The following is a 141,063-nucleotide window of genomic DNA, read 5'->3' as shown; positions in this document are numbered from 1 at the left end:
TGCTAAATTTTTAAGGTATAGTCAACAATAATCATAAGCTAGGAGAATAATTCTTCGTATTCAAATTAAAATACTGATTGAATTACTTTATTTGAGGATAAGTGAGGTGACAATTACTCATTAGCATGCAAGGTGGTTAAGCTCAATTCTTCTGGACTGAATTAATCAAATGGAAATTTTGAAGAAAATAGTTCAAAAGAACAAAGTTAACAATAGACTAGCTGGATAAATCTTCATGTTACAACAATACACTTACAAGTAGTAACAATAGACTTAATTTAATAATCGTAATATAATGTTTATTCAACTAATTATTCATTTTAAATGGTCGTTTAATTTTGACATTTTTTTTTAAAAAAAATAAATAAATTTGGTGAGGGAGTGGAGGTGGTGTAGGATGCTTTCCCATTGTTGGTCCATAGGAAAGGACAAAGGAGGCATAGAAAACTTTTACAATCATTTAAATTTGCCCAACAAGCCCTAGCCAACGTCTTAAGAAATTGACTCAAACTTTTGGTACTTTTTTATTTTCCATTCAAAATTGAAAATTCCAACGTATACTTTCTTTTGCCCTTTATGCTAACAACTATTTACAATCTTCTTGTAAACGTTAGCTACTTTGCCAATAGTCTTTACAATATTGATCTAATTGTAATCTAGGTGTTGCAACTTGTACGTTAATGTCTTTGTGCAGTTGTGCCTCTACCTTTGATGAGCATATTATGTAAAACGTTAGTTGCTGATCGAAGTATATATTCAAAGATTATAAATGGACTTTTTTTATAAGATTCTGATCCCCTATTGAACAAAAGGTTTGCACGTGTCCACTTAGGCCCTATTCTGTTCACCTTAAAAAAAAAATATTAAGTAAAAATAATTTCAGTTCAGTAAAAATAAGTTCAGTTCAGTAAAATTAATTTCAGTTCAGTAAAAATAATTTCAATTTAGTAAAAATAAGTTTAGTTCAGTAAAATTCAGTTTTCTTAAAGAAGAATTATAATAGAACATCAGTAAAAATAATTTCAGTTCAGTAAAAATAATTTAATTTCAGTAAAAATAATTTCAGTTTAGTAAAATTAAGTTCAGTTCAGTAAAAATAATTCAGTTCAGTAAAAATAATTTCAGTTCAGCAAAATTAAGGTGAATCAAACAGTGCCTTACATTGAAAGATGCTAAATGTATATATACGTGATTTACAATTATTATTATTATTATTATTATTATTATTTTTTTTTTTAAAGTTTGCTATCTTGCATTTATAAAGAGTTTTAATTTGTAATTTTCTTTTACTTGTATCATATTGGGAAGTTTAATACAAATTAAAAGTTTATACATATATTTCATATAACAGTTTTGTTCATAAGTTACATAAATTTCAAATTTGTATTTAGTACTTTGTACCTACTCCATTACACCATTGTGGTTGTGACCAAAGTCTACACACACAAGGACCTTAAATAAAAATATTTGACTTAACATGTCTTAGTGTCTCACCCATATTCTATAGAGTCAAAAACAGAGTTACAACCGTCACCTCCAAACAAACGGTTCATCACTCAATCCACTATTTTTTTTTTATTTTTATTTAAAATTACAAAATCCAATCAACCCCACCCAAATAAAAGTAAAAATAAAATTAAAAATAAAAAAAAAGGTAAAAAACGGCAATATTATTTTGAAGTAAGAGAGTGTTCAATTTAACTCCCTCTTTCCCTTCCATCTCTGTCAGTCCAGTTTCTCATCATATTCGCCAACTTCCATGCTTTTCTTTCTTGCCACATTTACAAAATTTTATTTTATTTATTTATTTTTGATAAAAAAACAAACAAACATTTTTTTAGTCACATTTACTAATCCGATTTTCAAGGGTCATTAAATTTGAGTCACATCAAAATTCATGCTTAGTTAACCACCCAAATTTTCAATTATATAACTTCCCACATCAAAATTTAAGAAAGAGAAATTAGCAGAGATGCGGCAAGAGAAAAGCATTTATGGAGAAACTCCAAACAAGAATATTATGAAGGGATTAAAGGCTCTTCTTTCTAATGACTCTGATGACATCTTCACTGATCATGAACTTGCTCTTCGTAAAGCTGATGAAGCAGGTTCTTTTCTCTGTTTCTCTTCTTTCTCTTCTTTTTTTTATTTTTTTACTTTATTTATTTGGAAACGAGTTGGAGGATTCCTAATAGAATTTACTCGCGTTAATGCATGAGATATAAACTTGGGAGGTTAATGGGTAGATAGTTATTGGGGACTTACTCTGTAGTATTATTTTCAAAGTTAAATTATGTAGAATTTGAGTATTTTAAAAGTTGTATTAAAGTTAGAATTGATTTTTCAATTTATACATGGTAGGGATAGTTATCAGTAATTTTGAGTAAAGATGAGTTCAACACAACACGAATTGGCGAAATAAGCAATTGTTACATATATATAGAAATAGAATATTGCTAGTAGTTTTTAATGTACAAAGTATAACAAACCATAACCCTTAGGACCTCATTTATCATAAAAATATACAGTAATTATCTTACAAATGGAAAGACAATGCATGAAAGGCTGGTGTCAGTAGTATTGCATGAATTTAGTTTTGTTGAAATATTATGAGACCAAGATTTATTATACTATAAAAAAATACTAGGCCAGATGTAAGATGTTCAAATGTAATGTATGGGTTGCACAATTTACGGTGATCACGTGAATTGCATAAGTTTGAACGAACTGATATAAGTTAGGTGGCGCCACATTTATCACTATAATAATAATTTGATGAATTACTTGTACGTACAAGATAACAAGATGTAGATCCAAATTATTCATACTTCATATTTATAACTACTACTAAAAATTTAATTATACTCTAGTATGAAGTACAGGAGTATTAGGCTAGAATCAGCAACAATGTAATTTTGATATGTGTATCTTCTCTAGTTCTCTTAAAGGAGAAGTGTTCAAATTATTCTCCCTACTACCTACTTGATTGTCGTTTAATTCAATCTAACAAAGTGACGCGATGTAGAAATTTGTAACATACTCACATTAGCCTTATATTGCTCGGTGGTAATTTAACAAGTTTAACTTCCTACATTGTTGGAACCAGCTTTTAGAAGCATATTGTTACTTCTTAGTAACCAACTCTAAGATAAGGATTTTAAATTGAATTAAGAGTTTGCTTTGTCAACCAAAATGTATGTGTTTTCTTAGTTGCTGATTACTAACTTGAATTACTCGTATATTTTTATTGTTTTTAAGCTTACGTGTCCTCTTATAATTCATCAAAATCATAAATTCCATTTTATTTTCCTCGTTATAAATTAGGAAGAGAATATTTGGGAAAGAAATCCCAATAAAAAACACACTAGATTCTCTACGGTAGGAGTACAAATGAGGGACAATCAGATTTGTTTTTGTTCATGTTTAGACAAAAATACTGATCTAAGATGCTATTGGACAATGATTGTATTTGAAAAAAACAAGATGGGCCCAAAAAAGGGATAATGGGGCTCATTATGATGTTGAGCCGTTAAGGTGGGCCAGGCTGGCCCATTTGATTAGTAAGCAAATTAGACCAAGTGGACCCACAATTGGAATTGGATCCCTTTGTCCTTAATAAGTGCCGTTTTAGGTGGACTTGCCTTACTAATGAAGGTTGGGACCTCAACTTAATGATGATTAAGGAAGTATAATAATCTCTAAACAAAGAGGGTTAGACAGGATGATAGGCTAAAGCAGGGCAGAGAAAAAAAAGTTGGATTGTGGCTATGTCATAAGAAGATCACACCTTGTCACATGAGAATTTGGATGATATCAATTAGTATTACTTGTATATTATCATAATAATCTGACTGACTAGACGAATATGATTTAATAAATATAGACCATAATCTATGCTAAATGACAGCATGACATGATATGAGTATATGATCCAAATTGAACCTGATCCAAACAATTCGTTTGTCACCTCTAATACTACCATCCTTACAAACATCATGCCATTTTCACGCAATAGTAGTTAATATGGAAGCGCATCATTTGTGCAGCTGCAAGAAGGTATCAAGCAACAGGATGGTTAAGAGAAATGGACCAAGTAGCAAGGGACACCCTCTCAAAGAACCCTTCCGAAGAAGACTTTTGCATGGCTCTCCGCAATGGTCTCATCCTTTGTAATGTCCTTAACAAAGTTAATCCCGGTGCTGTCCTCAAGGTACATTGCCATTTACGGAGTAGAATTATTTTACTTAATTACGGAGTACATTTGTTATGTAGAGTTTTCATGGCTGTTTTTGTATTTTGTTTACAAGGTCGTCGATAATCCAGTGGTGACAGTGCAGTCCCCAGAAGGAGCAGCACAATCAGCCATTCAGTACTTTGAAAACATGAGGAATTTCTTGGTAGCTGTTGGCAATATGAAGCTATTGACTTTTGAAGCCTCTGACTTGGAAAAGGTTTTTTTCTTTTATTTGACAGGCTAACCTCAATCTAACTCATCCTTTCGGATGATGGAGGAGTCGAGTAGAGCTAATCACCTGAGTAGCTTGAATATCATCGTATTGTGTTACTTCCGCTCTTCCTATTGTCTTCATTTTGAGATAAGAATTTATTAACAAGAACCAACAAAGAATTTAAAAGTACATCCAAAGTACAAAGAATTTTTATATTAGGAATGTGGTTCATGAATGTCGTGTACTTACAACAGTGTGTGTGTGTCTGTGTTAGAAATTTGTAGCTGTATCATATCTAGCAATTGGTTATGTATCCGAATATACATATTCCAGTTATTTATCTCCTGAGGTTTTGGCGGGAATGCTTTGTCTTTAACACTATTATTTCTTATGTGCAGGGAGGTTCTACTAGTAAAGTTGTGGACTGCATTCTTTGCCTAAAAGGCTATTATGAGTGGAAACAAGCTGGTGGAATTGGAGTGTGGAGGTATGGTGGAACTGTGAGGATCACTTCCTTCTCAAAAGACTGTTCCTCCTCTTCAGTTGGCAGTGAAAGTGCTGATGATTCATTGTCGTCGTTTGATGAATATGAGTCATTACAACATGAACAACTATCAGAATTTCTTCGTCTTTATAGCAAGGTTACAAACAACGAAACAGAAATAGCAAAAGCATTGTGCATCCTCTTTGATCGCTATGGACTTGGGATATTGCAAGCTTATGTCAGTGAGAAGAATGGAATAGAGGATTTGCCTTTGAATTCAATGGTAGGTAAGATTTCTTCTGTTTTAGTTAGGTTTCTCTTAGTGTGTACCATGAAATGGTCTTTTTTTATTTAACCAAATTTTATCAAATGACACAAATTGTCAAGTGTTAAACAAATGATACAACTGGAAGTTAGTAACAGACTTTTGCTAATTAAGTGACTGGAAGTCTATAAAAAGTGATGGCAAAGGATAAGTCCTGGCGGTCAGACAATTATGCTTTGTGCAAGGGTAATCTATCGTTGATGCAATACAAACTCTTAATTTTATTTTCACTATACACCAACCCGTTGGTGAATAAATGTGCAGGTAATAGATACTGTGATTCATAAGGTTGTCAAGGATTTTTCATCAGTGATTGTGACTCAAGGTCTTCAGGTAGAGTTTCGGAATTTTAATGGAGCTTATATTTTGGCACATATAAATTTATTGTAGCCTTGTAGGAATAAGCCTCTTAAGGTTTACATGATATATGTTGTAGCTTGGGAATATGTTGAAGAAAAAGTTGAAAAGTGAGGCTACATCTTTTACACATGAAGAATTCTTGAATGCAATTTCACGGTATCTTGGCAACAAGAAGGCTGTTATGAAGTCTAATGATACAGCGGAATGTTGCATTTGTGGGGGAAGAAAAGAGGTTATCCGACATGAAATCAGTGATTCTACGAGCTACAAGGAAGTAGTAGATGAGCAACACAAACAACTTGTGGTATTCAATTCTAAACACATCTATCTCTTTCATGATGTCTTCACATTCAGTGATTTGGCTCTCTTTAAGTGATCAAATTCTAAATTGATTATTGTTTCCTTTTCTATCAATCTTTAGGAACTCAAGTCATCTTTAAAAGAGACAAAGGATGACGTGAATAGGGCTCAGTTCCAATGGGATGCAGAAATAAAAAAACTAGGTGAGATATATACGTGTGTGCATTTGATTAAATAGGAGTACAATAGTCCAGTGTATTCTGTTTCTTTTAACTACTTATCACCCTTATGTAATTAATCAATTGGCTCAGAGAATCATGTGAGGAGTCTTGAGGTCGCGTCATCTTCTTACTACAAGATTTTAGAAGAAAATCGTCAGCTTTACAATCAAGTGCAAGACTTGAAAGGTAATCTTACTTTGTATAATCTCTGGCATCCCTCTACTTGGAGTTGGTATTAAGTAAATTGAGAAACTAAAATTGTCATGAACTGTTGTTTTATATCATAGGATCAATTAGAGTTTACTGTCGAGTAAGGCCGTTCTTGCAAGGCCAATCTGATGGGGTATCAACTGTTGATCATATTGGAGAAAATGGAAATATAATGATTGTCCATCCTCAAAAACAAGGGAGGGATGCAAGAAAGGTCTTCTCGTTTAACAAAGTATTTGGAACAAATGCAACCCAACGTAAGTTTTACATCTTGCGCAAGAATATGCAATGCAGTACACTAGGCACTTTGTGGCCTTACCTATTGGATTGATATATTTTCATCTGTTTTGCGCACAGAGCAAATATATGCAGATACCCAATCATTAATCAGATCGGTTTTAGATGGTTTTAATGTTTGTATCTTTGCTTATGGACAAACTGGCTCCGGGAAGACATACACTATGGTATTGGTTACTTTGTATTCATCCTCACTTGCATTTAGGATATATGAATGATGAAATTCATTTTATTCACACCATTCTCTACAATATTTTTGATGCTTAGATTTTGCCTCGATTTCTTAGAATTCTTCCTTATGAAAACTGCATTTTTATTTTTGTCTAGAGTGGCCCTGATTTAACTGCAGAAGATACTTGGGGTGTCAACTACCGAGCATTGCAAGATCTGTTTCAAATTTCGAAATCCAGGGTTGACTTAATTGAATATGATATTGGAGTCCAGATGATTGAAATATACAATGAACAAGTCAGAGATCTCTTAGTTGTTGATGGCACTTCCAGAAGATATCCTTCAATAGCTTAGCTAATCAATAATTTAAATTTTTTGTATAAATCATCTTAAGTTACACTCAGAAACATTTGTAATGTGACTCCTTAATTATATCTACGTTAGATATTCGAAACAATTCTCAGCTTAATGGCCTCAATGTACCTGATGCATGTTTAGTCCAAGTTAACTGCACCCAAGATGTTCTTGACTTAATGCGGGTTGGATTAAAGAATCGTGCTGTGGGTGCAACTGCTCTGAACGAAAGGAGTAGTCGATCTCACAGGTACACTCTTCATTAAAATGATTGCTTGATTTCACTCCATCCTGTTCTGAAACAATTATGGTATTGCAGTATTTTAACTATCCATGTCCAAGGAAAAGAGTTGATCTCTGGTTCCATTTTGAGGGGCTGTCTTCATCTAGTGGATTTAGCAGGCAGTGAGAGAGTCGACAAATCTGAGGCTGTTGGAGAGAGGCTGAAGGAAGCTCAACATATAAATAAATCACTTTCTGCACTTGGGGATGTCATCTCTGCTCTTGCTCAGAAGAGTGCTCATATTCCCTACAGGAATAGCAAGCTTACTCAAGTCCTGCAGGATTCTCTAGGTAACCAGTTTAAAAGATGCCATACTTAAAACTTCAATTTTAAATATTTGAATAAAAATATTTTTTTGAGTACAGTATACTGTACCTCCATTACTCATATTTCTTAGAAAGCCATTGTGGCTGTTTTTATTTTTTTGTACTAGTATATATAAGTTGCAAGTATCTTCTGGTAGGAGGGCTGATTGATTGATAACTTAAAACTTCTCTTGTAGGAGGACAAGCCAAAACTTTGATGTTTGTGCATATTAATCCTGAATGTAATGCTATTGGAGAGACAATAAGTACCCTTAAGTTTGCAGAGAGGGTTGCCTCTATAGAACTTGGAGCTGCTCGAGCTAACAAAGAAACTACTGAACTTCGAGACCTTAAAACTGAGGTTGGTTTTTTATTTTATTTTTTCAAGCATTAAACATTGGGACATGGAGAAAATTAAATTTTTTTCTTCTCATATTGCAGATCTCTAATCTGAAATTAACATTGGAGAAGAAAGAAGCTGAACTGGAAAATCTGAAGTGTGCCAATGTAAGAAGCAATTCTCAATCAATCAATCAATCAATCAATCAAAGCCTTAATCCCAAAAGTGGGGTCGGCTAACATGAACCAAATTTGATTATTCCGTGTAGTCATCAACATAAATCTTTCTCCTCCATCCCTTACGATCCAAAACTTCATCCTCACGTAAATCCATGCACTTCATATCCTTCCTCACTCCTTCCAACCAAGTCATCTTTGGTCTCCCTCTTCCTCGTTTAATCCCTCCATGGTCCCACTCTTCCACTCTTCGCACCGGTGCACCCTCGGGTCTCCGTCTTACATGTCCAAACCAACGCAGACGATTTTCCCTTAATTTATCTACAATGCCCGCCACACCTACTTTCTTGCGAATAACCTCATTTCTGATTCTATCTCTTAAAGTGTTTCCACACATCCACCTTAACATGCGCATTTCCGTAACCTCCATCTTTTTAATATGCTCTTTCTTAGAAGCCCAACATTCTGTACCATAGAGCAACACTGGTCTTATGGCAGTCCTGTAGAATTTTCCCTTCAACTTTAAGGGAATGCTGCGGTCGCATAGCACTCCCGTGGCCGCTCTCCATTTAAGCCACCCTGACTTAATCCTGTGGGTCACGTCTTGATCAATGTCACCATTCTTCTGGATGATCGACCCTAGGTACTTAAAACATTCACTCATGGTCAAATCCTTTCCATCCAAACTCACCACTTCATTGCTTGTCCCCCTCTGAGTGCCAAAACGACATACCAAATATTCAGTCTTACTCCGACTTAGCTTAAACCCTCTAGATTCCAACCTTTGCCTCCATTGCTCCAACTTGACATTAACCCCATCCTTAGTCTCATCCACCAAAACGATATCATCTGCGAACAGCATACACCATGGAACCTCATCTTGAATTGGTCTAGTTAATTCGTCTAGAACCGTTGCAAAAAGAAAAGGGCTTAATGCAGACCCTTGATGCAATCCGATTGTAATAGGGAAATCTTTTGTCAACCCTCCGCATGTCCTCACATTTGTTGACACATCCCGATACATATCCTTAACTAGGTCTACATACCTTCGTGGGATACCTTTCTTCAACATTGCCCACCAAAGTATCTCTCTTGGCACCTTGTCATATGCCTTCTCTAAATCAATAAAGACCATATGAAGATCTTTCTTCTTTACCCTATAAAACTCCATCATTTGTCTTATCAAATGGATTGCCTCCATAGTAGATCTCCCAGGCATAAAACCAAATTGGTTATCTGAAATGCTTGTGCATGCCCTCAACCTTTGTTCAATCACCCTTTCCCACAACTTCATAGTATGGCTCATAAGCTTAATTCCTCGATAGTTAGAACAATCTTGAGCGTCTCCTTTGTTTTTATAAACCGGGACCAAGGTGCTCTTCCTCCAATCTTGTGGGATCCTTGTAGCCGTCCATATCTTGTTGAAAAAGTTTGTTAACCAATCAATACCAATCTTACCCAAACACCTCCACACCTCTATCGGTACCCCATCAGGGCCAACCGCCTTCTTAGGTTTCATCTTCCTCAGTGCAATCTCCACCTCTACTCTCCTAATCCTTCGCACATACTCCATGTTGATTTCTTCATCACTCATAGAGGTATCTCCTATCACAACTCCATTACTTCCATTAAATAATTCATCGAAGTACCCCTTCCACCTGTCCTTGATGCCCTCCTCTTGCACTAGGACCATTTGGTTCTTATCTTTGACACACTTCACCATGCCAATATCCTTCCTTGCCTCTTGTCTTCTCTTTGCCATCTTATAAATGATCCTTTCTCCCTCCTTGGAATCAAGCTTTTCATAAACCTCCTGATATGCCTTTTCTTTTGCTTGGCGAACAGCTGCCTTTGCCTTACTCTTAGCCTCCTTATACGCTGCAAAGGTTTCATCACTCCTACATTTTCCTAAGGCTTGGTAGCATTCCCTTTTTTGCTTAATTACTGCTTTCACCTCTTCATTCCACCACGAAGTATCTCTCTGTACCGAAGTTCTTCCCCTTACTTCCCCTAAGACCTCTTTGGCCACTCTTAGGAAACAGTTCTTCATTCGTAACCAGGTCATGTCCGGATCCACCTCTCCATCCCAATCCGCTTCTTCAATTACCTTTTCTGTAAAAACCTTAGCTTTTGCATCCCTTAGGGTCCACCATCTTATCCTTGGTTCTTCTTGTCTAACTTTTTTCTTCGCCTTCTCTTTCAGACGAATAGTCATTGCCAATAGCCGGTGTTGGGTGACCACACTCTCCCCTGGGATAACCTTACAGTTTATGCAACTTTGTCTATCTATGCTCCTTGTGAGCAGGAAGTCTATTTGAGTTGCATTTGCTCCATTCCGAAAAGTTATCAAGTGTGAATCCCTCTTCTTAAACCAAGTATTAGCCAAAATTAAATCATATGATTGGGCAAAATCCATAATAGCTTCACCACCGGCGTCCCTCTGCCCATACCCAAAGCCTCCATGGACACTCTCATAGCCATCTCGGCTCGCCCCAACGTGCCCATTTAGATCCCCTCCAATATATAACTTCTCTGAGTGGTGGACACCCTGCACCACCTCGTCTAGGTCCTCCCAAAATTGTCGTTTCTCTTCTGCATCTAAACCCACTTGGGGAGCATAAGCACTGATAACATTCACAATCTCCTTGCCACATAGCAACTTCAGCCTTATCAACCTATCGTTCTTCCGATAGACCTCGATCACCTCTTTTGCCAACCTCTCATCGAGAACCACACCAACTCCGTTCCTAGCTCCACCATTCCTTGTTCTGTGGCTCGTTTCTTGCCCAACATACCATACCTTATACCCCAAAACCAAGCCTCGAGCTCCTTCTCCTGTCCATCTTGTCTCTTGGAGGCACATGATGTTCACGCGTCATGTGCCTCCAAGAGACAAGATGGACAGGAGAAGGAGCTCGAGGCTTGGTTGCCATTTCACCGATGCATGTGCCAAGGCTTGTGCGACCAGTTGATGACAAAGCCTTTGAGGTATGATTAATTTAGTTAATAACCTCACTTCAATTAGAAGATTCACATAAAGCCTATTATATGAAAATGCGACAGGTTGTACTAATAATCTGACAAATTATATCTGAGAATGGTGTCATAACAATGAAAGTTATGTATTCAGGTCAGAAGCTGTTCTTCAGGGAAGCAGAGGAGGTCACACTTTCCCTCTGGCTTAAAGGAACATGAGACCATGCCAAAGATGCCTTTCATAGCTGAAGAAAAGCTTATGAAGCCTGGAAATCCAAGGTCCCCGTCTCCACCTGTTAGGAGGTCAATGTCTACTGACCGAGGAGCTCTCATTAGGAGTAGGCTTAAGCCTGAAATGACAGAAAAACCTGTCCCAAAGCTTCAATATCCAGCTAGAGTATCAGTGAATAAACCTCTTGGTCCACCATCAGCAAATCCATTAGTTGACCGGCATGATGGCAGCATCATGAGAGGCAACTTATTAGATCAGGAGAATGAACAACTCAAGCCTGTAAATACAAGGCAATTGTTGTCAGTGAGGAAAAGCAAGCATGATATTAGCAAAATTAAGGCCAAGAACCAAGCAGCGCCTAGGATTCCAAAGGTTGATGAGCCTGACACTCATGCCGGAGGAAAGATTGAAGAGGCTAGAGAGAGTGACTTTTTCGAGCCTGAAAATGAAAAGGGGTTATTCGCTTCTCCTGTCTATAGCAGCAATTCTCGGTTGAGGAAATTAAGGGCCAACTCTACTAAGAGTTCTCAGTATCTTGAACCAAGGTATGGCTTCTGAAATCCAACCTAAAGTGTATTTAAACTGTAAAAGCAATGTTTTACCACACATCACTACTCCCCCCCCCCCCCCCCCCCCCCACCCAAGGCATAATTTCATCAACTCGAAAACAGTAATATGTCATGTTGGGTGGATACTAAAAAAGAAGTAATCTAACTGGACGTCAGATTCTACTTGTAATCTGTGTTACATTGATTCAACTTGACTAATAAGTTATTAATTATCCGCATTCTTCCATGCAGAGGATAAGCAAATACAGTTGAAAACCAGCTTCTAAAAGAAAGCAACAATCCATCCATATCAGGGCTGAGGAGAAGTCAGTCTATACCGCGTGGAAAGTTTACAATTTTGCCTTAAAGACTTTCTTACTACACTGTTTTTTGTTCTTTTTTTCCCCCTTTGTATAGTGAGTTCAGTAGAAGCATGCCCAGGTATTTGTAGTGGCTGTATGTTGATGTCTTTGGTTGAGCTTTCCGAAATTTGAGTTTGACATGTAATCATGCTTCTAGTTTTTTATTACTTCATACCAATATTGACATTTTTGTGAGGTATCCATGTTTTCCATTCATGTCCTGCTTCAATTTAATGGAATATTTTCATGGTATCCTATACTTTTGTATAATTCACAAGGTATATATCCCTTATATCCAAGTTTGCATATGATACAATAATTGGAGTTTCAAAAGTCACCGTATTATTAAACATACTCAGTGTATCATTCCATTCTTATCTAGTAGAAAATGCAAGAGCTAACAAGTAACAACAACCAATGAATATTGAAATCAACCTATGTCATGACAAAGGCTTACAAGGTCTCCATTGCTTGACGGCAGAGCTAAGTTTCTCCGGCACAGAATCAGACCACAAATCCAACTCTGGTAACGGCCCTGTAAATGCCAAATAATTCCCACTCTCATTATCAGGCATCTTTTTCCAATTCACAAACTCCTCACCAAATGCTTCACACAATGCCTTAATTGTCAAGTTCACTTCCCACTCTTTTCCACCATTCAAAACCTGTTTCGCCCCGCCACAATTTACCATGATCCTCCCATTCGGCATGAGTTTATCCTTCATTTTAAGCCAGGTTTGTGCAACTTCCAACTCAGGAAGAACATCAGCATTAGCAAACAAGTCGACAATAATCCCTGCATAACCACCATCTACTCTTGCTGTAGGAGACAACGCGTCTCCTACACAAACTCGAAGAAAACCTCCATTATTAATACTGGATTCATTAGTTGTCACTTCCAACTCAGACATCCCAAAATACATTCTTGCTGGATCAATTAAAACATCATCTAACTCCCATCCATCAATAACCAGAAAAGGCCAAAACTCGAGCAATTGATGAGCAACTGTACCACCTCCTAATCCAAAAATGGCAATTGGACCACCTTCAGGAATGATTGCAGGCAAACTGGTAAATTCATCCCAATAAGAGTTGGTCCATTTTTGGCCTTTATACAATATACTATGCACATTTCCACTATCATCTAATAGTAATACTTTGGAATTTTGGGATTCTAAGATAACAATGTTGTTGTATTGGCTTCGAGTAGCTGTTAAAACTCGATACTGTTCTTGTTGTTGTTGTTGTTGGTGGTGTTCTGCAAGTGATGAATTGGCAGAAAAGCTTGAAGAGTAATGATTGGGTCTGGTTGTTTTGGTGAGTTTTGCAGGGGATATGAAGGAAAGAGGATTGCCTTGGTTTAGGAAGGATGGAGGAGACAGAGAGATGGGGTTGATATAGAGTGAAGTGGGTGAAAGAGAAAGAGAGAACATGGCTTTATCTTTCGTTTCTTCTGTAAAATGTAAATGTTAATGACGATTGGATTTTTGATGTTTCTCAAGTGGCACTTTAGGTAATACACCAAGATGTGAGGGTCATTTTATAATCGGCACTATTTCTTGTGCATAAATTCATAACGCCAAGTCATGGTTTTTGGCACTAACGTTAACACCGTTTGACGGACATTAAAGTGGTTGTAAACTGAATGTCTGTTTAATGTTCTCATAGTTGTTGTCTGAAGTTGTCTTAAGCCAAACACCCAAATTGATACCTCTGCCAAAAAAAAAAAAAAAAAAATCATATTCATAAGCGCGAACTAAAATTTTAGGGGTTTGCAATTGTCTGCGATTGAAAACGCAAACATGTCGAGAATGCCTGCAACAAATTTGATAAACAAGCTTTCACTAAATCTTCACCCTCGCTATGTTTCTCTTCCATGGTACTTTCTCTTTCTCTTTCTCTTTGATAATTTATTTGTTCTCGTTTAGCAATTGTTTCTCCATTTCTAAGTTCATAGCTTTCGCACCAAGAATTAAAAGGAGTGTTATTAGATGCTTTTCACATAAGGCAGATGGCCCAGAATTACCAGTTAGATACATTCCTAAGAAACACCGAGCTGTGGAACAAGCAGGATGCTCTTCTTCAGGGGACAAGGCTCCCATAGACAGGATTCATAACAAGTCTTGTTCGAGTAATGGTATACGTAGACATAGGGTCATTCATCCTCGAGAAAGTAGAATTGATCATGAGCCGTCAAATGTATCATTTGTTGAAACACATGGTAATCATATCACAACTATACCTTTTTTTTTTAAACAAAAAAAATAAAAATAAAAATAAATTATGTTCATTTTGTTTATAGGATTTTATTTTATGATGTAATGGCTTTGCTCCCCACTTATGGGATTAAGACTTTGATTGATTGATATAATTGCTTTGCTGATTTCATGCCTTTTGAGCTCTATGTAGTTCCAGGATTGAATGAAGTCAACAAACGTGCTAAGATAGCTGTGGAGAGTTCAGAAACGGAGTCTGTAAATACCTTTCAGGAGGCTGTTGAGTATATGAATGTGCCTAATAAAGCTGTTCAGGAATTACAAATTTTTAAGAGGGATGTTCGAGGTCAAGGGTGCAAATTAAATCAAGGGAACTTCAACTATAATGGAGCAATGGACTCTGAATATTTGGAAGGGTTTGAAGAAGATGTTGAGGAACCAATCGAAGGCCTTGAAGCAGAACTTTATGATGGGATTGATGAAAGCAAACAGAAAAGGTCAAAAATCTGCAGGACTAAGCAAGACGTTGAGAAAAAGGCTGTTGAATTACTCACAAAAAGGTCTTTGGTGTTTTCTAAAACCATTACACCCAATAAAAATTGGTTGAAACCTAGATGTCAATAATGCTTAACGTATTTGTTGTTGCTAATTGTGTTTCTGATGCTTTTAGAGCATTTACTGGAGTTGAGCTACGGAAGAAACTTGTTGCAAAGGATTTTCATGTTGATGTTGTTGAGGCAGTAGTAAGTGATTTCCAAAATAGGTAGGTTTACCTTCTTTTCTGTTGTCTATGGAATAATTTCTTGCTTATCTGGAGAGAAATACTCGTTTTTTTTTTTTTTTTTTTTTTTTGAACTGACATATTGTAGGATTTGCAATGCATTATGTAGCACACTTATCAGTCATTGATTACTTTTCATTCACTCGTGCTTCTTACTGTATCTTTATACCTATATTTTTCTTTTTAATGGAGTTAGTTCTAATTTGTTGCAGAGGGCTGATTAATGATAGCCTGTATGCGGAAATTTTCTCCAATTCTAGATGGAAGTCTTCAAGTTGGGGGCCAAGGAGAATCAAGCAAGTAAGCTTCTTTCTTGATGACTAGTATCTTTATATAAAATATTTATTAGATGTTTAAGGTGTCCTTTAATCTGTTAATGAAAATTTACCATTTGTACTTCATTTTTTTCCCTTGTTGTGTGCTGTGTTCTCTATTTTTTGTTTATCTGTTTGTTTGTGTTGGGGTGAGCGGGTGCTGAGGGTTGTATAAGATAGTACTGGGGCTGGGAGTGGGAATGCTCTGAGATTCTGCATGTTTATTTGTTCCACTTATGCACTGCAGCATTTGTTACCCAATTAGGATTTTAAACTTAAGGAATATTTCAATTGAGTGCATAAATGTATGGCCTCAAGGATTAGTTTGACTTCAGACGTTCTGTGAGTGAATAAGTTGGCCTTTGACAACTATGACAAGTTACCTAGAATGTTTACGACAACTTTACGTAGTGCATGTTTGGTTTTAGGGATTTTTTTTAGTTCTGACTAACTTCCGGGAAAGCTGATATCATAACCATCAGAGGAGTAACTAGTATGTTGAGAATTAGGAAGCCTTAATCTTTCAGCTTTTAGTAAACATCTGGTATCGTAAAGTATTTGCTGCAATAAAGTTGCAATAAATTTGGGCTACCCTTATGATACTTGATAAGGCTATCCAGAGTATAATTTACTGTTCAAAGAACTATCTAGCCCTGGTTATGTGAAAATCTGATATTTGGAGGGTGTAGATCAGCAGCATAATAGGAGATTTGTTTTTTTTTTTTTTTTTTTTCATTTGTTAAGTAAACTAATATTAAGGAAAGGGGATAATTGTACTATAGGGTAGTTTTTCATTGACTGCTGTAAACATGTGTTGAAGATCAAGTGAGCTGAGTCTAACTAGGGTCATGAAAAAGAGAACTGAAAAAAAAGTTGATTTGGTCTGTGTTTGAGAGCAAGGTTTTGAAGCTCAAATTAATTCCATATAAGTTCAGTTTGCTGAGGTTTGGTAAGGGAGTTGATGTTGAGGCTTTTGCTAATGGTGTGCATCTGAAGGAGGAAGAGGGGGGGTGTCAGAGAGACAGAGGAGAACTTTTTATATACTGTTATCTTTTCATTGGCTATATTATGCAACATTTTGAGTGAAGCAATGCTGTTTGTTGGAATCAGGCACTTGTGAAGAAGGGCATCAATGAAGGTGATGTAAAAAAGGCAGTAAAACAGGTTTTTGAGGATGGTGAGGAATGTGATCTTAGGTCGAGTACAAAGTTGTCAAATTCTACATTACAGCAACTATATGTGCGGGCCTCCAAGCAGTGGCAACTTTCCCAGAATGTACCCCATGAGACACGAAAGGCAAGGATTATAAGGTGGCTTCAATATCGTGGGTTTGACTGGGCTGTTGTTAGCATCATTTTGAAAAAATTAGAGTCCAATTATTCTCCTTAGGACATACCATTGTAACTCTCTTTTCCTAGATGCCCTCAGCAAAAGTCAGCCATTTTTATTTGCCTTTAAGCCAAATTTTCTAGACATGAATACTTCGTGTAAAAATGTATTTAAATTATATTGCTTATCTAGTACATTCACATTCACTATGAAATTTTCCGTCGTTACATGATGAGATCTATCATGTCAGTGTCTATTCTCATGCATCAGTAAACTACTATGATATTAAACTAGTCACTTCAATTGAGCCTTTGTGTTGCTCCTAGTTCATAGATATTAATATTATAGCGCAAATTAGTAACAGTGCTGCCAGTGGTCTGGTTCTGGCCTTGCTGGTGCCGGGTGGGTCATGGATCAAGCTCTCCCAGCACAGCAGCCTGGTCTGACTGCTTTGTGGACAAACCTTGATCCCTCCCCGCCACAAACCTGACCCAACCCACATGCCTGTGCCCCTAGCCAGCACTAGCGCTAGAAAAAAGAAACAACTTATTGGGAGGGGGTGTGGGGGAGACCGGGAGACTATAGATCTGCCGACTCTAAAAGGCTAGTTCTGTTGAGAAATAGTCTCATATGCTTGGATAACTTTTGAGTTGTGACCCCTCTAAGAGGCTAGTTTAACAAAATGAAACAGTGCATGGGATTTACTAATTCAAAATGTACCAACGTGGAAGAGGAACTTACGTTAATGTTATGTGGTTTGCCTTAGATTTGGGATGTTTAGTGGTCAAGTTGGTTTCAGCTTTGGATAGGCGACGTATTGAGTCACTATTTTGCTACTATTATGATCCTTAACCTCTCTTATTCATCACTTCTTTTTCTGTTGGACTTATTTGAGATGGAATAATGGAGTTAGAATTATTGAAACCGTCCATAAGCTTGGTTAGAGAAAGCATAACATCTCAGTCCCATTGTTCCCTTTTGCTTATCCTTTCCTCATTTTGCATACCACATGATCTTTAGACAATGTGAGATTCTTTTTATTACAGAAATGCGAAGAAGATTATTACTCCCTTGATCCAGAATTAATCTGAGTTCTCTCTTATTTTTTCATAACTCTATTAATTTATATCATGGGGGAAAGGGATAGATTTTATTTATAATAGAGGAGCCTAAGCAAAAATCTTGAATCTCCAAAGTTTCCATTTGTAGATGACCTTCCACATGAGGTGGGGTGGCGGTTAGGAATGTGTTTTTGGGCCCTATTACCTCCGCACTCTTTGGCATTACCCTGCTATCTACTTCATGTTTGGATGGGGTTGGAAAATCTTGACTTTTGGGTGAGGGGGGAGTCTTGTGCTGTTAAAGCTTTCAAAGCTCTGTATGTTTAGCTGTATTTTATTTTTGGAGGGATGATAGGTATGTATGCAATATATCTATAGATAAATGTGTACCTCCGATATTGGACATGTAGGGGTGTATCGAGGAGAGTCCATGGAAAATACGGAGGCATTTTGTAATATCGTAGGGTGATTTAACTTATTACCATATGGTCCATATATAATTTAAATATCATCAATATTTGTTAGTTGTATCAGAATATCTATAAATATTGATGATGCTTTCCTTTGTGACTTCGTCCATCTAAAGTGTTATTATGACTCAATATTGGTGTTCTTGCTCAATGGTTTAGTCATATTAGTTGTATCAGAATTAATTGAATTGTGCTTTGCTCATGATTTGATACTCGCATTTCCTTCAATTACATGCTTAGGCATGTGATCTAGCCTCTTCTAGGCAAAACTAGTTTATGTGCGTACTTACCCTTGCTAATCAAGATTAGCATTTACCTTAATAAAAGGAAGGACCCTTGAAACTCACATGCCAGAGAAGAAAGATAGGAGCCTTGAGATGGGACCACGTGACCCCTACTTGAGGGAAGAATATCAAAGGAATCTCATTCTCTGTTGCATTAAATTCTAATTAACAACAATCCAAACTCACCAATCATTGAACCCATTTCTCCATAATTTACCTTTGATATTCTATCATGGCTAATTTCTTGGTTTATACATCACTAGAAATTTAAGCCATTTCCTTCTCTTAAGGTGACATTCCTACATAGCATAAGACATTGTTAAGACATATCAGAAACAATTTAATCTTGCCGAGCTGTTAAAATACTACTCGTGCGTTACAAACTTATGGTACAAATTACTGCTAATTATTACTATAATCTACAAGCGCCTAATAATAGTATTGTGTAAGATATCACATTCTTAGCCTTAAGGAGAACTACCTGTCTTTGCCCTTCTATCTGCTCTATTTAATTCTTCAGCTGGGAAATGTACAGAACAATGGCTTCATCTTCGGATTAGAACCTTGGTTAACACAAAGAATCGTCAGAGAAAGCAAATGAGTTGTTAGAAGACCCTTGGCTGACCACATTTCGTTTAGGAGAAGGTGTTGGTAGAGCTTGCACAGCCCCTTTGGCTAAATCAGGCTCTGGCCTAGCATTATCAACATGTCGAATCTCCCTTAGCATTGCTACAACATCCTTCATTGAAGGACGATCATCAACTCGAGTACTGACACATAAAAACGAAACAGCCAAAGTCTGTACCACCTCATGCATCTGAGGATCAGCTCTTCCTCTGAGTTTGGCATCAAGAATGTCAGCTGGATCACCTTTCTTTTGCAGGTGATCTCGGACCCATTGAACTAAATTGGCTCCCCCTGGCAATGTTGGGTCCAGTGGATGTTTTCCTGTTAAAACCTCAAGTAAAACCACCCCAAAACTGTAGACATCACTTTTCTCAGTCACTTGATGCACTGAAGCAAGTTCTGTAATAAAAGAAGAAAAAAAAGTTTCAGAATCAGCAAATTTCCATAGTAATGATCATAAATGAAAATATCTAAATGATGTAAAACATACCTGGTGCCATATAACCATAGGAACCAGCAAGGTGTGTTCTTTGATTGATCTTGGAACATCCGTTGCTTGAATAATCAATAAGTGTGGCTAGCCCAAAATCAGCAAGGTAAGGCTCAAATCTAGGACCCAACAACACATTCATGGCTTTGACATCCCCATGTAAGATTGCTGGCACACAGTCATGATGCAAATAAGCAAGTGCGTGAGCCACCCCAAGAACAATGTCATATCGTGCCTCCCATTCTGCTCCTCCACCCTTCACAACACCGTGAAGGAGAGAGCTTAAGCTTCCGTTTGGGAGGTAATCATAGAACAGGAATTTGAGGTTCCTGTTAGATCCCCACCCTAAAAGCCGGACTATGTTCTTGTGGCGGATAGAGCCCAAGGTCTGAATTTCTGACTTGAATGCCCCTATTTCATCTGTAGACCACATCTTTTTAACTGCGAGTGTCTCCCCATTAGGCATAGCTACCTTGTACACAACTCCAGAACTTCCTGTTCCTATTACATTTGCTGAAGTCAAGTTGTTGATGACATCTTCTATTGAGAACTCCATCTTTTGGTAGAGAGTCAATTCCCAAGTGTCATCTTCTATCGAATTTTGATCAGCTAGCCTAGCACGGACTTGCATATAAATTCCTAGTAAAATTAGAACCACACTTATACTAACCAGGATTGGCAAGGCTAACTTCATTGTGTACCGGGCTTGCTGGTCATGTTTATCTGCTTTGTTTGCTATCCCATCAGATATGTAAAGGGCCTTGTTCCCAGCAACGTTGCTGAGAGGGAGTTTATGAAAGAAAGGGGTGTCGGGTAACTGCCCTGAGAAATCATTGTTGGAGATATTTAAGGAAACAAGGTTTTGTAGGCTTGCTAGGATATCCAATTTGCCGGTGATCTTGTTGTGAGAAAGGTCTAGAACTGCTAGTTTAGTTAGGCCAGAGAATTGGGTTGGAATTTGTCCTGAAAATTGGTTATAGCTAAGGTTTAAAGAGATCTCCAATGCTGGGAGTTGACCCAGTTCATTTGGTATTTCCCCTGAAAACCCATTATTCCCAAGGTCCAACAATTGTAGTTTGTTGCAGGATAAAATTTCAGCAGGAATTCGACCAGAGATTTGGTTGTTACCAAGATTAAGCTTAGTCAACTCATTCATAGAGCCGATAGAAGGTGGTAGTGTACCTGTGAGCCTATTGTCTGATATGTCTACAAACTGTAGACTTGTTGGCAATGCATCTGGCAAGGAGCCTGTGAGCCCATTCGAGTGCACGTCAAAGAATTCCAGGCTTGAGCAGCCTGACAAAGAAGGTGGCATACTTCCAGTGAAGTGATTCTTGCTTAAATCGAGGAAATTTAAGCTCTTCAATCCCCCAATTTCGGATGGAACAGTACCACCCAGTTTATTACCATTTACCCGGAACCTGTACAAATTTGTACAGTTCCCTATATCAGGTGGTATGAACCCTGATAATTCATTTGAAAGTAGAAGCAACTTGGTGAGATTTCTTAACCCGAAAATTTCTCTGGGTATTGGACCAATCAGACTATTGTAAGAGAGATCAAGTGCTTGCAGCTCTTCGCACTGAGCCAGGCTTGTGGGTATTTTCCCTGTGAGCTTATTCTGCCAGGCAAAGAAGAGAGTCAAGCTCTTCAAGTCGCCAATACTTTCCGGTATCCCACCTGTGAGTGCGTTGTTGTCGACTTCTAGGTGAGTGAGGGCAGTGCAGCGAGTGAGCTCCGGAGGTATGGTTCCTGATAGCTGGTTCACACTTAGCTGAAGCTCTTGCAAACCTGAGAGGTTCCCGAAACTTCTCGGAATGCTTCCTGTGAGCAAGTTCTCAGAGAAGTCTATGACAGACAGATTTGAGCAGCTCCCAAGTTCATCAGGAATAGTACCCACAATACTGTTCTGCCATAGAAGCAGATTTTGAAGCTTTTTCAGCTCCCCTAATCTCTTTGGAATTGAACCTGATATTGAGTTTTGATACAAATACAGGTTCTGCAATTCAGTGCAGTTCCCAATCTCTTCTGGGATTGGGCCAGACAGTAAAGAAGTGTAAACTGCAATTGTCTGGACTTTCTTTAGGTTTCCTATCGATTTCGGTAGGCTACCAGAGATGCTGGTTTCAGCAATCCCAAGCATAACCAAGTTACTGCAGCTTCCAATCTCAGCTGGTAGTTCCCCCTTGAGATTCTGATTCCCACCTCCTCGAAACACTTCCAGCTTCTGCAGCTTCCCGATGCTAGGTGGGATTTCGCCGCTCAGTTGATTGTCGTAGATGGTAAGATAAACAAGGCTCGAGAGGTTGCCAATGTCTGAAGGAATGGGGCCTGTAAGATGGTTGGTATGAACAGAAAGAGTCTGCAACCTCTGCAGCCTGCAGATTTCATCTGGGATTTCTCCTGTGATGGCGTTGTCACTGATATCAATCAATGTCAAGGCCTCATAATCACCAAACTCCTTCGGAATTCCGCCTGTGAGATTTGTGGAAGACAATATAATTGTGTTGAGAGACTTAAGGGGTTGTAAAGTTGAGGGCAATGGACCTTGTAAATCCATTGACTGTAAACTCAGCTGAACAACTTCTCCTTTGTCGTTGCAGCGAATCCCAAACCAATGGCAAGGGCTCAAGTCCGACGATTTCCATGATTTGAGAGTGTCTGAGGAGGAGTTTAAGGTGTTCTTCCATGACAGAAGAGCTTGGGCTTGGTCATCAATAGAATGACAAGAATGGAATAAAAGGAAGAAATTGAAAGAAAGAAGAAAGAATGTGCAGGAGAAAATACAAGTATTATTACTAGAAGAAAGTGAGAAGAGATTGCTTAGTTTAGCAGGCATTGCTGGTGAGAGAGCATAGAGAGAAACAGGGGAGATTAAACTTTGGGATTATACAAATGGGAATGGGGGGAAACCCCATGTTTTGTTTATAGAACAAAAACCCACAAACTCCAGATTACTTGCACTTCAATTTTTTATATTATTATTATTTTTCTTCTTTTGTTGTATGTCTCTTCTTGCTAACTAAGGATGCTGATTTTTTTATTTTTGTAAAGGGGTCCACCCTTTAATAAACATATTGTAGTCATATTATCTCTTTCTTTTCCCCACCTTAATTTTGTTTTTATCAATTTTAATAAAACAGTACCTTTTTTGGAATTTGGTTTCTAAATGTAATTATCAACTGTTTATGGCCATAAATTACCACAGGAGTTTTAATAACGGTTGTACCATGTGGATTAACAACCCTCTCACGTCCGAATTAGATATTATTAGATCATACTTGATGTTTTATGATCGGCGAGAAAACTTTGGTTGTACCACCTAGAATTTACAACAGTTGAAATCTTGTAGTTGATATATATACCCGAACTTGATATGAAAAATGTGAAGTGTGTTTAGTGATCTTCGAAAAGATATGGGTTTTGTCCCTTTAATTTGTTCTCCAATTATATTTTGGCAATTTTCTTTTATCTTGTTTCTAACTTCAGAAATGAATTTGCTGTGTTTTTCCTATCATCTGTTTTATGTTCTGTCCTCTGTATCAAAAGCTATCATTGACAGTTAAGATATATGAAGGCTTTTACTTGTCTTTTGCTTCTTATTTTGTTCATTTGGACCACTATCTCCTTAATAACATTTAATTAATCTCCATAATAATATACATTTCTATTTACATTCTTTAAGTATTAATCCAATTTATGTTTATTTATAAATCCATAAGTATAGATAAACTAAATGAATGAAGTTGGCCCATCAAGTTTAGTGGTCACATTTAGGATGAGTTGGCCATGTGTTAGTTTGTTTGTTACTTGTAAGTACTCTCCCAATAACTTTCTAATGAATAAAAGAACTTAATTTCTGACAATAAAATGGAAGAAATTCTCTGCTACTAGGATAAAAATAAATAGTTTTTAACAAGATGTAGAAGTAAAAAGCTGTTAAGCAACAGGTTAATGAGGTGTAAATCCACGTTCTTTAATTTATCTCATAATCACTCACCCCATCTAAGATACTAGCGAGTTACATATTTTGTTTTTTTAATGTCGATAAAAAATTCACATTAAAAAAGTAAAAGTTTAATAGAAGCTTGTGATTGACGGTCTTTATAGTAAAATCATGTTATATCCTTAACTATGCTAAAACAACCGTATACGACTATATGCTGCATATCGACGAAGGAAATTAGTTACTATAGATCCAAGATTTGTTATAAAATTAAATAAAAAAGTTAGAGATGTAGATGTTTACATTTTTATACATTGATGATGGTTAATATGTCATGGAATCTGCAAGAGAAGTGAACTGCACATGGAAGCAAAGAAGAGTAAGTAAGAAATTAAGTATTTTTTTCAGTTTTATGCATAATTATTCTTTATTAGTGTTGTTTTATTGCATGTAGTTGCAGATCTTGTCATACTGTCGGCCCTCCCTTTGTTGTGTAAAGCATTATTAAAAAGAAAATTACAGGAAAATTATTTTAAAAGCTGCCTTCTGTTCTTAGAAAACTAGAAAGGAGGGACAGCAGTACATCAGGTAAGATTTTTCTTAATTATTATGCTGATTTATTAACATACTAAGATCAAATCTTTTATTTTAAATGAATTGGCTCAGTTTACTTTCCTCCATTTTGTGTAATATGAGAATTAACATGTAAAATTACGCGCTTGTTTAATATTAAATTGTAAATATGTAATATATATTTTAATGAGAATTAACATGCATAAAAGTCATAAAAGTCATAAAATTTTCTAGTATTACATATGAAGTATAATTTAATTTGAGTTGATCGACGAGGAATATGATTTATCTAGCTTTCTTAAGGAGGGCTTGACTTACTATGAGTTAGAAAATGATTGACAGTATAAACAAAGTGAATTTACTCATTTATATTCTTGTAAAAAATAGAAGAATCCAAGCTTAATATTTTATTATAATTATTATTTTTTTTTTACTTCTTCACAATTGTATTGTGTGAAATTAATTTTGTGGAAGGAAAGAAAATGATGTGTGAGAAGGAAAAGGGAAATGAATAATGTATATTGGAAAGGAAAGTTGTAAACAGAGAAATGTCAGAGCAACTTCAAAGGTTAACACCTCTTCTTCAGCTTTGATTTTCAATGAGAAAAAAAGGCATACTATCTTTTTAGTGTAAGCAGAACATAAATTCTGATATGTTCTTAGTTTGTGCAATTAAACATTTATTTCTCCATACCTCTCATCATAAGAAGTCATGTGCTTTTGCAACAAAGTTTGGAAATTATAGTTCCAAAAATTATTGGACATTTTCAAAGCCAATGAATTCTTTTGATGTTTGGATTTAGGGCTTTTAGAACTGAACTCATTGTATGATTGATCTTCATTATTGCATTTTGTTTGGTTTTTAATACTACCTCTGTTTCTTTTTAGTTGACATGTTTTGACTTTAGCACTATTCATATACCTCCCTTTGATCGTATTTTGTGTTCTATACGTAATGAAAAATATAGTCATGTGGGATCTTGTTAGATTCGTCAAGTTATATACTTTCAAAGTATCAACTTTTCATAATTTTTGCTTATCGATAATTAAAGATATTTATGATTGAATAAGTGCATTGACAAACGTGACTAAAGAAACGTGTCAACTAAAAAGAAACGGAGAAAGTACACATCATTGACCATTATACTGTAATAAAATATTGATAATAATTGTAAAATCTTTATATCTAGAAAATTTACATTAAAAGAAATTTTTAATATGATCTACTACTTATATTAGAAACTAGTTTTGGATTGAACTTATTTCATATTCTTCCTTGTAGTTGTGTAATTATATTTTGATTTTAATTGTGGGTGCAAACTCCTAGCATTTCCTGACAATTAAACAATATGGAGTAATAAAGTAGGGTCTGTTCACTTCAGCTTAATTTCAGTTCAGTTTAGTTCAGTTCCAATCAGTTCAGTTGAGCTCTTAATTTCCTTCTCTCATAAAATATTCATTTCATCTCTATTTAGTTCAGTTCAACTCCAATCAGTTAAGTTCAGCTTCAATCAACTCAGTTTAGCTCAATTCAGTAAATGTGAACAAGCCCGTAGTTAAACACGTTTACTGTTTACATGTTTAACATTGATGATGGCGCGGGAATGTTGATACGTGCAAACAAAAGAAATGAACATTCACTTTTGTCCGAAACAAAATGCACTCACCTCAAAACCTCAATACCATTCTTGTATTCAGATTTCTTGGGATCGCTTATGATGGAGCACTATTTTTATAAAATATTTATAGTTGATATTAAGACTCTATTTCATTCAATTTATGTCAGCTTAAATCCAAAAGCAAATTTATTTGAATTAATACAAAGTTATTTAATATATGTGATAATGTGAGCTATACGCGACTTTTATTACTGGTATTCATTTAAAAAAAAAAAAAAAAAACAAAAACAAAACAAAAGTTACTATTATTTTTTGAGAAAGGAATAATTTGCAACTCAAAGTATAAAAATGAAAGAGATAGAGTATACTCCATTTGAATACTAAAGTCACATGAGCATGACACACCCCAACCCCTACAAATCTTGAGAGTAAGAATCAATAAGCAATAATGCATGCAACGCACCTCATCTTACCTTATACTAAAATCAATAATCATTGATATTGTAATTAAGAATCTGATCTAAAATGAAATTAAAATGAATCTTGGACTAGTTAGCATGTAATCACATGAGGGGATCATAGATTAGTCTTTTGTATTATATAATATATGATGATTATGATTATTTTTAAGCCAATCAAAGTCAAGGATCTAATGCCAATTTGGCTACTTAGAGAAGTCATGGCTTCGGCACGTGATAGTCTACATATATTAAGGGTCGTATTATTATTTTTATTCTTCAACGTTATAATATTTTCATAAAGAAAGATTAGAGCTAGTTGGATTTATTTATTTAAAATTTTGAGGATTATGCAAAAAGCAAACAAACAAACAATAATGCACATCTGCATACTAACCCATGTAACATCCACCATTATTGAACATTTGAAATTTTTTAAATTGTGTTTTGTTTTTAAAAGAAAAAGAAATATCACTAAGATGAAATGTTGTGAAATTTTCATCAATTTTTGTTTTGACGATTGAAAGTAGGTATCATGAATTCATTTTAGGTTTATTATTCGTTTTTTAAAACAATAATGTTGTGAAAAAAGGTATCATGAATTCATGACATGCAGAATTGAAGCTTTATTATTCGTTTTTTTAAAAAATTGCCAATATGTACAATGACTTTTTATAATGACATAACCTTTTTTTTTCGAGGAAAATATAATGACATAACCTACTACGAACTATGAAGTATAATTACTTTTCGTTTCTTTTAAAGTTTTCACGAGTATGAATATTTGTGACTCAAATCACTATTTAAAATTGCTCAACATCTATTCAATTATTTGGATTATGAAGATAATTCTTCATATACTAGAATTACTCTAGAAAATGTAACTTTATTTAGGTTGTTATTAATCTGTTGAAGTGCTGATGACATTTAGCTCAGAACAGAAAGAGCACGTAGTCTTATGAAATAATTAAGATAATAATATTAGAATTAAGGAAGAGGAAATTAAAACTCTATTATTGTACTTAAATTTTATACAATTGTATAGTAATTTGGTGGAAATCTGATTACTAAAGACAATGGAGTTTTTCCTTTATGAGACCAAAAAGGAGGTGCACGTGCATTTCCTACTCTTTGATTAAGGGTACATTAGATTTATAATTAGCAGTTTAGCATTAAAATTCTAATTAGAAGAATTAAAAATAGATATGTCGTACCTTGATTTTGAAAAGAAAAAAAAACAATATCCTCAGTAAGTTGGTAGGTTCCAAAGGCCATATATCCGATTATACCATTATCAGATTTATCCTTCATAATACTTAGATCAATAGATCGGATCACATGATTTATTTTTTGTCTTCCTATTTAAATACTTAATTTCAAAAAGTTCTCAAGCAATACTAGTGACTAATGAGTAATTGAGCATATAAAATTAATATTCTTAGTTTTTTTTTTTTTTTTTTTTTTTTTTTTTTTTTTTTTTTTTTACTTAATTATATATATTTGCCATCTACTCAAACAATGCTTGTAGTAGCTAGCTTAGCATAATTTATTAATGTGAACAAAAATAATGCAGCAACAATGGCTGGCCAGCCGGCCGCGTCATTATTATTATTGTTTATTCTATTGTTTTAGTGGTTAATATTATCACAAGCTGCCAGTTATGTTATCACTCGACTTAATACAAAATTAATTATGTGTTAATATATATTCTCATAACATATCGAGTTCATGTTATACTATTATGTATACATGTATATATATATTGTGCATATATACATGTGTAAATTCCTCCTACAATCTTGAATATGGTTATTTTTGTTTCTCTACAAACAATTTCCCTTATATATTCATGTGCACCTCTCAATCTCTTGAACTTTAAAACTAGTATATATTAATACCTCTAAACAAATGTATTAGTCTAGGGGAATAACAAAATATGTGCTTTATTTCTTTTATTTTTGACTCTAAAGTACAAAGTTTAGATATCATTACAATCAAGATTGTCCCAAATTACAAGAGATTAGAGAGACTATAGATGGCTACGTTTCCTTCTTATCAAAGCAATAATATCTCAAAATTTTAATTATGATCTTTGTAAAAAGCCTCATTTATTGAAACAAGTTTTAAATTTGTTTTGCTTAATCTGTTTTGTACGTGACCTTTAATTAAAAATCTGCGGCCCGGCCCTCACTTTTGCTTTTCATTTAATTATAAAACGATTTAATGTACGTTTATTACCTTTTGGTTTGAATAATAAAGTGCAAAATCATGGATCTTTAGGGCTTAAAGCCCGGATTAACGGTCAAATCATACTACCTTAGTGGTTGTCTTCCCTGCCTAATCTTCTCTTAATTTCATGGAATTTGTTTATTTTTCCATGCATGCATGCATTGCATCTTATCAACAACTCCTAAATTAAATGAAACTTAAATAGTTAGATATATAATCATTGAGGTAAAGGGTTGCATATATAAACTTGAGTTGAAACTATGATACACGTGCAATAGTCATTATATAATTATATGTATAGTGTAAAATTATAATGCAAATTTATCATTTCGTTCTATAGTACTCTAGCAATATGAATGTTATTCATGGTCGTTTTTGCCAATTATTGATCTTTTTGTCAATTATTTTGTATCATAATATTAAAGTGTTTACAATTACAATATTGAACTCAAATGTGGTAGTAATGGAGGTATTACTTAAAAATGATTATCGTGGCTTGTTTATTAGTGTGGATCGAAGAGAATGACAAATACGGAAAAAATGATATAATCGGAATTTAATCTTAGGTTGAACGCCATATAATTATAAACAACCAAGAAAACTATCATTTAGATCGAGAATAATAATTAAAATAAATAAGTACACCATTACATGATTAATTCATCTATACATAATTTTAGGTTTAGAAGTCTAAGTAGCTCTTAAGTTAATAACAATATGTACTGCGTAGTTCTTTGTTTCTAATGATATCAAAACCTTATATACTGTATATAAATCACTCAAGTATATCGATTCTTGGTGGAAAAAAAATAACACAAGGAATAACATTTTTCCAAGAGAGGTGTATTATTATATGCACACGTGTCGGCATGTGCATATTGGGCATATTATAGAAGCACCAAGCTAGTGAATTAATTAGCATGTTTTTTGATATTGGACATATTATAGAAGCACCAAGCTAGTGAATTAGCAATTTTTTTGATATGTTAACTAGTTTTAGGCACAAACGATGCCCCAAGTTATTGCATATTTTTATAAAGAAAATGTTTATTAGTATTTAATTTTTATTGAATGACAAGTAATATGAAAATTTATTAGTGTCTAGCACGTTAGAGTTAAAGTCGTGGGTTCAATCTTGTAAAAATCATATTTATAAACATGGAGATAAACATGGAGTGAAAATTAGATTAAATTAGGAGAGCGCCACGTGACAAGCAAGTATAGATGATTAACTCCGGTTTAATTAATTTTTAACTTTGCTTGGTTATATTTTTTTTAACTCTTTTTTTTTTTTTTTAAATATTCTTTAAATCTTCACTTCTTCAAGAAAAGTTTAAGCTTTATATATGTATAATCATGTTAATTAGGTGATGTAATCTATACAAGGCTTTTCCCCTTTTTATATAAGCACTTTGGTTTACTTGTTGAGGTCTATGACCTTTTTGCTTTTGGTCATAAACTCCGGAATAAAGTTCATATCATCCATCCTTAATGGCCCCTTAACTTCCCTCATTTTCAGGTTTTCAGCTCCCATACACCACTTTTAATTACACTAATTAGGACAATATGTTTATTAATTAGTGTTACTATTTAATTAATTAAGAATAATGATGCTTTTCTGAGGTCTAGAAATGGATCTTCTAAGGGTTGAAGTTGAACTAAACCTTTTTAGTGGCTTTAATTATCTTTACCTAAAACACAACCTTTTGTTATTTTTTAACAATTTCATGCAATAAGCTAAAACTACTATAAGGGGGTCAAAGTATGCGAGCTAATAATTTCTTACTTCCTTTTTCTTGTTATGCTTTTAGCTTATTTTAATTGATTTATTTAATTATAATTATGTAATTAACCAATATTAGCTAACCATGTCCAAAGTGAAATGGGTCAGGCTGAACCCACATGTTAAATTGGAATGCTGACCCTGATTGGGCCACTAAGAAAATGGCTCAACTATTGTCGAACCTTTCTTTTCTTTTCTTTAATTTTTTCTGTTTTTTCAAATATTATTTTAATTATATTTGTTTGGAGGAATTGTTGATTGGTTAAAAACTCAACGGTCCATTATAGCAAGTGTAGAAGCACTGAAGCAATGATATCTATCAACCTTATTATGCAAATATTAATTGGCAATTATTCAAAGTATAATATAACAGTAAATTAAATATACATTGTTTTATAAAAATAAAGAAAAAGTCCAATAAAATGTCTAATGACACTGACAAATCTAGAAATATTTGTTCTTGGTGAATAACTAAAAACTTGCAATAACAAATATGCAAAAAAGCCCAAACAATACATATGCACTAAAATGGCATTGCTTCTATGACACCAGGACAAGTACGTTTTAAAATTCTATGGATAGGAAGGGAGCACTTTGCAAATTCATAATTATTTTACATGGGCAGGTTTAACTAATTACTCCGTATTCTAGTTCGACAATAAGAAGGGTAAACTTAGTTACTCCGTAAAAAAAATATTACAAAGTGAAAAACTCTCACAAAAATTGATTAAATGGAGCAAATATATAGAGATAGAAGGAGTATACGCATTAACTAGTGCATTAAGCAACGAAAGGGAGGTACGTAGCATGGTCCAGACTCCAGAGCTAGTAGTGCCAAATGCCAACAGCTAAAATGCAAAACATGTGGAAGAGGCAAGTAGGCAACATCAACAAACTGAATCTCTAGTCCCATTGTAACCTTGTTTAGTGAAGCAGACATTCACTTTCATTTATTTCTCCCCTTTTAATTATTTAGTGGTCACTCTTTTCATTTGCTTTGGAACTACTTCGTATATTATAGGGTAAAGGGTCCAATTAGAGATCGAGGGCTAAGCTAACTGTTTCACATGTAATGTACACGAGAAGGCATCAATAATTGTTATTTATTCATCAAATTTTAACTTAATCTTATTTCATAGTCATACAAGATTATTTAGGGTACAATGCTGTCCTAGATGAATTTCAATCAACTAATAGTCGTGGTAGAGTAGCAAATTTGGCTATCGGCGGTGGTGGTGAGGCAGTGGTACGGATGCTAGAATGATAGTGGTGGTGGCTGCAGTGAAGGTAGGTGCGAAAAATCATAAAAGTACATTGTAAGTAGAAAGAAGCAAGACACATACTACTTAGCTTATCAATCGTTTCCCTTGCCACAAAAAGCTTTTCAGTCTAGCATGTTAAACCAAAAGGGGAATTTGCATTGTTACTAAGTTAAATAGAGTATGTAAACACTAAAACAGTGCATAAATCAGAAAAATTCTAAAAACAATACTTCATCGTTCATAGTAATAAAAAAATAATAACATAACTCGTGTGAAAGTATATTAAGCCAGTATGCTTATTATTACGTGAGCATTATGTAGGAAGCGTAGCATAATAATTGTATTATGTCTACTCCAATAAAGGAATAGACAACCAACATTTTAATTAACAATATGAATTATTGGCCCCTATTCAATTGAAATCAGCATTGAAAAGTTAGGCTTTTGTCAAGAAACAACTAGCAAGTCATTTTCTCTTCATTATTGATTGATAATTGTCCAGGAAAGGACAACAGCTTTCTTATCAGAAAAGCATCCAGACAATGAACCATTTGTTCAATGTTCTAGTTCAAATTTTCACGAGCTTGCAGGCTGCTGCTACATCAGCTTCGCTCTCTCCTTTAAGAATAACCATTTTTAATGTATATACTGTATACACATTTTCTCTGTTTCAGAAGTCAAAAGCATGGAGCAAATTGCAAACTTGAAGTGGATGGTACATCTTAATCAATGCAGCATAATTTGCATTCTGAAACAAAATTTCCTGTACGATTTGCTATACTCATAGATTTTTAAACATTCACAAATGAGGGAACACCGTGCTACAGCTACACAATAACATTTTAGAACATACATCCTTCAATTATCAAGCAGAATTAGGGAGTTTGATGTGGAGGAGAGAAAATAAATTCTACAATGGCATAAGCACTTAGCAATAAGCTATATATGAAGAATGTCACCTTCCAAATAATCTCGTAACTGATGAAGTAAGTGCAGAAGTGAGGAACTTCAACCCAGAAGAGCCGCCAGGAAAGTAAGAAATCGCATAGTATGTCAGTGCAAATACCTGCCGGAGTTCAAAAAAGATAACAAACTCCTATCAGATTTGGTGCTCTAACCCTTTTCCAAGGGCTGGGGGATGCTTAAGAAACTTAATGTCACTACGTCAGACATAATATGAGATGGTGAAAATTATCACATGATAAATAGAAATCGTAAGAAAATTTACAGCGAAATCAAACAGCTAAATACCTGTAACACGGAGAAAAGAACAGATAGAATGTAGCTATGGAGCACCATGGACACATAGATTGTACCAAACATACAGCCAAGAATTCCCAATGAAAATGGAAGTCTCTGCAAAAGAGAACAAAAAGCACTGTCAGCAAAAACCAACAAAAATGCAGGGATTACATACATGATGCAGAAAACAAATGTCCCTATTGAAAAATGATAGAAGGGTACCTCTTTCGTAGACATATGAGCTAGCTGATTAGATGGCCCCCTCAGTGCAAAAAAAGACCCAACGATGAACCCACATCCAAGAGTGAAGCAGATAGCAAACTTTTGAGGCATCAATACCATGACCGGAAGGAACATAGTGAAAGCAATGAAGACAAAAAATACTCCAGTGGCTAGAAATAAACCGAAGTACATAAGAGATTTTCCCGAGGGTACATTACTAGTGGCAGTCTGCAGGTTCCCTGGCAAGTCTCTCACCCCTTTAGAAACCCTGGTAAATCAAATACCAAAACAAGAGCAAAAAATTAGCACACCACACATCATTAAAAAAAAATTTTAGCAGAGAGTTTATGATTAGGAAGCTAGGGCAGCACATAATAAGCGTAAGTATTATCCTCAAAAACAGAAAGGAACTAAAACAAAGTACTCCATATACAAATCCAATCATGCTGGAGTCTGGACATCCAACAAAAGCAATGCAGAAAAAGCAGCTGATTCCACAGATCGCAAAAGGCTGACATTACCATACATTACATAACAAATCAACCCCACTAGCCTTATTAGTTATAGCGCAAGATACTGTCCCAGTATGCTTTAGCCAAAGAACACACATTTCCAAAGCACCTCCTATTACTTACTCCCAAACCAACAAATCTTACCTCCTATTATGTACTCCCAAACCAACAAATTTATCCTCCTATTACTCCCAAACTTCCCTTCTAACCTAAAGAGCCTACTCTCAAATCCTCAAATTTTACCTCCTATTATTTTTGAACTCCCCTTCTACCCTAATGAGCCTATTTCACAGAGCACCCACCACCTCAAGGGTCTACCACCTCCATAGCACAGGATACAAACATTAGATACCAAGGTTATAGTAGATTACCCACCTGGAAATCTTAAAAGTGTTAACTTTAACATATTTAAAACTGATTTCCAGACAAAGGCCTTCAGCTTCATAGGAGCCTTTGTGATCCAAACAAATTTGGAGGCATGGAAACTGTAGTGTTCAATGCTTTAAAATATATAGTTCACTGACACCGGAGTCCAAATACACTCGCTACAATCTGTGCTGTATATTTGGTAGCAGGATTTACAGGAAAAGTAGACTGAAGTATCAGCTTGCGTATTGTTTTACAAGAAAAAAAATATAATGTTCACCCATGTAAATACTATGAAAGCCAGAGGTCTGGAACTCTAGATCCACTCATCCACGTGAAATCATAACCCATCAGATCAGAGTTCTAGATGCTTAGCGATTGCTCACACCCAACCCTCAACTCCACCCCACCCCCCCCCCCCCCCCCCCCAAACAAATCTCTCTCTCTCTCTCTCTCTCTCTCTCACACACACACACACACACACACACACACACACTTGCCAGAACACTTCAATAGTCTTAGTCTCTTAGGGTAGCATTTCCAGAAACTCCAACCATACTTGGAAATCATAATCAACTAATCATGGGACTCTGGGTTACTGACTTGGGGAGCAAAAGTATTATTAAGCAACTAATTGCAATACTGGGAAAAGACCAGATAGGTATAAGTGTTTGACATAGAAGAAAGTGTGCTCACAATCATCATTGCTTGTCTTTGATAGGTGAAGTGAACACTAGATTAAACAATTAACAAGAATAGTCTTGCTAAATAGGCAGGCTAGTGATAGATGGCCAAGCAAAGTTTTAGTGCCTAACAGTGGTGTAACAAAGTACTCCCTCCAAATTAATTTAAATTTACAAACTTATTTTTCACAGAAACCCAGAATTGTATCAAACTTAGGAGAGAAAGAAAAGTAAAATGTGGAAGTGACAATTTAAAAAAATCATTCGTGGGAGGAAAAGTGGTGGGTCCCATTTCCAAAAATAGTAAGTTATAAGTGTGTAAAGTAAAAAGAAACATTCAAAAAAGGAAAGTAAGTAAATTAGAAGAAATCGGAGGGAGTTCTCATGCAATACAATTTAACAACAAGCTGCGTTGGCACCAAGTCCTCTCCAAACAAGATGCTTCAATCATAAGAGCTATGCACTGGGACTGGTCTAAGGAAATTTTGAGGCTTTGGCCAAGGGTGTTATAAAAAGACAATTTCAAAATTTGATGCACCATTTAATTGACCATTCCCAATGCACTCGCCTCAGCGAAAAGATTCCATTAAATGCACATAGAAAACCAAATAACATCAACATGACAACAACCCACAAATGGGGATTACACAATAACTACATTTGGTGACCTTGTCCTAGCTACAGCCTAGCAGAAAGTACCATTCATGAGCTACCTGCTAATCACTCGAATCTTAGCATCTGCAAGAACCAAATTTCATGGAATGCGCTGAAATTAGATCATGAATTTATCCTTCACCTGCAGGAATTCAATTTGACAGCATATTCTAGTTCCAATAAAACCTCCCCATTTAAAAAAGAAAAATCATTCCATGTTGCCATGCCATCTTTTGCCACGGGTTCAAGTATGTCTTCCTTCTCTCACTGAACATATTTGATCAAAATTACAAGCTTGATAGTTCTCTGTAAGACCCCTGATCACAATGCCCAAATCCCTCCTCAACAATGTCTGCTCTATCAACACTCCATCATACTCGAAGACATCTAATTCTTCCTCATAGTTATACCAAAAACCAATATTCAATATCTGCCCGGTTAATTTATCAAATCACTAATGATAAAAGAAGATATCTATCGTGCTACGGAAAGCAAAGGGAACACCTGCAATCAAGATTCACAAGTGCTCATTGAGCAAGAGTAAAATAGAAACATGACAGCAGCCTATTTAAGAGTGAAGAACTGACATGCATATCCAAGGATCTCGTTTAAAATTTTAGTCTAAATTCTCGAACATACCACAAGGCTGTCAAATTTTCTGAACATCTACAAGATGGCATTAGACTAACATCCAATATGATTGCACTAAAATAAAGAGCACATAAAGTCATCCAAATGAAAGAAACATGAAAAGGTCACAAACAATTTAAAGTTAAAAGAATCTGAACACTTAGGTGGTTAGTTAACACGTGGCCTGCTTGCGATACTTTGGCATTTCGTGATGTAAGTGAGAGCGGTTTTTTTTTTTTTACTTGTGCTATAATACAGCCCAATTTTATATAAACAAGTAAAAAGTCTCATCCAAGAAATTATGAAGACAGAGATTGTCGAGTGCAGCTTCTGTGATGTCCATTGGGACCCATGTTTCAAGGTCCTTGGGGATCCGTGTTCTAAAGCCCATGAATCCGAATGTTGTTGCTGATGAGTATTTTGCTCAAATAGTTAACTTATGTGGAGTTAATAGCTTAAGCTAGTGTGATTGACAAGTAGTACATTCATCTTATTAGTATTAATCACGCATTAATTATGCAGATGCCCACCTTTGATTTTTAATGCGACATGCAATTGAGCAAGCAAGGTGCAAGAATGAGGAGCTTGGATGTTATATGAGTTACTTTAGCCCTAAACAGAATATTAATTTCTTAAAAATTGATTTGAAGACTCAGAGTACCCGGCATCTTCTTGAGAAATTGAGTGATGAGTAGAATATGGATGATGGTGCTAGTGCTGCTAATGCTCATTAAAAGGAGGTAATTGGAGAAACTGCTACTAATGTTCATCAAGAGGAAGAAAAAGGTGGAAGAGGGAGGAATTAGGGGGAAGAGAAGAAAAAAAAAAGGAAGAATGAGGAGCAAAAACAAAAATCCCAAGTTTTAGGCGCATGGAAATCAAACAGGGGAAAAAATGAATTACATTAGTTGAGCAACAAAACGAAGAATTAAAGAAGAAGTAAGCTGGTAAAAAGAAGAGAGGTTGATAGACACCGGCGAGGTGTAAGTGTTGATGATGCTGGTGAGGTGATGATTTCATTTGGATTTTTATGGGAAATTTTGTGTTTGCTCTTGCTAAATTGGAATCTGATGTTAAGTTCTGATGTTGGTTGACTTGTGATAACAATTTGGGTTTAATAATGATTTGATTTGGGTTTACAACTAACACTACTAATTTAGTTAAAAGATAACTAGGGATATAACAATGAAAGAGTAGGAACAATTAGTGTATGTATCGAGCTCAAACATTTTTGTATAGCTCACCTAATAAGTTAGTTCAAACATTTATAAGTACTATCTCCAACCCATTTTTTTAAATTGACTATATATATTATGCTAACAAATTTCAAAGTGGATAAACATTTAACGCAAAAGGATATTCTTAATTATGTTCATGAATAATTGCTACATATAAAGCTCACATAAATTCACTAAAACGAACCAAAAGTGCTCAAGGTATAATTATCATCTTGGTATGATAGCTACACACACGTAGTATTTTAATTACACAGAGTAAAAATTAAAAGAGCTTTGCAAGATCAAAGCACATACATGAGTTAATTTAATACTACAGAGTTGAGCTTTAAATGAGATGCGCTCAAACCCTAACCGGAAAATACACTAAGGTGATTTCTCAAACTGAACCCCATACTCCTCTAGCAGAAACAAGCAACAATTAGGCCAGTAGACACTAATTACACAAAGTACCTAGATTAATAACAAGAACAAAACTTTCAACTATCCAACAGCTCTTGATGATCCAATTCAGTCTAGAATTGAGCAAAAACAATGACAGAAGGTATAAAACAAATCAAAAGAACACGAATTTCTGTAGAAAACCCTGAATTAGACATCAAACCAATCATCATCAAAATCAGAAATTTTGCTTAAAAGATCAGATTTCACCAAGAAACCTAATTAAATTAAAGTGCATTCATGATGAAATCCCTAGATTTCCTAGTTAGTTACTTGAAACCCTAGAAATTGAAATGGATAAGATAATGAAGCAGTAGAAATGTCCAAAGTAGTAGAAAAAGATGAAGAACTTACACATTGAAAGTGCCGGAAACGGTGTCGTTAGCAGATCTGACAGCGGATTCAATATCAAAACCTAAAGTAGAGGAGAAATCGGTGGAAGAATCTTGATCTTGGGTAGCAGCGTATGAATTCCAATCAGCTAACAACGACGAAGACGATGAAGTCGATGGTTTGGCGGAAGTTGTCTGCGGCAATTCCTCGGTGCCTGTAAACCATGATTGAGCTGCTTTCATTCTTTATCTGGTTTTCTGAAGAATTGAATCCAGAAAAATGGGAAGAACAATGGAAGAAGACGAGATCAAAGGGAAAGAAATCAAAGAAGAAGATTTAGGTGGTGTTTTTGATTTGTATAGTTTAGAGATACAGTGATGCACACAGCGGTTCTTCGTCTTCCTGAGTACGAGTATGAGTGCGTGTGTAATTAAAGTGACCGGTTGGCGTGCTTGTGGTTTGGTTGAAGCCTTAATTGGTTGGGCGTAGTCACTAGTCACGATTAAAGTTGTGTATTAACAAGCGTTAAAAATCAATAAAGTGCAATATAAAAAAGGAAGATTAATACTCATGAGTCATGACTAATAAACGATGTTACTCACTTTGTTCATACTTTATCTTCTTATTTACTGTTTGATAACTTTAACAAATTTAAATAATATTGCATAAATGAAAATCATGCATTATTTTGTCTTTTCTTACTAAATACTTCCTCTATTTTTGTAATTTAAATTTAATATGTTTGTCTTTTGCACTATTCACCTAATCCTAGTAGAATTTGTTAGATATAGCCGGTGTATCGTACACCCAACTAACCTAAGATTAGTTTTTGCTTTTCATTTGAATAAATACTCATGGACGTACAGTACACCCGAGTGTATGTAACAACCTCTCAATCCGAGTGAGATCTATGCATACACCCAACTAACAATACCCCCAACTAACAAAACACCTAACAATTGTAAAATTGTAAGTAATACTTCACATTTGTTAGAAACGTCTAATAGTATTTATCAATATTTTTTCCTGAACAAAGGTTTCAACTAGAAAAAGAAGTGAAAAAGAAGGAAGTAACTAAAATGAAAAAAGAAACATTCTGGTTTGTTAAATTTTAGGAAATGATCCCATTTGCAGCCATTTCTCGTTGGATTAAGCTCTGGGATCACCTTCATCTCGCACATCCTCATTTGGTATTTCTACTCTCAATTCTTTCTTTCTTGCCTTTTCTTCTTCATAATTACTTGTCTAATTTTTTGAATCTCTTCGATTTATTAATTGATTAGCTGTGCCGATCGACTGTATTGCGTGATTATCACTACAAATTAAGCATAATTAACTGGAACATCAATTTCAACTTTTACTTTATTTCCAATTATTAAATGATTATTTTCTGCCATTCTTTGCTTTTTATATGCTTATATTTCTAGTAAACCCTGTTGTTTAATGGATTTGAGTGGATCATGGCAACTGAATCATTCAAAACAAGTGTCTTTTTCGAATGGTGCACATAAAAAATAATAACAGGCCTAATTTTTAATTAATTGACCAACTATTTTTAATTCTTCACCATATTCTATTTGTTGAAAATGATATTTTCTGAAGTGGGAACCAATGATTTATTTACATTATTATTGTTTCGGGTAAAAACAATGGGACCTTGCCAAAGGTCCAGTAAGGTGGTGAAGACTGGGCTCGATCCAAGTGATGATGGACCGAGGGTTCCCTGCACAGCAAACACACTTAAACTAGCCTCGGGGGTGTTGCCGAGGAAGGCCCCTCCGATGCTAAAGTTAGTACAATGTGTAGAGAGAGAAAGCTATGCAAGAGAATTAATTGCTTGAGGCTTTATGTGTATATCTGTACAAATGTAATATTGATGGCTTTTATACCTTGGCATATATGGGAGAAATGGGTTTGGGCCCAATTGACTTGCCTTGTGGACCGATCTTGACTTTAGCATCATTTGGAGAGTTGAACCTTGACCTTGGGCTTTTAATTGGATCATTTAATGACTTGGCCCAATTGGACTAAATTGGACCCAAACAACTTGCCCCCCAGACCCGATTTGGAAGAATGACGGGTCGGGTTTTGATTAACCAGAAAAAGGAGGGAAGTAAATGATTTAATTAATCTAAAAGGATTTAAATTTAAACCGCCATTAACGAGATAACGGCTGATGGATGGATAATTTGTGGAAGTTGGACGGATAATGGGTAGTTAATCATTGATTAAGGGTAAACGTGTTTAACGGTTACTTAATGAGGAATTTAAGAGCAAATTTAAGCGTGAACCCCTAAAATTCCCATTTCTGGAAATAAAACCAAAAGGGACGCACTCTTTCCTCATTTCTTCACCAACACGAGATTGAACCCCGCAAAAGAATCCCTGAATCCGCATCAAAACTTCGCTGAATCCCCGAGAAATAAGCTTAGAAACCGAAATTCGTCATTCCGAACTTGTAGATCGACGAATTCCGCTTCAGATAAAGGTAATTTCCTCCGATTTTTGTTTGATTTTTTTCGAATTTGAACTCCTTCCCCCTTTTTATTTTTTTTCGACTTTTTCTTCAAAAACCGACAATGGTGAGAGGAGTTAGAGGTAGAGCCCGTGCTCCAAGAAGAGCAAGGCAATTCCCCGATCCCAGGAACAGGACTGGGACCTGGAACGGACAAGGAGTGGGGTCTGACCCTGCTGAAGGAATTAGGGCGACCCCAATTTCATCGGCGCCTCCTGAAGGAACGGAGGAGCCGAGCGTCTCTGGGCGGGTCGAAGAAGTTCCCGCTCAACTTTGGGATGTCCTTCCTGGATTTCAGGAGTGGCAGGACGCTGAAGTAGCCTCAGCCATGATAAAGAACTGCCCCTACCATTGGTGGGTACAGCACGCCGAGGTGTATCAGTTTGCTAAACAAATAGAGCTGCACTATGGCATAATGGAAGCTGATGGGTATTGGTGCAGAATGCCCGTTGCATCTGATAGAATCCATCGTCCACCCCCGGGGTACGTGGGGGTGTACACAAGACAGCTTCAGTATGGGCTGAGGTTTCCTCTGGACACATTTGTCCGAGACTTGCTGATCCACTACAGGGTCTCCCTGTGCCAGCTAACTCCTGTCAGCATCCGAAGGGTGATGACGTATTTGTGGGTCTACAAGTTTTTCAGATATGTGCCGAACCTCCACTGCTTCAAAAAGCTTCATCGGCTAGTGCCAAACACTCAAAGTGGGCACGGTGATCATGGTCCTGGGTGGTACCGAATTGAGTCTCGGCCCCAGTATTTAACCATGTGGCCGAATGACTCCTCAGACAAGGAATGGAGGGGTCAATGGATCTGGGTTAGGGCGCCCACAGATCCTGACCATCCTTACGTCTTCAGCTCTCCCAGGTATCTATCTGAGCCTGACCCTGAAATGGGAAGTCTGGGCCCTCCCGAAGATAGAGGCCCGGATCCGCACCTTAATCAGCAAAATATTTTCGGCCGAATGCTGAACCCTGGGGGCGCTGGAGGCCGAATGAAGTATATCCCGGAGACTTGGCTCCCGGATAACCACTATATTTTCCAAGAGCACATGCTAGCAGCTGTCGGCCTCAGCCGAAAGTTCAGGGATGGTAAGTTTCTTCGGCTGGGGCCGAGGCCTTTATTATTTATTCTTAGCAAGAATTTTGTTTTGCACTTTCCTGCTGAGCCGATCCAGCATTTTTATTTTGCTGAACTGACCTTTTCTCCTTTCTTATACCCAGAGCGGAACGAGACAAACGTTGGCATCGACTACAATCGTCTCGGCGTCAACCAAGAGAGAGTTATTATCGATCGAGCCCCCGCTATCACTGATTCAAAGCACAGGGAGGTCTATCTAGATCACTCTCATCTCCAAATCGAGGCTGTTGCCCTGTATCAGAGGCAGAAGCCTTGGTGGAAGAAGAGAGATCCTTGGCTTCAACTGCTAGCTGAGGAGCTTGAAGCCGCCCGTACAGCCGAGGAGGTTGCACGGGCTCTTGAAGCTTGTGAAGGGGGAGAAGGGTCCTCCAGGGCTGCTGAAGAAAAAGCAGCAGCGAGGGCGGCTGAAGAAGAAGACGAGGCTTTGCTGGAGACCTCGGTGAGTTGCGCTTAACTTTTTAGCTTTGAAATTTCTTTTTTTTTTTTTATTTTTTTATTTTTTTTTAACTCACACTCTTCCTGCCCCCCCTGTTTTTTGCAGTCTGAAGGGAGCAAAAAGCAGAGAGAAGGAAAAGCTCCTGTTCGTCCCGAAGATCAAATCCGGGAAGACTCTGAAGAATCAGATATGGATGAACAACCCCTTCAGAAAAGGAGGAGACGGATGGCCATCATCGGCCCTCATGACTTCCAAACGGGGCCGAGGCCGGCCGGCATCAGCATCAGAGAGCCCGGAGAAGGCGGCGAATTGCCGAGGGTTCCCCCACCACCACCACAATCCCCACCGAAGACCCCTTCCCCACCTCCTGAGATGGAGGTGGACCAAAAGACTCCCAATCCCAAGGGAGGGGTCCCAGCCGAGGGAACTGTAGATAGTGCCGAAGGGCACAATGCTGAAAGTGCTGAGAAGCCCGCTGATGAGGGTTTCTCAGCTGACATTGCTAGAGAGGTTGAGGCTTTCGTTCTCAACCCCGAAGGGGAAGCAGAGGTCATCGTCATCGACTCTGCTGAGAAGGGAGAGAAGACTGCTGAAGAAGAAGAAGTTGAACCTCAAAGGGTTCATGAAGCTCCTGAGTCTTCCTTCCCCTCCTTCCAGACGCTGCACTCTGGAGAGATGGGGTTCTCGGCCTCCCGAATTCCAATTCCAGATCATATCTGGGACGTCATATGGGGCCAGAACCGAGAAGGTGCAGAAGCCTACTTCGGCAATTTTGCTGGAATGTCCGAAGTAGACAGGGCAAGGGCCTGGTCGTTAAAGGCCACTACTGGGATGGGTGAATCCAGCAGATCTGTCCCAGACCCTGTAAGGACGAATCAACTGCCGATGATGCAGGTAAATCCTTACTCTTGTTTCTATTTTTCTGTTCAGCTCTTCAGCTCCAAGTTATTATGTTTGTTGTTTTTTTTTTACTGAGTTGTGCCTCTGCTTTCAGTTTGTGCACAATCAGACTCTCACTGTAGAGCTGATAGACACCCTACAAGATAGGGTGGACGATGCTGAGCATGCCCAGAAGGTGGCTGTTGAAGAGCTGAAGCTTGCTCAGATGAAGCAGGCAACAGCTGAAGAAAAGCAAAAGGAAGGGGAGGAATACGAAAAGAAGGCTGCTGAATCCCTCCAGACCTTTTGCACTGCTATGGAGAGGGAGGTTTTCCCCCCGCTAATAGAAGGGGAGAACTTTCTCCGAGATCACATGGGAGTGGACGTTACCAAATTCAAGGCTGCCATTGAAAGCCGAATCAAGGATGGAGCTACTGCACAGGCTGAGGTGCAGTAGAAATTGGAAGCTTCAGAAGCCAGTAGGATGGCTGCTGAAGAACAGCTCCAAGCCCAAAACGTCCAACTCTCAGAGGCTGTTGCTGCTGCCGAAGCTGAGAGAGCGAAGCTGAGAGAGGCTGAGGATCAGCTAAGGGTAAAAAATGACGAGCTGACTCAACTGAAGGCTGAAGCTTCAGAGGTTCAGCAAGAGCTGAACAAGAAGAAGGGTGCCTCTTCCGAGCTCGCTGAAGAGCTAAATCAATCCAAGAAAAACTTGGAGGAGGTGCAGAAGAAGCTAGCAGATGTTGAAGCCCTGCTCAAGACCCGCATTTATACTCAAGAAGAGTACGAGATGGGATTTAAGAACGGGTTCAGAGTATGCCGAAGACTTTGTCTCCATGCTGAGCCGAATCTGGACTGGTCCAAGTGTGCTGAGTGGGGCCAGGATCCAGAAGATCCCCATATGAAGTTCCCTACTCAAGCCGAAGCTGAGATTCTTGCAGCTGAGGAAGCTGAGGAAGAAGAAGAGAGGAGGGAAGCTCAGCAGGGTGCACAGCCTGCTTCATCTGCTGCTGGAGCTGAAGCCAGCATTGCTGATCAGTCTGATCCTCGGGCTGAAGCATAGGAACTCGGGCAGTCGTCTTCAGAATCTTGCGGTTCATCATGCGCTCAACTTTAGACTTGCCGCTTCTGAAAAATATTTTTGCCTTGTTTTTTGCTTCAGCCTGCCTTGATGTACAAACTGCTTTATTTGTTTTTGTATTGTACTTCGGCAGCTGTATTTTTCCGCTTGTGGGCGGCTGCCGATATTTCGTTATGTCCTAGACAATTCTGAATTCTGTAGCTCATTTTCTGAGCCTTTGAGTTTTATCTGATGCATTTCTCTTCAACTACTTTGCCTTATTTTGAATGCTTTACTTTTTCTTCAAAAACTTGCTAAGTACAAAGCTTTCAGCTTGAAGAATTTCTGCTGAAGATAAACTTGCACTGACAGTGCTTCTTGCCTCCCTCAGTAATCTGAAGACTCAAGTCTTTGGATTACTAAATTGGATTTCTGCCTAACTTTAAAAACGGGTATCTAAAACACAAGGCCAACTGAAGGCAATGTTTCGGATCATGGTTTTCTGGGATACAAGGCTCAGTTAAGACAATATCCCAGAATTGTCCACAGATTCATGCCTTTGGAGAACAAGTCTTGTTGAAATTTAACCTCAGCTGAAAGACCAGAGTTCTTTGAAAGGCGAGTTTGTCAGCAATCTGAAACCCAGTTATCCGAAGGCGAAGGTTTCAGACGAGGCTGAATAAAAATTTTCTAATAGTTGCCTTTATCCTTGGTTTTCTTTCTATCTTTAAAAATGGATATCTGAAACACAGGGCCAACTGAAGGTAATGTTTCAAATAATGGCTTTCTGGGATACGAGGCTCAGCTAAGGCAATATCCCAGACTTGTCCATGGACTCATGTCTTTGGAGAACAAGTCTCGCTGAAGTTTAGCTCCAGCTGAAAGACCAGAGTTCTTTGAAAAGACGGGTTTGTCAGCAATCTGAAACCCAGTTACCCGAAGGCGAAGGTTTCAGACGAGGCTGGATGAAAACCCTTAAAGAGTAGATAGAATGAAGAAAACTTAAAAGAATAAAATGGTGGCTCTGAGGCCTTTCATTAATAATTCAAAATGTACATACAAAGATTGTTCTGCCCCGAAGGGTTTACACATGGTATTTCTTAAGTACATCAGCGTTCCAGTGATTTTTCAGCTCAGTTCCATCTAACTGGCGAAGTCTGTATGTCCCTGGCTGAAGCTCATCATAAATTTCATAAGGTCCCTCCCATGCGGCTGAGAGTTTCCCATGGATTCGGCCTTTCTGAACTGCAGCAGCATTCCGAAGGACAAGATCTCCAATTTTGAGAGGCCTTGCATGGACCCTTCGGTTGTAAAATTTGATGATTCTCTGCTTGTAAGCGGCCATTCTGTCTCGGGCTGAGTCTCTCACTTCGTCAAGAAAATCAAGGGATTCCTTCATAAGTTGCTCGTTCTCAGCCCAGAAGTGGTGCACTCTTAAACTTTCAGAACCGATTTCCACCGGAAGAACGGCTTCGGCACCATACACCAACTCAAAAGGTGAATAGCCCGTTGCCTCTTTTTCAGTTGTCCGAAGTGACCAGAGGGTTCCTGGAAGCTCCTCTATCCACTTGGACTTTTGATCTTCAACCCTTTTCTTCAAGGCGTTGAGGATTTGTTTATTTGCAGCTTCGGCTTGGCCATTACTTTGTGGATGACACACTGCTGAGTATGCCAGTTTGATGCCGAACTGATCTGTGTACCGCCTCAGCGGTAGATTATCAAATTGCCTTCCATGATCAAAGACAAAAACCCTCGGAATACCAAAGCGAGTAATAATATTCTGCCAGATAAATTTCCTGACAGTTTGCTCTGTGATATTCGAGGCTGCTTCAGCCTCAATCCATTTGCTGAAATAGTCGATGCCGACTATTCACCATCTTTTTTGGTAGGGTGCATCTGGAAATGGCCCCAGAATATCCAGCCCCCATTGGGCAAACGGAAGCGGATTTAGGATCGGCTGAAGGTTTCTAGCTGGCTGATGGATGACTGGTGCGAATTTTTGACATTTCTCGCACTTCCTGACCAGCTCCTTGGCGTCAGAGACCATGGTGGGCCAGTAATATCCGGCCCTCAATGCCTTATGGGCTAGGGTCCTTCCCCCAATGTGGTTTCCACAGATGCCGAGGTGAATATCCCGAAGGATATAATCTGCATCTGTTGGTCCCACGCATTTCAGCAATGGGGCTGAGAAGGACTTTTTCAGAAGCTCTCCTCTGAAGACGATGAACCTTGAGCTAGTTCTCTTCAGCTTGGAAGCCAGAATATTGTCTTCGGGAATTTCTCCCCGAAACTTGAAAGCTAGGATGGGGTCCATCCAGCTGGGCTCTGGGTCGGCGCAGCACACTTCGGGTGCTTCGTCGACACTTCTTTCTCGGCGCACCTCCAAATATACAGATCTGTTCAGCTCGGTGAGAGTTGAACTGGCAAGTTTGGAGAGTGCATCGGCTTGAGCATTCTGACCCCTTGGGATCAGCTGCACTTCAAAGGTTCTCAGCTTTGCAATAACTGATTTGATCTTGGCAAGATAATTTACCATGGAGGGCTCTTTGGCCTCGTAACTGCCACCAATCTGATATGCAACTAGCTGAGAGTCTGTTTTCAGACAAACATGCTCGGCTTCCAGAGAGATGCACAATTCTAGGCCTGCAATTGCTGCCTCGTACTCAGCTTCGTTGTTCGAAGCCTTGAAAGAAAATTTTAGTGCATACTCAAAGGATTTGCCTTCGGGAGAGGTTATCACTACCCCTGCCCCCGAACCATTTACGGTGGAGGATCCATCCGTAAACACGGTCCAGACTTTCTTTTCATCGTCTAACGTCTCCTGGTACGAGCATTCGGCCAGGAAGTCCGCTAGAGCTTGAGCCTTGATGGCTGCTCTCGGCTGGTAGCTGATGCTGAATTCAGTGAGCTCAAAGGCCCACTTGGCCAGCCTACCTGATTTTTCCACTTTGCCGAGAACTTTTTCCAGCGGCTGATCAGTGAAAACCACTATCTGATGGCAATCAAAATAGGGCCTCAACTTCCGAGCGGCTACCACTACTGCAAAGGCAATTTTTTCGAGTAGAGGGTAACGAGTCTCGGCATCTGTCAGAGTGTGACTGACGAAATAGATCGGTTGCTGAATTTTATTTTCTTCCCTCAGCAGCACTGCACTGATGGTGGCCGGGCTAACAGCCACGTACAAATATAAAGTTTCTCCCTCCACTGGACTAGCCAGAGTTGGGAGCTGAGCCAGATGCTCCCGAAGCTGCTTGAAGGCCTCTTTTTGCTCTTCTTCCCAAATGAGCTCCTTTGTTTTTGGAAGTTTCAGGGCTTTGAAGAAGGGTAACCCCTTGTCCGAAGCTCTTGAAATGAACCTCGAGAGGGCTGCCATTCTTCCGGTGAGCCGCTGAACGTACCTTTTTGTTTTCGGCTCAGGAAGATCTAGAGCTGCTTTGACTTTGGAGGGATTGACATCAATCCCCCTCTTTCTGACCATGAATCCAAGGAATTTCCCTGACTTCACCCCGAAGACACACTTCTTCGGATTCAGCTTCATTTGATGTTTTCTTAAGGTGGCGAAGGTTTCAGCCAGGTCCTTAACATGGTCTTCAGATTTCTTGCTTTTGACGATTGAATCGTCAACATAGACTTCCATGTTTCGGCCTTTTTGATCGGCAAAAACCTGATCCACCAGCCTTTGATATGTTGCCCCCGCATTTTTCAATCCGAAGGGCATCATTTTGTAATTGTACACCCCGGCGTTCGTGACGAATGCCGTCTTTGCTCGGTCGTCGGGGTGCATGAAGATCTGATGATACCCCGAGAATGCGTCCATGAAACTAAGCAAGGCATGACCGCTCGTCGAATCGACTAGCTGATCGATTCTCGGCAAGGGATAAAAATCCTTCGGACAAGCCTTATTTAGGTCCGTGAAGTCAACGCACATTCTCCAGGTACCATTGGACTTCTGAACCATCACCACATTGGCCAGCCATTCTGGATACTGACAAGGCTCGATGAAACCTGCGTCCAGCAATTTTTTGACCTCGGCTGCGATGTCTCGGTTCTTATTTGCGGAGTAATTCCGCTTCTTTTGCTTAACTGGCCGACACGTTGGGTCGACGTTAAGCCTATGGGAGATGAGGTCTGGACTTATCCCAGGCATATCGGCTGCCGAGAAAGCAAACACATCTCTGTTGTCCCGAAGGAGTTGAATAAGTTCACATCGGGTGTTCGGATCAAGGTCCATCCCGATTGTTACACATTTCTCAGCATCTCCTTCGGTCAATTGGACCGTTTCAGTCTGATGATCCGTGTCCATTGCTGATGGACTGGGTTCTTCACAATCTGGCCTGCTGTCTATATCAGCAGGCATCCCAGACTTCTTTTTCTTCGGCTGGCTCCCTGAGTCTTTCGGCTCAGATGAAGAGCTTGCCTTCTCTTTTTCTGACCGTTTTTCTTTGGGTACAGAACCTTGCGCTGAAGCACTTAGGCCTTTCGGCTTCTTCGTGTTCGGCTCTTTTTCTTTTTCTTTCTCCTCCTCATCCTCATCATCGTCCTCTGGGCGACTAGTGGATGGCTTGAGGTAGTTGCATCTTCGGGCTTCCTTTTGGCTGCCCTGGATCCTTTCGGGGAAGCCGGCGTCTGAAACGTATATCATCAGCTGATGATAAGTTGAGACAACCCCTTGGATCTCGTGAATTATGGGTCTCCCCAAAATCACGTTGTACACTGAAGGAGCATCAATGACCAAAAATTCGGTCATGACATTTCTAGCTGCTTCGTCGCAGCCGATGGTGACAGGAAGTAGGACCTTCCCATCAGGATAAGTTGAAGCCCCATTGAATCCGGATACTGGGTAGGATACCGGCGTGAGGTGCTTGGGCTTCAGCTTGATTTGATTGTAGGCCTTCCGAAACAAAATATTTGCCCCGCTACCACCGTCAATTAAGACTTTGCTGACGTCGTGGTTGGCCACCGTGGCGATTATCACCAACGGGTCCTCGTGAGGGTACGTCACCCCCCGACAGTCAGCGGCTGTGAACGTCATGTTCGGCACCGGTGACTGGGGTGGCTGTATATCAGCATGATTCACCTGATGGGTCAGAGCCCTGAGGTGACGTTTGTGCTCCCTCCGAGAGCATGCTCCTCCCGAGATAACATGGATTGGAGGGAATTTTCCTTCCGCAGTTTTGCTGTTCTTTCGGGGGAAGTCAATTTCTTGCCGAGAGTCTTTCTCAAGCTTCTCGGCCTCTTTTTTCTCGCGGTGATCCGCGATATATTTTTTCAAGTACCCTTTCCGGACCATATCCTCGATTTGGTCCTTCAGCTGGATACATTCTTCAGTGTTGTGTCCCGGTGATTCATGGAACTCACACCACTGATTTTTATTCTTGCGCTGATACCACTCTGGGAGCGGTCTCGGCTTTCTGTAACTCTGCTCCTCCTTCGTCACACTGTAGATCTTAGCGCGCGGAAGGGAGAGCGGAGTGTAAGATTCGTACTTGCCCGCGAAAGGAGCAGATTTTTCCTTCTTCGACTCGTTGGCCGAAGATTGTTCCGAGGCTTTCGCCTTTCCCTTTGCCTTCTGGCCTTGGCCTTCAGACGAGGGTGCTTGTTTTTGTTTCCCTCCCCCAGATTGGGGTTGGGTTTTTTCTTTGTTCCACTCCTCAGCTCGGATGAACTTATCCGAGGCATTCAATGCCTCCTCCAAGGTCTGAGGTGAATTCATGACCATGAAGTCGGAGAACGGCCCAGTTCTGAGACCGTGCTGAAGGGCGAAGACTGCCAGCCCTTGGTCCAGCTGAGAAATGCTGGATGACTCGTTGCTGAAGCGAGTCAGATAGTCTCGGAGGCTCTCGGCCTCACCTTGCTGCAGGCCCATGAGCTCTGCGGTAGTCTTTTCTCGGCGATTTGCCGTGGAAAACTTGCTCTTGAACTTGGAGGACAGATCGTCCCACCCAGTAATTGAGACCTCTTTAACTCCCTTGGAGATCCACGCTTGCGCGACCCCCTTGAGAGTGGTTGGAAAATATTTGCACCAAGTTGCTTTGGACCTGGGGCAAAGATGCATATGAGCCTCGTACGAGGCAATATGATCCTTCGGATCCGAAGTTCCATCATAAGTAATGTGCGACGGGATTTTGACCGTCGGCACATGGGACTCCAATATCCATTGCTCGAATGGAGAACTGGAGGGCAGCATCACGGCTTTGCCCTTATTCCCAGCCGAAGGGACCGCGCTCCGCCCTCTCAGAGAGGTAGAAGTGGTTTTCGTCCCGGGCTGGGAGGTCTGGGCCTCGGTTGCGGGGTAGGAGAGGCGACTGTGCACACTCCGCTCCCTATCGCCGAGCCGGTCGTGAACGCTTCGGCGAGCAGTTTCTGGCCGAGAGGCAGAACTGCTGCTTTTATGGGTTCGGCTCGTGGCAAGCTGAATGGAGGAATCCCTGAAGAAGTGAGAGTTCCTGTTTTTCTCCCTCTCGGTTCTCCAAGTATCCTCTTCCCATTCGCCAAGCTCCTTAAAAGAGGAGAGTTTCCCCCCCTCCTGGCCGAGGCACCTCCGCTGGTTTCTGGTTTGCGGAGGGGTTCGGTCGCGTGGAGGTGGCACGTTCTGGGCCTTCATGGCTTCCATGAGGACCGCTAGGGCTCTCACTACCTCCTCCGAGTTGGGTCCCGTCAAGGGTGTCCTCGGCTGGGAGCGAGAGTTGGTGCGAATGCTCCGAGATTGGCTCCGGGCATGAGACTGAGTCCTTTGACTGGACCAGTCGTCCTCATTTGACCGAGGTGGGCTCGGCGGATGATTGGACTGGATGATAGGAGATTCGGATCTCTCCCTAGGCTCCTCACGAGAGTCGGGTCTCGCGGAGGGGCTCCTATCCCGAGGAGGAGATAGGCTAGAAGTGGGGCGTTCCGAGGGACCCCCTCCTAGTGATTTTCGGCGCTTTCTCAGAGGAGAAGCCCCGTCGTTTTTGTTCTTGCGATTCTTAGCCATTGGAACTAAGATTGAGGTAGAACGATTGAAGTTGGCTTAAAGATTTTTTTTTTTTTTAAGAGTCTTCCCCACAGACGGCGCCAAATTGTTTCGGGTAAAAACAATGGGACCTTGCCGAAGGTCCAGTAAGGTGGTGAAGACTGGGCTCGATCCAAGTGATGATGGACCGAGGGTTCCCTGCACAGCAAACACACGTAAACTAGCTAAAGTGGGGTGTTGCCGAGGAAGGCCCCTCCGATGCTAAAGTTAGTACAATGTGTAGAGAGAGAAATCTATGCAAGAGAATTAATTGCTTGAGGCTTTATGTGTATATCTGTACAAATGTAATATTGATGGCTTTTATACCTTGGCATATATGGGAGAAATGGGCTTGGGCCCAATTGACTTGCCTTGTGGACCGATCTTGACTTTAGCATCATTTGGAGAGTTGAACCTTGACCTTGGGCTTTTAATTGGATCATTTAATGACTTGGCCCAATTGGACTAAATTGGACCCAAACAATTATTATCGGCATGTGGATGTGAACTAGCTTAATTGGTTTACTTGTTAAAGTTTTTGTAGTGGTAGGCAAGATTTTCGATTGAATTCGGTTTGCATCATTGCCCTTTGTGCCTCTTTATAGACCAAGCAATTATCTTTTAATATTGTTGTAGTAGTAGTTGTGGATGGTAGCCGTTAAATTAGTGAATTCTTTATTAGGTCATATGGAGTTCAAGGTTATGGTACTTGTCAGTTGGTGGAGTGTCATTTTAACTGCTTTTTTCTCGTTTTTTTTTTATTCGCACTGATGGTGCACTAATGAGGCTAATGAAGCCAGAAATTGGGTTTTGACTAAGAAACTCCCTGGACAGTAACTCGTACAACGGTACAACAATTCATATTCCTGCTGAAAGTATTATTAGAAGGAACTATAGCACATAGAACCAAATTTGTACCACTAAGCTAGCTGCGGGTCTTGTGGAAAATTGACGTATTTTGATTCACATAATTTTGTTTTTAAAAAATTATATAACTATGTTTGTCTTATGGCACAAATCTGCATTGTTAATTCTTTGAAGTTAATGTGTTGCTGCTTAATAAGATGACTAATCCTTTTTTTTTCTTTTTCCTAGGCATTCAAATAGTCAAGCAAGTCGCAAGATGTTTTATGGTTAAAGATGTTGTGAAAGTAACCAATGCAACTTATAATGCTGGAAGACCAAGTAGATTTAGCTTCATCTTTCAGATATGCATTGATCCTCAGTTGAGTTAGTTGCATAGTTTTCTGAAATAAGATATTATAGTTTTCTGTACCCGTGAAGAACCTTAATGCTTTCACTCTCAAGTCCCACTCATGCATTTACTGGTTGCAGAACTTCCAGTTATATGCATGTATTCACATTGATATTCTGACCCTCCAGCACCACTTCTCTTTTTGCTGATCAAGGCTTGGGTAGTTAAATTTTGCCAATCGTATATGCATACATTGAAGGAATTCTGAGCCGTTATCATTTGGTGGTAGCCCCTGCCAACATTGGGTTATGTGCTGTTTTGTTGTCGAGTGGAACTAACTGTTTATATCTTCAATTGCCTGAGGTTCCATCTATGAGTCATAGAAGCTTTAACTTTTGAGCTCTGCTTTTGAGTTTTTGCTGATAATATCATATTTGGTGACAATTTGACCTCTTGTTGTGGCAGGCACCTCAAGTTCAAGTCCATTAAAAGGCTAGACAAGGATGCCAAGATATGCATTCTTAGTGAAATGCAACTCATACCTTAAAAGATTACAGAGGCATGTTTGTTTGTCTGTGTGGCCCTTGATTTCATCTTGCTTTACCTGCTTGTCGAAATAATTAATTTCTGGTCATGCAGGACTCTTACGTTAGTAAACAGCAACACCTGGCCAAGATTAAAGGCAACGCAATCAACTATCAATACCCAACCCAATAAACACAAAAATGACGGATGTGTTTGTGATACGGAAAATTTGTCTGCAAGAGACATATATGTTCACTATTTTGTTTAAAAGGACCTTATATGTTTAAAGTAGTCTAAAAGGACCTTATAATTTTATTTTGTTGTTCAGAGGGAACCTCGAGGTCGGAATCCGGCAATAATTGACTTTCTTCTTCGAAGTTGACCTCTCATATGACCTTAAAAAATGACCCCCTTTTCTTTTTTTCAATGATTTCCCTCAAATTCCCTTATTTTGATTTGTGTTATGTGGGGATTAGAAGAGAGAGGAGGAATTGGAAGGAAATCGTGGAAAAAAAAGAAAAGGAGGTTATTTTTTAAGGTCATGTGAGAGGTCAATGTCGGAGAAAAAAGTCAATTATTGCTGGATTCCGGCCTCTAAGTCCCTTAAAACAACAAAATAAACTTATAAGGTCCTTTTAGACCACTTTTAACATATAAGGTCCTTCCAGACAAAATAGTGAACTTATATGTCCCTTCTAGACAAATTTTCCTTGTGATAACCCCATTGGGTTGGTGATGAATCATGAATGTGACTTAATGTGGTATCAGATGATAATGTTTTAAGCTCATTACAAGGCTGTCAATGATGGAACATAAATGCATTTTTGGTACCGTACAACACATTCATAAAAACATTAAACCCTTAAAGCTAATTAAAGGTATGTTTATTATCCTTCTTTCTTAGCCCTTGGTAACATGTTGGTTTGCCTGCAAGTTGCATTCTCTAATTAATGGTCATTGTTCTTAATGAAAAATCATTTATATATACAATCTCTCTCACACACACACACACACACATTGTTGTTTGGGGGTCATCTAAGTCAAAACTATCATGAAAAAAGTTGGTATTTAACTTAATAAATCTAGAAAGTGGTGTATTATCTTAGAATGACTTAATATAGAAATGTGACCTACTTCCTCCGTTTTTATATTCTTGCAACACACCACATTGGTACGCACTTTAAGGAAGATATTAGACTAGGTAAATGGACAAATCAATTGACAAAATTTTACCGCCAATTATAAGAAAGTGATAAGCTGCTACAGTTTAAATTTTATAGTTTAATTCGTCTGTTTACCTAGTATATCTAATCACTCCCTCAAATAACATGTCAAAATGGTGTGTTGCAAGTTTAAAAACAAAGGAAGTTTTATTTAGGGACAAAGGAATTCAAAATACCCTTTCACATTTTATATACTATCACGAATAGTTCTCCTTGAAAGAAAATCTCAACTTGCTATTTGCTATAGTATAATAATACCTCTTGGAAAAGATACATGTGACTTGGATTGAAGGAGCCCTCTAGAATCAAGTGAATTCTATGTTTGAAGGTCATCTCAAAGCTATGTTGTCATATTCCTTTTTGGCGGTTGACTTCCTATCTTATTTGTTCCACGTAATAATCCATCATTAATTCTTAATTCTCAATTGGTCTACTATTTTTGTGCGGAACCAAATTTAGCCTAATAATTTTATCTAAGTAGTAGTGCGGAACATAGGACTCATAAAGGCTGGACAGTATACATACTTATATAATAGAATTATTGTCAGCCATTAAAGAGAATGATATGCATGTAAACTTGTAAAAATTTTAAATTGACTTTCATACAAGTCAATAGGACCACATACCACATAAAGCTTATGCATTTACTAAAAACCACTTGCTGCATAGTGCCTCCCTGTCATAGTTTTTGTCTTCTGCGAAATTTGTTGAAAATTTCCTTTTGGTTTCTGCCAATATACAATACTTGACTGCTTATATTTGACAAAGTCGCTAAGACTTTGTAGGCACCATTTCTTGCTTATATAAGCACTACCATTGTTTATATTCAGAAGTTTCACAAAAAAAAAGTTCTTTTCTTACAAACATTGTCTATATTTGGTCTTCATTCATACGGGATATATCAAACCATAATATAGAGGTATAGTCTAGCACATATCACGTGTTTCTTTGTCTAGCGCATCTCCTATTATTGAGGTGTGTGGATTCATGTGCTTATTTTGGTATGGTCTCAATTTAAACTGTTCACATGTATGTTTATTCCTGATGCAACTGTAATCACTGTATTTTATTTTAATTCAATTTTTTTTTCTTTTGATCAGCTAGGGAAAAGAATGTACTTGGCTTTGGTGTGAAAAAGCAAACAGAGTCAACGAAACAAACATGGACAGTTAGTGGTACCATTCACTCTACTCACTTATTTCCTTTGTATATTTTCTTTTGCTTAATCATCTGCCTCTATGTTGACTTCTCTTTGCTTTGAATGCATTGCAAAACCACCTAGTAAGAGGACCTCTCTTTGTCAATGTGAATATTTGATGATTATTAATGTGTTAGGAAATAACGAGTTGCGTAATTGGATAATTTGGTCTGTTTCTACAAATTGATTTCTTAGTTCGAGGCCACGTAATATCACCTTGTCCTTTTCACCCTTCATTTGGAATTTAGGAAACCAAGGGCTTATGAATTAGTTCATGGTATTATTTTGTTACACCAGAAATCTTTTGCAAAATGGTTAGTTCTAGATATCCCTGTCTCAAAATAATAATGCTCGACTGGAGGAAAAATAAAGTGTAGATCAAGATTAAGACATAAGAGCATGTTTGGTATAGTGTTTTTGTGCAGTGGTAATGGAATCAGTTAACCATTTGTCCATTTCCATTACCAATTTTTTTGGCATGAGAGGTGTGGTGAATAGGTAATACACTCTATTTCTTAGTGGTAACTATTACTCTCCATTTGTCATACTTTTCCCTACCTATGGTAATAAAAAGTTTTCCTCCTTAATCCTCATTTTTTATACAAGGGATTTATTTCCATTTGCATACCAAATGACAAATAATGGTAGCAAATGTTTCTCCTTCTTATTTGTTTCCATTCCATATCCTATCCAATATTCATACCAAACAAGCACTAAGTACATTGCCTCGCTCCATTAAGATTAGGTGACACAATATTGCTAGTTTAAAGTAACTACTATAAACTAGAAATTTGTGCAGAAATTTATGGGAAGAAGAATATGAATTTTGCATTAAAAATCTGGAAATTAGATAGTACAAACTTCTGAGAGGCTTGTTCACTCCCTAGCCAACAATCGAGAGTTTGGAGCTCTCCAAACTCCAAAGGATTTCCACTCTTTAACAGTGTTTAGCATGGTTCTTTCTCTCTTTAACTAGCTCTATTATAGACATCTTTCTCTATCTATCTTGCCCCACAAGATACTCCTAGTAGAATTATATTGGAATACCTATAAGGCCCTCCCCCCTAGTTTGGTTCATTACAAATTTACAATAGGCATAGCTCTATCACAGTGACTATTCCTTGCAAACAGTAGATTATATAATAGCTTGGTACAATTTCTTATGTTTTGGCATGATTCTTGTGTATTCAGATGAAGATGTTCACTACAAGTCTCCAATTACGCCCAGATCTTTGCTGAACAAGAATGGCAGAGGTAGTTTCTTCTGCTATTGGATTATTGTATCCACTGATACATGCAGAGGTGTCTTTAATCTATGGTCTGCGAGGTGAAGTAGCTGCTATACATGATGAGCTGAGCAGCATCAAACTTTTACTTAAGAATGCAGAAGAGAGAGCAGATGAAGATGACTCAGTGAAAGAGTGGGTGAGACAAGTAAGAACGTTGGCTCATGAAATAGAAGATGTCATTGAGGAATATAATCTATTATCAAAAGGAAATGAATTTTTTGGTAAGGTCAAGAAGATCGTGCCACTTAACAAACGAACAATTGCCAAAACCATTGAGTCCTTGCGCAAAAAGGCAGTTGATATTGGTCAGAGGAAGACAAACTATAGGTTCGATAGTGTCATCCAGCAAGCCGGACATTTTTGTAACTTTGAAGGCAGTACACATCAATCAACAATACTTTCCGTGGGTATGATTGAGGAATCTGAATTGGTGGGTGCTGAGACTGCTAAAGAAGATTTAATTGGTTTGCTAGGTTTGCAGGAGTTTGAGGATTCAAGAATCTCTACAATAGCAGTGACTGGTATGAGAGGCCTTGGAAAGACAACAGTTGTTGGTAGTGTTTATAATGATGAACTGGTGAGAGACTACTTTCCCATTCGTGCATGGGTCCCTGTATCCCGACCATACAACCATGTTGGCATACTAAGGAGCATGTTAAAGCAGTTCTATGAATCCCCTAGTGAGATTGAGCAATTTGGGGAAAGCAGTTGTTATGACAGTGATGCAAGCAACTCAACAATTTACCCTATTCTTGAAGGAATTAACTCCATGGAAGAAAGATCCTTGCTGTGTCGATTAAAAAAGTTTTTGTCGGAGAAGAGGTACTTTATACTTGAGACTCTCTAGTTACATGTTTTTGTTACTTTTCTAAGTACTTACCTTTGAAAAAATTTGCCACAATATTTTACTTTCGGAATCAAATCTTGCTGGCTTTCAACATTATTATAGCATATATACAATACTCAACCCCTTTTTGTTTGCTCCATGGTCCATGAATGCATGTCATAGAGTGTAGGTTTTTTACATCATTTAAGTAGGACTATGTAAGACAGGAAATGATGAAATATTTTGAGTGGGTTTTTAAAAAAGAAATAGAATTAATATTTTATTTTTTTTGAAACCGAAATAGAATTGATATAATATGGTATAGAGTTACAAATTATGGAAGTGATGTAAAAAATTAAAAATACCCAAAAGTAGCAAGTGATGCAAATAGATAATAATAATATATAAAAAAAAAAAAACAATAGAGTATTTTTTTTTTTCTATTTTTCTGCGTGTACCCACTTATTGTAGACTCTTGTTTCAAGAAAAACTGATTGGGTGTAATGATAAGGTATAGTACTATAGTGGTAGTAAAATAATAGATGGGTATAATTAAATGGTAAATAAAATAGGAAAGATATAGTGGAAAGGTGTAAATATTATGGGGAAAAGGGTTGAGAAATTGAGAATGTGAGATGGTAAAATGTGTTCATAAAAATAAAACAAAGTAGAATCGTGTAGGAAAAATTACCTTAAAGTTTACCGAGCACATAAAAAAAAATTAAATAAATAAATAAATAAATAAAATGAAGGTTAGTTATAAAAGTAAAATATATTGTATCAATCTATTGGTGCCTTTAGAAGGTTACCTAATGTTAGACATGGAAAGTAAAACCATTAATTCAGGGCTTGTTTGTTATTGGTTTTTATTTTCAGTTTCCATTTTTTTGGAAAAATAAAAAATAATTACAAAAATATGGAAATTAGTTCCACAATTTGGTTGTCACTTTTCAAAATCAACATGATTAGTATAAGTGTTGTAACCCATTATAGCCCACTTGTGAGTGTCCTACATGGGAGAAAGAAAAGAGATGGTTCCACTTTATAAGGTAGAGGAGATACTCTTACGGTCATACTAGTGCCAATTGATTTTTTATGGAAAATCCTAAGCCTTGTTTGTGGACCAAACTCATTGCCCAGGCCCATTTCATATTATCTCAAAAATTTAACATGGTATCAGAGCTCGGGTTGCGGGTCTCCAACTAATGCAAACTGACAATGATACCAAACAAACTCTTAGTTACCAACTCATTTATGTAAAATCGTGAACTGACCTACCATTTGTCTTTAGACTAGGCAAGCCCGACAAGAGTGGCAACATGTGCATTATTGTTTAAACCTTGAAAGACTATCTAAAATTACAAGTAAAATTTCTCTTTGAAATTTTTTCTCTTAGGTACTTGGTTGTTTTTGATGACGTCCAAGATGAAGAGTTGGCCACTTATGTCAAAATGGCATTACCATTCTATGATAATAAAGCTAGCAAAATACTAATCACCACACGCTATGAGAATGTGGCCCGTACATGGGCTGAAGGGTCTAATCAGGGTCTATACAAACTCAAGCCCTTACCATCAGCGGAAGCATGGAAGCTGTTTTGCAAGAGGGCATTCAGAAACAATCAAGGAAATAGCTGTCCATTTTTGGATGGCCGAGCACAGGAGATCGTCAAAAGATGTGAAGGAATGCCACTCATTATTTCGGAAATGGGGCGTTTTCTATCTACCAAGTTAGATAACTTGGAAGTATGGAAGAAGAAGAGTGAAAGCCCTGGGTTTTGCCTACGACAAGATCATCCGGGAATTTACAAACACTTAATCCGCAGCAGCTATCATGATTTGCCTCATTACCTGAAGCCTTGCTTTTTGTACTTTGGTCTATTTCCAGAAGGTTGTCTCATTGGGCAGGCGAGAATCATTCGATTATGGATAGCAGAAGGTTTTATCATTGTTGAAGGAGGAAATGGAGGATCTTCCAACATAACACCAGAAGAACTTGCAGAAAAGTACATAAAACAACTTGTTGACTTGAATTTGGTTAAAGAATGCACTGATGCTACTGGAAGATCTAAAAACTTACAAGTCCCCATAATATTGCATGAGATTATCCTTTCCAAGATAACAGAGTTGGGATTTTGTCAAACTCTTTCAGAGAAGAATAATTCCACTAGTACTGAAGAATTTGTAAAGCCTCGCCGCTTGTCCATTCACATGGACCATAGCTTTCATGATGCAGATCATCAAGTCATGCAGAATATTACCAAAACCAAGTCCAGCATTCGGTCTCTTCTTTATGCAAAAATGTATGTACAGCCTGCGGTGTCAACAAATTTATTTTCGAAAAACTTTCTTCTATTGAAAGTTCTCGACTTCAGTAATGCTCTCATATATAATCTTCCTAACGAAGTGGGGGAGCTACTTAACTTGCATTATTTATGCTTGAGAAATACGCAAGTGAGTAGACTTCCAAGCTCCTTAGGTAAGCTTCAATATCTCCAAACATTGGATTTGAAACAAACAGTAATTTCTGAGCTTCCTTCTGATCTTAACAAACTCCACAAGCTACGCCATCTACTTGCATATTGCTATAAGTATGATCCTGCTTATAGCCTCCACACCCAGAAATTGACAGGAGTGAAATTACCAGAAAAAGCTTTGGAGAAATGTGGGGAATTGCAGAAGCTGGCATTTGTTGATGTGGGGCATAGAAGTATGGTGGTCAAGGAGCTAAGAAATCTGAGGCAATTGAGAAGACTAGGAATCACGGAGCTCAAGTTTGAAGACGGGAAAGATCTTTGTGCAGCAATTGAAGAGATGAAATGCCTTCAGACATTCAGTGTATACTCGAAAAACTTGAGTGAATTCATTGATCTAGATCATTTTCAATCGCCTCAGTTGACACTAAAATGCCTCTACCTGAATGGACCCTTGAAGTCTTGTTGCACTGGCTGGATCTTAGAGCTTCATAGTCTAGTGAAAATCCGCCTAAGGTGGTCACGTTTAGAAGTTGACCCTCTTCCTCTTTTAGAAACATTGCCAAATCTAGTGGAACTTCAAATGTTAGAAGCATATAATGGTGACAACTTAATATTTGTAAATGGAGGGTTCAAGAAGCTTAAGATATTGCATCTTCTTGATCTACGTAACCTTAAGTCCTTATCTATATGCAAAGGTGCGCTGCCACTTCTTCAGCTAATGGCTATCGGTGAAAGCCCAAAACTTCAGGTGCCACTGGGAATCAAGCATCTCTCGAAGCTAGAAACACTCAATTTATTTAATATGCCACGTGATTTTGCTGATAGCCTTCAACGCAATGGGAAATATCATTTCATAGTCAAGCATGTGCCTAATGTCTTACTTCAGAAGAGAGATGACCAAGGAAATTGGCAAACTTTTTCCCTCCAATGATCAAGTCATGCAGAAGCAGAATGCAGGTATTAAAGTCTAATTCTATTTAATTATAACTAGCAACATACTTGAATTGAAACTTCAGTGCAACCCGTCTGACTGTTTAATTTCTGAATACCTCGTAAATTATGTAAATAATGTCTACAGGTAAAATCTAGCTCATTCACTAATTGTGTCTTCTTATTTAGAGTTTTAGACATATATCCTGGCTCCTGCCAGAACTGTAGTCTTCTTATTAGACATATATCCTGCTAGAACTGTATCCTCGCATTTTGTGCTTTTTTGTTTTCTCCATTCTTGATTTATTAAGAACCAGCTCCCCCCATACGTGTGTGCGTGAGTGTGCAGCCTTTCTTTCTTACGGTGTGTGAGGGTGATATACTGATATCAGTGTTTGTGTATGTGTGTGTAAACCTGCATCTTCATGCATACTTTCGGGTGTTAGTGCCACAGGAGCTTCTATAAAATTGGAATTTAACATGCTCATACTTGTTTTCATATGCAGGCAGTCAATGCTGATATTCTGATAAAGGATGCTTTCCCTTGGCATAAGAGCAACAGCCAGCGTTGTTAAATGGTATCAGTTATATGTTTCTGTTTATACTTGATCCAGTAGTGTACCTCTGAATTGTAAATCTCATTTGTTTTGCATTTTATTCTTCCTTGTATTTCTTGTACCAGCATTTGAATCTTCTCAAACTTTGCCAACAGTAGAATTTACCTCAAGTTGTGTGTGGAAAAAAAATATTTAACTTTTGATTCAAAATGTTCTTACCATACAAACTCGAGCACTGGAAATACAGTTTATTGCTACTTGGATTATTGCTTTCGGAATTTGCTGGGGCTGGCTCTCTAGTATTAAACATTGCATTTGTACTTCTAAAATGCAGATCAGCCAACGGTCCGGTGTAGATCTCTGGATGCCTTCCATAAGAATTACTGTACTAGCTAACATAAAGAAGAAAACTTTGCAAAAGGTACAACAATTATTTAAATCACTGAATGAATTTTAAGATGCAGGTTACATTTATTGACTCATCTCATGCAATACAACGTTCTTGATTATATGCTTCTAATTGACAGTTTTAAATTCAAGATCATCAAACCCTAATTGTCTAATTCAAATAATGAATTAGGTGAAATCAGAGTTTCAACATAGCTGATGGAATTGACAAAATCATCACCTCTTTTGTGTGGTGCAGTATATTTATTATTGACTTGAACATATTTCAATGTATTTTGAGTTGCATCAAGAATAAGCATAAAATCCATATTGGTTCTCTTCTTTTCCATGATCATAACCCTAGCATGAGCAGTAATCTTAAGCAACCGATGTTCGTCTCCCAGATACTGCCAGTCTCCTCTATGCCTAAACAGTCTCTTCCACGACTCTTGTCGTCCTTGGTTGTCATACCCCTCCAACATCCAAACTTCAACACATGTTGGAGTCTTATGATACTTAATAGTTTGGCAAACACATAACTTGTTGCGTCTTGTGATTCCAACACATGCATATACTCTTCCCCTGCTTCCTTTCCTGATCTTCTGCGTCAGATTGTCTGTTCTCTCAAATACTTCATCAACCAAATCAAATGTAAGTACGAAATAAATATTACCAGAGCAGCGAGGACCAACAATCCAATGCAATTTCTCATTTAATTGAACTGCCTCCTGTATTTTAGCACATGATCTAAAATGATAACCATTAGGTTCATAGTTAATATCAGTAGATGTTAGTGATGATCCTTTCACAGCAACATCGAAATCTAATAATCTCCATTGTTTCTTCTTAAACGAGTAAACGTATATGATAGATTCTAACCCCCTCCTACCATTAACCATAGTGATCCGGCCTACCACCAACATGATCTTATAATCATTTATCTACGAGGCAAACCCAAACCCGGATCTACAAATGCTATAGCCATCGATAGGGGATCGAATTTCTCGAAACTCATTAGTGACGGGATTCCAAACAATAACAACGTTAGCGCCAAGGACATGAAGGCAAACAAGACCATTACATGATCCAAGAGGACGGTATCCCTTTCCCTTGGCCGCTCTTACTAAGAGCGTGTCGAATGGCAGGGCTAACGACACGAAGTTTCTTTGTACCTCATTATTAGTCACTTCTTTGAGGTTAAGATTGAGATTGAGAGAAAATATGAAGTTGTCGGATCGAAAAAAAAGATAGGATAGTGATAAGATAAAGTTTTGTGATGATAAATGGTGAAAGTGGGATTTGGCAAACCAAGGGTTTTTTATTAGAGAATTCCAAGTTTTACATGTTGATCTTAAACGAACTAGATCTTTTGCTGGTAATTTTAGGAGAATTTCAGTGATCAAATCAATAGGTAAGGACCTTCGATTATCACTCATTGATGTATAATGATTTCGTGCCTCTCTTTGTCAAAGCTAGTTTTCCCTAGCTAGGGCAACCATATACAAGTACTAATTTAAGTTATTTATTTGATACAAAGTTGTTTATTTATATTTAATTACTGAGGCTAGGGGTATTTCAAAAAAAAAAAAAAAAATCAGAGGCTAGGGCTGTGAAAAAAGATGGTTGTTGCGCACGCACTCCACATTGGTATGGTTGTATGATATTGTCCGATTTGGACTTAGCCTGATTGGGGTGTGCATATACTAGTTTTGTGCATGTGCATGTCCGGGTTGTTCATCAATATTTAAAATAAAACTTTTTATCTAAAATATTAATAATGCACAACAAAAAAGAACGGTGGTCGAGAACGGTTATATATAATCACATTCCTTTTGTACGTTGCTAGACCCATTATTTGTAAAGAAATATTGGTATTTTATTGAAAATAAAATTCTAAACCAAATTAAAATATTATTGAAAATAAAACTCTAAAAATGACTTTTTCATCCTACCAAATCTATCCAATTTTTTTTTGTCCTACCAAATCTATCCAATTTTTTATCCTATTTTATAAAAATATATTCAAATAAATCCTACGTGTCATATTAAAGTTAAATTGTTGACTAATGACCCGATTTGAAACGACTCGTGACCCAACTCGATTGACAATTCTATATACCGTGATAAATTAAATCATATTAGATTAATTGTGAAGTATATTATCTTAATCGATTATAATATTTTATAAATAAATGGTGTACGTTTTGAACTATTTCCTTCGATCCAAAAATGATATAAAAAATAAATTTATAATTATTGATAGTTATAATCTAATATTTCTTTTTTTTTTTTTGAAACGTCTAATATTTCTTTTTAATAAAATTATAATTCAATTTGTACCTTTAAAATATTGATATTTTATTGAAAATAAAACTCTAAATTAACAATTTTATCCTAAAATTCTATTCAAATTTAATTGAAAATATTATTTTAAACTAACTTATTAAGTTGGAATGCCAAGTGTCAATGTGTTGTGACCTGACTAAAAGTTTAGCTTTATATATTAGTTATATGATATGATATGATTCGTATGGGACCAATGCAGGGGCAGAGCCAAGGGGGGCTAGGTGGGCCATGGCCTCTCCCTTGGCTCAAGATAAAAGTAATATTTTGCACAAATTTTTATGACTTTTAATGTGGAGGAGTTGGTTTTGGCCATTTGATAGTGGACAAGAGGTCAAATCTTACAACTTAAAATTCTGGTTACGCCACTGGAGTGAAATTGAATGGGACCATCCATTCATAAAACCTAAGTAAGGTCTACGGCTACCCGAGTGGACTAAGACTAAGTATATGGAATAAATGAATAATGGGACCAATGGAGTATATACGAATGAGACGCGCCATTGACTCGACTCGATCATAAGTAAGGTCTTCCATCATTTATCTATGTCTTCTAGATTCTACGTACGTTACAGATTTAGGAGTATTACACGACAGTTTACTTGACTAGTCAGTGGCCGGGAACTTGCTCACAAACTTCTCATCATCTTCCTAATCATATTCTTTAACTATTATAAACTATACTTCATATATATCTGATACAATTTACAATCAACTCGGACCGACTGCCGATCAATCTCTTCGGTTGTGGTTGTGGTTGTGGTTGTGGCTTTCGTTATGTTGATGAGCTGAGGGTTGATCCAACACCCGTCCCCAAACTAACCTAGCATATGTATTTCAGAGGTAAATCTATTATGGTATTTATCATGATCAATTAAGTTTCAAGTGTATGTTTGCTGTTTTCTTTTCTTATAGAATCAATCCATCTAATACAATCTAAATGGTATCTATAGAGCTCAACTGGTAGATTAATCCCCTACTCCAAATTTTATAAAAATGATGGGCTCGAACCTGTGATCTCAAAGTCACGAGGTGAGTTATCTACCATATCCACTATTATCACGGCATTCTTCCAATTAAGTTACCTTGGTAGTACATAGCTCATAAATCAACATATTATTGTTAAATTTGTTATGATTACTCATCTGTCTTGTATAGATGTACAAGTCGCATTGCACTCCTGCCTTGTTCTCTTTATTTATATATTAGTAGTAATTATAAAAAGTTATAAAGTAATATTTTGAAAACACATATCAAAACAAATCTAATCTAATAATTTTTTTTTTTTCATTTCTTATATGCTTTCATGAGTAATTGATCAGCTTAATTCATTAATTAATTTTCAGATTCTATGAATAATTATTGGGAAAATTTGACAATTACCACCTTCTGTTATGTCCATTTTAGCAATTACCACCTTCTATTTTTTTTTTTTGAAAATTACCACCTTCTATTTTCAAAAAATTAGAAGTTACCACCTTCTTGCCCCCCAACTACCACGTGACGTCATTTTGAGCTCATTCTTTCCCTTTTCTCCCTATTTCCCTCACATTTTTCATTCCTAACTCGATTCTCATCCCCCCTTTCACTTTTTTTCCCCCAAACAATCAAAAACACTTCAATTCACTCCTCCAAATCAAAATTGACGAACAATTATTGGTGGTTTGGGGGAAAAAAGTGAAAGGGGAGATGAGAATCCAAATAGAAATGAGAAATGTGAGGGAAGGGAAAGAATGGACCCAAAATGACGTCACGTGGCAGTTGGGGGGCAAGAAGGTGGTGACTTTTGATGTTTTTGAAAATAGAAGGTGGTAATTTTCAAAAAAAAAAAAATAGAAGGTGGTAATTGCTAAAATGGACATAACAGAAGGTGGTAATTGTCAAAATTTTCTAATTATTGACTAAAAATTTATTCCACCAAGCTGGCTTGGTATATTGATATCTTGTTTAGGACCACAAATATGGTGATATTACAGATATAAATTTGGGATTCAGACCACATACATGTAAATATAGGAATATAAGTAAAGAATCTATCAACATCAAGCTCAAGTTGTTAAGGATGTGACATGAAAGTAACGATATTTCACAAAATTAAAGCACCCTAGGTGCCTAGTTAGTAGTCCTTACTCCTTAGTACGTCCTCTCTGTTAATTTTGTTTTACATGTTTGCCAATGCATTTATCAAATTCATTGTATCTTTAATTAATAATACGTGAAAAATTAAAAAGCTGATATTTGAAGTATAATCCACAAAAGATAGTCAAATTAAAGCATTCATATAGTCAAAGTAACGATATTATTAAACGTGTCAACTTAAGTAGAACGGAAAAAACATTCATATATACTGATTGATGTGCATCCAGGCCAGCAGGTGAATTCATTAACTACAAATGCATCCAGAAAGCTCACTCGGTAGCTGAAGGAACCGAACAAGAATGGCAGATATATACAGTATAGTTCAATTCACTATCGAATTATTGTATCCTATAATCAAAGATGAAGTGTCCTTAATACCTGGTTTGCGAGACCAAGTTAAAGATATCTGCAATGAGCTGAATAGCATGTTAGCATTGCTAAAGGATGCAGATAAGAGGGCCGAAGAAGGGGATGAGTCTGTAAAAGAATGGATAAAACAAGTAAGAGCATTGGCTGATGACATAGAAGATGTCATTGAAGAATATAAGTATTTTCAAAAAGAAAATGCATTTGGTAAGGTGATGCAGTATATGTCACTGAAAGTACGAAACATTGCCTCCACCATTGAGTCTTTGCGCGAAAGGGCAAAAGAACTCGGTAGGAGAAAAGACATGTACACCTACTCCTCCTACTCCTGCATCAGGAGCAGCAGTAGTAGTGTTACTCTGCAGGAGCACGACTGCATCCGAATTCAAGGAGCTTATCAACCCACAAGTACTCCTGTGTGCATAACCCAGGAATATGAATTGGTGGGTGTTGAAACAGCTAAACTTGATTTAATAGGGCTGCTAGGCTTTCAGGATTTCGAGGATTTGAGGATATCTCCAATGATAGCTGTGAATCTGTGATTGGCATGAGAGGGCTTGGAAAGACAACAGTTGTTGGGAGTGTTTATAATGATGCACTAGTAAAAGACTACTTCCCTATCCGTGCTTGGGTTCATGTATCCCGGCCATACAACTGTGTCGACGTACTGAAAAGCATGATCAAACAATTTTATGAGGCAACTAATGAAATCAATGTACTTCATAAAATTTCAGCTTGCAGGATCAATCATTGTAACGATGATGGAAGGCCGGACAAGAATGCAGAGGCCTACACTACACTTAATCGGACTGACTCCACTGATGTAGTGTCCTTGCAGAATCTTGTGAGAAGCTATCTTAAGGAGAAGAGGTATCATGAGTATATCCTTAAATTTACAATGTCACTTTCAGTATTATTTCAACATGATCAAAACTGTAGGTCTACGGTATGTGCATATATGTGAATATGTGATGATAGCACAACTTATATACTGTGCTCATTTTAATGCAACAATTTATTGTGTTTGTTCCATTACAACTTATTTTTCAAATTATCTATCAAACTAATGTTTTCATATTCATATTAAGATGTACTGTACTGTTATGATTTTAAGCTTGGTGTTTTAGAGTCATATGTCATGTTTAAAATCCTTGTTTTACTCTTATTAGGTACATGGTTGTTATTGATGATATTCAAGATCATGATAAGGACATGGAGTTGGCAAATTACATCAAAAGTGTGTTACCAATAAATAATAACAAAGGCAGCAAAATAGTAATGACTACACGCTACGAGAATGTAGCCCGTACTTGGCTTGATGGCTCAAATCATGGTTTATACAAACTCAAGCCTTTAACAGAAGAAAAGGCGTTGGAGTTGTTCTGCAAGAAGGCATTTCAAAGCCATAGAGGAGAGTGTCCCTTGTCGTTGCAAGATCTAACTCACGACATTGTCAAAAGATGTGAAGGGCTGCCACTCATTATTTTAGAAATGGGCCGTTTTCTATCTATGAGGTCACATGACCCTTATGAATGGAAAAAGGTGCATCAAAGCCTTGGGTTTTAACTGCAACAAGATTATCTAACAGGAGTTCACAACATCCTGATTCGCAGTTATCACAGTTTGCCTAGTCCCCTGAAGCCTTGTTTCCTGTACTTTGGTTTGTTTCCAAAAGGTTTTCCTGTTGATCGAATGCAGCTCATTCGATTATGGATAGCTGAAGGTTTTATTGTAAGAGAACCTAGCAGTAACTTGACACTCGAAGAAGTCGCTGAAGAATACATCAATCGACTTATTGATATGAACATAGTTGAAGTTGAGCGCACTGATGCTACTGGCAAACCTAAGACACTACGAGTCCATGAATTCCTGTATGAAATAATCCTTTCTAAGGTAAAGGAGTTGAATTTTTGTCACGCTCTTCCAGAAAAGAACTCCAACATTATTGATTTAAGTGTGGAGCCTCGACGATTGTCCATCAACATAGACCATAGCTCCAATAATGCAGTAGCGAATCCAGCAAAGGAGAATGTTATCGGAAGCAAGTCGAACACCCGATCCATCCTGCTGATAACAGATTCAACAGCACCAGTAAAGCTATGGCCCAAGGTGTTCACTAAAGTATTGAATAACAATCGCCAGCTGAAAGTTCTTGATCTATGTAATGCTCCCATAGATGAACTTCCAAAGGAAGTGGGAAAGTTACTTAACTTGCAGTATTTAAGCCTAAGAAATACACAAGTTAAAAGGATTCCAAGCTCTATTGGTAAGCTTCAAGATCTCCAAACATTGGATTTGAAAAAAACTCCCATTCATGAGCTTCCTGCTGAAATCTACGAGCTCCACAAACTACGTCATCTTCTTGCATATTGCTACGAGCATGATCCTGCTTTTAGTCTCCACACCATGAAGACGATAGGAGTGAAGTTACCAAAGGGGGTATTGGAAAATTTTGGGGAGCTACAGAAGCTGGCATTTGTTGATGTGGAGCATAAAAGTACTGTGATCAAGGAGCTAAGAAATTTGAGGCAGTTGAGAAAGCTAGGAATTGTTGGGCTCAAGTTGGAAGATGGGAAAGATCTCTGTGCTGCAATTGAAAAGATGGAATGCCTTCAGTCATTCAGTGTATATTCAAAAAATAAGACTGAATGGATGGATTTAGAGCATTTCCAGTTGCCTCCTTCAACACTTAAACGCCTCTATCTGAATGGACCGTTGATGCCACCATTCCCTAGCTGGATTCTCGAGCTCCACTGCCTAGTGAAAATTCGTCTAAGGTGGTCATGCTTAGACGATGTTGATCCTCTTGAATGCCTGGAAACATTGCCTAGTTTAGTGGAACTTCAGTTGTTGGATGCATATTGTGGTGACACTTTAAAAATTAGCGCCGCAGGGTTCAAGAAGCTTAAGATTCTCCATCTCCTTGATTTGCAAGCTCTCAAGACTTTGACTATATACAAAGGTGCTTTGCCTCTACTTCAGCAGATGGCAATCGGCGAAAGTCCAAGACTGCAGGTGCCACTGGGAATCATGTACCTCCCGAGGCTAGAAACACTCACTTTCTTTGATACACCAAGGGAATTTGATCTTAGCCTTCTCCAAAATGGGCAATATCATTCCGTTGTCAAACATGTACCTGATGTTAGATTTCTGAAGAGTGGCCAAAGGTTATGGCATACATGAAAACATGCAAAAGCAGAATAATATACAATATAAGCAAATTCATATTGAGAGTAATTTTAACTTCCATGAACTTCTATACAACTGTTCTTATGTAGTTAAGTCTCTGTTACAAGTCTGAATACCAAAGAATTAATTGCTAATATTGGAATCTAGTTCACTGTCAATTGCATCTTCCAGCTACACATATTCGACAGCAATCGACAACATATGATTGATATCAGTTAATGTTGGCTGTTCACATTTGAACCTACTCAAGTTAAACCTCAACGGACAACAAAATTTGCCCTAATAAGTTGGTATAATAAGAGTCCTATGACTACTCCTATCCAACCTTAATATTGTTATGATTCTATAAGTAGGAGTTTGATGGCATACCAAGCAACATCAACCTATACATCATTGGTGAAACCAAGAAATTTATTTGAGAGGACTGAAACCAATTTGGAACAGATCGAATATTGACGTACATTCAAGACAAGCTTGTAGTCTTACTTAACCCTAAACTTGGTCCCTTAAGAAGTATAAATGTAAAAATATTACCATGTGCAGGCGCATTGGCTATGAAAATTGGGTGGATTTATATCAGTAAAGAGTAGCAATTTGGCATTAATAAACCACCTGAGGCCAATTTTCATAAAAAAGAAGTCCAAAACTATAAAAGAGTCTGTCAACTAGTAGGGTTCAGCAAAATAATTTTGTTTCAGCAAGATAATTTCATTTTAGCATAAATAAGTACAGTTCTTTTAACATAAGTCGACGAGAACATAACTTTACGTTATTCTTTGTTAAACACAAAGGCAAAAGCATGCAGAATAATTCTAGATTTTATGCGTGGATTTAATTGTGTTACTATTAGTCCAAAAATAAGAGACCAAAAATATTTAACTGTCATGTGAGACTAAAATAGGGTCACAAACACAACATAAACCCAAAATGAGAGCAAAATCTCAAAAGCAAAAATGCTGACAGGAGGAAAAAAATTTGCAATGAAGGTTAAACAACTGACTATTTTCTTGACTTCTTTTTTGATTTAGATCCACCAGTATGCTGAGAGGCTGCTTTCGAGTTGTTAGCTTGGCTTGCCTTTGAATTTGTAGCCTTTGTATCAGCATTATCAGCCCCAGAACTGCGAACAGGGCCATCAGAAGTTCCAGCTTCCTGTTTATCCCGAGATACAGCACCCTGGGAGCCTCTAACGTGAGCTGCCCTCTTATCCTTTCTCCTGGGTCTAAAGGTAGATCTCTCCCTCTTTGGCAACCAACGCTCTGGGTCTGGTGGGGGGCCGGGATTAGCAGGGTCAAATCCCTTTGGATATCTTGGCTTTCTTTTCCTTTTCTTCTTAGTTTTATCCTTGTTCTTAATCTCATCATGCCCTTCAATATTCACAAGACGAGATCCATTTTCAGCGGGCTTTGCCCCAGAGGTTGTTTCAAGCTCATCTACATTAATTCCCTTCAAACCAGGAAGTGATTTGAGCTTCTTTTCGTAAGCTTCAGCCTTTTCAACATTGACATGAGCAGCAGTAGTCACTAATCCCACCAAAGCATCAACATTGCTATTCTTCTTAACAAGTTCCTCAAACAACCCCAAAGCCTCTTTCTGTCTACCATGCTTTAGCTTAAAAGCAGCAGCCTCTTGCATGATAACAGTAAGTTTGTTGTCTTCAGTCATTGCATTGGACCACCATTTGATTGCATTGTCTAATACAACCTCAGCACCATCAATATCTCCTAAACGTTCTTTCAAGATAACAATGGTGGCCACGGTAGCAGGCATGTGTTGGATATCAGAGATTTTTGAAAGGGACTCGGCAGCAACTAGAAAGTGACCAGCAGCAGCAGCAACCTGGGCTCTGGCAAGGAGAAATACCTTTGACTTGTCAGGGGACTTTCCAGCAAACTGCCCCAGCACTTCTTCGGCTCTGCCAGCCTTGTTCTCCCTGACCAGTACTGCAGCTTGAAGCAGCACAGGCGTCACACTGTCTGGAAACATTCCCACTAAAGCAGTAACAAGTTCCCGAGCCTGAAAATTAGATAGTGCATTCAATGCTACTTCATGTCTTAAATATACACTATTAAGTATGAGTTGGTGCAGAAATGGTGCACAAGGATATATTATAATTAAAAATAAAGAAACAAACAAGTAAACATGTGACAGACACTTTGTTAAAGACAAGACTGAAGTTACCTGGTCAATTTTGTTAGCATGAATAAGCAAAAGAGCTCGATTAACATAGACTGCTTCCTTCTGCTTGACTGAGAGTTTTGACTCCAGCGCATGAGCCAGCCGGAACTGGCCTCCATCACCTTTCTCTATAAGCCTATCAAGCTTCTTCAGGCTGTCAGAAACTTCTTTTGGACCTCGAAGGGAAATTAAGTTGTTTGTTGCGATAGCAAGGGACGATTCATCAGCTAAATTCTGTTTTATCATGTTTAAGTATGCTTGCACAGCTTCTTGTGTATTTCCAAGGAGCTGAAAAGACAGGAAAATTTAGCCTTTCAGCAAATCTACATTCAAAGGTAAAGGAAGTCAGATGCCACACGATTTATACCTGCTGAACATATGCCAGTTGAACAGCTATAGGCGCCAATTCATTTTCTATATCGTCATCTGCCCAGTTATCTTCCATCAGGGATTCCTGGCCCACTCTGAAAACATATAAATAAATCATTAGTCTTCAAGATCAACTCAAAGATCCTTTCAACAATAATGTAATTATCTCCCAAGTCCCCGACTCCGGAGGCTTTTTTCTGTTTTGCATAAATGTTTCACAGCAGATATTACTCACTGATCATGATAATATATCTCAGAAGAGATGAACACACTCAACTATGCAAAACAATTCTATACTTGGTAATGAACTAAAAATCTTGGATAAATATGAGTATTTGACTTCAAGTCACCAACTGACCAAAACTGCTAAAACTCTCATTTGCAAAACAATACATAGTGCCGCAATTACGAAGTGACCCATGACAGAGAAAATGCTGGCATGTGCTTGAAAGTGGTGTAGAAGTAGTGGAGAGAGGCACAAATCAGCAAGTGCTACTGAACAATATGACCTAGGAATATAAAGATGGAGTTACGAACGACATACATTTAGCTTAAAAGCATGCAAATCTCCTTCTAGCCTTCCAGAACAAAAGAAGGAAAACAATTAGAATCTTACCTTCTAGCGGACAGCAAAAGCTGTTCTGCATCCACAAATTTATTTGTCTCGATTAAAGAGCAAGCAGTGTTATACGCCAGTTCAAAGCTGCTTGTTGGTTTAACCTTGAGAGCTTCCAGAACTCTTTTCACCTCGGATGACCGTCCTGCTCCCACAAGACCAGCAACGAAGTTGATCTCTAGAGAGTCAATACCTAAGTTTTGAAGCTTTTGATAAATGTCTAGGCAAGCATCCATCCTTCCCAAACGATACAATATCTGGGATTCTAGCAACATAGTTACAGTGCTCCTCTCCTGACTTTGCAAGGATTCCAAAGCTTCATCTAGTTTGTTTAGCCTGTACAAACAATATGCCTATGAAGCATATGACCATAAAAAAGAGCATTTATTAATCCGTCAACAAACAAAACTTGAAATGAGAAGTATATGATTGGCAAAATGATAACTGCATATGGAGAGAAAGGAAGTCAAGACACTTAAACTTGAGTAAAACTTGAGAAATCATTGAAACAGACAAGGAAAGAAATAAACATATCTATAAATTCTTTTCCATACCCACCCATAAATATAGGATACAAGCAATCTAGTCAGTGACATTTTATTATTTTAACCATGTGGTGCAATGATTTCGCTATAGACTGGACCCCGCATCACATTCCTAAATAACTTAAATCCATCTCCAATTAAAACAATGCATCCAGGACTTCTATGAGCACAAGGTCCAACAGAAAAAGAAATCCAAGAATGAGGAAACTTCATTGGTATCATCTCAAATAACCATACACTAATACCTTGTATTAAAAAATTTGAGGAAGTAAAAAACTGATGACCTTATCCAATGGAGTCAAAAGATTCAATGTTGTTTAACTTTCAGACTATATTGGACTAAAGAAATTTAAATGTCTTATTAATTTGCCTACGATTCTTTTCTATTTAAGGTAGACAGGTAGTACACACGTGTCCTATCAGATTACAGGTCAACCAAAATTAGCCCCTTGTTATCAGAAAGATAAAATTGTGAATATACTCAAAACTAGAAACTAAACCACGTGAGGCTTGCAAGCACAACAAAAAAAATAAACCTCAACATCCAGCAATAAGCTAGGTATTGCTAATACGCCTTTAACATGGATATACCACCATTAAAAGCCCTCTTTCATTTTTTGGGCAATTGGTATGCTTTCAAATGTATACTGTAGTGCTGTTTATCTAATTCAAACATAAACAGAAACCAAGGTAGAACATCAATGTCAAATATGAGTTACAAAATTCAACATGTTCATACCTTCAGGAAATTTAGATCAATCGGAAGCCTCTGTGAAGACTGAATAACCGCAAAAGCTTCATCAATGTTATCAGCTTTTATTAGAGCTACAATCTTGCACCGAAGAGCGTCCTCATCACCCGGAGCACTTGACAGAACTGAAAGAGTGCTTCCACAAATTAAAGTTAGAAATTTATCTAAATAACTGAAACTCTGATATAGACAAAGAGAGGAATAGAGACCTTGTTCTGCGACTTTGGTGGCCTGCTCATATTCTGAGCGTCCAATGAATTTATTAAGAGAAGTAAAGAGATCCTCAATGGCAATGGTGGGCTGTGAGGAAGACCCTTTGGGTTTCTCCTTGGCTTTTGGTGCCATTGACTAAAAAAGTAAGCCAAAATGGAAAATGATCAAACTTACAATAAACAATAACAAGTATTTGAATAAGATAGAGAATAGTTATAAGAAGTAAAAAACCAAATGCTCAAAACATCTCTTCATCAAAGTCTAATAGACAAACCAAATTTGAATGTATTCCAATTGATTCAAGATTTCAGCCACTAAATCTTTATAGCAAATGAGATGTACCCAATATGAGTTGAGAAGAGCAAGTAGACAAACTAGTTACTAATGATAGTGACATAAGAAGGATACAGCCAACAACTAATTAAGACACACACATACATATCAGCTCAAAAAGAAAGTAAACATCAGTTTACACCATGGTTTCACTTTGATTCATAAGCATAGCATGAAAACCATCAACGAACACTTAACCAATTTCAATTAGTGATCACAGAATAACAATTAGATTGTCTCGCACAAATTACCTGCACTGGGCCAACAATAGTATTATATTGTTATTTCTAATAGATATCATTCAGCAAGAATTTCCTCAATTTCAACCTATGACAATCATAAAGCAAAATCTACTCTAAAAAACCTCATCCACCCCAATCAAATCGAGATCATTGCACACAAGTGACACAAGCCACCAAAAAAAAAAAAGTTGAGAGTTTTAGCTCACAAAAATTAAAATTAAGAATGATGGGGTTTTCAGTATATAAAAAAGAGGACTGCATCTAACTGTAACCCTTTCTCTTTTGATTTTCGATCATCAAATTTAATGGAAAGAAAGAAAAGGTGGGGAATTCTATAGTTTGAGGCAGGCATAAAAATGCCAAATTTGTGACAGAAGAAAAAAAGAAAGGAATCCCAAACCAAAAATTCACAAGCAAGGTGAAGCTCTAATGGCTAGATCGTAGAGACGGATACCAAGTTGAAGATAAAGATTGATGATTAGAAACTCCCTCATATTGTTTCCCGATACTTCGTATGCATCTTATCCTCTCCCAATTTCACCAAAAAAAATCAGCAAACCCAATATAGAACTCTAAATTAAAATTCAATCTGTATTCACTGTTAACACTCTTCCGCATTAAATCCTAAATTCAGAATAACACTTTTGCATTTACTTTAATAAACTAATGATTAAATGGATGATTTTGCAATAGCATGCTACACTTAAAGAACAAGTTTTTGATTGATGAATCAGGGCCATCCTGAGCCAGGGCAAGATAAGCGGCCCCGCGACCGCCCTCGCCCTGGGAGAATAGGTACATTTTCATGTTCAATCCTAACATTGAAGGGTTATAATCAAAATTCTGCAAACTCATCTATCAATCAAATCTGACCCAATTATCAAATTAGGCTCGAAAAATAACGTTAAATTCATCTCTCTTTATAAAATCAACAAAATTCTAGCAACAAATTCACTCATTACGATCTTTCATTAATTCAATAGTCGACAATCGAAGAACCCTAAATTGACTATACTGATAATTAGAATAAACTAAATAAACGGTAGATAAACCCTAGATTGTGAAATTGAAATTCGATGGTTTGAAAAAAAAAAAAAAAAAAAGAAATAATCTTACCTTAAAAGCTGCTTCAATAGATGAGCCAAAGATTAAAAATCGCTTCAATGGAGAAATCAGTACGCTTCAATGGAGGAAAGAGGGAGATGAGGAATTATAAGACTAGTAGTTAAAATGACTCTAACGAGGGCATATCTGTCCACCTACTTTTATCCCACTTGGAAAAAAAATGTCATAACATGCCGCGTTGGTATTTTATAACTTGTATAAATATTAAATAAGATCGTATCATAATACCTCTTATGTGAAATACCAACGTGTGTTATTAGAGTTATTCATTGAAAATTTGTTAGAGGAAAAACATGTAAAAGTAACAAATAGAAAAAAGAAGAAAGATACGAGGTACGAGTACTCGTAACACTAAATATTAACATTCATATTATGCATCCAAAAAAACTTCTTATACCATCGTCAAAACAAACAACCAAACCAATTGCACTTAACGTTATATTCAATTCAACTTATACCATTCAAAATTCTGTAAATTCGGAAATTCGATCAAATCTAATTAGAATAGTTCCCGTAAAAAAAAATAGAATAGTTGAGCTGAATCTTTATTAAATACGGAGTAAGTCAAGTGGTGTTTATTTGAAACACCTAAAAAATCACATTATCTTTTTCTTATAAGTTAAATAGGCCTCCTAATTGGATTAGGCCGGATTTAATCTGAGATGATTTAATTGCTTGATTTGAATAAAATTTGATTGTACGCTAATCCATTAGGAATTAATATGTCAATGAAATCTTAATAGATTTGTAATTGATATTGTGTACATTTTCCAAATATATAAATTTCTTAAGTTTTTGCATTTGGAGTTAAAGATATAGCGATAAAGAATTGCAATAAAATGATATGGTTTCAATCTAAATGGATCCAAACTTATTTGCTTATGTGATTTGGAAAAAAGTAAACCTAATTGGTTTTGATCTGATATATAGATGTGACTAACTTTGTTTGTATACATCAAACCTTGAGAAAAACATATACGAGTAATATCAAAGAGATGTCATTAATTTGTATTAACATACATTTTTCAAATATGTAATTATCATATATATTTTAATTACTTGATTAAGTTCTTATTTGGTTGGATAATATTTTCCTTGAAAATGGAAATTCCTAGGCAATAGCTAAAATATGTTGTGTTTAGTTAGAAATTACCAAGGGAAATAAATGTAAATTCCCACATAACATGGGAAATAACTCACCAAGCCCCCCCCCCCCCCCCCCCCCACAAAGGTGAGTGAATTCCTACAATATATAGAAATACAACTTTATTATCATATAAGATGTGTCATTGGAGTGGTGATCAAAGTTCAATTTTAATGAATATAAAGGTTATGGCTTATGGGTTCAAATATTAATGCTAACAAATAATAAATTTTTTTGAGGAAATATTAGTAATTAATATAGGTGACATGGCGACACGTGGCAAGATTGGCAACACATGGCAAGATTACAATCCTTGCCATGAGTTTTAATATATATATTGATTGATTGATTGATTGATGATTGATTGATTGATGATTGATTGATTGATTGATTGATTGATATTGATACTCCTTTTTATATACTTAAAAAAAAAAAAGCATCACTTGAGTTTTCATATTTGTTGAGCCACAATTTTGACTATCAATATCTTTAATTATACCTTATATTATTACATTATATTTATAAATTATATTACATATTAGTTAAAACATTTAGTCAAAAGTAACCTACGAATTGTACAAAATCCAAGTGACACATTAAAAAAAAAAAAAAGGGAGATAGTAGAGTAAAATTAACTTGAAGTTTGGGTAGAAACTATATACCGACAATCTATCTATAACTAATACTAAAAGAACAACCGTTGACATCATTCATTTATCTAAATTGTATACGTGTCAACTTCTCCTTCAAAATTAACCTGCCTACACTTTTTTTTTTCTCTTTCACATTTTTTTTTAAGTTGAATAAATATGGACTACAAAATATTTTAATACATAATACTGTACATTAAACTCTTCACAATTTTTTTAATAAACCTTTTGACAACTCTTTACCCAATGCAATATTATTTTACGATTTTTTTTACGGAGTATTATTTAAATAGCTCTCTTTTTTTCATCATACCCGTGTGCATCGCACGAGAGCTAATCTAGTATTGTACTATGATAGAAAAGATATACTGTGTAGTGCGGATGACAATGAGTAGGGTCTAGTAATACCCACATTCGATTTTTTTTTTCGTCCATACCCAAACCCAACCCTACCTAGACCTTTAGGGTCTACTCTTTGAGACCCCTTACTCGGCCTTTATGGGTTCAGTAGAGTCGGAGTAGGGCCGATTAGGTTCCTTTACTTTTTTTCCCCAAGTTTTTAATCATATTGTTTTTAATGTACAATTGCATATCGCACGCAAAAAAAAAAAAAAAAAAAACCTCCAGTACATGAGAACATTACCAATTCGTAAGACAATTATAAAATCGGCGTTGTGGATGGTAACCGGCGACTCGTCAAAACGAAATGTGGCGAAGTACTAAAGTTGAGGACTTGAGGTTTCTTTGTTTGAAAATTGAAACTTTGGACCGATAAAACAAAATGTGGGATATGCGCTGAGTCGGCTATAAGCTCCCTACATAGTACATTCAGGGTTTTACAAGTATTATTTGATTTTGATTTAGATTTTTTTTTTATTTTTTTTTGGGAAATTTAATAATTGGGCGGGTCTCTGAGTTTGAATACATTATACCTGAACCCTTACCCTGCCCGATACCACCTATACCACCTATACCCATACCATACCCGTGCCCATAGAGTCTATAAAAATTAGACCCAAGCTCGTGTTTAGGGTAGGGACATAGGGTCCGACAGGGTTTGGGCAAGTTCATGGACTCATTGTCATCTCTACTCGTACTCCATACTTTCGTAGTCCTTATGTAGAGACGTAGAGTTATGACTAATGTCTAATGATAAACTATATGCCTATAGCCTACACAGAGTAGTTTTTTGCCAAAATTATACTCCATACTCCATATCAATTGACCGTAGTTAGGGCCTGTTCACATTTACTTAATTTCAGTTCATCTTCAATCAGTTCAGTTCAGTTGAACTCCTAATTTCCTTCTCTCATAAAATATTTATTTCAACTCTAATTAGTTCAATTCAGTTCAGTTCAATAAATGTGAACAAGCCAAGATTGGTCTAGTGGAAAGATTGTACCTTCCAACCTTGAGGTTGGGGGTTCAATCCCTACTAGAGGCATATTGAGGGTGGGATCCCTTATCCTTTCCCCTTAGTTTCAAAGTGTCTAACCCGTAAATATCGGACCAAAAAAAACCGTGAGGGTTGAGGTTTGGTGAGGGTCCTTCTTAGAGCTGGGCATGGGCCGGGTCAGCACGCGGGCGGCCCGGGCACGGCCCGAGGATGGCCCGGCACGGCACGGCCCGCTGAGTGGCCCGGCCCGGCACGACGGCACGCCCCTCGTGCCTCGTGCGGGCTGCGTTAAAAAAAAACAAAAAATGGCCCGGCACGAGCCCGTGAAATGGCCCGCCGGCACGGCCCGAGGCACGGCCCGTGGGTAACGGCTAGTTGGCAGCAGCTCTATTTCCCTCCAACGGCTATATATGCAATTTTTACAATTATTATATAGTATGACTCACTGTTTTTCTTCTGTTTATGTTCCTTGCATTCATTCTTTCCTTCAAAATGCATGTTTATTTGCTCAACTTCTTTCTCAACATCGATCACAACAAGATTACAATGATTATGTTCCACAAATGGAGGCTAAATGGCGTAAATATTACACTAAGCTTCCTATGGTTTATATGTTTGCTTCTATTTTAGATCCTAGATCAAAGTATGATGGCACATTTATGCTAATTGATATTTACTATGAATGCATGCAACTCGGTGATGGTGCCGAAGAATATAAAAATCATGTGAAAGATAAATTTTTTGAGTTATATAGAGTTTATGAATCTAAATATGGAACCGTCACTCATTTTGCCCCTTCTCAAACATCCAAAAGCGTAAGTAAAACGGGCAAAAGTTTGGCGGCCCAAGCTGCTAACATGTTATCTAAGTTTTCAGGTAGTGGATCATCATCAAGGCGAACACAAAGCGATGTTTCGGAGTTGCAAATGTACTTAAACTACGACTTCATGAAAGGCTTGGACGAAGATTCGAGGTTGGGGATGGACATCCTAGATTGGTGGAAATCCCAAAGCACAAAGCATCCAATTTTGGCGGCAATGGCACGTGATATTTTCAGCATCCAAGCCTCCTCCGTTGCCTCCGAACGAGCTTTTAGTGCTTCGGGAAGGGTTCTAGACGATAGAAGAACAAGTTTGTTGCCCGAAACACTAGAAATGTGTGTTTGCTTGAAGGATTGGATGGATGCCCAAGAACGCATCCAAGATCGTACTTTTACGGCCAACGACAACATCGATGGTTCCGATCGTTCTGGTTCAACTAGCTCCTCCGCATTAGCTAGTGAACATGAAGCCGAAGATGAAGACGAAGAAGATAATGAAGACCTTGATTGAAGATTACCAACAACTCGAGAATTAATATTAATTAGCGAAAATTCTAGTATTTCCTATGTACTCTATTAATTAGTGAAAATGTTAGTATTTCCTATGTTGGCTATGTACTCTATTAACATTAGCCGTATAATAAAATAACAAAATAAGTTATTCATCAATTATTGTTAGTTGTACACTTGTACTTCATATTATCTTTTACTTAATAAATTTTTATGAATGAATTTTTTCAACTTTTAATTTTATGGAATATGTTATATTGTTATTTAATTTTTGTCTAATACTTATATAGTTATATGAATAATATGATATATAGTAAATTATGAATGAACAATAAATATTAATATAATTTAAACAATATTTAATATAACTTAACTCCATAAAAAATTTAATAATTATTAAATTCAAATATTAAATTGTATAATTATTCAATTCAATTTTTTCTTTCATAAAAAAAATTCAAGTTTTTTTAAAGTTTTTTTTAATTGTTTTTTTTAAAAAAGAAAAAGAAAAAAGGGTAAGCCGTGGGCCGGCACGGTGGCCGGCACGACGGGCGGCCCGGCACGGCACGACCGGCACGGTGGGCCGTGCCGTGCCGTGGACAGGGGAAGCTTGAAGGCCGGCACGGCACGGCACGGCCCGCCTCCACCGTGGGCCGGCACGGCCCGGCACGACACTGTTCATGGCCCGCCTAGGCACGGCCCACGGTAGGCCCGGCACGGCCCATGCCCAGCATTAGTCCTTCTCCTTACCGAAAAAAAAAAACGGGAGTACTTCCGAGCAAACAGACAACCTTGGAGTTCTTTACTGTTGAGTGTTGACAATCAATCAATAACAATATACTAAAAGACACACCAGCAATGACACGTGTCATTTTCTGGTGTGTCCTTTAGTTTTTTTTTATAAAAAAAAATCAATTCTTTTACATAAATAAAAAAACATAAAAAGATTTATTATATCTTTGTAAAATATATATTGATACCATTAATTTAAGTATGAAAATAAAAATAAAATCAGATTCTTAACCTAATTTGTGATACATAATATTATGTACTACTCTACCATTTTCACAACAGGATTTTTTTCAAAAAAAAGTTTTTAGTGTTCAATTATGTATGAAAAGCTTGCTAGGAATGTTTCAAAAAAAAAAAAAAAAAAAAAAAAAAAAAAAAAAAAAAAAGCTTGCTAGGAAAGACATGAAAAAAATATTTGAAGTCGGTTGAAAAAAAAATTGCATAAGAGAGAATGAAATAATACGTAGTAGTGGGTAAAAAGGAAACTCTATTTAAGGGCTAAATACATATTGTTAAGGTACTCATTTGGAACAAGAAGAAAATGATACGGAGTATAAATTTGTCGGAGAAATATACTGTATATAAACATGCATATATGTGTATTTTAAATTACCTTATTGTTCAATAATAGACTCTTTCATAAATCATATTAAATTCATTCATGAAGTAATAACTTAAACAAATCAAATATATTGTTAATTAGATAATAGTTATTGATAATTACCGTGCATAGCACGGGATCTAACCTAGTTGACATTATATGTCATTCACTGATCTTCCTCCTATTGAAACGGTTTATCAGTTCATTCATCTTTCTCCATTGAAGCGGCTTCTGAGCTGTTTCTCCTTCATTGAAGCGGTTTGAGGTGATTTATCTTTATTTTTTATGTTTCTTTTTGTTAATCATCGAATATTTTTCTCATAATTTAAGGTTTATCGTTAATTTAATTGTAAGTATAATCAATCTAGGGTTCTTCTATTGCGAAATATTGAAAAATTGGTCTCTCTCAGAATAGTCAGATATCCATTGAAGCGCACTCAACGTCCTCCATTGAAGCGCAGTTGGCGTGATTCGCGTGAATCTAGTTCTTGTATCCCCACTTCTGAGGTAAGTTGTTTGTATTTGTTATCATCATATCAAATATCTCTGAAATTATGAGATTGATAATTGAATCAAATATCCCTATAATTATGAATCAAATTTGGTTGCTAATGTATTGCACAACACTTTAATGTTAGGATTTAACTATAAAATCAGAGCTCTTTTTACAGTTTACCTCAGGGACGGGACTGAAACTATAAAAATGGACATTTTGTCCTTAGAATTTTTGATAATGGTGGGAATGTATCAAATAGTGGGTAGGTGGAGAAATTATTGAACAGAAATGTGTTAAAACTGTCGTTTTGGAGAAGTAGCTAAGCTAGCAGCTCTTGCCTTAATCACATCTCTCAACCCAGTAATTCTACGGAGTACTCGTAGTATTTATACCAATCAATCTTGTCTATAGGTAGCAGCACTAGCATATAGTTAAATGAGTTTGAAATCCTCTTCGTGGAAGCTATACTTAGGTTTGATGCAATTTAGGTTGCTATTATATCCGTTTTTGTTTGCTCAATGATCTAGGGTTCGTGATTCATTGTAATTTGTCCAAATGGGGTGACTAGGGAGTGTTTGGTTGCATAAAACATTATTCATGGAAATTATATTTATTTTGGGCATTCATTATCCAATAATATGATTAACCTACATCAGAAGGGCTCTTTTTTTCTTTTTTTTTTTTTTTTTTTTTTTTTTTTTTTTTTTGTGTATACTTTGTCTCATCGTTGTCTTGGTTTTGATAGGTAAAAGAAGTGGCTTACAGCCATAATGGTGGAGTTGGCCGCTGAGAAGCATGTCCAATATGTCATATCTGTTGAGAAGGTGTGCTCTATCTGGTCTTTTATTTTCCTGTTTAATTTCTTGGGGTCTGTGATTATTGGTGTGTAAATATTTTGCTACTTGTGTCCCTAGAAAAAGGACGGATTTGAATCGGTGGTCATGGAGCACCTTAGGATGAATGGTGCTTACTGGGGACTGACAACGCTTGATCTTTTGGGAAAGCTTCAAGTCGTGGATCAAGATGAAGTTATTTCATGGGTGATGCAATGTCAACACGAGTCTGGTTTGTGGTTAATAATGATAATAATTCAAATTTCCACTAACTCTTGTTTCTTTTTTTTTTCTTTTCTTTATTTTTGGTTAATTTCTTGTTTCTTCTTATTCTTATATGAAATACATTTATTGGTTGAAATTCTCCAATTAAACTGCATGATTTAGAACTGGTATGAAAAAAATTGTGGAATGCCAGCCTCTTAATAAGAAACACAAGGCTTCCTACATCTATTAAAACCACATCTACACTGTATGTAGCTACTAGCTAGCATGCTCCTAGATTTTTATCCTGTTCCCGTAAATGCTTTTTACTGGACTAATATGTCATATGCTTACAATGGCTGGCCTATGCAGGTGGATTTGGTGGTAATATCGGACATGATCCACATATTCTTTATACTCTCAGTGCTGTTCAAGTTCTAGCTCTGTTTGATAAGATACATATTCTTGACATTGCGAAGGTGACAAATTGTATCCTTTATAACATGATGAAGTTTCAAGTTGTTCTAAAACTATTTCCGAGCCTTGGAAGCTTTCATTTTTCTGCTCATTAATTTTCTGATAGTTTGCTGAAATCTATTGTTTGCATCTGGAGGAGACGAGAAATTGCCTGTTGTAAGTTGTGAGCTTTACCCAGCTCTGTCGTTAAATCCTGTATGTACTCATCGAATTTTGCTAATTTACCATGATCTTGATAATTTAATTGGGATAAACAGCTTCTTTTCTGTTGTCAAGTAACTCAATCACACAGCAAGGGCACTCTGGTTTGTTCATGGGACCTTAACCTTGTAACTCAGATATTGTGGAGCTGCAGAATGAGGATGGATCATTTTCGGGAGACATCTGGGGAGAAGTGGATACTAGGTATGTCTTCAAGTCTCTGTCTTGTCCTTTACACACCCCTCTTTTCTTTAAACAAAGAGAAGCTTACTCAGGTTTATTCATATTTCTAGATTTTCATATATTGCAATCTGTTGTCTTTCATTGCTACATCAATTGTACAAAATTGATGTGGAGAAGGCTGTGAACTACATTGTAAGGTGCAAAAACTTAGATGGGGGATTCGGATGCACGCCTGGTGGGGAATCACATGCAGGACAAAGTATGTTGGTGCACTTTGATAGTGATTTATAGGTTATATGACACTCTTGATGTTACTTATATAGATGAAGTTGGTCTTCTGTCATTCATTATGTCTATTCACTCTATTGTATATTTGTACAATTGTACATGCCCTCAACAATTGTCATGGATTTCATTAATATAGTTGCTGTCCATTAAACTGTCACTGGTAAGTGCAAGGCCAGAATTTTGGTCTGAGACTCTGAGGAATCTATCTGTTGCTATAGGCCTATAGCTTTGTCCTTTTTTTTCTTTTCCCCCCTCCATTCACCTCGATCTTACCCTCCCATGAATATAGCTGAATTAAAACTTTTGACTTATCAATATCTCAAATCTTATGATCTAGGAATATTATAAATTCTATGGTGTTCGGATACTGTATAACGTAAATCCACTCAGCTGCTTGGAGGTAGTCGAAGCACACTGCTTGGGAGATTTATGTTTTAGTTTTCAATATACTGATTATATACTGTACAAATCAAGATGATTTACGTCATTTGAGGAATTTATGGTATAATAATATACCATTCTTGCAGATGCATACTCTTTGAGCTTTATTAATTCTGGTTACTAGTTATAAGCTCTTGGTTCCTATGCTTTTTTTGTACTCTCTTTTGCACTATTATTTGGTGAGTATCTAATTTTATTGGTTTGTTATCATTGCAGTTTTTTGCTGTGTTGGTGCTCTTGCTATAACAGGCGCTCTGCATCATGTTGACAAGGACCTCCTTGGTTGGTGGTTGTGTGAGCGCCAAGTGAAGTCAGGTGGTCTTAATGGTCGACCAGAGAAGCTTCCAGATGTGAGATGTTCATTTCCTTAAATTTCTAGAAAAAAAATGGAATTAAACAACGGCACTCCTAAGATCTTCAAACATATGCTTCTGAATGCTCTCTGTCATTTTCCTGCTTTCAGGTCTGCTACTCATGGTGGGTACTGTCTAGTTTGATTATGATCGACAGAGTTCACTGGATTGACAAAGAAAAGCTTGTTAAATTTATCTTAGACTGCCAGGTATTCATTTCACTTTTTAATTTTGCACTTATTAAAGAATCAGTTTTTGCAGTTTTGTTTTCAGTTGCTTGATCATGACCTCCATTCTCATATGTAATTATCATCCAGGATGTAGAGAAAGGAGGTATCTCAGATAGGCCAGATGATGCTGTTGATGTTTTCCACACTTACTTCGGAGTTGCAGGTAACATGCTAGTTCAATGCCATCATTCTTTTCTCTTCAAAACAGGTTTTCGCCATTAGTGTTTTTTAATGTTCAGGCTGATTTATTTTGTCGTGTTGGCATTGGTAGGTCTGTCACTTCTTGAGTATCCTGGAGTGAAAGCCGTAGATCCTGCCTATGCATTACCGGTTGATGTGGTGAATAAGATTCTAATTGGCTCATAACAAAACCATGCTTTGATATATTGGAGCTGTCTGTTGGATCTGTGAGTAGAACTAGACTTGCACGTCGAGTTTTCTTTCTGTATACTGAGAGAATGATAGATTGATAGCCTGTAAAATTGATGAAATTAGAGAAGATAACAAAATGCGGTGAACTATATTGTTGTTTTATCATAGTTAAACCTTTTATCAATTGGCTTTCGCTAAGGTTTGACTATGATGTGATGCGAAATTCACAGTGATTGTGCTAACAGCATGCTTTGTTCTAACTCTTTCTTCTCTATATAGCCACAATTAGCAAGGACAATGAAGAAACTTTAATTTGGTATGGTAGTACTTGGTATTATTAAATCGTTGTACAAAACCATAAGAGAAGCTTACAACCAAATTAAAAATAAAAATAAAAATAAAACGTAAACACATAACCCACATCAACATGCGACTATTTTAATTCTAGACAGAGGGGGTATGTAGGCTTATTATGTAGGGCTCTTCTTATCGCTACCTACACATCTAAAATGATGAGCTTGCTGGGTCATCCCATAACATTTTCCGGTCACATCCCCTGAACCATCCTCGTATTCATTACAGTCTACCAATTCTTGATTGCTATGCTTCTCCCCGGCTGGTCGTAAACTATGACCGTCACACGACTGCGGTTGAACCATCTTAGTGTTAGCAACATCATCACCACTTCTTTGACGCTGTTTCTCCTCCTTTTGGTTTGATAGACCTTGATCTTCTATAATCTTGGCTTGTGAACTCATGTTGTATCTATAATTTGTGGATGAAGTGAGTAAAGGTAATAACACTTTAAAATGGTTTGTTTTTTCAATTTTAAAAGGTTCTTAATTTCAATTTCTGTAACGAGTAAACAAAGGTGGGAGGTGTCATTCGAGTATGATGAGCAACAAGATCATATTACAAAGCTGTGAAACGTGTGGATTCCAATTAAGTGGCACGTTGCTTGCAAATTTTGCAGGCTTTGAATTGAGATGGCAGTTACAGATTTGTTAAAACAAATCATGCAACTTATGTCATGCTTTTGTAGTAGCTTTAAGTCTTTAAGTTACTGGATAAGTGAATCCACTTAGGACAAAGAGTTTTGAAAAACACAATCTCACCTTGTTTGGTGAATAATAACAATAATAAAATTTATACGAAGTATATTTATAAAAGGTTGTCCTAAGTTCCTAGCAATTTAGCATGATTTAATAAAATCATTCATCAATATTATGACTTATGAGTTGATTACCCCTCAGACATAGACCCAAGACTAGCAAATTTAGAGGTGGTGGCCAATTTGAGACAACCAAACTATCTAATCTAAGGGTCTGTTCTCTTACGTTGAAGTTCAGTTCAGTTCAGTTCAACTGAGTTCAGTTCAGTTCAGTTCAGCTGAGTTCAGTCAATGAGAACAGGCCCTAAATAATTGTTGCATTCTAAGAATCAATTTTCAAAAAAGTTATGATGATTGATGAGTATTAAGTTATTAACCTTTAGCTTTTGGTGAAATTACACAAGTTATCGAGTAAGCAAAACCAACCTATAATTATAACTGAAAAATGAAGTTTTGCTTTTGCTATAATGCCTTACAATCTTAACCAAATATAGAATTAGGAAAGTTTCACTAATTCACTATTCTGTATGTACTTCTATTGTATTATTATACGTAGTATCTATCCAACTGTCATTATTGTAAGTTTGTAACAATAAACTGATTTAAGTAAGCTACTTTTCATGTATTTTAATGTACATGTAGAATATTGTTACGTAAAAATCTAAACCAATTAGTTAGTTAAATAAACTATCTCAACCACTTAACAATAAACATGTAACACTCGACCGAACACCATCTCCTTACCAAAAAATTGAAAAAGAAAATATATATAACCAACTAATAACTACTTTGTAATCTATAGATATTAAAGACTATTACGAACTTAATAACTACAAGCACATTAGGAAAATAAATAAAGAGATATACCTTGATATTAAAGACTATTACGAGCTTAATAACTACAAGCACATTAGGAAAATAAATAAAGAGATATACCTTGAGATATTGATTTATTGATCCTACTCTGTATTAATTAATGAACAATTAATTAATCACACATTATTACAACAAAATTCGAAATTAAATAATTGATTACACAGTAATATAGTAGGGATAGGGAATAGGGGCTAAAGAAGAAGAACGAAGAAAATGGTGAAATTTGAACGGCTTGCATTCACTTTAATTTTTTTTGCAAATTTCCAGCTGACCTGTCTGTGCCTGTGTCTGTCTTCTCTCTCCTCCATTTTTACTTCACTCACACACTCTTCCTTCTTCTCAATCTTCCCCAAACTTCTTCTTCAATTTCCCTCTTTTTCTCTTTCAATTCAAATTTCCCCTCTTTTGATTTCAATTTCCCCCAAATTCAATTCTATCTCATATCATTGTCTACTGTTTCAGCTAATTTTAGGGTTATGTATCTTTTCTTCTTCTAGGGATTTGATCGTTTTCCCCACTTTCAAGTAGCATCGCTTTTCATATGATCGTCTTCTTTTTTGCTTCGATTTCTTCATGATTTCGCTATTTCTGATCATTCTAGGGTTTATTTTGGATTGATCTTACTGCTACTGTTCATTCAGGTTTGTCAATTGATTATTCTTCTGTTTGTGTAAGTATTTTTGATCTAAATTTGTATCAGTTTTGTAATTATTACTCCAATGATGCAAGTTTACTCACCTTACTTTGAATTTGTACTGCTATAAGATATGTGTTTCGATGATTATGCAATCGCTTTTGAATTTCGATCTTTAATTCTTCAAAGAGCGATAAAATTGAACCTAATCTACTTTCTAATGAATCCACGCTTTCAGTTTCATTGGTTGAATGTAGCGTGTTACTGTGTTAGTGTATGCTTTGAGTTTCATTGGTTGAATGTAGCGTGTTAGTGTATGCTTTGAGTTTCATTGGTTGAATTTAGCGTGCTAGTGTATGCTTTGAGTTTGATGAAATGTTGTCATTGTGATTCTAAGGTTATAAATTTCATGTACGTTTGAGCTTTCGACGTCTCTACGAGGGATTTCTGTGAGAAATTATAAGCTCAGATGGTTTAATGATAGTTTAGTGAGTGGGAATAATATTGGAGCTTGTCATTATGTAAGCTATTTGTTGCAGCAAATGTATTTTGTAACTTAGGATTTGTGGAGCTATGCTGTTATTACTCTTTGTAAACAAGCAACACCTATGTCGGAGGCTTGCTTATGACCCTTCAAGTGCATTAGCCGAGTGTAATCCGCTATGTCATTGCTGGAGTTATCTCCAATCTGACATCTTGGACATGCCCATAACTGGTTTAGCCATTATTATTTTCCTCCATTCTTTTTGGTTGATTCTTTGATGTTTCAGATGTTTGCCTAGAAAAATAGTCCAGATTACTTTTGTTTTACCTATTTTCATTGAAGTATCATCATCAGCATCATCAAGGGGTATGCTGTATGCAGTATCTGACAGTGAAAAGTATGCATGGGATTTTATTTTTTTTTATTTTTTTTAAAAACTAATCTTGCTATTCCATATATCATCATTATTGTTAGGCTGGGATTAACTTACAATAGAGTTGGTCACTGATTTTATACTTAACTTTGATCCCAATGACTTGGTTTTGGTGAAAATTCATAATTGGCATATTGATTTTCTCTATTGACCACATTGGTTTATTTGGCACTGCAGGTAGCTTTGGCTGAGCAGAGAAATTCTAGAAGATGTTGTATATATTGAAATAAGCCTGAGCAAGAACTTAAAGATATCACTAGATCAGGTCTGGTCTATGCCAGGGCCTTGAAATTATAAAGTGGCAATGAAGGTGACAGAAACTGCACAAATTCCCACCAAACAATATGAAGAGGCTAATTGGTCTAGGAAGCACTACTTAGACACTGCTAGGGGACACTACTTGAGTGCACTTGCTGGGCTGAATGGTGGAAAGCAAGAACAAACCAAAATTTCACCCAGCAGTGATTCTCCTTTGCTTTTAGAAGACCATGTCTGCAACCAAGCAGCAGAAGCTGAACAAGCATCTACTCCCGAACAAGAAGTGCCGGTAAAGACCTTTTCTGATATGGATGTACCGATGCAATTGCCTAACGGAGTCCTCAAAGCATCTGAAAGGGATTTGGAGGCTGTGAAGTTACAATTTAATAAAACTCTTGCTAGAAACACCAAATCCCAAATTACGGAAATGATCTGTAAACTTGGGAGTTTAGGAAATGAAATGGACATCAATGATACTGCCAATTTAAAAATTACAAGGACCGTCTCATCAGAGTCTGATGATGCTAAGGAGCCACTGCCAAAGACAGCAGTAGAGAGTAGCTCCCTCCACAGGATGGTAGAGTCTCTTAAAACTAAACTTGAAAATTTGAAGAAAGAACATGCAGAACTTAATGATATTGATGCAGGAGCAGAATCTGCTGCTAGGAATCTGCATTTTAGTCTCTTTAGAAGCGAACCTGAGAATGGAGATTGTTTTGCCAATAGAGATAAAGCTAGAGAAACTTCAGAAGAAGTAATTCAGGATAAAGATAATATATATGATCCGAATATTAAAGCAAGAGGTCTGAAAAGGGATCAAGATGCTGCTAAATTGTCTGAAAACGCAGTGAAGAGGCCAAGAATGGCGCGCGATGTTGACAAAGAAAATGATTGTATAGTGAGCTCGGTTGATCTGGCCAAGAGCTTTCCTGAGGGAATTCATCCTGCATGCATGTCGACGTCTGAGTCTAGTGCCCGTGTCATGATTTCTGAAGATGAGCTTGAGTCATCAAGCCAGCAAGTGGGAAAGTCAGATAAGTTAGATAGGGGAAGTTTGATTGCAACAACGGGAGGAGTTGAGGGGGAAAATTGTGACTATGCTTCTGAATTCTCCATACGGTGAGGATCTTGAACATCTTTTATTTGTCTTTCACTGAAGGGCTGGGTAATACCAAGAAACTTAACTTCTATTCTGTTTTTACACCATATGTTTTCCCCTTGATGTCAATATTTACTTAAATGAGTGCTCATTGTTCTGCAGATGCTGAATTATAATTTTCACTCTTCTATTATTGGTTATAGTGATAACTGATTATGTCTTCTTGCTTATTTCAAGCATGAGCTACTGTGCTTTCCCCTGTTCCTCCACTCCTTACACTCCCCTTAAAGAAAACTTGATACTAGGAAAGTGAAGGGTGCTTGGCTACCAAGAGCCATTGTTAACAAGCTCTATCTAATTTATTACATATCCTGAAATATAATAAGCATTCTGGGTGTATACATAGCCTAATCACTACTCTTTCCTAATCTTTTAAATATTATTCCAAATACACTGACCTGACCCTTAAATTCTATGCAGGAAAAAAAAAAATATAACAAACAATACCCGTACTATAATACCAGCAAACTAAGACAGAAAAAACAGATTTTCATCTTCCTTTCTTTTCCATCTACATCACCTGCTTCTTCAATTTTGATTGTCTTTTATATATACAACCCTTTACACTTCTTTTCATTATTTCCATTTAAAGTCCAAGATCAACCCTTTTCTTGTACTCACCGCGTTTAATCAGAGCATGTTATGGTTTGTGTCTACAGAGACTTTGTCTTTTCTGCTCGGAATAGAGATATCAGCTTGAATTGGCCCTTTTCTCAGAAAAATTTGCAACTTTGTCTAAAGCATGGTGTAAAGGATGTACTGCCTCCTTTTCAGCCTACGGATTCACTGAGAGATACTTCCATGATTAATTGCTCAGCTGAGAAAATCTTGCACAGTGAAGAAAGTAATGTTGATGAGAAGCAGTCAATGCTGAAAAATCATATTGTATCTGATACTATACTGGAACTGGATCATTCGTGGAACCAGGATCTTGCTGAAGGCTACAGGGATTCAGATTCATTTCCAATCCAAGGGGAAAGAGGTTTGTCATTCAAGACTATTGCGACTGCAAATTGTCAGTCAGAAGTGGAGTCAGTTTCCACGAGCAACCTCCCCTTGTCGGAAGTTTCGGATGAACGAGAAGCTGCAGTTTCAGCTGCTAACAAGACAAACAGCTCAGCCTCACAACTGTCTAGCAAGAAGATTAAGGTGGCAGTGAAGATGCGTGTTAGCAGTAAACGTAATACACCTGAAGATATTACATCTGCTTGTACCGGACCTCCTGAAACAATTTCTTCGAAGATTTGCCCTGTCTGCGAAAATTTCTCATCATCTTCAAATACCACTTTGAATGCCCATATTGATCAATGTCTTTCTTCACAATCTCCTCCAATCTGGATGAACAGTTTGAAGTTAATGAAGCCTCGAATAAAGCCAAGAAAGATAAGATTAATGACGGATATTTGTGCAACTGCCCCTTGCTGCACATTGGAAGATTTGGATAGAAGAAACGGTACTAACTGGGCCATTAATGTAGATTTCCCCTTGGAAGAGGCTGATGTGCCTTCTGAACAGATTAGTCCTGTAGTATCATCCAAATATCTTGTACAAAATGCGGATGATGGCTCTGTTTATATTGATTCAAGTGGAAGGAAAATACGGATTCTTTCAAAGCTCAATGATACGTCAACATCATCATTTTCTAAGGCTAGGGAGGATCCAAGACCAAAGAAGCAATCAAGAAAGGCCAAGAGAAGCAAAGTTATTTCACCAAATAGGAAAAAGCGTCTTGCGAAACATTTGAAGTATCTCAAAGTCACTCGCCAAAGAAAAAGATCTCTGTCATTGAAAGTCAAGGGCAGATCCTCTGAAGTATGCCTTTTGTTCTTGTGCTCTTATATCTTGTTGCACAATTGATTATTGTTGTTTCTTTTCTTCACCGTTTGATACTAATGCTATGAATGCCTTGGGGGGTTCGGATAAGAAAGGGTATAAATAATATAAAAAAAAATATTAACAAAAAAGAAGAAATTAGGTACAGAGGATGCAAAACCCCGCCTTTCATGATTTTTAGAAAAGACTATCTGAGTATTGCATATGTTTGATGATTTCCTGTTTAATTTGTTTTCTTTGGCATACTAGGTCTTTTTTTTTTTTGTTATTATGTTGCTCTGCAACACTCTAATTGTTCTTCATTAGTTCCCAACTGGAAACTATTTTTCTTAATATTTTAATATGAAATTGTCTTTGAGGTTATAAACTCATTTTTTTTTTTTTAATGTCCACAGGCTTGTGGACATGAAGAAGCTATGCATGCAGTAGGAGATGAGCAACAAACAGCCTCATTTGTCAAGGTATTTGAAGCTGAAGAACATAATCCTGGTAATTCTGGAGACATCACCAAGCTTTCAAGGCGTGAACTTCAAGCAGCAAAGGACTTGCTCATTGGAAATGATCAAGTTGCTAGTACTGAAGTGGGGCCCAGGGGGGCACCTGTCAAGAATTTTCCGAAGAGATCTCTCTCCTCAATGCAAAGTAACACGAGGACTTGTACCATTTACCGTGCTGGGGTGGACCAGAGGAGTGAGGGTTCTTGTAGAGTGAGGATGCTGGGGGGCCGTTCACTGAGAGGTGCAATCCGAGGAAATAGAGATGCGTTGCAGGTATCTTTGAAGCCGAGATCTGCTCATTTTAATAGGAAATTGGCCAAGGAATCGCCACCAAAGTCTTTAGACTCAACTATGGCTCCAGCTCCTCCCCTTGAAAGAGAAGCTGGCATCCAACCTCATGCTTTGCAAAAGGCTGATGTTTCTTTTCCTGCTACCAGGGGACTGCTACATAGTTGTCATGGTGGCTCATCTGAAAGAATGAGACCACGCAATTCAAAGACTGCCCTTTCACCCAATCACTCGTATGTTCGTGCATGTCAGGCTAATTCTGATAAAATCGGATCAGCCCTTGAAAACGCTTGTGACTTAAGTGGAGACGGAGAAACTGAAGCATGGCCTACTAGCACTAATCAGAAGTCTGGTGCTGCAATTGACCACCCAAAAGGCCCCAGAATTGCTGATGCTTTTGGCAGAAGTGGCATGGTCGAGGTACAACAAAAGCAAGCATTGGAATATGGTGAGAATGGATCAAAAGTTACCAACAGTAATGATGATCTTGGTGATGATGCACATGGTAATTATAATTGTCTCTCTTTGAAAGGTCTTCATAATGATAGGGAGTTTATTGCTTCAGTTTCATCATCCACCTTGGCCATTGGAGTAATTGAAAGAAGTTTGAGGACTACTTTTGGTCCTGAGCTTGAAAAAGCTGCTGATGTATCCCAGTCTAAATCACTCCAATGTTCAGACAAATTTCATGGTCCTTTATACAGGGCTGAGGTTAGGGGTTATTCAACTCAACCTGGTTTGAATGATGAACACAATATAGTTCATGGAAACATAGCAGATGCTCAGAGATTGGAGCTGAAGACAGGAGATTGCATTCTTAATTTTGGTCATGGATTTCTGTTTCCGGAAGTTGATCCAATCCCCATTCCAGGACCACCTGGATCAGATTTGCCTAGTTTCAGTGATATGGGCTCTGAAGATCTACATCGAAGTTCACTAAGTAACAGTTTGGCACAACCATCAGGGGCTGATGATAAAGTGGTTGATGGAGACCTATCAGACTCCCCATTTTCTGCCACATCCACTATCTCAAGCTTGGGTCGGAGAAGAACAGATAATGTTACTGTCAATGGACAAGAATCTTTGAGTGTTTCTCTTTCAGCATCTGATAGTATTTATCCAGGGTGGTTTGGTGCTAGCTCTGGACCTTTACCAGGTTTTTCAACAGAATCTTCACGATTTCCTGCTGCTGAAAGTGAAAGGGCTACTTGTGTTTATAGTTCAGAAAATGGCATGGTTGATCTAGGCAGAGGCCCTCCAATGCTAAATCGCGATATCCAGCAATGCTGTTGTTCCCAAAAAGAAGAGAATACTCGAAGCACTGTGACTTCTCAGGAATCTCAGCTTCTACAATGGAGACCGACATCGCCGAAGAGTTTTCCCGGAGGAAATTATATGTATTCTACCTTGGATGTACATTCAATTGGTCTTGATGACCGAAGTGCAGTGTTTTCTTCCAGCAGCTTCCATAAGACAGAGTCGGTGAACATAGCTCACTCTGTAGAAACTTCACATCAGAGTATTACATCTCTGGAGAGCTCTTTGGAGGCAGCCGATCCATTTCCAAGAACTGGTGACTATGGTTCTACAAGTCCTGCTCCAATCCTCCGGTTAATGGGAAAGGATTTAATGGTCAGTAATCGGGTGGATGCTGATCTTTCAAGGTCTCAGGCTGCCATAAATGTCAATGTTAGTAAATTAGTAAAAAGAAGTTGGGAACCTCAGTCTTCTCAGAGTCCCACTTTTATGGGACCTCTTCCTCACGGCCAAGTTCCTGTTATTTTGCCTGTGCGACATTTCGATGTTGGGCCATCAAATGTAATGCATAGCTTCGGAAGCCATAACCAAGCATCAGAAGGCATGTACCTCAATGAACATATGCATGCTAGTTTCTCTGTGCTTGGAGCAGGACCATTGCAAAGATGAATTTGGAAGAAGGTCAATCCGAGGAGAAAATGTCATCAAGAAATACGGCAACAACAGTGTTTGGAGATCACGAGATTTATAGTGAGCTGGATGTTTCGATGTTTGAAGATGAAGTTAGGGAGCAAACTTCATTAGATGACAACAGACTACATGGTTGAGGCAGGGCATCCTTAGATAACTTTGCCTATTCAAACGGACAACACTTGAAAGGACCATCTCTATGAAATTTGGGGTTTCGTAGTCTCGGAAGCAAAACTTTCATGAACTTGGCCTATGTATCTGAAACAATCATTCATGTCCAACTTGTTGAGCTAGAAAATAATTTATAAAAAAGGTTTACACGAAAAGGAGTTATTCACACTTGTTTGCAACAATTTGCTTGTGTTTATATTAGGACTCGACCTAATAGAAACTCTTCACCAGTCAACCAAACTTGGATTTGTTTGCAGTCCAAATTATGTGACAAATCCATCAAGATCCACTGAGGTAATTTTTTGCTAATTTGATGATTAAATGAGCAATAACCATTATTTAATTGAATCATCAAAAAAAGCAGAAAACTAACTTGGTGTACTATGTACTTGCCCTACTTGGGGTGTATGCAATAATATTTGATAACTCATAATTAATTAATTGACATGCTTCTATATTTGGGTTAACATAAATAATTTTAATAGGAAATTACTTTTTTTTTTTTAATTTATTTTTTTTATTTTTGACAGGAGGAAATTACTTGTTAACAACAACAATCAATCCCAACAATTTATTTTGTCCTTCAAAAAAATAAAAATCACGAAACAGAATCTAATTAAATGATAGTTTTATTAGAAATATGTATCACCTTTTCATCTAATTAAATGAGAGTTTAGTTAGAAATATGTATCTATTGTATCTAACTTATTGTATTGTATCACTAATTTATGCCCATCTACCACTAACTAATATCTGATGAACTAAGCAACTAACTTATAGCTACCAAACTTCGTTAATGATAATTAAATGGGATTCCAAATTAATATTGTAGATTTGTAGTAATTGAGTAACTAATAACTTAGGGCCTGTTCTCTTACATTGAAATTCAATTCAGTTCAGTTCAGTTCAGCTCAGCTCAGTTCAGCTCAGCTCAGTTCAGTTCAGTTCTTAATTTCCTTCTCTTATAAAATATTCATTTCAGTTTAGTTCAGTTCAGTTCAGTTCAGCTCAGCTCAGCTCAATTCAGTTCAACTGAGTTCAGTCAATGAGAACAGACCAGTTTTACAAACTTGTTCATTTTCATCATTTTTAAAAACAAAAAGAACAAAAAAAAAAAAACATAAACTTCAAACTAATTGTATAGTTTGTTCACTTGAATCAAATATACGCACCCTATATTTCAAGAATTCTTACTTGAATGCGCTCTTTTTTTTAAATACAAAAAATATTTACTTGTATATACTTAGTATCTATTTTGATGTGAAGTACAAGTACTGTTTGAGTATTTTGTCTTTATTGATGTTGTCATACATGTACATGGAGAAGCATCAATTTTTTACTTGTGACAACTTATGTTTTCTTACTTTTCTTTGACAAAAGCCTACCTTAACTTGTCCCGCGTTCACGAGGATGATTTGGAATTTGTTTACTTGTTGGCTTGTTGCTAGTTCCATATAATTTTGTACCGTAAATAGGAAAATAAATCAAATTGAACCATAAAAATATAGGAGTATTGAATATATACAACAAAGTTCAATACTTCCCCATTTTTTTTAATTCTAGATTTCAATAATAAAATAAAATAGCGTGAAATTTAAGTGTCACTGACCTCAAATTTGACTATTCTAGCCAAATACTCAAACTGAAATCTATACTTTTTCTGAAATCACACAACTTAATCTTGTCTGGATCCAAATCAATTCTGACATGATCCGATTTGAAAATTAATTTGTATAATACACCAAGTATTCCATATCATTTCATTAGGATATGCAAATTACCAATTGAATAAAAAACAATCTAACCTAATTCGTATGAAATTGACCCAAACAAACCCGACCTGAAAATGACTCAAACCCGATAGAGATTTGAGAGTGCCACCTCTAGAAAGTTAAGCACATAAGACATGAGCTTAATTCCAAAAAAATAAGACAAGTCTTATAAATCAGGTCATGCTGACATGGCGGTCTAGCTTTGTCCCCACTCTCTCTCTCTCTATATTTTTCTGTAAACAAAATATGAAAATAGTCTGCTTTTTAAAACAACTTTTTCCATATTCAAACCTCCCCCTTTTTTTTCTCTCTTTCTCTCTCTTCACTCCTTCAAATCTCCATTTCAATCTCTCTTTTCAACCTTTTTCCCTTCAATTTTTACTAAATCATTTCTATAATCATCCCCTCTTTTCTTTTTTCTTTTTAATTTTATTTTCTTTCAATTTATACTACTGTATTTCTTGTATTTCATCTTCTTTTCTGCTGATTTCATCAAATTCTTACTACAATTTACACTTATAAATTCCTCGATTTCCTTGTTTTTTTCTGGGATTTTTTTTTTTTGAATTTTCCCAGAAATTTTCGTTTTTTTGGGGGTTGAAGAAGAAGATGATGATCAGAGACTTTGATCGAAGCATAATTATCTCAGCCGTTTGATCAATTTGGAACTTTCTAGGGTTTTTCCCTGCTCTTTAGGGTTTTGGGTCATCATTTTAGGTTCGTTTTCTCTCTCTAAAGTAATTGATTGATTGATGTTGCTTTATTTAATTATTATTTTTAAATTCTGGGTGTATAAGAATTTTCTCTTACTTATCCGGTAGGTGGGAGAGCTGTATTAGTACAACTATTCATTATTAGGAAGTAATTAGTTGCTTATTTATGGTATTGTGGTCAATTTTTTATTAATTGTGATTTTTTCCTTTATTTTTGGCTGTTATTATAGTAATTCCTGTTAATTATATGATATGCTTTCTTGAAAGTTCTATTAATGATTGAGGATAGTAATCATATTGATGCATACGCTTAAATTTTTCCCTTATTTTTCAATTTGGGTATGTAGTAATGATTAAATGTGATGATAGAATTCCTCAAAAAAAAATTAAAAATTGTGATGATGGAAACTTTTGAGATTGTATTATACATCTATACGGAGTAATGGAGTATGTAGTGATTGGGTAATATGTACTGTATGTTTATGATGGTTTTAAAGTAGATGCTTGCAAAGCTTTTTTTCGTTGAAGTCTTGGAGGGTGCAGGGTATGATCAAATCCCGTACACATCACTGTCGTTTGTGGCTCCTTATTCACTAAAAAAATAATGGTTCAATGTAACTTTTGTTGATTGATATTATGCTGAAATGGGATGTTAGCCTTTTGGGCTGTTTGTTTCACCATTATATTGCTTTTAGATGTGTAATTTTGTTCCCAATAATTTTCCTTAGCATGTGATGGGGTTATGGTACTGGCCTAAAAAAAGAGAGCATATTTTGTTTTTTTTGTAATCTTCTGATATTACTCTGTATTTTGTGGTCAAATGGGATCTTAAGAAGGAAGAATGTTTAGATTTTTGTTCCTTGTCCCATCTTTTTGATTTATCACCTTTGATATGTTGGTACTTTTGTGAGAGGAGACCTGTGACTTTATCTTTTGGGTCAAGATTCATATTATTTGGTCTGGATCCAGATCAAGGTCTGCTATTGAAATAGAATCAATTTGCTTTTTATTTTTTTATTTTTTAATTTTTGTTTTGATTCGTAGCTGATCAGAATTTGATGCCATTGAGGGATGATTTGGCTGCATATAAGAAGATTAAAAAGGAGAGGTTAACAATTACTAAGCAACAATTACACTGGTCAACACGTGATGTTTTCATGAATACCAAACTTGTACCATTTTAGGATATGTATCGATGCTTATTTGCAGTTCTAAGGGTTGTGTATATATCATACGTGTATTATAAGAGAAACCCTCGGTCACAAATTTCAGTACTAGTAATTTACTAGTAGTAAACAAAGGTGTGAGTTCCTCATAAATTACTTAAAGGGTTATAAAGCTTTTTCTTTCCAGACCTCTTGACCTTCAAATGAAAAGGACTGTTTCAGACTTTTTGCTGTTTATTTGATTGTATGTTATTCATATGTATATTCATATTAAAAAATTGATGTGTTGATATTTGGTATTAAGTCCTGCTCCTCTCTTTTCCCTTTTGCGTAGCTTAGAAGTGTATATGTTGTTCAGTCATAGCCTATGAGTTTAGTGACCAGAAGAGTGTCTCGTCACCATGTACATACAAAAAAGTGCATCTTGAAAAGGGGAGGTAGGGAGTTGGGAGATAATGTGGAGTGCTATATATTCTCCTCATTTTATGTGGGAGGCACTCATGGTTTGAATTTGTCTGCCAGCCTAACATATCAGCTGTGTTGAATTGTTAAGCCTGTTCAACTTTGCAATTTATTTAGCAAAGATTTTCTGTTTTGATATTTGCTTTCTATATGTCTTAGATTGCTTGGACCTGTTAATGAAGAGTCTTTAGTCCTTTTTTAGCCAGATTTTGTTGTCTTATGACCAATAGTTGATTACTTTCTTTATTGAAATATTTGAAATTAATTGATGATAGAGAAGACAGTATGAGGGTGGACTCCTTATGTGTGGAAGTAAGTTGGTGAAAGCGCAAAATCTGAATCAGAATGACTCAATCTAATCTATAGCCCTATAGGGTATATAGTCAAACAAATTATGCTGAAGAAATGAATAATTGAGGCAACATGATGCCGTGTTAATGATCTAATATTGACAAGCTTGTTCTAGATAGAAGATTATAATGCAATATTACTTTCACCATATGGAGTTCATATTACAAGCAATGTGTTGCCCACACTTTCTGTTTTGTTTTGTTTGTTGTGGTGTGTGGGAGAAAAAAACTTTAAACATCTCATCTAGCTTCTCCATATCTGCTTACGAGTTTGTTGTTCGTTTTTATCTGCAGGTGGCTTTATAAATTTAAAGAATAAGTCAGGAACATGGTGCACTCTGCTGAACGACCGAAAAATACAGATTCTCCTAAGAGTGGAGTAGGAGAGATAGATACTAGGGCTCCATTTCAGTCTGTCAAAGATGCTGTCAACTTATTTGGTGAGGTTGCCTTTTCTGGAGAAAAACCTGCAATTAAGAAGGCAAAACCCCAGTCAGCAGAGGTTTGTTTTGCATGCTTACAATATTCATTGGGCAAAATACATTCTTTCTGTGAACATTGAGCTTATGTGCTAGAAGAGATGGGTAGGTTGAGCTGTGCAGCTAGTGCTTGTGCTAGGAGATGTTCCTGAAAGTCATTTGATTGTACTATTATATTTCTGGGGATTATATTCCCTTTTATCCACTTTGCCACGTCTCTGTCTTGACATTTACTGTATAGAATGGACTCACGTTGCTCTGAAACAAAAATAAATAAATATTTGTAACCACTATTGCGTTGTGAATTTTAATAGTGTGGGATGTGAGAGTTGGGGTGGAGGGCACCAGTAGATAGTATATCTAGCACAATTGCAAAGTTTCTCTGCTAGCTTTGTCCATGAGATTTTAAACTTAGGCCCCGTTCTCTTCACCTTAATTTTGCTGAACTGAATTTATTTTTACTGAACTTAAATTATTTTTTATTTTTACCGAACTTTAATTATTTTTGCTGAACTGAATTATTTTTACTTAATATTATTTTTTTAAGGTGAAGAGAACAGGGTCCTTAGTTCCATTACAAAGTGCTGAAAAACTACTTTATTCAGACCTTTGATCCAAAAGGCAACTTACTACTTGAAGTAAAATAATAAGGACAGGGCATTTGAGTGAGACGCATGATTTAGGTTTTAATCCTTTGAAAGATTATGTTAAGGATTGACCGTTAGTGAATATTTTATTGTTCAATTTGTAGGTAATGTATGGTTGATAACACTTTTTACTATGTTATACTTCCTAGAATCCTACTCCACACTATGTATACCTTTCACCTAAATTTCACTTATCTTATTAGGTTTGAACTGAACTAAATAGCTTTTGTCTTATCTGAACTTATCAACTCCATGCTTCCTTTCTTTCCATTTTAGTTGACACATTTCTTTAGACACTTTTGCCAACGTCTGATTTCAAACATCAATATCTTCAATTATCAAGAAGAAAACATTATAAAAATGCTACTGTGAATGGATTTTGCAATTCCACTTGTTGGGATGAAAATTTTGATTGGTAATGCTCTTTACCAAGCACTTGTAATCAGCATATATTGCCTGGGCCAAAATGCTAATTGCCCTTAAATGTCCTAAATTCTCCACAATATGCTGTTTGGCTAACACCCCTTTCTCAGTCACCGGCGTACCACAGAAAGTATAAACCTTTAATATTTTTACATTAAATTTGTGAGCCCCCCGCGCCCCCACAACCAAATGGCAATTCTCTCTCATTGTAAGTGTGAACAGGGGGAAGGGGTGCTTTATCTATGAAATTTTGTTCCGCACCATTCTAGTTTATTTAAATTAATTTTATGTTGCAGAGAGCTCTGGTTAAGGAGACAGAACTTCACCTGGCTCAAAAGGAGCTAAACAAGTTAAAAGAACAGCTAAAAAATGCTGAAGATACCAAAGCAGAAGCACTTGTAGAACTTGAGAAAGCTAAGAAAACTGTGGAAAGTTTAGCACATAAGCTCAAATATTTAAATGAATCTAAAGAAGCTGCAATTCAAGCTACAGAAGCTGCAAAACAACATGCAAAGAAGCTTGAAGATGTGAACAGTGCCAAACAAGCTGTGACCAATGGTTTCCATAAAGAAGAATCTGGAGATGTAAAAGAAAAGTATACGACTGTCATCTCAGAACTTAACGCTGCCAAGCAAGAGTTAGCAAAAGTTCGTCAGGATTATGATACTTCTTTGGAAGCAAAGGCTACTGCCCACAAGCAAGCTGCAGAAGCTGAGCATGCTGCAAAAGCAAACACAGAACGGGCTTCTGAACTTTCAAAAGAAATAGTTTCTCTCAAGGAAACAATAGAGCAAGTAAGGCAGGCTTCAATTTCAGCTCATCAGGAGCAATCAAGCATCTTCTCTGAGAAAGACCTTGAAAGACGATCTTACAAAGCCAGATTAGAGGAATCTGTGAAGAAGTTGCAGGAAATGAAGAAAGAGTTTGATCCTGAAGTTTCCAAAGATCTGGAGGGAAAACTGGCTGAAGCAATGGGAGAAATTGAGGTCCTAAAAAAGGAAGTGGAGAATGCCAAGGCATCAGATGTAGATTCTGTGAGAACGGTCACTTTGGAGCTGGATGATGCCAAAGAATCCCTTCAAAAGGTGTTGGGAGAGGGAAGTGCCCTTCAGAGCCTGGTTGATTCTTTAAAAGAGGAATTAGAGAATTTGAGAAAGGAGCATGCAGAATTGAAAGAGAAAGAAGCAGAGACAGAATCCATTGCTGGAAATCTGCATGTTAAGCTCCGGAAATGTAAGTCTGAGCTTGAGGCTTCCCTTGAAGAAGAAGCTAAAGCTAGTGGAGCCTCAGATGAAATGATTGCAACATTGAATCAATTAACAGAAGAAGCTGAAAATGCTAGACGTGAAGCAGAAGAGATGAAGACCAAGGCTGAAGAGCTTAAAAAGGAAGCTGCTGCCACCCGGATTTCTCTAGAAGAAGCCGAGGAAAAGTTGAAATTGGCACTTGAAGAAGCAGAGGAAGCAAAAGCTGCTGAGGCGAGTGCCCTTGATCAGATTCAGGCTTTGTCTGAACGAACAGATGCTGCTCGTTCCTCAACCTCCGAATCAGGTGCCAAAATCACGATCTCACGAGATGAGTTCAAGGCTTTGAGCAGGAAAGCAGAGGAATCTGAGAAGCTTGCGGAGATGAAGGTAGAAGCTGCAATGGCACAAGTGGAGGCTGTGAAGGCGAGTGAGAATGAGGCAGTCAAGAGGTTGGAAGCTTCTCGGAAGGAGATAGACAATATGAAGGCTGCAACACAGGAAGCAATAAAGAAGGCTGAGATGGCTGAGGCAGCCAAAAAGGCCGTGGAGAGTGAGCTTCGGAGATGGAGAGAGCGAGAGAAAAAGAAGGCAGCTGAGGCTGCCTCCCGCATTTTGGCAGAGACCCAGGCTGTGCAAGCACAGGTTCAGTCACCTATGCAGACACGCACACATGTGATGTCAACCAAGTCAGGGCCTGTTGACTACAAGTTTCAAGTACAATATGCTTCAGAACAGGCTAATGGGGGGAAGAATTTGGATAAACCGAAAACTTCTGTGTCAAAGAAAGTACTCTTGCCTAATCTCAGTGGCATATTTCACAAGAAGAAAAGTCAAGCAGAAGGGGGATCGCCATCTTATCTTCCCGGTGAGAACTGAACTATTTGACGTTTTGTGATATGGTGAAGGAAGCTTCTGCTGCATTTTGGATACGTGTACATTTTGGTAGGAATGTGTTATAATTTGTCATAATGTGGTGAGGACATGAAAATGGATGTGAAAAAACAGTTAGTCATCCAGAGAGTCATTCCTGTATAGAACCAAGGAATAACTTGCTTGAATTAGTGTAGGTCATTGTATGTTAATCTATGCTTATTGAGTGCATGGAATATGGGGCATGAAATGCCACAGCCTTTCTCATTTGTGTATCTCTTTTAAGTTGTTGGTTTGGAGGCTGCATCTTCCTTAGCTTCTTTCTAAGAGAACTATTCCACGGCGAACACCATTAAGAAGAGCATAAATTTCCACAAGCCAAATGGATGCTGTTCCTAGATGATGTGCAGTGCTGTAGGTTTTGTACAGCAGCAGAGGCAAGTTTACATTATAATGATTATCAACCTGTATTATAACCCTTGTAAGCCGCGTATAAAAAGATCTCAACGGCTATACTTACAACATGATAGCCATTTTTGAAAGATGTTAGTGTTTATTACCAGTACAAATTAAAATTATTATGAATATATAATACTTATATTGTAAAATTAAATATATCAAATAAGGTTCGTATCAGTATATACAGTATAATCTTATTTATGTAGAATTGATAAAAATATTCGTAGTCTAAAATTTATGTTATTTTATCGAGACATTCCAAGTTTCCAACTAGGAACATTATTGATTTAATATATTATAGCACATGTATAATCGACCATAAGCTGCTGTAATCAGCATCATGTACTCCTACATACATATTCTATTCGACTCCATTATTAAGTAGTCTTTTAGATATAATAATTTCGTTAATATCGGGACTAATCAGTCAACAAAGCTTTCTAACCAACTAGGTACATTACTTATTACTCCTTACTTTAATTAGTGTTTTAATATTCAATAATTATCCAAAAAAAGGTTTATTATGCAAACAATGAGCGTAGCATTGTAATGTGTATCGATTCTAGACCAATTAAGATTGAGTTTACTCTGTTCCCTTTTGCGATTTAACCACTAGAGTTTGGAGAGATGTTAGCCACTTAATAATAATTGTATTAACTTAAATTGTTCTTCATTTGTCTGTCATTATATGTGTTACTCTTTACCGCTGGATATTTCTTCCGTCTAATAATTAATTTAAAAATGTTAGAAAAGAAAATTAATTTTTTTTTGAATAGCAGAAAAGAAAATTAATTAATTACACTACTCTACACGTGTTTTATCATAAATTCTCAAATTTATACCATTTTAAGAAATGTATTAATTTTCTTCATTAAAACAAAAGGTATTTGCTGTTTATATGTAGCTCTTAGATTTTTTTTTTTTTTTTTTTTTTTGAGAAGATATGTAGCTCTTAGATTACATATATTATTCTTGTCAAAAAAACAAAAAAAACAAAAAATTACATATATCATTACCCGTAGATAAATAATGTGTAAGTAAAAAATGGTAATCCGTATTACGGAGTACTAATCTCCTCGAGTTATCATAACTTCTCAAATTTATATCATTTTAAGAAATGTATTAATTTTCTTCATTAAAACAAAAGATATTTACTTTTTATATGTAGTTCTTATATTACATGTATCATTACCTGTAGATAAATAATGTAAGATAAAAAATTGTTATCTGTACTAATCTCCTCGAGTTATTGGGGAGATAATGCATTTTACAAGTAGGTGACACAAAAATTATACTTAGAGATAATGCATTTTACAAGTAAGTGATAACATTTGTCATGGATTGAATGCTTGATATATTAATTAATTTAGAAACAAAATAAAATCACCATTAATTTTCCATTTACATTCACAATTGAAACCTATGAAATCCATTTTTACACATTTTCTGTTTCTGTTTTTCTCTCTCCTACTTTGCAAAACCCTCCCAAAAATCACACCCCCTTCTTCTTCCTCTCCATTTTCTCTCTCCTCCTTGTTAAAATCCTACCATGTCCAGCAACAAAGAAGAACAACAACAACCTCTAAGCTTCTCAAACCCATCTTCGTCTTCTCCAATCACACTCTCTGAAGGTGACAACTCCTCCAGTTATCTCCTTGAACCTCAGATTGGAAGCGGTTCTAACAGCTTTCAAAGCGACAGTATTCTCTACGATTCCGCCGGAACTAGCACTTGTGACCCTGAGTTTGGCTTCTTTAGACCTGATTTTCGACAAAATACTCTTCTGGGTAGTGTTCAATTCTATGATCGCCATGTTTTTCTTTGCTATAAGAACCCTCGAAATTGGCCCCCTCGTATTGAAGCTGCTGAGTTTGATCGATTGCCTAGGCTTCTTTCTGCTGCTTTGGCTGCTCGTAAATCAGATATGAACAAAGAGGTTGTCAATTTTTTTTTATTTCTTGATTTGGGTTTTTGTTATTTTGAATTGGGTTTGTGTTATTTTTGTTGTTGATTTATCTATTGTTTTGAAAAGATTGATTAATAATGTGGGATTTTTTTTGTAAAATTTGATGAGTATGTTATTTGATATAGTAAATGAAATGGGTTGCTTTGTGAAATTTAAAAGGGGTGAGATTTATGAAGTATCTGATGAATGGTATTAAACTATTGATTTAATAACTGCAATAGTGTGCTTTGGCTTGTTGTTTTGAATTCATTTTGGTTTGGGTATGCCTTTTATTTCCTGTTTCTCACTTGATTGGTGTTCTTTTGTTTGTTTGTTTCTAATTTTGTCATTGTTCCACAAAGACAGTTGATGAGGGGTTTGTGAAATCTTTGATCAAAAGTTAAGTTCTTGATGTAGTAATAGTGATTGGCTAGTTACTTTATTTCATTTTGCTTTAGGTATGTAATTAATTAGGGCTGTTGAACTTAGTGTTGGGGTTGCATTATTTATTGGTTGTGATTATTGTAGGACAGTTGATTTGGGTTAAATCCTCAGATGTTTGGTGAGTAATGAAATACTGAGAGATTTTTTCCTCAGTTCCAAAACTGTTGTCAACTTTGTATTGCTTGGTCTAGTCACTTATGTTCCGAACTCGTTACGATCTTTTCTTATTTTGTTGATTGGTGTATCAGATGGATTGACTGCTAGATGCAAGCTTTATTATACTTCCAATTGGCTGTAATGCAAAATGTAGGTTTCTGGTGTTTTGTGGTCAGGTGTTTCTATTATTATGAGGAATTTTTGTTGCCCCCTTCCCTCCCTCCTTTCCCAAACTTAGTCTCAATGATTTTGTAAAATGTTATAGATACGTCATATATATTTTAGGACTACTCATTGACGGATTTGGAAGTAAACTTTAGTAAGGCAGCTTCGTAAACATTGTAACCATATCCGTTCAGGTGATGCTATCTTTGTGGCATTTATGTATCTGTTTTCTGGAATTTACTACTTCCTATGCCCTGTTTCGGTCAGGAAGATATAGTTAATGCATTAGTAAATGGACAAGATTGTGGGCATGATCAAGCCATCGTTGCTTTTCAGAGATATATGAAGGATCTATTGCTGTTGAGTTAATGCTTGCATGTTATACTATTAATCTAGGGTTACATCATAGTGAAATTCAAGTTGATTTTCCTCGCCTTCATATTTTCCCCAAACATTGTCATCAGCAACCAGAGTGGAATGTACTTCCTGCACTATGTATTTGATTGTTGTCTTAGGTCAGCAGTCAGCACACTTATCAGTGGCTCATTGCTGTGAAGTAAGTACAAGTATAATTGTGTATTTTTGTTGTAAATTATTTATGTCACCTTGTCTGTTGCTCAACTTAAAAGGATGTCGTTTGTGCTGTTTCATGTAAATGACACACATAATCTTGGTTAGCAATAAATAGGAATATGATGATTTTTGAGACCACCTTTTAAAATAGTACCACTATGTGCATTTGATATGCTTGTTACCAAAAGGTATTAATGTATGTATGGGAAGGAGGTGACAGGTTGACCATGTTGCTGTGAATCTTTGGTCTATTGGTTGTTCTTTTTTTTTTTTTTTTTTTTTTTTTCAACACATGGCTGATTGTTCTCTCTGTAAATTATTGGTATTGTTTATTGAAAATAGCCCCTTAGCCATGCTGACTGCTAGTTTCATGAACTTGTTTTCTTATCCTATCTATTTTATTTCCTTGCATCCTGAAGACTCGCCTAACAATCTGTGAGGGGCGTGATGGAACTGAAACATCAAATGGAGACGTATTAATCTTCCCAGACATGATCAGATACAGGTTCCCACACCTTTTGATGTTTATTTCTTGTATTGTTAATATATTGCCTGTCTGCATGGTTCTAGTCTTGTGTGGTGGTTTGTTTGCTATGGCATTCCATAACCTTGGGCAAAAATGCAGGAGATTGACACATTTTGATGTCGATACTTTTGTTGAAGAAGTTCTAATTAAAGATGGTGAATGGATTCCTGGAAACCCGGAGAAGCTGAAAGGCTTTTACATTTTTGTATGTTGTCATGGGAGCCGAGATCGTCGTTGCGGTGTGTGTGGACCTCCTTTGGTTGCTAGATTCAAGGAAGAGGTAGATTTACATGGTCTTCAAGGAAAAGTCTCCATTGGCCCATGCTCTCATGTTGGTGGTCACAAATATGCTGGAAATGTAATAATCTTTGGATCTGGGGTTGACGGGGAAGTCACTGGGCACTGGTAAGGAGTTTATGTTTTCTGGATGCCTCCCCTCCAATAATTTTGAGAGTGGTGCTTGACTTAAAGATATTTGAGTTGCTTCAATAGTAATTCTAGTTACTTTCTGCAGGTATGGATATGTTACACCAGACGATGTTCCTAATTTGCTTGAACAGCATGTTTTGAAGGGAGAAATCGTAGAATGGCTGTGGAGGTGAGTTATCCTTTTGTTCACCCCTCAACAATTTTATTCTATAGCTTCTAGGTAGTGTGCATTTTAGGTTAGGTTCTGGGATTGTTATGTTTTCAAATATGTTGCGGCACACTTTTAACATAAATGCCATGGGACATGTGGTGTAGGCGATATGAATCAGGAACCTTGACTAATTGATGGTATAAGCGGGATTTAAAAATACATATATGACTGTAATAATTTTTGATGTCTTATCTTCTTCAGGGGTCAAATGGGTTTATCTGAGGATGATCAGCAAAAAGCCCAAGAGTTGAGGCTCCAAAACAAAGAAGGAAACCATTCAGGCAATAATAGACAGTTCCCTTCTGAGTTGCCAGAGTCTCCGACAGGTGGATCTCATTTTGGGTCCAATGGCTGTTGCCAGGCAAATGGAAATGCTGCATGCTGTCAATATCCCACCTCAGTGGGAAAGGAGGATGATTTTGTTATCCATGAAGAAGTAAAAGTAGCCAATGGGAAGAAGGGCAAAAAACTATTGCAAAATAACAGCTACAATGGGCTTGGAAAGCGGAAGGTATGTGCTATGCCTTCATGGTTTGAGAGTTGGGAGCGTGAAGATACATACGCAGCCCTTGCCGTTGTTTGTGCTGCTGTTTCAGTTGGTATAGCATATAGCTGCTACAAGCAACTGTAAACCTTGTGTGCCTGGATTTATGTTGTAATGTTAGTAGTGGTCTAATTGATATTTTTAGCAGTTGAATGCATTGTGCATAGAGGAGAATGCAATGTGAATGGTGCAGTGGCATTTTTCTCTTCTGCAATCAGATGAAGATTTGTAATGTAAATGGATTATAATCTGTAAATATGTGTTTCTTAGCGATTTACCAATGGAATATGATTTTTAATTCACATTAATTTGGAAAACAGTGATGCTATCTGCTCTCATTTATACCTTATGTTTTACAGTTTGATAAGTGTTTCTAATATGTTAGTAAATTATCTTAACTTGGTGTTGAATTAAAATCAGATCGACTTATTGGGATCTTCCTAATCAACACTTAAGTGCCAAAATCACTTTGTAAACAGAATTTAACCTGCAGCATAATTTGCTGTTTATAATACAAGTAGTACAGTAGTAGATATAATTTTGTTACTAGTAATATTTCTATTCCTTTGAGAACCTTGGCACTTCAAAGTTTTCTTGTAAAAACCAAAAATTCAGGATTGCCTTGTACTGAATGATTTTCCTAGGGCAAGAAATCAAAGAAAAGACCAGATTGACGTAGCTAAATTTTGAACCTGTCCAATTCTAGCATTGTTCTGAAGTGAAATTACAGTGAAGTCAACATCTTTATTCATAGCCAAAAAGTATCAACGAGACATTCAACAACCATGGTCTTCCATCCCTTGAAAAACTCTTTCTCCTGCCTGTCGTCGAGGCAACTGCCTTATGCACTCAACAAGACGCCTTACACAGTTGATAAGAGGTCTAACTCTTAGCGATAGACAACCAATCTGCGCAATCACACCTCCTGCAATTGCTACAATAGTTACAGGTTCCATGATATAAATTTGCTTTGTTACTGTGTAATATTATGCTGCTAATTTTGTGATTATATAAAGTCGCTTAGCTGTTACGACAAAGTAGATTTTTAGCGATATAAATGCTTTCTTTAAACGCTTATTAACTTACATAGGCTTGCAGTTTCATAATAGATGATCAACTTTGGACATTATTTCAAAATTGCAACATGAAATCCTAAATTAGGAGTTACTAGATTACAGGCTACAACAATATACGTTGATAGATAGCAATAACCGCAGGGAACATTCTCGAACATATATAATCATTTATCAGGTGGCTAAAAGAAATTATACAAGATATTATGATATTTATGAATTTGACCTTCAGTCCTGCCTAAGATATATAAGTAGAGGTACAACATCCGCTAAGGTGGTGTTTTCATGCCTCAACCACTTCCGACATGCCTGCATTGAGGTAATCCAAAGCATCGGTTATACATAATCGAAGATGAAAGTATGCTCTTCAAGGACTAAAATCTGTCATGAAGTGATTCTTGGCCTCAAGCATTGGTGTCTAGCAGATTGCAGACCAAAGGGTGAAAACCCTTCCTGGTTTTTTTTCCATATCAGTTAATTTTGATGTCTAGATCACTTATCTGTTTCGAGAGCGATCTTACAAGCCCATTCTGATCCTTCTGGTCTTCCAATCGATGAAATTCGGATTCTATGGTTTTCGCAATTTTGGCATCATCAGGGTCAGGCTCGGGGAACGCCACATGGAAGGACCCTTGTTGTTTCAAGGGTGCTGTCGGAGCAGCTTGCTCCCTGACATAATTATATAGTTCTTGATGGAAAGGGTGATCAAAAGAGAAACAATTATCATTCGTCCCATTTCTGGAGTGTCGTGATGACCCAGATCCTTCTCTCTTACAAAAATGTGGGAGGGACGCATAATCCATAATCTGAAACCAGGTTGCATTTCACAAATTAGTCAGCCCATCATGATGTATTTAGACAACAAAGGTATCCACATGTTTCACAAAGTAGGAAGAGGGAAGGGAAAGGAATTTATTTTTACTATAGTGGAAAGTAAATTGGATCCTCCATTTACGTTCCTTTCTTTTCCGTCCATTCATATCAAAACAAAGGAAAATGGATCCATTACTTTCCCTTTCCTTCCTCTTATAATACTTTATCCAAGCACATTATAAAGGTATCCACATAGAAATACAGAAGGGGGTTTCTGTGCCACAGTTTCGGCAAATACATGTTGAACATATACAAGGAAAAAAATATAAAGAATAAAACTAAAGTCTTGATAGGTATCTATGTCAATAAAAGAACTGAAGATAAGGGAAACAAATAACTACAAGTGGCATTTTTTTTCCTAACGTTTCGTATTGGCGAATTCCTCGAATTTTTGAGAGTAAAGGAAAGTGGAGATTTCAAGTAAGTTTCTATATTCAATTTCCTCTCGTCTTACCAAAACCCATCTATGTTTTGAAGCCAAAAATGGTAAGCTCATTTATTTCATTTCCTTTCCTTTCTTTTGCCTCCAAATCCCTATACAAAACAAGACGAAAGTTCTATAATATTTAATTATTATGCATCAATGCTTTGTCATTCAATCTTTCACTGACACACTAATGTTCAACTCCACTTAAACACTAAATATCCACCTAAGTACAGTAGTCTATTAAAGTATATCAGAATAATCCCAAAAATATCCAGCTAGGTCAAATAGCATTGGACAAGAGGGTCTGACAATAATCATTTTATCTACCTGCTAAATACCCATTGAAAGTTGGTAGTTAAGATGGATCACAAAAAAAAAAAAAAAGAGTAAACAGGCGAAACTCTACAGCTGGAAGGAATTCAATCTGCCCACATAATAACCCATCAGTCTAACCCCTCCCTTATAATAACTCTTCTCAACTAGGATTTTCCTCGATAATTAGAAACCATGTTTTTCTGAACCTGACATTTCCAAGAATATGTGAAAATAGTATATAGTTAATCATGTGTAGATATCAAGAAATAAATCTATCTGATCCAAGGAATAGTGGCATATTGCAGTACTTTAGGATCTGAATGGCTCAGTAAAACATGCAGCTAGAATTTCGGGAAAACAAAAAGGAAGATTGAGAACATGAATACTAAATTGATGATCTACGAAGCAATATTACTCCGTACTTAAGTATAAAAGTTTACCTTCAGTAACTCGTCCCTGCCACATCCTTGAAGAACCTGAATTTTCTTCCGAGTCCTCTCTTGCAGAAGAGGCCTAACAACCTGTTGACATGCCATTAGAGATGGACCACCTTTGATAGCATCTACTTTATGTGGAAAGAATTAGTTAAGAGGCAAACCTTCCAACATGCTGAGAATATATATGGTGCATTAACAATGTAATAAGTATCAGTCTTCTCTGGATAGTTCAAGTCGTCAATAGTTGTTATTACAGTCAGCAGCTACAAATGAACAGAAGCAATAAAATGAGTGTTGGACGCCACATTTAAGGTAACATAAAATCAGTTCAACATTTTGCATAAAGCAAAGAAGGTAACAAAATGAATAGAGAACCACTAAGAACAGATTTGAAGAAAAAGAAACAGGAAAAGATGGAATGGAAAAAAAAGGGCAGGTGTGGTGGACATGGGAGGGTATATTATTCTTTATACTGAAGACGAGATTCCAAGGATATGTTCCCATCACCAATTAATGGCATAGAATCTATGTAGCTGTTCCCACCAATTTGGACTAAAGTTGGTAAGGGTATAGTGAAGTGTTGAAATGATGAGATTCCGAGTGAAGTGAAACAACCTCTAACCAAAACAAAGGACTAAGGTCTAGACAATTATTTATGTCAAATGTAGATATCGTACAAAGGAACCAATCAAGTGGAAAGACAATTGATGAAATAACCACACTCCCAAGTCTCCACTTACAAAGAGTCCAACAGTGACCAAGAATATGTTCCCGTCGCCGTTTAATGGCAAATGCAGGAATGTTTGGAAAGTGTTTAAAGCCCATATAGCCAACTTATAAGTCTTCTCCAGCTCCGATCATCTCACAATATTCTCCTCTACATAACTTAATGGGACAATGGAAGAATTGAGTAGAGGACCATCAATGGTTTAAAAAGTTACCTTTATTTGATTAAGGGCGGATAATTTCAAGCCAGTCATATCAAGCACCTTGATGCAGCTACTAATCAGTCGTCCACACTTCTGTGATGCCATTGGCTGCAGAACACAAATCGAAAAGTCCTTTAGATATAGATTAACACGTATATGCTCTACATGAATGCACCCATACTAGCATCATACATTCATACTCAAATACTCACCATCACAACACGGTCTCTGTATTCATTCATTTGGATGTGTGACTGCACGTAGTAGTGGACCTATAGAAAGAAATTTGATGCAAATAAGAAATAATTATAGTATTTATATACAAGAGTAACAAAGGATATGAATTAAAAGCAGAGAGATCCTTCTTAAGCCAAGCAATATGCTTTAAGTTACAATCACAACACTACACCTTTTTTGGCCAAACAGACAAGATTTTCCCCTACCATTCCAAGCAGCATGCAAGGACAAGAAACAAAGAATCTATCCGGAGTAATAGAATACCTAATCTTTTTATCAATAATTTGGAACAGTTTAGTGAAGCTGCAGAGAAGCAAACTGCCCGTGCAACATCTTGTGTTTCAGATCTCAGTGAATAACTTAATTCAACTATCTCAATGACTCTACCAGAGTACCAGGGCAAACAGAGAGTTTATCCAGAACAATGAAATAGCCAAAGTCCCAAATCATGAAGCATTAATCATCCGTGAATTTAGATCATTTTAATGAAGCTGCACAAATGACAATAGCCCATGGGACATCTTGATTGCAGTTCAATTATTTAATTAAGTGTCGAAATTCAATTCTTTTTTTTTTTTTTTTTTTTTCTTCTTTGCATTTATTGTAATGCACTAGCTAACACTGCAACAGAAAAGATACTAATAAAGAAACTCAATCCCCTGATTATCATTCAATACACTTTCTAAATGGTAAAAAGGGCAAACAAGGATTAACTTACAGATGCTTTGTCGTATGTACTATGCCCCACACCAACAGCAATAACAGGCATACCCTGATAAACACAAAAATCACCTTCAGTTGAATTAATACAATTGTAATTCTGTATTGTGCAGTACTGGAAGCCAAATGCACCCAGAGGACATAGATGAAGGTAGTTTTACCTCTTTTGAGTAACCTGAAAGTCCTACAAGCTGGGAGTCACGTACTTTTCGGTAAAGCTCAGCAGGAACAATAGGTTTCTAGGAAAATGAAAATACTGGATTAGAATGTTAGATCATACATACAGGCTACTCATGATAATTCACCCACATAAAGACTCAAACTTACTAAAAGACATTAGTGAATAGTAATAATATACATCAAGACCCGTGAGTTTTATAACGTCTCAGGATTGTAACTAAAAAAGCGATCATTAGTTGCACTTACTGTTAGTATATTGTCAATATCATTTTGCACCCTCCAATTTAAGCTGTCAACCAACTGCAGAAACTCACTAATGTCAGATATAATTTCAATTTAGTGTGTAGTCTAAAGAAATCAAGAATGTGTATAGCAGAGTTTCAACTGATATCAATCTCGATTACCATTTTGTGTGCCTTCTCAACATTCCAATCCCTAGCTCTGAGAAACCTCATATAAGTATCAGTAGGGTACCCCTGATGCATATTCTGAAATACAACACGGAAAATAGGGTCGTTAATATATAATCAATGCTTAGTCTAAAAACTCCCGAAGATATAAACTTCTACACTCTTCATAAAACCAGAAGTATAATAAGCTTAACCAGTGCAAACAAAAACAGAACTACGATATCTAGATCAAGTGTAAATCCCACGACACCAACCCATGCTAAATGCAAGTAATAAACAATAAACAAATCGAAGATGTATCATTACTAAGTCATCTCATTGTTAACAAGCCAAGAATCATCGAAAATACCAGCAGCAAACTCAATAAAATCATCACCATAACCATCAACCGTAACAAAAAATGCATGGAATTTAGGATCACATCTAACTTTAGTGGCAGAAAATTCCATCAAAATCCAAAAGACGGCAGCCTCACACAAACGGATCTAGTGGTGTACAAGGAGAATTGGCCATAAATGATTCTTTAATCAACCATATATAATGATAAAAGTTTACCAGATCAAATCTTTTGGATCAAAGAGACATCATTTCACAGTGTCGGTGCTCCAACATAATTCAATCACAAAGACAAGATTCTTACTCAAACTAGCTTGTAAAGATCAGAATTAGTCAAAATTAGTGACTTATTGACCAAATTGTATCAGACAATTAAACCAAACAATCATAAAAAATAACATTAAATCACAAAATCAGAAGATAATAAACCCAAATCAGTAACCCATCAAATTTAACTAAGATAATAATCAGATCAAAATAACCCCAATTACACTAAAAAATAAAAAGGTAAAATCTGAGATTAATAAAAAGTAATAGAAACAGTTAAACTAACCTGGAAAGTCTTCTTCAGTGATTCATCAACTGCAATAAAAATGCCACATTTGAAGAGATTATGAAGTGTAAATCAAAGATCAGAACTTTTTAACTCAACTTTCAAAAGAAACAAAAATCCCAAAAAAAAAACCTTTTTTTTTTAATTGGGGGTGGAAATTAAAATTAAAAATAAAAAATACTAACCTCCTTCCATCAAAGTTTCAAACTTTTTGATAGCATCTTCATTAGCAATACCCATTTCGAATTCACTGGAAAAAATTGTGAAGTGGGTCCTCTTAAAAACGAATTGGGATCCTTAATAAGAAAAAAAAACCCCTTTTTTTTAATGTTGTTGAAGAGAGAGAAAGAGGAGAGAGAAAAAGAAAAGGAGGAATGAAATGAAACTAAGTTTGCAATTCACACCCACCCTGACTGGACTGTCCTCTCTGCAATCTGGAATTTGCTCCTCTCCTTTTATGATGATGGAAGAGTGAAATCACAGCGCTTTCTTTCTCTCTCTATCTCTATTTCTCTTTCTCTCTCTAAAATTATTATTATATTATTATAATTATTGAATGTTGACAAGATTTTTCACCATTAAAATCAAAGTTTAAATACTGTATCTGTATGTAACAGCAATTGTACTGCTTGGAAAAAAGAAAGATTACTTTTTAAGAAATAAAAATAATACATGTATGGTATAGAAAGATTATTACCTCATGTATTTAATGTAGGGCCTATATGTTGATCTTTTCTATTCAAGCATTTACTTGTAATTTTTTTTTTTTTTTTTTTTTTTTTTACGATTTGAATTATTTTTCTCTTTATCCCCGTTTCATAAATTTCTTCTCATTTATCTTGAAAGCATTCATTTTTTTGGTATAAATAAATTTTTGAAAAGTTGATATTATAAAAACTTTGTGTTGAATCAAATCTTCCGTAACAAATCCTTCAAAAAAAAAAAAAAAAAAACTTCCAAAACAAAGTTTTACTTGATAATATTTTTTTGTCTTATATTTTGCATTTGTTTACGAAAGTTCTTACCACTTTTCGATCTATTTTACAAACCTTACCCTCTCTTACCACCACATATCATATTGCATGTCCTTTTATGTACAGGTGTAAAAAAAAAAAAAAAACTATATGTAAAAATCAAAACATCTCACATTTTAACTTAGTGCAATTTATTATATGTCCTTTTATCATATAAAAAAAAATTAATGACATTAATAAACAAAAATCAATAAAAATTGAATTGATTTATTACTTTATGCATAATTTTCTGTTATTATAGGATATCTAAGCATAAAATATTACTCAATATACATGTATTATACAAGTAATTTTCTTCGGAAAAAAAAAAAAGAAGGTTGTAATTAGGGATAGAAAGCATGACCTTAATTTCCTTCATTATCTAAGGACTATTCTACTTTATTTTGTCTAATTTTGACTATTGACCATAGGCATAGCTAATCTAATCAAACGAAGTACTTGGTAAATGAAATCAGCTATAATGTTCTTACTAAAACAGTTTATTTCTTTTTGAGACAAAGGTTTGTGTTTTATGTCTAACCCCTTTGGATAGGTTTGTAATAGCCGTCTAGCCGACACAAATGCCAATATACTTCGAATTGAATTTTAAGTAGTTAAAGTGTTAAGACTTAATTAAACTTCTGAAAGTGATACGTATTTAAGATCTGGATCGGATCTTATCTTCATATACGTACTTTGATTTTTCTTTATATGAAGCTCTCCATGTTAAAAATATACCGTATAATAAAATACGGAGTAAATTGATTTTTAGCCTTTAGTCACTTTTGTGTGCATACTTGCATAGCATAAAACGCATATGCATGTAATTAAGCTAGCTATAACACATAAAATTGTAATTACAAGATAAAGAGGGTTTTATTGCAAATTTGAAATCAATTAATTAACAGTCTCCCTTTGTAAATCCATGTCTACTTTTGAATAATTATGATAATGTTGATAATTTTCATTTTGATGTTATCAGGCACAAGTCGCACAACGAAATTTCCTGAGAGAATTTTCTGTCTTTTAGCTAATAAATAGTAAAGAAAGTTCCACCCAAAAAATATAATTGTAGTAAAGGAAAGAGCCAAAAGTTATACATGTACATAGTACAAACTTCCTGATCTCTCTCTTGAGTCTCCCATAGAAAAGTTCAATTTTCATTTTATAATTAATTACATATACGAGTAATTATATAACTCCATCCATTTGACATTCAAAAAAACAACATTTTGATTATTATAGGTCAAATATGTGAACTATGACAAATTTTTTTTAACTAATAATCCGCATGTAAATAGTGAAAAACAAACAATATCAATTTAAATGAAATTAAAACATGTTAGGATAACATAACAATTAAAAATTTCTCATTTTTTTTATTAATTCGTAACGAATAATTTTACTTTGTTAAAGTTACGTCTTATATACAAACTCAATAATTATAAAAAGTCAAATCACTCAAATATATAGCGCATTGCCGCACAGTGCATAACTAGAAACGGATGGATTATAAAAGGTGTAAAAGAAGGGGGAAAAACTATCAAAGATGACGAAGCTTGCAATGATTTTTAAAGTTGAATTCATTCTTAAATCCAAGAACTTTCACGCGTAGATAAGTAAAAAAGGAGTATCCTATAATAGTATAATATAAAGGGGTCCCAAAAAAAAAAAAAAAGAATAAATAAGCTCCAGTTATTTGGTATGTAAACCGTGAAATTGAAATTTACTTTGTAGAAGTATATATTTTATAGTCAATATTTCTGAATCATGAGGAGTTGTTAAAGTTTGGTAGCATTTTCAAACATGCATATAGTGCACATGCATACAAGTTGGTAGAAGAACTTAATCTTTAACCTACCACATTAACCTCTTTTAATTAATTATTTATTTGATTTTATGGTAAAACAATTGACGTTTTATGTCAAATATGAAGCTAATTACCACCAACTTTCTTGCATAAAACTATAGATTGTACATCAACTTTATGTGAGATAATTTATTGTAGATAGATGCTAAATTTAAATTAGCTATAATTAGCCTTTAACTTGATAGATAGGTAAGTTGTGTCAATTTTTTAATAAAGAATTAAAAAGTATTTTATTTAGATAGAAAGATAAGTTCGTTGTAAGAGTTTTTTCATAGGTAATACTACCACTATGCACATTTAGGTAATGCAATACGTTCATATATATAATTAGTTTATTTAAAGATTAGAATACAACTAACAAATATATACATGTCATCAATTATGACTAATAAGTAAATTTTTTAATAAAAATGACACGGATGTGTTGTTTGTACTATAATCTTTGTTATCATGTTGAAAAAGTGCCTGAAAGGAGTCGCATGCTTCATACTTAATTTAGTTTTATGGTTGCATGTAAGTTCATTTTTGAGCAAAATTATTAATAGTCCTTTCATTTTATAATATACAAAAGATTTAATGTATATGACTTAAGATATACTTATATTACGTTATTGGTTTGTTTTAAAATATTTTTTATAAAATTATTTGCGTAAACTAAAATAATATGTAGAGTAGTTGAATGAATAGAAAAAAAGTAGTATTTCTCATCTTTTATTTCAATAATCTAGTCAAGTAGTCATGTTATTTGTCTATGACATATGTTACATACTCAATTCTCCTACCTACCTAGCTAGTTTTTGTGATGTCCAATAAACTATGCTTAATTCGGCTTAATTATAAACTCATTATAAATTAATAATTATCGTATTCACTATGGAATTGAAGTGACCCGTATCTAATCTTTCCTTTTCAATATATTAACATCTAAATCAAAGTGATGATCGGTATCTAATCATCTTTTTATAAGAAGAACCACTTCCATTTAATTAGTTGATTAATCTTAACAACGCAATTAATTAAAAGAAGATTAAGATAATACAATATATGAATGTGATAAGAAGAGAATATTAACGAACTATATGGATGACATTGCATGACATACCACGCACATACACAAATACTGTCCGTTAATAGCCAAAGGTATAGATGCCCATCTTATTTTACGTCTTTTGGTTGACATTGTTAGGAAGAATATTCATACCTTTTTTTTTCATAACTAAAATTACACTAGCTCTTTATTAAGCAATGGCCAACATTTAGTACCAATACTTCTTTTTTTTCTTTTTCGGGGGGAATGGGAGTGGGCCGGAGGATCGGAATAACGGGGGATAAATACCCTGGCCTTTACAATATACCTTAGCAACAACGATGCAATTACCTAATATATTTATGTGAAAGAGGTTGTAATTAGGGGTCTTCACAAATCGGCTCGGAGCCTCGGACCGGACCAGACCGAATCTGGTTTTCGGGTTTGGAGTTTATTTTCCCGCGTCGGTCTTCGGTTCGAACCGGTCCAAAACCCTATAAAAACCGGTCTTGGACCGGATCGACTTTTTTGATAAATATATTCATGAAACCTTAAATAATGGTTAACATTATCCTTAATAAGCTTAGAAAACTTTAACGTTATGAGCTTTTTTTTGTACTAAACATATAAAAAAAAGACGTTCAAATATAGTTTTTTCTGTATGTTTTTCAAGGTTTCCATAAAATTATTAATAACTTAGAATTCTTTTTTAAAACATTCTAAAGCGGTCCGGTCTGGGTTTTAAACCGATTCTTTCAGTCTAGCCCGGGTTCGATCTTAGCTTAATTGGTCCGGTCTTTTGTTCTTAAATCCTAATTTTTGGTCCGATCTGATCTTGGACGGATGAACAACCCTACTTGCAATATGTAAGGATCTAGCTATAAGGGGGTCAGATATTGAGTAAATATATCATTGATTAATTACTCGTTTTCATTAAATATGTACTTCCTCCGTTTTCTTTTACTTGCAACACAGCCTTGTGGCACGTGTTTTGAGCTCTGGTTTATGTAATGTAAATGGACAAATTTTTCATTATAATTTTTACAAATGATACTTAACTCTATTCTAATTTTCGTGTAAAAATTATATTGATAAAATTGCTCGTTTACCCTCACTAATCATCTCCTAAAACTGCATGCTTAAAAGGTGTGTTGCAAGTAAAAGAAAACGGAGGAAGTATGTGTTAAAAGGTTGGATTTAGATGTTTAGCTATTCCTGATACATGTAACATGTTGATGATAAAATGATAAATCTACAAAACGACTATATAATCGTTGTCTTTCTTCAATGATATTTTTTTTTTTTTAAAAAAAAAAAAAAAAACCTAAATACTCTATAATTAAAAAATGGTAGAGACAAGGTTTCAAAAAAAAAAAAAAAAAATTGCTTGAGACAAATTCAATTATTAACTCATAATAGTTGCTTATTAACATATTTTATTAATTACTACGTACGTAATACTTCGTATGTATTTGTAATCAAATTAAATCAATTTCAAAAGCTATGTGCAAATAAGGAGAATATATTTTTCACTGGTGACAAACTGGCAATGCTATTGGCTAAACATTTCTCCCAAGTTCTGACCAAACAAAAAGAAAAAAAAAAAAAAAAAAAAAAAAATCTAGATTATGTTCATTGCAACCTAATTAACAAGTAAAATATTCCCTTAATCAAGCAAACACTTTTAATTAGTTAGGCAAAGGAGGAGACAATTTAAAGGCGTTAGTTTAATTAGCCATCTTGTCTCATCTCTAATCTAATTACTTTAATTATGAACCACATTCAAAGGTACGAGTATTACTAAACCACACATAATGACAAGAAACACCTATGTCATGCATCCATCCTTCACCCAAAAAAGATGCTATAATAATTCAACATACGACTACAAGTATGTATTCTTTCCCTACTTGTGGAAATCTTCTAGTTCGAGGCATATACGAGTATTATTAGCAAAATGCTTTGCCTTTGCCCATATATAATTTAGCAAAGCAACTATCTTGCTCACCTCGCCGAGGGCACATATCCAAGTTGGCTCCCCACTTATTAGGGCCTAAGATTTTAATTCACCTTTTAGAGACAACGGAATGATGTAGACGAGATCAATCTTTAAAATTGAATATTAGTGACAAACATTAAAAATCTAACAAAATTCCAAATGATTATATGCTGATAATATGTCAATTGTCAGTTTGTCACTTTTGATTATTTTGAATACCGGATCATACAACGTAACATACTCTTGCTTATTTATCGACAAGAGTCTTAATCTAACGAGCTTGTACTCATGTAAACAGTGGAATCCGTACAAGTGGGCGTCTGAATTGTGAATGTACTCAGGCGAGTTGGCGATAAGAGTACACAGGCAAAAGGAAGTTTGCAGGGCTTGTGAGTTGTGACGGTCTAGAAGGCTAGAAGGTCAAGGCAAGCGGGTCCAAAATACCAAGTGTCTTAGAGCATCAATGAACTTTCAAGTGTTAAAATGTAAAAGATGATGCAATATGCGTAAAAGCCAATAAGTAAACAATACACAATCATTTAATCAGAGATATTTGGATAGAAAGCGGTCAAAGCTTTTAAACTTTGAGAATAATCAAATGGGAATCGCCACCTTAGCTGGTCTAAGCTAGCCATCACAAAACTCGTTGGCCAAAAATGTGATGAAATAAGCATTGTTAGACATTGGAGTTTGTACTACATTATTGACTTAAATAAAGCTACGTTTGATAATTGACTAGTGATGTTGAATTGTTGCCTAATCCTTTCGATTTATAGGAAGCCTACATTCATTTTTTTTCAACGGAGTAATTATTTATGCAATACATCTTCAATGACTTATCAGTATAATACACAAAATTGGAGCGATTTAGGAGGTGTCAAGAGGTAGTGTTGGAATTTCACGGAACCCTACGGGATGAATCGCGAAACTATATAATATTGTGTGGACCCATATATAACCATTATCCGGCAACGTAAAGGCCCCGTGAGAGCTAATAGCCAATACAACAGGCATGTACGTAAACGGGTAAAATGACAAGTTAATTAAAGGAAAATTGGATGGTTCCACCCACCAAATTAAACTCTCAGAGGGTATTAAGGACCATGGTAATTAAAAATCTCGGCAATTTTTATTTCTGAGCGAAAAAAGATCAAAAAATTACAAAATTGAAGGCTATATAATCCAAAGTTTTTGAGGAAATTTTGATGTTTCAGGGCCCGATGGCGAAAAGTGTTAAGATCCTAATGCTGTCAAAAATTGACTCGATCCGAGAACCCGACCTTAACCGCAATGATCTAAACCCAGTCTCTACTCGTACAATGGGGTGGATTATAACCTTTAATTTTGCCACTTTTATGACAAAATATAATGATTATATATGGTTACAAATGGTATTATATAACACAAAAATGTATCCATTAGGGTCTCAAGGCTATTCGCCACTGGGCCCCGAAATCTCAAAAAGCGTGGATTATCCTACAATTTTGTAATTTTTTGACCTTTTTTCGCCCGAAAATAAAAATTTCCTAGATGCTTACCTTGGTCCCTAATACCCTCCAGTAGTCTAATTGGGTCGGTGAAACCATTCCATATGCCCTTAAACGGTAATTTTACCCGTACACAACTTGTAGTGATTTCATAAACTCAAGCCAACCACAGACGTTTATGACAACATATAATGATCATATATGGTTTCAAACGACATTATATGACCCCGAGATGTATCCCTAAGGGTCTCAAGGATTTTTTCCACTAGGCCCCGAAGCATCAAAATTTCCTCAAAAAGCGTGGATTAGCCTTCAATTTTGTAATTTTTTGACCTTTTTTCGCCCGTAAATAAAAATTGCCGAGATTTTGACCATAATCTCTAATACCCTCCGGGAGTCCAATTGTGTCGATGGAACCGCACAATATGCCCTTAAACGGTCATTATACACGTTCACAACTTGTAGTGATTTCGTAAACTCAATCCTACCACGGACGTTTATGACAACATATAATGATCATATATGGTTTTCAAACGATATTATATGATCCCGAGATGTATCCCTAAGGGTCTCAAGGCTTTTCGCCACCGGGCCCCGAAACATCAAAATTTCCTTAAAAAGCGTGGATTATAGCCTTCAATTTTGTAATTTTTGACCTTTTTTCGTCCGAAAATAAAAATTGCCGAGATGTTTACCATGATCCCTAATACCCTTCGGGAGTCCAATTGTGTCGATGGAACCGCCCAATATGCCCTTAAACGGTTATTATACACGTTCACAGCTTATAGTGATTCGAAAACTTAATCCTACCACAGACGTTTATGACAACATAGAATGATCATATATGGTTTCAAGCGACATTATATGACCTTGAGATGTATCCCTAAGGTTCTCAAGGCTTTTCGCCACCAGGCCCCGAAACATCAAAATTTCCTTAAAAAGCATGGATTATATAGCGTTCAATTTTGTAATTTTTTGACCTTTTTTCTCCCGGAAATAAAATTTCGGAGATGTTTACCAAGGTCCCTAATACCCTCCAGCAGTCCAATTGTGTCGATGGAACATTCCAATATGCTCTTAAACAGTCATTATACCCGTTCACAACTTGTAGTGATTTTGTAAACTCAAGCCTACCACCGACGTTTATGACAACATATAACGATAATATATGGTTTCCAACGGCATTACATGACCCCGAGATGTATCCCTTAGGATCTCAAGGATTTTCGTCACCGGGCCCGAAACATCAAAATTTCCTCAAAAAGCGTGGATTATAGCCTTCAATTTTGTAATTTTTTGACATTTTTTCGCTCGAAAACAAAAATTGCCGAGATATTTACCATGGTCCTTAACACCCTCCGGGAGTCCAATAGTGTCGATGGAACTGCCCCATATGCCCTTAAACGGTCATTATACACGTTCACAAGTTGTAGTGATTTCGTAAACTCAATCTTACCACGGACGTTTATGACAACATATAATGATCATACATTGTTTCAAACGACATTATATGACCCCGAGATGTATCCCTTAGAATCTCAAGGCTTTTCGTCAACAGATCCCGTAACATCAAAATTTTCTCAAAAAGCGTGGATTATAGCCTTCAATTTTGTAATTTTTTGATCTTTTTTCGCCTAGAAATAAAAATAGCCGAGATGTTTATCATGGTTCTTAATACTCTCCAGGAGTCCAATTGGGTAGATAGAACTTCTTAATACGCCCTTAAACGGTCATGGTACACGTTCACAACTTGTAGTGATTTCGTAAACTCAAGCCTACCACGGAAGTTTATGACAAGATATAATGATCATATATGGTTTCAAACGGCATTATATGACCCCGAGATGTATCCCTAAAGGTCTCAAGGCTTTTCACCACCAGATCTCGTAACATCAAAAATTTCTCAAAAAACGCGCATTATTCAATTTTGTAATCTTTTGACCTTTCTTCGCCCAGAAATAAAAATTGCCGAGATGTTTACCATCGTCCCTTATACCCTCATGAAGTCTAATTGTGTCGATGGAACTGTCCAATATGCCCTTAAACGGTCATTATACACGTTCACAACATGTAGTGATTTCGTAAACTTCATCCTACCACGGACGTTTAATTTATGACAACATATAATGATCATATACGGTTTCAAACGACGTTATATAACCTCGAGATATATCCCTAAGGGTCTCAAGGCATTTCGCCAACGGGACCTAAAACATGAAAAGTTCCTCAAAAAGCGTGGATTATAGCCTTCAATCTTGTAATTTTTTGACCTTTTTTCGCCCGGAAATAAAAATTGCCGAGATGTTAATCATGGTTCTTAATATCCTTTGGGGGTCCAATTGGGTTAGTGGAATCATCAAATATGTCCTTAAACGATCATTTTATCCATTCACTACTTGTATATATTTCGTAAACTCAAGTTTACCACGAACGTTCATGACTATATATAATGAGCATATATGGTTTCAAACAACATTATTTGACCCCGAGATGTATCCCTAAGGGTCTCAAGGCTTTTCGCCACTAGGCCGAAAATCAAAATTTCATCAAAAAGCGTGGATTATAGCCTTCAATTTTGTAAGTATTTGACCTTTTTTTGGCCCAGAAATACTAATAGCCGAGATGTTTGATGGTCCCTAATACCCTCCAGGAACCCAATTGTTTCGATGGAACCGCCCAATACGCCCTTAAACGGTCATTATACACGTTCACAAGTTGTAGTGATTTCGTAACCTCAATCATACCACGGACGTTTATGACAATAGATAATGATCATATATGGTTTCAAACAACATTATATGACCCCGAGATGTATCCATTAGAATCTCAAGACTTTTCGTCACCGAGTCCCGAAACCAAAAAATTTCCTTAAAAAGCGTGGATAACAGCCTTAAATTTTGTAATTTTTTTGACCTTTTTCGCCCGGAAATAAAAACTGCTGAGATGTTTACCATGGCCCATAATACATCCCGGGAGTCCAATTGAGTCGGTGGAACCGCACAATATACCCTTGAATGGTCATTTTACTTGTTCACAATTTGTAGTGATTTCGTAAATTCAAGCCTACCACGGACGTTGATGACAACATATAATGATCATATATGGTTTCCAACGGCACTATATGACCCCGAGATGTATCCCTAAGGGTCTCAAGGATTTTCGCCACTGGGCTCCGAAATATCAAAATTTCCACAAAAATCGTGGATTATAGCCTTCAATTTTGTAATTTTTTGACCTTCTTTTGCCCAGAAATAAAAATTTCCGAGATGTTTACTATGGTCCCTAATACCCTCCGCGAGTCCAATTGTGTCGATGGAACTGTCCAATATGCCCTTAAACGGTCATTATACACGTTCACAACTTGTAGTGATTTTGTAAACTCAATCCTACCACGGACATTTAAGATAACATATAATGATCATATATGGTTTCAAAAGGCATTATATGACCCAGAGATGTATCTTTAAGGGTCTCAAGGCTTTACGCCACCGGGCCCCGAAACACCAAAATTTTCTCAAAAACCGTGGATTATAGCCTTTAATTTTGTAATTTTTGACATTTTTTCGCTCGAAAATTAAAATTGCCGAGATGTTTATCAAGGTTCTTAATACCCTCCGGGAGTCCAATAGGATAAGTGGAATCATACAATATACCCTTAAACGGTCATTTTACCTGTTCACTACTTGTAGTGATTTCGTAAACTCAATCCCACCATGGACGTTTATGATAATAGATAATGATCATATATGGTTCAAACGGCATATGACTCTGAGATGTATCCCTAAGGGTCTCAAGGTTTTTCGCCACCAGACCCTGTAACATAAAAATTTCCTCAAAAAACATGGATTGTAGCCTTTAGTTTTGTTATTTTTTGATCTTTTTTCGACCGGAAATAAAAATTGTTGTGATGTTTACCATGGTCTTCAATATCCTCCGGGAATCCAATTGTATCGATGGAACCGCCCAATATGCCCTTAAACGGTCATTATGCACGTTCGCAACTTGTAGTGATTTCGTAAACTCAATCCTACCACGGACGTTTAAGACAACATATAATGATCATATATGATTTCAAAGAGCATTATATGACACCCGAGATGTATCCCTAAAGGTCTCAAGACTTTTCGCCACCGGACCCCGTAACATCGAAATTTCCTTAAAATGCGTGGATTATAGCCTTCAATTTTTATTATTTTTTATCCTTTTTTCGCCCGGAAATAAAAATTGCCGAGATGTTTATCATGGTTCCTTATATCCTTCGGGAGTCCAATTGTGGATGGAACCGCCAAATATGCCCGTTAACGGTCATTATACACGTTCATAACTTGTAGTGATTTCGTAAACTCAATCCTACCACAGATGTTTAAGACAACATATAATGATCATATATAGTTTTAAACGACATTATATGACCCCCTAAATATATCTCTAAGGTTCTCAAGGCCTTTTGCCACCAAGCCCCGAAACATCAAATTTCATCAATAAGCGTGGATTATAGCCTTCAATTTTGTAATTTCTTGACATTTTTCGTACGGAATTAAAAATTGCCGAGATGTTTATCAAGGTTCTTAATACCCTCCGCGAGTCCAATTGGGTCAGTGGAATCATCCAATATATCCTTAAACGGTCATTTTACCCGTTCACTGCTTGTAGTGATTTCGTAAACTCAAGTTTACCACGGACGTTCATGAAAACATATTATGAGCATATATGGTTTCAAACAGCATTATATCACCCCGAGATGTATCCCTAAGGGTCTCAAGGCTTTTCGCCACCAGGCTTCGAAACATCAAAATTTCATCAAAAAGCGTGGATTATAGCCTTCAATTTTGTAATTTTTTGACCTTTTTTCGCCCGGATATAAAATTGTCGAGATGTTTTCTAATAACCTCTGGGAGCCCAATAGTGTCGATGGAACCGCCCAATATGCCCTTAAATGGTCATTATACCCGTTCGCAACTTGTAGTGATTTCGTAAACTCATGCCTACCACGGACGTTTATGACAACATATAGTGATCATATATGGTTTCAAACGACATTATATGACCCCGAGATGTATCCCTTAAAATCTCAAGGCTTTTCGTCACCGGGCCCCGAAACCTCAAAATTTCCTCAAAAAGCGTGGATAATAGCCTTCAATTTTGTAATTTTTTACCTTTTTCGTCCAGAGATAAAATTTGCCGAGATGTTTATCATGGTTCTTAATACCCTCCAGGATTCCAATTGGGTCGATGGAACCACCACAATACGCCCTTACACGGTCATTATACACGTTTGCAACTTGTAGTGATTTCGTAAACTCAATCCTACCACGGACGTTTATGACAATTGATAATGATCATATGTGGTATCAAACGGCATTATATGACCCCGAGATGTATCCCTAAATGTCTCAAGGCTTTTCACCACCAGACCCCGTAACATCAAATTTTCCTCAAAAAACGTGGATGATAGCCTTCAATTTTGTAATTATTTGACCTTTTTTCGCCCGGAAATAAAAATTGTCGTGATGTTAACCATGGTCCCTAATACCCTCCAGGAGTTTAATTGTGTTGATGGAACCGCCTAATATGACATTAAACGGTCATTATACACGTTCACAACTTTTAGTGATTTTGTAAACTCAATCCTACCATGGACGTTTAAGACAACATATAATGATCATGTATGGTTTCAAAAGGCATTTTATGACTCCGAGATGTATCTCTAATGCTCTCAAGGATTTTTGCCACCAGGCCCCGAAACATCAGAATTTCTTCAAAAAGCGTGGATTATAGCCTTCAATTTTGTAATCTGTTGACCTTTTTGCGCCCGAAAATAAAAATTGCCGAGATATTTACCATGGTCCTTAATACCCTCCGGGAGTCCAATTGTGTCGATGAAACCGCCCAATATGCCCTGAAACGGTCATTATACCCGTTCACAATTTGTAGTGATTTCGTAAACTCAAGTCTACCACGGACGTTCATGACAACATATAATGATCATATATGGTTTCTAACGGCATTGTATGACCCCGAGATGTTTCCTTTAGAATCTCAAGGCTTTTCGTCACCGGGTGCCGAAACCTCAAAATTTCTTCAAAAATCGTGGATTATAGCCTTCAATTTGTAATTTTTTAAACTTTTTTTCGCTCGGAAATAAAAATTGCCAAGGTTTTACGATGGTCCCTAATACCCTCCAGGAGTCCAATTATTACGTCTGTGGAACTGCCTAATATGCCCTTAAACGGTCATTTTACCTGTTCACAATTTGTAGTGATTTCGTAATCTCAAGCCTACCACGGACGTCTATAACAACATGTAATAATCATATATTCTTTCAAACGGCATTATATGGCCCAAGATGTATCTCTAAGGGTCTCAAAGCTTTTCGCCACTAGGCCCCGAAACATCAAAATTTTCTCAAAAAGCGTGGATTATAGCCTTCAATTTTGTAATTTTTTGACTTTATTTCGCCCGAAAATAAAAATTGCTAAGATGTTTACTATGGTCCCTAATACCCTCCGGGTGTCCAATTGGGTCGGTGGAACCATCCAATATGCCCTTCAAGGGTTATTATACCCATTCACTACTTGTAGTGATTTCGTAAACTCAATCCTACTGATAGGCGTGTCGCGTACCTAACAAAAATAACCTAACAAGACCACTACTATGTAGACGGGCAAGTAAGGGTCGGATCCCAAGAGACTATGGTTCAACTAATTAAATAGACTCAAATAAATACTAAGCGAGTAACCAATCAATATCGATAGATCAAAACTAGAACAATATTAACTAATAAGCAATAAATGATAATAATATGAAATTAATCAAGAACTAAAAACATCTAAGATTAAGTATCCCCACTAATATGAATCAATGCAATAGAACAATCCCTTTCCCTCAATTAAATCAATAAATATTCTACAGGACAGATGCTCCCTAAAACAATACTAAGAATTTCTTTCGATCAACTAATAGCTTCCCTAACATGCAATCATACCTATTTTCATGGAATCATACATATTGAAGACATTGAGAACGGCATCCTATAAGTCCTAGCAAGAACAATTAGCTATTTTCATGCATAAAAGCTCCAACTTTTAATTAGGGTTCTAATATCAATTAAGAATCAACTTTCGTTGTAAACCTAATCAAATTCAATAATACTATTTCTAGTTAATCATTGATAATAAAACCAACCCTAACAAAGAGGAATTATAAATTAATTAAATTGGGAATTGGGAAATTAAATAACACACTAATCCATATTAGGGTTCAACCTAACCCTAGATTATGAAACTACTCACACATGATAATAGAAATAACAAGACAAATAATTAAAGAAAACATAATAACAATAATAAAATAAGAGAATTGAGAAAAGAAATCAATACTTGGAATTAATTATGAAATCTTGAATCTTGAAAGTAGAACCCTAGAAAATAATCCTCAAGAACGTAATATTAAAAAGCTCTAAAATAATGTATGTAAAAGTGTTAGATAAAAGACTATCTAAAACCTATTTATATGCTAGGAAAATAGTAGCAGTCTTTACATAAGATTAGGACTCCTAACATCCCAAAAATTGGGCTAAACTCGTTGGTAAATAAGTGGCCGCAACTGAGTGCGGTACAAGGTTGCGAGCCGCTGTAAGGCTGCGGAGTAGGCTGCCAGCCTTGTGTTTCTTGCTCCCTTGAAGTGCGCCGCAGGCAAGCTGCGGTAAATCGTGATGAGCCGCAATCAAGCTGCGGATTAGGCTGCCGTGAAGCTTCGTGGATGCTAGAAATGCTCCATATGAAGATTATCTCGCGTCCAAGTTGAATTCCACACAAATCGAGCCCTATTCCTATAAAAACAAAAACAAACAAACCGAGAAGAGCAATATAGAAATAGGAAGAATAATAACTCTAAAAGATTAGGAAAATGAAGAAAACACAATAAAATATGACCAAATATCACATATAAATCATGTATAATATCGTGTTATCACCTACCATGGACGTTTATGACAACATATAATCATCATATATGGTTTCAAACGACATTATATGACCCTGAAATGTATCCCTTAAGATCTCAAGTCTTTTCGTCACCGAGCCCCGGAACCTCAAAATTTCCTCAAAAAGCGAGGATTATAGCCTTCAATTTTGTTATTTTTTGACCTTTTTTCGCCTAGAAATAAATTTTGTCGAGATGTCTACCATGGTCCTTAATACCCTCCAGGAGTCTAATTGGGTCAGTGGAACCATCTAATATTCCCTTCAACGGTCATTTTACCCGTTCACTACTTGTAGTGATTTCGTAAACTCAAGTTACCACGGACGTTTATGACAACATATAATAATCATATATGTTTCAAACGGCATATATGATCCAGAGATGTATCCTTTAGGGTCTCAAGGTTTTTAGTCACCGGGCCCCAAAACCTCAGAATTTCCTCAAAAACGTGAATTATAGCTTTCAATTATGAATTTTTTTGACCTTTTTTCTGCCGGAGATAAAAATTGCCAAAATTTTTAATAATGGTTCTTAGTACCCTCAAAAACTTGAATTATAGCCTCAAAATTTCCTTAATACACTTTTTGTCTCCGGGCCATGAAACCTCAAATTTTTATCGAAAAGTGTGGATTATAGTTAGAGCTGTCAAAAATTGAGCCGACCCGAGAACCTGGCCTTTACCGACAAAGATCTGAACCCAACCTGTACTCGAATTATAGGGTGAAACTAGTGACCTGTAACCCGAACTTAATTTGACCTGATATTAACCGAAAACTGATTTGATCCAATACTTTATGACCTGAACCCGAACTTGCACCCGACCTTATAGTAACCGTCAACCGATTTAATCCGACTCGAAAACAAGCCGAATCGAACTAGTACCCGACCCAATTAAAACATGAACCTGAGCATGAAAGGTTTTAAAAAAAATTTATATACCTTCTATTCGGCTTATATAGTGGTATAATTCTGTAAACCATCAATCCGATTTAATAAAATCTTTGATCAACTTATATACCTTTTGTTCTCTATTACTCGTATATAGGTTCAATTTAATCTTATGATGCTTGATCAAATTATGGAAGGCATAATTATATAGTTCAACTTGACCACATTGATATTTATTAGCATTGAACTTGAACCCAAAACCTGACTCAACACTAACCCGAATTCGAATGTACCATCTTGTTAACCTATCCAAACCAGACTCAACCACAACTTGAAAATGAACCCGATCTGATTTTAACTCGAATTGAACCCGACCTATATCCGAAAAGGTGAACGCCCGTTATAACTTGAACTGAAATTGACCCGACCTAAACCTGATCTGAAGCTATTTGACCCGATCCAAACCCGACTTGAATACCCGAATTGACAGCTCTACTTATCTAGTATACGGTCATCAAATGAGGTGAACTTTTTCCTTTTCCTTTATGATTTGGAATATAAGATTGGTAATTAGAATTGAACCATCGTCATAATTAAAAGGTGTGTGGAAACTGTAGTATTAATATAAGCCACTTGATCCCGATTCTCATCAATCGGGACAATCGCCCTGTGTGGCTCTCTAAACAACAAAAAAAAAATATAAGCCACTTGATAGATCGAAACCGAATTATAAATTCCTATGTTACAAGAAATTGCACTTCGAGGTTCTTGGTTTTTCCCGTGAATCTCACAACACGCTGGGACTCCGGGAGGTCATTAGGGTGGTTTGATAACAAAATTAATAAAATGATTACAAAGTCAGTAGACAAAGATTAAAAAATTGATATTGTTAGACTTTGTGACATTGTGTGCATAATCAAATACGGGAGAATGGTACAATTCAACAATTGTAATGAAAGCTCAAAGAAAATTAAGAATAAAAACACGTTTGACCCTAGAGCATAGCATTAACCATAAAATTTACAAACAAACAACAAACTAAACCATAAAAAAAAAATTCATAAAAATTACTTTGTAACATGATACTTTACTTACAAAACTACACAAATTCACATTATATCAAGCGAAATTTTGATATAATAATGTCACTTAAAGTATATTAAGGTACTATAGAGCTAATATACATCACACCTTTCATAAGGCAACCAACTAAATTAAGACACTACGCCTTTCAAAAGGCAACCAACCAAAAATTACAGAGCAGATGTATTCAGATGAAACATTGGAAGATGTTACTAATAGCAGAACATAATTCTTATGAAACAACCGGAATCCAAATTTTATACGATGCTCAGACAGCTACATGCAGCAAGATTGTTCGACATAGGAGGAATCGGGAGAGGGGTAAGGGAATTACACCCACTATAGCATGAAATAGAAAGAAATTTGAGCATTTCACTTTCACATAAAATACATTGAACTTCTGCCACTCTAATTATGCAACTCTTCAATGTCAATGTCAAACAAACATATGGTCAATATATAAACCACATGAAAAAAAGAAAAAAAAAAAACCTAAAGTTCATAATCTGTTGACATCATACCTGTAGTGTTTTCTGCCAACTCTACATCTTCTCTCAATTTTAACGTCAAACAGCAATGGGCTAAATAATTTAAAAGAAATCAAATTCCAAATAATTATCGGACCCTTTCTGGTCCGGCGTACCGACAGCCATAGCAGCTTTCTCGCTTGATGATGCAGGAGGAACGCGAATTCGCTCAAACTCCACTGGTCTTGGTATTTCTGGAGGGCTGGCACACCGGATCAAAGCCCAATTTACACCTTCAAAGAAGGGATGTTGCTTAATCTCTGTTGCTCCTCGTTTGTAGGCCAACCTATGCTGTGGTTCCTTCACTAACAAGCCTCTGATTAGATCCCTTGCCTGAAAACTGACAGCGGGTGACTCTGGGAACCGCAAAGGCTGCCCAACGACGTTGAAGAGGGTTGCTCGATTACCTGATCCCTTAAATGGTGTCTTTCCAAACAAGAGTTCATACAGAAATATCCCGAAAGTCCACCAATCAACCGCGCTACCATGTCCCTCGCCTTTGATGATTTCAGGAGCCAGGTACTCATGGGTACCGACAAACGACATTGATCGAGCACTTGTGGGTTCTGCAATGAGCTCAGGTAGTGGGCTAACTTGGTTGCCTACTTCGTTTTTTGTTTTGGATTTCTTCTCTTTTTTGGATTTGCTTGAAAAGAGTCGGGGAGTAAAACAAGTTGTGGGGGCAACGCAAGATGGCTGAATACAAGAGGGTTCAATGCAGGCAGGCTGTACACAATAACCAGAGCTCTTCTTTAAGCCTTCGTTCTCAACAGATGCTGACTTGACAAGTGTGGGGCTGACAGCACACCGAAGTGAAAGATCAAAGTCAGAGAGCATAATATGACCATCTTCTCTCACCAGGACGTTTTCCGGTTTGAGGTCACGGTAAATAATCCCAAGCATATGAAGGTATTCCATAGCTAAGAGGACTTCTGCTACATAAAACCTGCAAGTTAACATGATAATGTAGAAAATAAGCATATAGGTTAAATCAATGGTCTGGGGTTCAATTAGAAATCTTGAATATTTTCACTTTCAAACACATACTCAATTCTCAGCAGATACTCATGATGCCATAAATTAGGGCTGAATTACAAGGTAGGATTATAGTTAAAACATACTTCACCCATTTTCATTATAAACATGGTGATTAGAAACAGTTAAAGATGTAACAAAAAATGACAAGGATTCCAGCATAGACCAGCATAGCTAATGCCTTCGGACAGCGAACTACAAGAGAAAATGTTTCATAAACCATCAATATTCTGACTAAGCATGTTTGAGAGCTGCAAATGCAATTGACATTGTATTCGAAACACAGGCTAAATGGAGTGTCATAGATCACCTACCTTCAAGTAGGAAAGCATGTGCTATATAGCATCTACAAAATATGGGGATAACCAAACTTTTTTGTTCACTAGGAAACATTTTATTTTACTGCTTTGGTACTTCAATATTCAGGAAATTCATAATGTTATTATACCATTAAATTTTTTTCATGTCCAACAATCTTGTGAAGTTAATATATTCAAACAAAAAATATATATCATCAATTTTTATCATCAAATCATTACATCAGAAATCTGACATAGATGTATGATTAGCCTAATTGAGCAAACTAAACCACATTAATTCTGTAATGACCCTAAGCGCTTCTCCAGCTCAAGCTGGTTAAAGCATCTGCAACCTTAGTGATGTTTGTATGAGTGACTAATAAGCATATTGCCTCTGTTCCCACCTAAGATCAGGAATCTAGTTCATTCCCAAGAAAAAAAAAAAAAAAAAAAAAAAAAAAAAAAAAAAAAAAAAAAAAAAAAGAGAAAAATATGACTCCTCTAAAAGGAATAAGGTACCTAGTTCACGTTTTATTTGTGAGTACTTAATATAGCACAGCACTAGACCAAATTCAGGCAAAGCTCGTTTGTGATGAAAGTCGCTGATACTTATTCTACTCGGATCAAGCAAATCAAACCAAGAATAAATATATTAGACTAAGGGACCCAACTTACATAAGGTGCCCACACACCTAACAGGATCTGAGCTAGGCAGCTAGCTCTGCTCAAGCTTGGAGAAGATAAGCTTGAAGTGCAAAGCTTATGGGCCAAAGATAGGTCATAAAAACCATCAAATCCACAAACCAGTAGTACCCTGGCTATACAAGAAGTTCATCAAGAGCAAAATATTCAACACCTATACCCATCTCTATTGATTTTTGGAGAGCTAGATCACTAGCATACCTCAATTAACAAAAAGATCGGACCAATGTTTCTGAAAAATAAAAGTTTTTCTTGTTCTTTCAAAGCCTAGAATTGTCAGTTTCACTTGCATAAATGCCATTCAGCAGACATATATTTGTTCTTGCATCATGAGATGCACCTTTTTCTTCATTGCAAATGTGGAATCTATATCCCATAGAACCAGCACAATATACTACAGCAAGTCCAAGCATCATTCCAGAGTAAGAACTAAGAAAAGACAAGTTCTTAAGACCCTCCATCAATGTTTTCACCTCTTCCCCACCATTAGTGTGTCATTAACCTTTTCCCAAAGTTGACCATAGGGGTTGTTTGGTTCAACAAAATTGAATGGAGTGGATTGAGAACCCAAACTATGGTGGCCCAGATTGAGAACCCCATACTATGTTAAATTGGTTTGGTTTAGCTTGGAATGAATTTGATTATAGTTAGGGTTTATCTAGGGTGGAATGGATTAAGAATCTTAGGGGGTGAAGTGGGTATGAGATTGTATGAGGTTGGAATAGAGTTAGATACTAATTGTATGAGGTTCCATAGCATAAAATGTCCAACCAAAAATTGGAATGGAGATAATACCATTCTACCCCATTCGGAAGCCCCAACCAAACACCCCCTTAGTAGCTTAAGAATCATTATATTATCCTAGAGGTACATATATGTTACCTGGATTTCTCTATCTTGATATCTAAAAGCATACATTACACCATTAACTGCTTGACTAGCACCAATACAGAATAGATTGGGTGTTTTAGATGTAATGAACCAATGTAGTGTGATCTACCTAGACTTTATGTAAGGAAGCAAACTATAATAGTTTTGCATTGAAGCATAAACCCATGAACATCCTTGCACTCTAGTGTCATAAGATGCAGCACTATCTGAAGATTGTATCTTCTTCAAAAGTGGATACTAAAAGACTCTAAAATCATGTACTTCCTCTGTTTTTTTTTTTTTTTGGTTGCATCACTTTGCAAATTCCGGACTCCTAGGCAATTTTTGGAGATGAGAGAGATTGATAAGAGAGAGATAGAGTTTATATACTAAAAAGTAAAGTGATTCAACTAATTTGAAACTTCTGTTTTAGGAAAGTGATGCCACTAAAAAGAAACGGAGGAATTACAAGAACACGTTTTTATTTTTAAAATAAATAATTAGCAAAGGTAAATACTCTAATTTTGACAGCATTTGTTCATTAAGTACGAGGACATGGTAATGAGAAAGATAATAACCACAAATTTGTGTACATTTGGAAAAAGATTAGCGTGGATTAGCCACTTCTGGGTGGTTTAGTTTATTCATCAGTGTGATTTTGAAATACTCAAATACACCTTCACCTTCCATTACAGTGAAAAGGTATATGAATGCCCTTGTCAAAAATTCTAATATACTTGTGCTTCATAAGAATCACCACAGATAGTCAGCATCAGGAGTCACCAAGCATAAAATACAGCAGCTGATCAAGTCCATGACTGAGCTTATAAAGCTTGACAACATAACTTAACCCATACCAGTATTCCATGCTATAAAATTTGGGTATAACTTCTATAAATAAATTTAATGTCACTCTAGATAACCTCAAAAAAATTATCTCACTCTAGATGAACAAAACATAACTTAATTGCTGCAACAACTCTAGATTCAATCAGACACATAAATTGCACACATCTAGGTTTCTGACTTAAAAAAGATTGTGTTTGATTAGGCCCTTAGGCATGTAAAAAAGTAGTACATGCAGGGCACATTATAAATTTAGAACAGTGTCATTGGTAAAAAAAAAAAGAAAGAAAAAAAAAAAAAAAGACCAGTTACACTACAGCTGACACCCAAAATCTTCCCAGTTAAAGAGAAGATGAAAATGAAAGTTGAAAAGGATCAACATTCAGCATACATGTTTAAAATAAAGCTTCAAGAAATTTTCAGAAAGACAATCCATCATGCAAAATATGACAATCAGATAGGCAAAAGGACTAAAAATCTTACTTTACAGCTTGCTCAGTAAAATACTTCCCAGGCTGTCTCTGCCGGAGGGTATGCAAGTCGCCTCCTGGGCAGAACTCCATGACTAAGCATGAAAATTTCTCTGTCTCAAAGTGAGTATAAAGAGTTGGCAGGAAGGGGTGGTCCAGGGACTGCAAGATTTCTCTCTCTGTTTGCGCCCTGAGCAACTTCTTACGACTTGCAAGAGATGCCTTGTCCATAACCTTCATTGCAAAGTAACATTTCGTACCAGTTAGCTCCGACAGATACACACTCCCTATATCACCGCATCCCAACCTCTTCAGAAGCCTGAAGTGGTTTAATCCCAAGGCTCCATCTCGTGCACGGACAGCCTGTATAGCTTCCCACCTCAAGTCTTGTGATTTGTGCGGTTTGTTGACACTACTCAAACTGCTACAAGTACTTTCATCACTCACGTCACTGCTTGTGCTAGCTCTGTACATACTACTCTTTCCACTCTCAACAAATTCAGCCCGACCACTAGTCTTTGCGCTACCACTTGTCTTCGCAAGACTTCCAGTGCCATCACTAACTTTGGCAGAAGATGATCCAACTCCTTGTTCTGATGTTTTCTTCTCATCCTCAGAACCAAATTCTACCGATCCTCTAGTCCCGTTACTTTGAACAGAAGCCCCAGGCGGAACTAGCTTGTCATCAGCCAAAGACAAACTAGAACCAAACTTATCAGCTAAACCATTGCTAGATTCCTTTTGATTAGCATGTAAATACTTCTTCTCAGCTACAACATCACTCACAACTTGCTTTGATGAAAAATTTTGCATAGATGGAGGTAACCTATTTGGGGTAACTGTTTCTGTTCTACTATGCTTATTTGTTGGTGTAGGTGAAGGCCTACGACTATTCCCTTCAAGAGACTGAGAACCAGAGGCTTTCCTCAGCCTATCCGGAGAAGTTCTCGCACTCGGTTTTGAAGACATTTAGATAAATATACAGACAAGATAAAAAGCCACAATTCTGCATACCCATCACTAAGCCAATCATCTCAATCCATCAAGCCCAACAACTGCAGTTCCATAGCCTCCCACTTCTAGCTTCATAAATATCAAGACTTATGTCTGAAACAAGTCAACCAAAGTGTTTCAGTACAACCACATAGGCTATCTACAAAATACCTTCAGTATATGGATCAACAAGCTACTAATTTCACAATTATCCCCTCTAAAAACCCTTAAATTAACATGTATTGAATAATGAACATATACTAGTAATCTGCCAATATACTATAAAATTGAAGATCATCCTTCAAATTCTTGTTTTCCCACAGTTCCTTACAACCTAAAAGCACCCTTCATTCCTTCAATGCATACTAGAGAAAGATCAAAAAATCTCAACACCCAAATAACAAAAATCAAAATGAAACCGAACCCGAACCCAAAAAATAATACAATAATTGCAAACACAGTTACCTCAACAACCAAAAAATGAGTTCATTCCCCCCAAAAGAAAGGTACATTAGCAATTGTCCAAGAGCAAGACAAATTGATCAGTCAGTATAAATGCCGGGCCAAGTAATGGCTCAAAGTGATCATAAAAGGACAATTAACAAGCAGATAAGAGCAAATAGATTGAGAAATCAAAAAGGAAAAAAAATTATAAAAGTAAAGAGAGTAATCAAAATCATAAGCAAACAAAAGGGTCAATCAAAAAGCATGTATAGATCCCATCAATCACAATAGACCCACTAAAATTGATCAAAACCTTTATTGTAAAATTGGATCCAAGACCTGATAACACCCCAAAAAAATAAAAAATAAAAAACCCCAAAACCCAATGACAATTACAAGAAAAGAAACCCCCCAAAAAAACCCAGATACTTAAAACTTACCAGTGTTGCAAAGATCAAAACTTTAGGGTTTTCGGTGCAGAAAAAGGTGATTGATAAAATTGTAGAGAAAGATAAAAAAGAGAATGTGAAGAAGAGGAAAGGGTGTTGTTGATTGTTGTTGGGAGAGAGTTTGGTGTTTGTGGGCAACCATCAACTCTAACTCAAAGAGATGAGAGGGTCAAAGGTAAAGTGAATGAAGAAAAAAAAAATAATAATAATAAATAAAGGGTTTTTTGTTTCAATAATTTTCAATGTATTTTGTCCCAGACTTAAGGGTCTGAATCAACATGTGGGCCTCTAAGACCTCCAACCTGTCTCTCATGCTTTTTAGGCAGTGTTTGGTTTCCATCATTTTTACTACCAAAATTGGTATTTAAGCTCGGGCGATACTCTGAGTTAATATAAATACGGATTACGTATAAGTAGTTATTTTGTACAAGAATTCGTATGTATTAGTATGTTGTATATTCTGATGTTTGAAGTTATGATTGAATATGTTTAACAAACCATACTTTTCCTTGGATATGACACACCACATTGGATAAGTACCTAGTGAAGGTTGCCCTAGTTGAATAGTTGATCAACTTACGTAGTATTATGTAAATCAAATGGAAGTTTTGTAAATAATAACCATAGAAGATAGTGTCAACTTTATTTTATTACATTATTCATAAACCAATGAGTCGGGTCAAAAACTAACATTTGCACAACTTTAAATAATGACTTCGATCCATAAACACTGTTTCTTGATGTCGTAAGGTTGTAGAATTTGAAAACAATAAAATCAAAATGAGAACAAATACTCATGGATGCACGGTACACCCGGGTATATATAATAATCTCTCGTAAGGTACAACTGAGTGTATATCAACTTCTCGTAAGGTACACTCGAGTGTATATCAACCTTTCGTAAGGTACACCCGGGTACCAAATACTTATAGGTGTATGGTACACCCGGGTGTATTTAACAACCTCTCGTAAGGTTGTGTTAGCGACAGTTTACATCCTAAATATTGATCTTTTTTATTCTGTAAGCTTCCTATGAAGCTATTCTGTAGGCCTTTCATTTTTGTTGCGAACTTTTAAATTCTAACATCAAAATTAGAAGATAGAAAACATAAACAAATCTTAATTCAAAATCAATAT

The 141,063-nt window shown here is 36.5% G+C and overlaps 14 protein-coding genes and 1 pseudogene across 17 annotated transcripts; 9 read left to right on the top strand and 6 right to left on the bottom strand.

The window, feature by feature from the left end:
* The first annotated feature begins 1,729 nt into the window (after window positions 1–1,729).
* LOC145604479 (kinesin-like protein KIN-14F) lies at window positions 1,730–12,524 on the top strand (annotated as a pseudogene). The gene is made up of 19 exons (XR_014104936.1): window positions 1,730–2,108; window positions 4,047–4,210; window positions 4,308–4,451; window positions 4,847–5,215; window positions 5,522–5,590; window positions 5,694–5,921; window positions 6,039–6,120; window positions 6,229–6,324; window positions 6,426–6,605; window positions 6,706–6,812; window positions 6,973–7,151; window positions 7,256–7,420; window positions 7,490–7,743; window positions 7,956–8,119; window positions 8,200–8,282; window positions 11,178–11,262; window positions 11,405–12,027; window positions 12,283–12,356; window positions 12,448–12,524. The product of XR_014104936.1 is annotated as a kinesin-like protein KIN-14F (transcript).
* Window positions 12,525–12,832: 308 nt separating this feature from the next.
* LOC145604478 (uncharacterized) lies at window positions 12,833–13,825 on the bottom strand. Its single transcript, XM_081660363.1, has one exon. The coding sequence runs from the start codon at window positions 13,823–13,825 to the stop codon at window positions 12,833–12,835; it is 993 nt and encodes a 330-aa protein (XP_081516489.1).
* Window positions 13,826–14,248: 423 nt separating this feature from the next.
* On the top strand, window positions 14,249–17,127 carry LOC145605899 (uncharacterized). The gene is made up of 5 exons (XM_081661964.1): window positions 14,249–14,613; window positions 14,802–15,168; window positions 15,279–15,371; window positions 15,602–15,689; window positions 16,814–17,127. The coding sequence occupies exons 1-5, from the start codon at window positions 14,256–14,258 to the stop codon at window positions 17,090–17,092; spliced, it is 1,185 nt and encodes a 394-aa protein (XP_081518090.1). The 5' UTR covers window positions 14,249–14,255; the 3' UTR covers window positions 17,093–17,127.
* Window positions 17,128–19,048: 1,921 nt separating this feature from the next.
* LOC145604585 (uncharacterized) lies at window positions 19,049–22,971 on the bottom strand. The gene is made up of 2 exons (XM_081660473.1): window positions 19,965–22,971; window positions 19,049–19,873 (listed from the first exon to the last, which is right to left on the bottom strand). The coding sequence occupies exons 1-2, from the start codon at window positions 22,801–22,803 to the stop codon at window positions 19,416–19,418; spliced, it is 3,297 nt and encodes a 1,098-aa protein (XP_081516599.1). The 5' UTR covers window positions 22,804–22,971; the 3' UTR covers window positions 19,049–19,415.
* A 9,507-nt stretch (window positions 22,972–32,478) lies between these two features.
* On the bottom strand, window positions 32,479–38,582 carry LOC145605500 (protein transport protein sft2-like). The gene is made up of 4 exons (XM_081661562.1): window positions 38,174–38,582; window positions 33,299–33,566; window positions 33,086–33,190; window positions 32,479–32,900 (listed from the first exon to the last, which is right to left on the bottom strand). The coding sequence occupies exons 1-4, from the start codon at window positions 38,392–38,394 to the stop codon at window positions 32,790–32,792; spliced, it is 705 nt and encodes a 234-aa protein (XP_081517688.1). The 5' UTR covers window positions 38,395–38,582; the 3' UTR covers window positions 32,479–32,789.
* A 14,922-nt stretch (window positions 38,583–53,504) lies between these two features.
* Window positions 53,505–61,624, top strand: LOC145605584 (disease resistance protein RPM1-like). Its single transcript, XM_081661653.1, has 5 exons — window positions 53,505–53,771; window positions 55,217–55,291; window positions 56,506–57,425; window positions 58,826–60,862; window positions 61,342–61,624. Exons 3-4 carry the CDS (start codon window positions 56,560–56,562, stop codon window positions 60,834–60,836), a joined length of 2,877 nt encoding a protein of 958 aa, XP_081517779.1. The 5' UTR covers window positions 53,505–53,771; window positions 55,217–55,291; window positions 56,506–56,559; the 3' UTR covers window positions 60,837–60,862; window positions 61,342–61,624.
* A 3,096-nt stretch (window positions 61,625–64,720) lies between these two features.
* LOC145605999 (disease resistance protein RPM1-like) lies at window positions 64,721–69,876 on the top strand. Its single transcript, XM_081662063.1, has 4 exons — window positions 64,721–64,965; window positions 65,076–65,154; window positions 66,489–67,497; window positions 67,797–69,876. Exon 4 carries the CDS (start codon window positions 68,320–68,322, stop codon window positions 69,808–69,810), a length of 1,491 nt encoding a protein of 496 aa, XP_081518189.1. The 5' UTR covers window positions 64,721–64,965; window positions 65,076–65,154; window positions 66,489–67,497; window positions 67,797–68,319; the 3' UTR covers window positions 69,811–69,876.
* LOC145604477 (disease resistance protein RPP13-like) lies at window positions 66,561–68,193 on the top strand. The gene is made up of 3 exons (XM_081660362.1): window positions 66,561–67,035; window positions 67,122–67,497; window positions 67,797–68,193. Exons 1-3 carry the CDS (start codon window positions 66,561–66,563, stop codon window positions 68,191–68,193), a joined length of 1,248 nt encoding a protein of 415 aa, XP_081516488.1.
* A 740-nt stretch (window positions 69,877–70,616) lies between the features above and the next one.
* Window positions 70,617–76,295, bottom strand: LOC145605445 (uncharacterized). Its single transcript, XM_081661497.1, has 7 exons — window positions 76,180–76,295; window positions 74,485–74,623; window positions 74,264–74,400; window positions 72,980–73,332; window positions 72,362–72,458; window positions 71,998–72,282; window positions 70,617–71,832 (listed from the first exon to the last, which is right to left on the bottom strand). Exons 2-7 carry the CDS (start codon window positions 74,618–74,620, stop codon window positions 70,816–70,818), a joined length of 2,025 nt encoding a protein of 674 aa, XP_081517623.1. The 5' UTR covers window positions 74,621–74,623; window positions 76,180–76,295; the 3' UTR covers window positions 70,617–70,815.
* Window positions 76,296–82,236: 5,941 nt separating this feature from the next.
* LOC145604892 (geranylgeranyl transferase type-2 subunit beta 1-like) lies at window positions 82,237–86,406 on the top strand. Of its 2 annotated transcripts, XM_081660878.1 has the most exons (11): window positions 82,237–82,366; window positions 82,512–82,608; window positions 83,343–83,421; window positions 83,512–83,662; window positions 84,007–84,123; window positions 84,450–84,516; window positions 84,606–84,754; window positions 85,441–85,574; window positions 85,688–85,786; window positions 85,895–85,970; window positions 86,079–86,406. In XM_081660878.1, exons 3-11 carry the CDS (start codon window positions 83,368–83,370, stop codon window positions 86,171–86,173), a joined length of 942 nt encoding a protein of 313 aa, XP_081517004.1. In that variant the 5' UTR covers window positions 82,237–82,366; window positions 82,512–82,608; window positions 83,343–83,367; the 3' UTR covers window positions 86,174–86,406. The 2 variants fall into 2 exon arrangements, with proteins under 2 accessions (XP_081517004.1, XP_081517003.1); XM_081660877.1 differs by lacking the exons at window positions 82,237–82,366; window positions 82,512–82,608 and having other exon boundaries at window positions 83,327–83,421.
* Window positions 86,407–88,439: 2,033 nt separating this feature from the next.
* Window positions 88,440–96,025, top strand: LOC145605182 (uncharacterized). The gene is made up of 4 exons (XM_081661217.1): window positions 88,440–88,807; window positions 89,895–91,094; window positions 91,794–92,946; window positions 93,363–96,025. The coding sequence occupies exons 2-4, from the start codon at window positions 90,022–90,024 to the stop codon at window positions 95,676–95,678; spliced, it is 4,542 nt and encodes a 1,513-aa protein (XP_081517343.1). The 5' UTR covers window positions 88,440–88,807; window positions 89,895–90,021; the 3' UTR covers window positions 95,679–96,025.
* A 1,888-nt stretch (window positions 96,026–97,913) lies between these two features.
* LOC145605824 (WEB family protein At5g55860-like) lies at window positions 97,914–104,274 on the top strand. Its single transcript, XM_081661888.1, has 3 exons — window positions 97,914–98,359; window positions 100,628–100,835; window positions 102,179–104,274. Exons 2-3 carry the CDS (start codon window positions 100,662–100,664, stop codon window positions 104,003–104,005), a joined length of 2,001 nt encoding a protein of 666 aa, XP_081518014.1. The 5' UTR covers window positions 97,914–98,359; window positions 100,628–100,661; the 3' UTR covers window positions 104,006–104,274.
* Window positions 104,275–105,893: 1,619 nt separating this feature from the next.
* LOC145604773 (uncharacterized) lies at window positions 105,894–109,753 on the top strand. The gene is made up of 5 exons (XM_081660725.1): window positions 105,894–106,394; window positions 108,161–108,246; window positions 108,367–108,672; window positions 108,782–108,865; window positions 109,109–109,753. The coding sequence occupies exons 1-5, from the start codon at window positions 106,008–106,010 to the stop codon at window positions 109,536–109,538; spliced, it is 1,293 nt and encodes a 430-aa protein (XP_081516851.1). The 5' UTR covers window positions 105,894–106,007; the 3' UTR covers window positions 109,539–109,753.
* An 878-nt stretch (window positions 109,754–110,631) lies between these two features.
* LOC145605056 (phosphatidylinositol/phosphatidylcholine transfer protein SFH1-like) lies at window positions 110,632–116,493 on the bottom strand. 2 transcript variants are annotated; one of them, XM_081661071.1, is made up of 12 exons: window positions 116,350–116,485; window positions 116,127–116,237; window positions 115,942–115,970; window positions 115,047–115,130; window positions 114,889–114,942; window positions 114,624–114,701; window positions 114,461–114,514; window positions 113,718–113,777; window positions 113,518–113,613; window positions 112,738–112,839; window positions 112,580–112,660; window positions 110,632–111,330 (listed from the first exon to the last, which is right to left on the bottom strand). In XM_081661071.1, exons 2-12 carry the CDS (start codon window positions 116,179–116,181, stop codon window positions 110,995–110,997), a joined length of 1,029 nt encoding a protein of 342 aa, XP_081517197.1. In that variant the 5' UTR covers window positions 116,182–116,237; window positions 116,350–116,485; the 3' UTR covers window positions 110,632–110,994. The 2 variants fall into 2 exon arrangements, with proteins under 2 accessions (XP_081517197.1, XP_081517196.1); XM_081661070.1 differs by having other exon boundaries at window positions 116,127–116,493.
* A 17,007-nt stretch (window positions 116,494–133,500) lies between these two features.
* LOC145603510 (serine/threonine-protein kinase D6PKL1-like) lies at window positions 133,501–140,124 on the bottom strand. The gene is made up of 3 exons (XM_081659426.1): window positions 139,918–140,124; window positions 138,054–139,147; window positions 133,501–134,764 (listed from the first exon to the last, which is right to left on the bottom strand). Exons 2-3 carry the CDS (start codon window positions 139,007–139,009, stop codon window positions 133,882–133,884), a joined length of 1,839 nt encoding a protein of 612 aa, XP_081515552.1. The 5' UTR covers window positions 139,010–139,147; window positions 139,918–140,124; the 3' UTR covers window positions 133,501–133,881.
* Window positions 140,125–141,063: the final 939 nt, after the last annotated feature.

This window comes from Chenopodium album, chromosome 22, assembly GCF_948465745.1.
Source record: "Chenopodium album chromosome 22, dcCheAlbu1.1, whole genome shotgun sequence".
Classification (NCBI taxonomy): domain Eukaryota; kingdom Viridiplantae; phylum Streptophyta; class Magnoliopsida; order Caryophyllales; family Amaranthaceae; genus Chenopodium; species Chenopodium album.
The sequence above is the reverse complement of the archived record's forward strand: the minus strand, read 5'-3'. Positions and strand labels throughout refer to the sequence as shown.

Coding starts and splice junctions, on each gene's coding strand:
- LOC145603510 (XM_081659426.1), bottom strand. CDS start 139,009: ATGTCTTCAAAACCGAGTGCGAGAACTTCTCCGGATAGGCTGAGGAAA. Junction 134,765..138,053: donor TTTACTGAGCAAGCTGTAAA/GTAAGATTTTTA, acceptor GTTAACTTGCAG/GTTTTATGTAGCAGAAGTCC.
- LOC145604773 (XM_081660725.1), top strand. CDS start 106,008: ATGTCCAGCAACAAAGAAGAACAACAACAACCTCTAAGCTTCTCAAAC. Junction 108,247..108,366: donor CCAGACATGATCAGATACAG/GTTCCCACACCT, acceptor GCAAAAATGCAG/GAGATTGACACATTTTGATG. Junction 108,673..108,781: donor GGGGAAGTCACTGGGCACTG/GTAAGGAGTTTA, acceptor TACTTTCTGCAG/GTATGGATATGTTACACCAG.
- LOC145605500 (XM_081661562.1), bottom strand. CDS start 38,394: ATGAAAGCAGCTCAATCATGGTTTACAGGCACCGAGGAATTGCCGCAG. Junction 33,567..38,173: donor GTTTCCGGCACTTTCAATGT/GTAAGTTCTTCA, acceptor TTGATTTACCAG/GGTTTCTAAAGGGGTGAGAG. Junction 32,901..33,085: donor TTCTTTTCTCCGTGTTACAG/GTATTTAGCTGT, acceptor GAACTCCGGCAG/GTATTTGCACTGACATACTA.
- LOC145605824 (XM_081661888.1), top strand. CDS start 100,662: ATGGTGCACTCTGCTGAACGACCGAAAAATACAGATTCTCCTAAGAGT. Junction 100,836..102,178: donor CAAAACCCCAGTCAGCAGAG/GTTTGTTTTGCA, acceptor TTTATGTTGCAG/AGAGCTCTGGTTAAGGAGAC.
- LOC145605056 (XM_081661070.1), bottom strand. CDS start 116,181: ATGGGTATTGCTAATGAAGATGCTATCAAAAAGTTTGAAACTTTGATG. Junction 114,515..114,623: donor TTTCAGGTTACTCAAAAGAG/GTAAAACTACCT, acceptor TGTGTTTATCAG/GGTATGCCTGTTATTGCTGT. Junction 113,778..114,460: donor GTACATACGACAAAGCATCT/GTAAGTTAATCC, acceptor TTCTTTCTATAG/GTCCACTACTACGTGCAGTC.
- LOC145604478 (XM_081660363.1), bottom strand. CDS start 13,825: ATGTTCTCTCTTTCTCTTTCACCCACTTCACTCTATATCAACCCCATC.
- LOC145604892 (XM_081660878.1), top strand. CDS start 83,368: ATGGTGGAGTTGGCCGCTGAGAAGCATGTCCAATATGTCATATCTGTT. Junction 84,755..85,440: donor GGAATCACATGCAGGACAAA/GTATGTTGGTGC, acceptor TTATCATTGCAG/TTTTTTGCTGTGTTGGTGCT. Junction 85,971..86,078: donor CACTTACTTCGGAGTTGCAG/GTAACATGCTAG, acceptor TGGCATTGGTAG/GTCTGTCACTTCTTGAGTAT.
- LOC145605182 (XM_081661217.1), top strand. CDS start 90,022: ATGAAGGTGACAGAAACTGCACAAATTCCCACCAAACAATATGAAGAG. Junction 91,095..91,793: donor GCTTCTGAATTCTCCATACG/GTGAGGATCTTG, acceptor TTGTGTCTACAG/AGACTTTGTCTTTTCTGCTC. Junction 92,947..93,362: donor TCAAGGGCAGATCCTCTGAA/GTATGCCTTTTG, acceptor TAATGTCCACAG/GCTTGTGGACATGAAGAAGC.
- LOC145605445 (XM_081661497.1), bottom strand. CDS start 74,620: ATGGCACCAAAAGCCAAGGAGAAACCCAAAGGGTCTTCCTCACAGCCC. Junction 72,459..72,979: donor CTTTTGCTGTCCGCTAGAAG/GTAAGATTCTAA, acceptor ATATGTTTTCAG/AGTGGGCCAGGAATCCCTGA. Junction 71,833..71,997: donor ATGCTAACAAAATTGACCAG/GTAACTTCAGTC, acceptor TCTAATTTTCAG/GCTCGGGAACTTGTTACTGC.
- LOC145605999 (XM_081662063.1), top strand. CDS start 68,320: ATGCAGCTCATTCGATTATGGATAGCTGAAGGTTTTATTGTAAGAGAA.
- LOC145604477 (XM_081660362.1), top strand. CDS start 66,561: ATGGCAGATATATACAGTATAGTTCAATTCACTATCGAATTATTGTAT. Junction 67,036..67,121: donor AGGAGCTTATCAACCCACAA/GTACTCCTGTGT, acceptor CTAGGCTTTCAG/GATTTCGAGGATTTGAGGAT. Junction 67,498..67,796: donor AGCTATCTTAAGGAGAAGAG/GTATCATGAGTA, acceptor TACTCTTATTAG/GTACATGGTTGTTATTGATG.
- LOC145605584 (XM_081661653.1), top strand. CDS start 56,560: ATGGCAGAGGTAGTTTCTTCTGCTATTGGATTATTGTATCCACTGATA. Junction 57,426..58,825: donor AAGTTTTTGTCGGAGAAGAG/GTACTTTATACT, acceptor TTTTTCTCTTAG/GTACTTGGTTGTTTTTGATG.
- LOC145605899 (XM_081661964.1), top strand. CDS start 14,256: ATGTTTCTCTTCCATGGTACTTTCTCTTTCTCTTTCTCTTTGATAATT. Junction 15,169..15,278: donor GTTGAATTACTCACAAAAAG/GTCTTTGGTGTT, acceptor TGATGCTTTTAG/AGCATTTACTGGAGTTGAGC. Junction 15,372..15,601: donor GTAAGTGATTTCCAAAATAG/GTAGGTTTACCT, acceptor AATTTGTTGCAG/AGGGCTGATTAATGATAGCC.
- LOC145604585 (XM_081660473.1), bottom strand. CDS start 22,803: ATGCCTGCTAAACTAAGCAATCTCTTCTCACTTTCTTCTAGTAATAAT. Junction 19,874..19,964: donor CTATGGTTATATGGCACCAG/GTATGTTTTACA, acceptor CTTTTATTACAG/AACTTGCTTCAGTGCATCAA.